We start from the raw sequence: 141,175 nt of genomic DNA on the forward strand, positions 1-141,175 counted from the left end.
ACACTTCGACATGTAACACAGAGGAGCCGGGTTTCGAAATGCGATCTCTTGATAACAAGACCAGCGCTCTACCTCCTGAGCCATTTTAATCACTCTAAAATGGGAAAAATAAATGAAATACGGTCACATAGATGTGGATTAATTATTAATCAAGTGCACTGAAAAGGAGCAATGTCATTTTCAATATCTAACCAATTTCCTTTAAAGTTTTGGGCAATAAGAAACTGCAGATATTTATTGAAATGAATTAATCATTCTAACAATAAATGTCAATAAATGTCAATAAATGTCAATAAATGTCAACGGCACCACAAGACAAAACATCAGAGTGAGCTGATCATGAGCCTGCACCCGTTTTCAGCAGCAGGTCCGTGTTTCCACCTCTCCAACCCTTCTGCTCACCACCATTTCCCGCCAAGCTATTTAACAACTCATCATGCTATCATTCCGCGTGACATCATTGGTGAATGTTAGAACTGGAGCTGAGCGCAGTCTGTGATGACAAGAAAGGCACAATGGTAACTCAAATTGTGATGGGGTTTCGCGCTCAAAGTATAACTATATTTCATGTTGACAATATCTGTGTATTCTTAGCTGATGCCCAGGGTTGGGTAGGGTTACTTTAACTTGATTACTTTCAATTACTTTTGGATAACTCCAATACCAAATATGCTAATAAAAGACAAAAGAAACTAAATATGAATAAAATTACTAAATTTTGTGCAGGCTTGGGGAGTAACGGAACACATGGAACGGCAAAAATGATGTTGGCAAGCTGTTTGGATTTATTTTCATTTTGTTGTTGTATGTTAGTTTTGCCGGAGATCAAAGAGATCAAAGCCAGGAGAGAAAGCTTACCACGTGTTGTGAGTCATAATTTTATTCATATTTAGTTTCTTTTGTCTTTTATTAGCATATTTGGTATAGGAGTAATCCAAAAGTAATTGAAAGTAATCAAGTTAAAGTAACCCTACCCAACCCTGCTGATGCCCTTGCGGCATGCATTGGTAAACCTTGGACTGGGGATAACCTCATGTACAGTCCCTTCTCAAGGTTTACTCGTTTTCCTCATGCTGAAGTTTTTAGTTTTTCTTTGCCCTCATGTAGGTGTTATATCAGGGGATGGTGTAATAGTAGTCTGTAGTCTGTACAGCCCTTTGAAACATGTTCTGATTAAGACTATACAAATAAAGACGACTTGACTTGACAGTATTTAACACTGACTCTCACACTCTTTCACCTTCTCACCCTCTCACTCACTCACCCTTTCACTCTGTCATTCTCTCATTCTCTCATTCTCTCATTCTCTCATTCTCTCATTCTCTCATTCTCTCATTCTCTCACACTCTCACTCTGGACCTTACCTTACTTAGTCACTAACTTCTGTGTTCTATTTTAGTCTTCATAGTTTGTCACTTGTCTAGATTTCCCCGTGTTTTTCCTCCTATCTTTTCTTTATTAGTACTCTGTCCCCTTGGTTACTTGCTATTTTGTTGCCTTTCTTATCATGTTCCAAGCGCCCCTGTCACAGCATTCTTGTCTACTTAGTGTATCAAACCTTTGCTTGACCTCATGGACTTGGAATACAGCCTGATGAACTTTTGGACTATTGACTTAGACTTCCAAGATCCCTGAAACTCTTATGTTTCCATTTTGTCACGCTTCTTTGCCTCTGGTGCTTTGGATACTCTTACCTTAATGCCTGCCTTTCTGTGTAACAACTACTGTCCTAATAAAAGGCAATCGTTTGATTGTACTTAACTATGCTCCTGTGTTGTGCTTTCGTACCACCCAGAAAGAGCCCCTGACACAGAATAATGAACTGAAATAATCATCGTACACCCATTTTATAAAGCTGAGTCATGATCGGTCATTGCCTGTGCAACCGTGATGTCATATTTACTCGACAGAAGTCTCACATTATTCTTCTGATGTCGTATTCTATGAAAACCAGAATAGCCAACTGCTGCATTGAAAATCATTGATCAAGCATTTATAATGTTTTTGTCATGAATATATTTTTCGATATACCTGCGCTTTTCCATTTTTCAATGAATTTAGTGACACCTGGCAATCAAAAATGGAAACAGGTTTAGGAACTACGGTAACCAAAAACATAACGACAATGTCTTATCCGACATTTGGCCTGGAGTGAATTCAATACGATCTAGTGGATCTGGTGAAACTATACCTACATTTAATTGTAAATCAAACAGTTCAGTGACATGCAGGGAACAGTTGGATTAAGCACAGATTATTGCAAATTTTCAGATACTAAAGGCCATCACAGTGCATTTTGACATTTGACAATGCTCTTGAAAGTCAATACACAAGCCTTATGATGAATTGATAGATTTCACTGAAACAAGTTTTTAATTTGTTTTTAATTGTTTAAAATGATACTGCTTTTCTAATGAATGAATGTTTTTTTACCACTAAAGGGCACTAAACAATACACACTGTCCACTTAAAAACACAAATTCTGGTATTAATCTGACTTTTTACTGCATGTAAACTGCCTGTAAACCTATGACTTCTTTGCATCCTAAATGGAGTTGTCTTGTAAGTGTCCTCCACCTTTCTTTCGGTGTTGCTTTATTGAGGCCAAACAGACTGCCACATACTGGTCGAGCATCCTGCAACGGCCCACTCTGGTTCAGGCACATTATTTACGCCAAATCTATGCAACTGGATCCTGACAAGGACAAAAATGTTTTCCAAGTCATTCCCCTTGGGGACCAAGCCACACGCCATGGATGGAGAGGCAGAATAAATTATGCTTGTATGACTTGGAGTGTGTGGAGCCAGAAAGCCTGAAGGAACAACATAGCGGCTTGTGAGCTTCTTTCATACGAACAGACTTGCCAGGGCCGGCATCATGGCTGGGGGAGCGGAGCCCTACCAAGCTCAGGCTGTTGTGAGAGAAACACTGAATTATGTATCCCTGAAGCACCCCCTCCCTCCCTTCTTTTTGCTCCTTTGCCATTCTCTGACAGATGAGGGCAGTGAGATGAAGTTTCGCAGGAGGTCAGGAGTGATAGACACCGTGAGGCGTTTCCCTTCTCCTGTTTTCTGCACCATTTCACTGAGGGGGGTTGGTATTTGGCGCTGTCCGCCCTCTCATTCAACAAGGCCCTGGATAAGGAGGACCTGTAAACCCCCGCCCCTGCCCCCCCGGTAAAGCATGTACTCAATGACACATTAATGACACATTTAGGCTTGCGAACTCTGCCTGGGGGGAGAGGTAATTTCTAAAGGTCTACTGCATCGATTCTCAGAATGAGGACCATTTTCATTCTGCAAGGCCTCCAATGAGCAATAAGGTCAGAAGGCCATGCTTTAAAAAAATCAATTCCTTATTAAATCGTCATCACTGTTAGAGGAGGAAAATAGCTTATAAAAGAAGATGGAAGATATCCAGCTTCCTCAGATACGATTCTAAATTATGGCTTCCTATTTTTGTGGGGGAATTTCTCAGGTTAGGTTCTTCTCTCATTAGATGCTCCTGCTCAGTTCCTCCTCCTCCTCATTTGAACTTCTTGCTCCTTGTTCTCTTGACACTTCATTGACAGGCTGTTGCTTCTATTTCTGTCTATCGCCACAGGCTATACATTCTGCATATTGTACATGAAACCCACATTGGGAACACCTGCTTGCTTTACACGATGTAAGATATCTTTTTTCCACAGCTATAGCACTAATTATTTCTGTGCTCCATCAGGGGTATGATTTCAGATTTATAAATTGCCAATATTAAGTCATACATAAAATAAGTATATGTAAGTCTATGAAGTGGCTCTGTTCATCAAACGGCAGGGTATTTATCAGGATGGGGATTATCGTATTTTTCGAACGACAAGTTGTGCCTCAAAACTCCAAAGTGGCCAGAAATATAAGAGTGCTCCTTGTAATACGGTGCACCGTATATAATAAAAAATACGGTGAGTAAATTTGCAAATGTGTAGCAACAATAAATGGTACTGCATACTATAACTGTTCTGCCTTTGAGAAACATGTGAAGTGGCCATCGGGTGCCCTTTTGTAACATTTTCATTTTATTGTCGTTTCATTGTACAAAAATGCTTGAAATCTAACAAGCAGTGTCGGCTAACTAAATCTCTAAGTGTGGGAGCAGAATACGAATTTCAGGCATATTTTTCCTATTGGCCTGACAACTATGCTGTCATATTACCGTATTTTCACGCCCATAGGGCGCATCGGGTAAAAGGACACAGTATCCGTAGTCGGTTCCATTTCAGAATTTAACAGACTGGAGGTGCACCTGAGTATAAAGTGCAGATGCTCCATGCTTTACTGCTCCATTACATTGCCCAAAAAATTCAATACAAAGATGTTTTAGTAACGTTTGCGCCGCGAGGGGGAAATTTTTCATGCAGGAGGGGTGGTTGGGTTATTTTTCAGCACAACAAAGACAAGCATAATATTGAGTGTATTAAAAAAAAACAGCGGTAGCAAATCTGAGTTTGGTTGTGGTTTATTTAAGTATTGATTACAGGGTAAAACACGGTTCGTTTTTAGCTTCTTCCAACTTGCGAACCTTCTTTAAATTGTTGTTCCCCGTAGCGAACAAATCAACACCATGGCGGACAAAAACATGAAAAGCATTCAATGGAGGGAAAGTGAGCTTTTGGATTTAATTCATGTTGGGTGGGACAACTCTCCTTAGCCTCCAATAGCACAATAACTTTCAAATTGCAAGATACGCTATGGCATTTGCATCCATGAGCACTTCCGCTAACAATGTATTCCGCTTGACGTCACGCGTCCTCTTCTACACAAGCAGGATACGATGGCAATCAAACAAGTGATAATTAATAGTCACAGGAAGAGCATAGAAATCACATTTAGTTGGATATGTGAACGAGCTTACAAAACCATGGGATTTCACCCAAAATGTTGTAAAGTCTCTCTTCAGCCATGGCTCAAACCGGTGACCTCCCATTCTTGGGAGCCAACAACCAAACCTACAGAACACTGCCCAAAGAAATCTGAGACTTATATGTTCACCTCTTGGGTGTGAAAATACGGTAAGCTGTTATCAGACCAATAACTATCAGCCTGATAAATATTGTGTACCACTCCTTAGCTAGTAACTTGTGTCGGCATGTATAATGATTATTTTTTATGTAGTAGTAACAATACGTGGTCTTCTCTCTATCTCTCATGTGCACAAGGGATGTGAGAGCCTACGATCAGTCACATGACTCAATGGCAACATCATTTTCTAATTGAAAACATGAGAATGCGACTATTAAAATGTCCAACATTAAAGCTGAAGAAATAACACAAATCATCCATCATTACTTTGCTTTTTTTCTTGACAAACAAAACAAGAATGCTTGCATAGGACATGCATTTGACAGAGACATTCAAGATACTACCACAAGACTTTTCTGAATCGTACGTGTAATGTCCTTCGAAGGTTGTTGTTGGTTTCAAGAACAGCACCTGAGGCTAAGCAGGGTTCATGGTGAGGTGGGCCGCATATTAGAAGAGGGCAGGTCCTTCATGCATCTTCCTAAGCAGACACAAACATTACCTGCCATGAAACTAGAGCAGTTGGTCCCACTGTGTGCTGGTCCTCCACAAAATGTCTTTCTCTCTTTATTAAGACTCACAGTCACTCAATAGCAGGACAAGGCAACATTATATTTTCATTTGTTTTACAAGCAATGTTGGTGCAAATGAAATGTAGAGATTTTTTTCAGACATAAAACACTCGGACGAGAGAGCACATGCAATCAACTACTGTAGGAGTTAGAGTTGCACAAAATAAAAAGTTAAAATACAAATAATCATTGAGAATAATTATTATGAAAGCTAGTATCACCACAAAAATCAATTGAATAATCCATAAATGGTATCGGTAATGTAATAGCGATCCATTGTAATTATGCGTTTGCAATTTTCATGTGTCCTTTTTTCCGGTATAAAAGGTTAATGTATTATAGGGCGCACTTTTGAATTTGTGGTGAATTTGGGGGTTTTAGGTGCACCTTATAGCCCGGAAAATACCGTAATCTGAAAAAGAAAAACAAATGTTTGCCCAATACATATTCAAATGGGTTCAACCACTATTAATGATTATTATACACAAAATGTTGCTTTAACTGAGTGACATAAAATCAGGGGAGCCAGGTGAGGCAGTGCCTCACCATTCATAAAGGAAATATAAAATTGAAAATATAGTTGTTATATCTATTCAGAGTTAAAGCTCTTTCTCATTTAACTTCACAATTTCCAGATTTTCTTTTAGAAAATTCCTGAATTTAAAATAATTAGTACATAACATACTACTATGCTGGGTGTATTCAGTTGCAGAATAAGACATGCAATTCCGCTGCCTCAAAGCAGGGGGCGAAAGTGAGACCTAAGAGTGTGATTTGGCTCACACCTCAGGCCCAATAAAAAATAATTAACATTATTATTAGCAAGATAACAGCAAGTCAAAACCTTTTCTAGTTTTCTTTTTGTTGCATGGACTTTTTTTGATAGCAGAGAATTACCTATCTATTGATGCTTTCATTGAAAAGAAGCAAGATATAACATATGATTGTGCTGACCGTCTAAAGATTCAGAATGAAGCATACAATTGTCTTGCCTCTGTCACGGTTGCCATGGCGCCCAATTGGCCCTGCCCGTGTGGCGCCAGATGCGGCTCATTGACAGATTGGCTTTCCGTCTTTTTAAGCTCAGTGCTCTCACTCTTAGTTTGTCAGTCCGTCATCGAACCTTTGCCCCGCAAGACGTGAGTTCTGACTCGGTCCTGTTGGTATTTCCTGTCCGGTATTGTTCCCATTTAGTTTGTCCTCTGTAATATGGGTTTCAAGTTTCGTTCCCGTCTATTTTTGGCCTGTTTATTATTCTCTCCAGTTTTCGTTCCCGTCTAGTTCGTCCTGTTTAATTTCGATATCCCGTTTCAATACCAATCCTGTCTGTCCCGTCCTGTCCGGTATCAACCCCATCCGCCCAGTATCTGCTCGGGCTATTGTTGTTGATCTCATCGGTCACTGGCTTCCTGTCTTTCCACGCCAGACCGCTACCAAACGTTCATGACTCCCCATTTCCTGTAAAATAAAAGCTTCTGTGAGAATGTCACGCATTTGGGTCCTGTTCCTGTTCCGGTTTTCGACAACATCATGGCTGAGGGCAACTAAAAAAACAAGTATTTTGCTTTGGATCACACCTCAGCCCTCAATGATATAATTAGTGGTAGTATTAGCAAGTGAACAGCAAGTCAAACCATTCATTTTTTTCTCGCTTTCAAGCCTTACAGTGTTTTTCTCCTAATTGCATGGTTTTTATTTAATCTACTGCTGCTTTTATTCGAGAGGAGAAGCACATGGAATTAATTTACAAGTTATGGTAAGACAATAAAAAGTTTTTTTTTCTATGCTACAGTCTATGTATTGATTTCTTGCTCAGCCAATCAAATGATGAATAAGATGTAGGTTAATTTATTTGTAAATCTGACAGTGCCTCACCAGACACAAACCTCACTGCACGTCACTGGTTCTACACAATAACATTGAGTTGAAGACTCTCCTAAGAGCTATCTCTACAATCATTCAACATTATCATTGCATACATTCGGCTTGGTAATACTCATGAGCGGTGACAAGGTATTGCCTACTTGCAGACAAAAACAACAAAATGAGTGCATAAATATAAATAGTCTGCTGCAGGCGTGTAGCTTGAATATATTGCATTAACCTCCTCCAGCTATTGATCCATTTTTGTTTCTTCCCCCGCTTGGAGCTGAAATATATGCATAAATTCAACATGGAGGTGTCAAGAGCCGAAGCCATCTTAAGTCCAATTTATCATCATAAAAAGGTTGCAAAAACAGTCTCCTGCATTATTAGTGTTGTATGTCCCATGTAAGAGTCCTGAAGCCATTTTCTAGTTTGAGCCTGAAATAAAGCTCACCTGTTAAGAATGCTGTCATTTCATTATTTCGTCTAATCTAAATAATTTCTATTTGCTTCTGTGTTGAAGCTAAATCTAATATTAAACTCAGTATATGTCTAACTGTTAGCAGGGTTCAACAGATGGGCAGAAAGGCCGGGCCAGGAGGAAAAAAAATAACAATTGATTTCATTTTTGTCTATCTGATTATTCAGCATTGGCGGCATGGTGGCTGAGTTGTGTCCACGGCACACTTTTGAGGTCATGGAATCAAATCAAGCTACCAGCTTTCCTGTGCGGAGTTTGCATGTTCTCCCCACACTCTTCCTTGAAAGGGAATATTATGACTTTAAGTTGTTTTGGTTTAAAAATACCTTGAATATAATCTACTGGTTTAAACGGCACAATCTTTTTATTCAATACTTTCTCAGAAGTGTATTTATTTATTTTATTTTTTATTTTTTTGCTTGGTTTGCAAGCTGGTCATCCTTCTTATTTTATTTTTTATATTATACTTTAATTATTTTATATTTTATGTTTAATTATTTTTGTTTATTAATGCAACATCCATTTCAGCCTGGTCATCTTGGAAGGTGGAAAACCTCATGTGTGGCCCCTTCTCAAGGTTTCTTCATTTTCCTCATGCTGAGTTTTTGAGTTTTTCCTTGCCTTCATGTAGGTTTTAGATCAGGGAATGGTGTAATTATAGTCTGTAGTTTGCAATAGTCTGTGGTCTGTGCAGACTTTTGAGACTCCTTGTGATTAAGGGCTATATGAATAAACATGACTTGACTTTAGTTGACCTGTTTGGGTCACATCTTATAATTACGGTGAAATGGTGGGTCCTAAAGTCAGATCAGTTTAGAAAAACTGATGTAGAAAACTCTAGCCTAGCAGGGACCAACAACTCCCAGCTTACCTTTTTTCTCCCTAAACTACAAACTTGCATAATTGTTACCAATTCATATAGTTGAAAATGACTCATGATGCATTTTTAATAACGCTATTCATAATTTAAAAGATCCGTTCTCTTTCTTTATTCTGAGATGAAAAAAAACGTTTCAATAATGAATGAAACATTTGCTTGAGTAAGAGAGTCAGCGCAGTGCAAGTGACAGAACAGGTGACGCACGTATGAACAGAGGAAATGGCTGAACTGGGAAAGACGAAATTAGTGATTAACTGCCCACCTGAAGGTTAAAGAGCAGAGGTGGGCAAACTACGGCCAGTGGGTCACATGCAGCCCATTGGGCTTTTTCATCAGGCCCGCCAAATGGAAATATTGAGAATATGCATAGAATGGTAAAAAAGAAAAAAGTACTGTTGAAAATGTGTTGATTTAGTGCAATTCATGTCCATTGTGTCCCCAACATTCAAATAGCTGACTACATTTTCATTGACTTGCTATCTTTATCGTGCACTTATTTTATTTTTCAAGATTTTTATCAAATTTCAGCAAAAAAACCTGTCCAAGCTGGCTTTGTTGTATTTTGAGTTTTTCAATGCAATCAATCACATGTTGTGCTCAAAATGGGACATCATTTATTATTGTGTTTTAGTTCTTTGTGTTTCAAGACCAGTTTGATTAAATGGTTTATTCACAGACGAAACAAAAATAATTATAACATGTACTTATACATGTCTGCATGTTTGATAAGAGCATTCTTCAATATCGGAAACCTGCAAAAGATATTTTATAAGATGCCAGTTCGTTATATTTATATCTCACTGCTGTTTGTTATTTTCACTATTATGCACTGTTTACATCATTGTTACTATTAGCCAATACTGTTAATGTTCTGTTGTTGTTCCTGAGTTCCTAAAATCTTTAGTGGATCTGCTTTTTGTAACCTCTGTGATTTATATCAAGATAGGTTTTATGGGAGGGCTTTAAGAATAGGTTTGGAATTTGGCATTGTGCGGGTTTCTTTGACAGTCCTCTCCTGTTCTCCTTGTAAGTTCAAAACTAATTGACGAATTATCTCCTTATCAAGAGTGTCTACCTAACTACAAATGTATCAATATTATATTGATGCTATTCTCAAAAGACTAATCTTCATTTTTTTTTTGCATGAATGAAATGTGAAGAAATGCAAAAAAGGTATTTTTTTTTTAAATGTCAAAAATAGAGATAGGCTTACATGATGTTTTTGTGGCCTGCGACTCAAACGGTGTGCCCAGCTCTGTTAGAGAGGCATGTTATAAGAGAGTGAAGGCATTTTTGCATGGTATGAAATAATTCTGCATGTTTCCTTTGGGGTTAATGTGTGCACTGCTCAAGTATTGTTCAAAATCAAACGCAGCAAATGGAACCTGGCCTGTCCTAGTCACAAAAGAAAACAACCAACACACTATTACGGCATCACATAATTTGCCAATATAGAACCTACTGAATTGTTATATTTATTACATGGGATGACAATTTTACGTATATTGTGTGTCAGTTTTTGGACCCAAAATGCCATTTCGTGCTATCCTTATAAAACATCTTAATTTGTATATGTAATAGAAGATAACTCTTGACATAGATTGACTTGAATTTGAGCCTCTTAGCGCTTAAGGAGTTTGATCTGCTCCTATGGTGACACCTACTGGCAAATATATAGGACATAGAAATAATGGACTGTTTTTACGTCCATCCAGTCTTTTTTATGTATTTATTCAAAATAATTACTTCGTTATTATGAAAGATGGATGGAAAAAGGCGTCGCATAACCAAATCCAAGTGAACTGAGCATGATTGTAGCCTGCATTCTTGTAGAACAAGCAAGTTAATGCTCATTAGCAGCATTAATGAAGTCATGTTTTTGTCCATTCAACCAATAGACAGGCAATTACTTGCGAGTTGTTAGGCTTGTTAGTGTGAAGCAAAGCCCTAATGCAGCAGAGAGAGAAAGCAAACTTTAAAAAAAGGAAAAGCAGAGGCAATTTGTTGACAGGACCTTCAAGAAATTAAAATCTCACTGAAGGTTATGAATTCATCAACCTGATCAGTATGATCATGCTTATATCAGGCCAACAATAACATCTGAATGTTTAACTTCCCAACAGTGGCAATTGTTCAGCTTTGTCAAATACTGCTTGTTATTCCGAGAATTTACTCTGTGACTTAAAGACTTGCTTGTGATCAAAGTCAGCAAGGATTTGAGGATTTTTTTCAAAAGATTAGACCGGCCAAATATTTCAGTATAAGGTTGGACTAGGAATTGTGGTATTGATCCAGTCGAAGTAAATAAGTCAAGTCAAGTCATTTTTATTTGTATAGCCCTTTATCACAAAGAGTCTCAAAGGGCTTCACAGGTTTTTAGTTTATTCAATTTAATTTATTTTTTGTTTGATAAATCTTAAATAGCCTGCTCGAAAAACAATATGAGTTAATAAAAAGATGGCCCTAAACTGCCTAATGAGCAGATAAATATATGAAAAAGAAAACGTAATGTGCTGCCACCTACTGGTATGGAAGAATGTTACAGTTTCAGTTAAAAAGCCTGCTCGAAAAACAATATGAGTTAATAAATAGATGTCCCTGCACTGCCTAATGAGGAGATAAGTATATGAAAAAGAAAACGTAAGGTGCTGCCACTTACTGGTACGGAAGAATGTTACAGTTTCTTGGCTGATCTGATAGATAGATAGATAGATAGATAGATAGATAGATAGATAGATAGATAGATAGATAGATAGATAGATAGATAGATAGATAGATAGATAGATAGATAGATAGATAGATAGATAGATAGATAGATAGATAGATAGATAGATAGATAGATAGATAGATAGATAGATAGATAGATAGATAGATAGATAGATAGATAGATAGATAGATAGATAGATAGATAGATAGATAGATAGATAGATAGATAGATAGATAGATAGATAGATAGATAGATAGATAGATAGATAGATAGATAGATAGATAGATAGATAGATAGATAGATAGATAGATAGATAGATAGATAGATAGATAGATAGATAGATAGATACTTTATTCATCCCGGCAGGGAAATTCACATTTTACTTGACAAAGCGATTGCATGATTTTTTAAATAATAATGGTAAAATGACAATGGCACCCTAGACATACACAGACACCGACTATTTTTTCAGACTATTATTACATAGTAGTGTCTCGATACCGATACTTTTTGCTTGGGAATGTCATGACCATGGAATAATTAAAATCGTTCCTCTTGAGTTAGTTAGTACCTACAATATAAACTCAGCACAAATATTCTAGACAGTTAAAACGATTCTTTTTTTTTAATAACTGCCTTGCAAACTCTAACAGTATAAAAAATAAAAATAAATATTTTGATTACTACTGTTTCAGAACAAAACACAAAAGAGTGAGACCAAAAAGCAGCAATGTAACAAAAATACAAATTCCGTATAACAATGTCAACTAGAAAACGGAAATACCTTCCATTGCACAATATTTTGATGATAAAGTCAGTAATGTTAGGAACAGTAACATGTTTGCATTTTTTGTCTTGGCTCGCTGTTCTCTGCAAGGTGGGCTTTTTTCGTGTGTATGACAATTTGTGGTGCAGCGAGAGGAGCAGATCACTTTCCAACATCAATCGAGCCTTGCATTGTCCTTTTCTGTTGTTGAAAAAAAAGTCCTTACCTTGCTGCATCTCATTTTACATAGTTCGCAAGAGCTTGAAATATATGAGTGTCTTAAAATGCATCATTCAAGAGCACTTTGACCAAAAACTACGTTTCCCACATTGCCTGTCAACTATGATACCCACAAAGTGGTGACTTAGCGCCAGCACCTGGAACAGTTTCCATATCAATGCCCGTGTCTGGATTGAGAAATAAAATAATCCAAAAATCGTTTTTATAGACAGTATTTACTTATTATCATAGATGTCTTTCAATGAAAATGTAATGTGTGTAAAAAGTTATTTTGCATTGAAGAAGGAAAAGAAGAGCAAGACAGAGAGACAGGCAGGGAAATTAAGATGAAAAAGCAGGAAAATGGAGAAATAAAAAAGGAGAGAAGAAAAAGGGCTCAAAAGAGGACAAATGGGAAAAAATAGAAAAAGGAGAAAGAAACATGAAAAAAAGTCTACAAAACAAGGAAAAAAGAAACATTTTTTTTTGTTTTTTAGGGGGTAACCGTGCAGCAAGATGACGGATATTCATATCATCTCCCTCTTGGTGAGCCTCATGTGCTATAATATACAAGCATCCCAACCTATACCATACCCGTCAACCTTCAGGGCACCATGCCCTTACAAACTGTCGTATTTTCCCTTAGAAAATACAAAATCTTACAACATATTTTTTTTTAAACATGTTCATTCATGTAGTTTAACATGTTATGTTGAACATGTGTTTCGTTATATCATATATATTGTTAATTAACATTTCGTTGTGAGATCCTGAGTTGCTCGACATGAATAAGGTTTATTATAAAAAAGTTCAAAAATAAGGTAGCTTGGACGTTCACTGGAGAAGGAAAAAATACGTGCAAACATAATTAAGTAGAATAATACATTTTCTTATTCAAATTATGAAGTCATTTTCTGCATTAAATTATTGTTGGTAATATACTGATTAAAGGGATAACCACAAACCTATCTTTTTTCATTTTCTCATTCTATGCTTCCTTTTTTTCTTAACTTCTTTATACAACACAATAATTCGAAATATAATGCATCAAAGCAAGTGAGCCGTTTGAGAGCTGGCTCTCTTTCATGAGTTGAGCCAAAAAAGCCGGTTCTTTAAAAGGAGACGGAATTCCTTTTACTACATCGAACCGCTCGCTTCGTTTGCAACGAAAAAAAACGATACCGAGATAGAGGCAACCGCGCCAAACTCGTTTGACTTGATTGATTGGCCGTTTCGTGATAGACGTTTTTCCGTACAGATTTTCTCGTACGTTGTACACGTCTTAAAATGCATAATAAACGTACTTTGTACGGCAAAAACGTACAGGTTGACAGGTATGCTATACGTATTTAAGAGGTGCAGGTTTTTTATGATAGTTATTGTATTTTTGCTTATTATTCAAATCAATATTACATTTTTTTTAATGAATGACGGAGTTTTTTTTACTAGAAGTTGCTAAATAATACACAATGTCTCTTCAAACACACACAACTAACCATGCTTATCTCAACCCATGCAGCCCTTCTCTCTTTGGCATTCACTTACATACAAATTTCCCTCAGCCAGGCCCGTCTTTCATCCCCAAATTCACAAAGGCAAATCCCTCTCATCCTCTACCAACCATTCTTTCCTCTTCAACTCTTGCAGCCGCTGTATGGTCCTTAGTCCGAAAACTGCCTGGAAAATCTCCAGTCTGGCAAAGACGTATGCAGCCGTTCCGACTTGCAGATTTTTCCAGTTCCCTTCTCAAATAAACAAAACAAAAATACGCTTGAAAAATACGATCAATTAATTTATTTTTAGCCATGTAAAGTCAACTTTTTGATAAATGTGCATGTTTTTTTTTTCCTGTGCTAAATTTTAATACGAGGGACACATTTCAACCTGGAAGACAAGTCAAGTTTGGTTTCTTTGAACACCCTTAATCAGAAAAAAGTCTCAAAATGCTGCTCAGACCACAGGAAAAACTAAAAAACCCCACGATGAAGGAAAAAAGAAACACAAGAAGGAACAATAGATAATCCCCCTTCCAGGATGACCAGACTGTCACAACCAGAACAGAATTAGGACCCAGATTCATAACGTTAACCACAATTTTATTAAGGAAAAGAGGATCCGGTGCTCGCTAGACGCGGGAAGCAAGTCGATCACAGAATCAGATCGTGTTCCGGAGCAGGAGAATCGTGGTGTCGAAGACGGAAAAAACTGGTCGATAGGGATCAAAACGGGTCATAAACCGGGATGGGGGAGCAAAACGTGGATGGGGTCAAAAAACAGGTCATAGAAATTAGGAAAAGACGGTTAGAAAACGGGTGCAAAAAGCGGGACCGACAGGAGTCAGAGTAAAACTGCTTGCCTTGTAGAAACAGAGGTTCTCTGACGGACTGACATCAGGCGAGTGAAAGGACTGAGCTTAAGTAGGACAGGGAACCAATCAGGAAGCCCGCAGCGGCTTGCGCCAAATGAGCGGGCACAGGAGAAACTAATCAGTCATCATGACACAGACTGCAATAGATGTTACAAGGGCATCAACAGACAATACTCAGACATCATCAGAGTCACCTTTATTATCATGGTGTTGATACAATAAATATACATCTATAGAATATCATAATTAGACAAATATAAAGTATTCACTTCTTATATTAAGTATTGACATCTCAAATAAGAACTATTCACAACTGGAATATTTCACTTAAAACTGTGTTCTAAAACGGCCATTTAGTGTTTTGAAAGCTCAGAGGAAGAGGCTATCACTGTTCTTTCGGACATTGTGGGATCTGGATCCTTGGCCCGATGGTAACAGTTCAAAAAAGCGGTTGCTGGGGTGTAAAGAGGTAGTGACAGCTGGCAATGTCCTCCTTGCTGGTTCAAGGGGCAGCCGGTGATCTTTTGGGCTGTGTTTATAGTCCTACTGGGATGCTCTCTATGGTGGTAGTGTAGAATTTCACCTGCGGCTTCTCCTCCAGATTTTTTCTCCTGAGCATACTAAAGAAGTGGAGTCACTGTTGGGCCTTTTTTCTCACTGCCTCAGGGTTGGCCGACCAGGGGAGGTCCTCGAACATCTGCACACCCATGAAATGGATGGAGTGGACCCTTTCCATGCTGTCTCTGTTGATGTGAAGCAGGGCTGCTCTACCCTTCCCGAGGGTCAGGATTATCTCCTTTGTTTTTGTGGCGATCACCACACTATTAGTCTTTTGACCTTATCCCTGGAGTCTCACTCATCTTTCCCTGAAATGAGTCCGACCCCGGTGGTGTCACCAGCAAACTTGATGATGCTATTCGAGGAAAGGCTCAGTGTGTGGTCAGATGTATAGAGAGTGAAAAGAAGGTGACTCAATACACACCCTTGTGGAAAAACGGTCGTAAGTGTGATGATGTAGGAGTAATGATTTCCAAGCTTGACTGTGGGCGATCTGTGAGGAAGTTTTTTTATCCACTGACAGATGTGGTAAGGCCTAGATACAACCGTTTTTGCACCAGGATCCCTGAAATGATGTTGTTATAGGCTGAGTTGAAGTCCAAGAAGAAAAGCCGCAGGTAGCTTCCTTGACGTTCCAGGCTCAGCGTGGAGTGGAGTGCGATGGTGATGTCATCCTGCTTTGATCTATTTGCCTTGTAGGAATACAGAAGGGGTCATCAACGTGACAAAGCTCATTCATTTTGCTCTATGCATAAACACACGCTGTATTTGTTTACTTGTGTTGAAGGGCGCTATTTTCACTCTCACCAAATGCATATTGCACAAACCCTACGATACCAAACTGTATGTAACATCCTATATGCGGACATTTCTTGGGTTAATTTTGTGGAAATTATAACTATAACCTTATCCTCCTTGTTTTATAACCTTATCTTCTCTGTTCCTTTATCTTCTTGGTTTCTTTAACTCACTGTAAATGTGTGAAACTGGAGTGTCTTGCCCAATTTCGTTGTCACAATATGTTGACCCATTTCTTAACAATGACAATAAAGGTATATTCTATTCTATTCTATTCTATTCTATTCTATTCTATTCTATTCTATTCTATTCTATTCTATTCTTGTCATTACTGTATTGTTGAATTTTGGGTGATGGGAATATTGGTGGAATCAGATGCTTGACTCAGTTTAGTATTAGCTAACACTGCCCTCTGCTGGTCAACTCTACAGTTACAGCATTAGACAATTTCTGTTTTCCTCTCCGTGACATTTACCCATCGTGAGACGGTTTTACAGGAACAAATACTCAAGTCCTTATAAGGGAGTCAAATATTTTTAAAGGGACAACTTTAGGGAAAGTTTTTAGGAGGCAGTGATGTGCGTTGAGGTTTGTGTCTCGTGAGGCTCGGGCACATTTACAAAGAAATTAACTTAAATTTTATGCATTATTTGATTGGCAGAGCAAGAAATCACTATATAAACTGTAGCATAGAAAACAATGTTTTATTGTCTTACCTCAACATTTGTGTTGCTCCTTGTAAATAAAAGAATTAATAGATAGAAAAGCGCCCATTGTGAAAAAAGCCGATGCAACAAGAACACAATTTGCTAATATTATCACAAATTATATTGTTTGGGGCTGATGTGTGTGCCAAATATGAATCTTTGGTCTCACTATCACCCTCTGCCTTGAGGCAACAGTATAGTGTGCCTAACTCTGCATCTACAGACGCAAAGCATCAACAGATAGGTAACCCTGAATTCTGAGCAACAGTCAATGCAACAGGGGGGAAATAATACAGAATGCTTGACTTGCGAGCTGTCACCAATTCTATTGTTTGTGGCCGAATCTGAATCCATGGTCTCACTATCACCCCATGTTTAGAGGCAAGAGAATTGCTTGCCTCACTCTGCATCAGCAGATGCGCTGCACAACAATCCATTACATATTAATTATCCATCCATCCATCCATTATCTGGACCGCTTATCCTCAGTAGGGTCGCGGGGGTGCTGGAGCCCATCCCAGCCATCTCCGGGCAGTGGACAGGGGACACCCTGAACTGGTTGCCAGCCAGTCGCAGGGCACACAGGGACAGACAATTCGCTCACTCATTCATACCTAGGGACAATTTGGACCGGTCAATTAACCTGACATGCATGTTTTTGGAATGTGGGAGGAAACCGGAGTGCCCGGAGGAAACCCACACAAGCACGGGGAGAACCTGTAAACTCCGCACAGGAAGGTTGGTAGAGTGGATTTGAACCCATGACCTCAGAACTGTGCCGCACACTGCTCTGCCGTGCTGCCCTACATATTAATTATATTTATAATAAAATTGGGCTATTTTGAAAAAGAAAATCCAAAAATGCTGTTAAATCAAAATTACTTTAACACTGAATAAATAAAACTATTTAACATGTTTTGGATTTTATATTTCCACCATGACAGGAGAGGCCTCTTTGCCAATATCATTTTTTAAGTCAAGTCATGTTTATTTGTACAGCCAAAAATCACAAATAGTATCAAAAGGCTGCACAGAACACAGATTATTGCAGACCACAGACTATTATTACACCATCCCCTGATCTAAAACCTACATGAGGGCAAGGAAAAACTCAAAAACCTCAACATGAGGAAAATTAAGAAACCTTGAGAATAATAATAATTTCCTTTGTATTGTCATTCTTTGTAACAATGTACACAGAACGAAATGTCGATACACCTGACCCGTTGTAGCGAGCCGATGCAGCCGCAGCCAACAGAGGGCGCCGCCATTTTACCAATGTTATAAGTCTTAGGTATGACTCGGCCGAGGCGCGAACCAGCGACCTCCCAGTCTCAAAGCGGGCGCTCTACCATCTAGGCTACTGAGCTGAAGGGACTACATATGAATTAATCCTCCTTCCAGGATGACCAGGCTGCAATAGATGTTGCAATAACAAAGAAAACACAGATATTGTCATTAAAAAATATTGGCAATTATTTTGCTTTAACATATCTTTTCTCACAATTGTAGTCGATACCAGTGTCAAATTGCTGGCCAATTAGGAACTTTAAAATAAAAAAAATTGCTCTAATGCCAAAAAATATAAGAAAAATAGAAAGGAAAATACAGTATAACATTGAATGAGAGTTAACAAACAATGTACTTTTTTTTTCAAAGGAAGGACATTTATATACTAGCGGTATTGGTAATTTTTTATTGAGTGTAGTATCTATTTCGGTGTTAGTATAAAAACACACAGCACCAAAATTGCTCGAATTAACAATTTGAAATTATACGCAAAATCACTGTTACGAAGTATATATGGCAGTAACAATCAAATTCTGAGCTGATCAAAGAAAGGCCATTCTGATTAAATTAGGCGAGTTCAGATAAACAACGATAAAACCTGATTGGTTCTGATCCATAAGCATGATTGGCTCAAATATTATACACAAAAACAGACTTCTGTTCATAGGCTTGACTTTTGATACTTTATTTTTTTGATAAGTTATTGTGATGATTCTACACAAAAAATGAGGAGAAAATGTGCATTGCTAATCACATTCATGAAGGATTTTCAGCTGTATGCAACATATTAATGCCATTAGCAACGGCTGTGGTTTTTTTGTTTTTGTTTTGTTTTTTTGCTGCAATGTGGTAGAAAAGGCATTTTCGGTATGCCAATAAAGAGCTAATTTGGGTTTAATGCAAATTTCTGTTACGTTAAATTAAAGAGGATCATCTTTTCGGTTATTCTGGTAAGAGCAGGAGGGTTACAATACACTGACAAGTCCATGAAATCAAAATTTGTAGTGAGCAGGTCCTTCATTTTTCCCAGGTTTCTGGGTTTTGAATGGCAAACCATGTCATCCTGCATAATTTCGATCAGTTTTTCAACCAGTGTCCCGTGGCACACGAGTGTGCCATGAGACTTTGTCTAGGGTGCCATTGTCATTTTACCATTATTATTTAAAAACCATGCAATTGCTTTGTCAAGTAATCAGCCAAGAAACTGTAACATTCTTCCATACCAGTAGGTGGCAGCAAATTAAGTTTATCTTTTTCATATACTTATCTGCTCATTAGGCAGTGCAGGGACATCTATTCATTAACTCATATTGTTTTTCGAGCAGGCTATTTAAGATTTACCAAACAAAAAATAACAAATTAAATTGAATAAAGTAAAAATGTTTCACATAATTGTGATTGTTGTTTCCATATTTTACAAAATAAATGTTAGAACTTGAAAAAAAATGTGTTTCGTTGCACAACAAAATCATTTTTGCTCATTTCAAGTATTTATATTTTTTTTTTAGAAAGATAATAAAAGAATAAAAGCCAAGTAACTGTAACATTCATCCATATCAGTAAGTGGCAGAAAATTATTATTACCGTAAATTCCAGACTATAAGCCGCTACTTTTTTCCCAAACGTTCAACCCTGCAGCTTATTCAGTGATGCGGCCAATTTATGTAATTTGTTCTAACAGCCGCCGGCGGCGCCCGAGTTCAAGGCACATGACACAGCTTACAAGCTAAACGCAATCGCGCAGTCCGATAAAGAAGGAAACAGAGCTACTAAATCACCTTGCGAACGTGTTGCTAGCGTGTTTTTGATTAAGGGAGCGGGGAACGTAGTCTATATGACAAAGTCTCTTACACAAACTAAAGTAGGACAACTTGATGACGACAGTTATAGGGAGGAAGATGAGAACGGTTTACCGGGGGGTTTTGGGGTTTTTAAGGGTTATTGATCTATCTTCGTTATTCATTATCCATTATCTGTTATCGGTCAGTTCATAATACGCTACAAAGCCTAGGAGCCGGGACACTTACTCTCAGCCAAAGGGCCAAGCTAAGGTCCTAGCCCTAAAGCCTTGCTGCGATCATTGCGAATGCACCGTTCCCGGAGGTACTGCAATACCGGGCCGATGCGTGGAGTGGACAGAGCAAGCTCATATTCCGTGGTTTCTATATGTACGGCATGTTTTTTTTCAACAGACTCCTTAACTGTAATGCGAGCGTGTTGCTAGTAGCGTTTTGCTACCTTTCACAGGCACGGTTTGGGATGAAAGTTATAATATTATTGTAAAAGCTTTGAAAACTTTCTCGGTGTACCGTCTTTCTTTGTAAATATGTGTAACCATGTATAATATGTATTTGCAACTGTATATTTTTGTAATGTATTTATTTTTGGACACTTATTCTGATAAGTCTTGCACTGACCAATTAAAAAGAAGAGGCGTAACAGACGCGAAGATGATGGGAAGTGGGGACCGATAAAGGTGAGTGTTTGTGGACACGGCAGACAATAGTGGATATATATTTTTCCCACCCTTACCTTTGGAAATATAAACTTTTTTTCCTTGGATTACTTTTAATGGTACCTGGACTCTGCAGGTCTGCATCAAATTTTAAGTACCGTAATCATTTTCCGATCAATTTGCTGGCTGTGGTTTTTGAACTGTGTACTGGCTGTGGTTGCCGGCTGAGGTTGTGGAACTGAAAAAAAAGATTGTGTAGATCTGGATTTGTGTACTATCCATGGAGTTAAGGACCTTAACTTGGCCTTTTGCAAGGCTTTGATGCTAGATCCTTAGCTTGGCCTTGTGTACTTTCTATGAAGTCACTATCTTTGATTTTTGCATTTCGGAGATGGAATATGAGCTTGCTTTGTCCACTCCACGCATCGGCCCGGTATAGCAGTACCTCCGGGAACGGTGCATTCGCAATGATCGCAGCAAGGCTTTAGGGCTAGGACCTTAGCTTGGCCTTTTGGCTGAGAGTAAGTGTCCCGGCTCCTAGGCTTTGTAGCGTATTATGAACTGACCGATAACGGATAATGGATAATGAATAACGAAGATAGATCAATAACCCTTAAAAACCCCAAAACCCCCCTGTTGAACTGAGGCGCTCTCTTGTGGTCAATTGCCAGGTCCTTAGCTTGGCTGTTGGCCTTTTGGCAAGGCTTAGATACTAGGTCCTTAGCTTGGCCTTTTGATTTTTGCATTCCGGAGATGGAATAAGAGCTTGCTCTGTCCACTCCACGCATCGGCCCGGTATTGCAGTACCTCCGGGAACGGTGCATTCGCAATGATCGCAACAAGGCTTTAGGGCTAGGACCTTAGCTTAGCCTTTTGGCTGAGAGTAAGTGTCCCGGCTCCTAGGCTTTGTAGCGTATAATGAACTGACCGATAACGGATAATGGATAATGAATAACGAAGATAGATCAATAACCCTTAAAAACCCCCCTCAGTTGAAATCGCAGGCAGGGGAGATACCATGATCATGATGTTGACCACAGTTCTTTATAAGGCTTTAATGCTAGGACCTTAGCTTGGCCTTTTGGCTGAGAGTAAGAGTCCCGACTCCTAGGCTTTGATTTTTGCATTCTGGAGATGGAATAAGAGCTTGCTCTGTCCACTCCACGCATCGGCCCGGTATTGCAGTACCTCCGGGAACGGTGCGTTCGCAATGATCGCAGCAAGGCTTTAGGGCTAGGACCTTAGCTTGGCCTTTTGGCTGAGAGTAAGGCCCAATCCCATTACTCTCACTCGGCCCTGAGAACCCTCCAGTGAGGTCCCTCGATAGAGGAGTGCCCTCCGCGAGTGGAGTGCAAAGTGGAGATGGTTTGGACGAGACTTGCAAGGTTCCACCCCTGTCCAGGAGATGGCGGTAATATTAATTGGCTGTAGACCTTAGTGACGTATTGGTCTACGTCACATGTAAACAACTCGAGTCTCAACCTGTAGTGTGTCAGTTGGAGAGTTCGTGCAACGTTAAAAATGCCCGCTACTGCTGTGTTATTACCGATTGCCTGAAAGCTCTTCATCTTTTCCGTGTCTCCAATCAACGGAGGAGAAATGTGCTATACTGAAGACAGCTTCGGCGCTATGTAGTGCTGATTCATCTTTACAAGGTACGTACACTCATTAAAAAAAATGACCCGTTCGGTCATATACAGTAAGAGTTAACATACAATGCACGTTCACATAATACCCTAGTTTGTGTAGACATAAATGGCAATCTACTTATTAGTGTCTTAATGCCATTTTATGACATATTGTAGGGGTCTTGAATCTGTGACATGACGAAATGTAAACAAACACAAGAACAGTCCACCTGACCCTTTAGCTGGCATAATATCGTCACCAAACTTCCCTGTACGACCCAAAAACCTTAGTTCATAAGGAATTTAATTCAAAAGAGTTGTCATTGAATATAAAAAGGTCATTTCAACATTTTTTCATGATGCTTACATCACAATTAAAGCGGTCTTTTTCTTTTCTATGCCCACATTTATGTCTAAATTGATTTGTTATCTATTGTGTTCCAGAGTGGCTGTCCCATAAGCGTGGACAGGTTGGACAGGAATGTTCCCATCCTGTGCTTATGGTTGGATGTGGAGTCAGAACTCATTCAGGACTTAAGGTTGAGCAAGAAGGTTATGTGGGCCCTGCAGGAGCTGCTAAAGAGGGAACAGGGCCATGGCTGGAGGTCTTGATCTACGTGTACTGGCTGGTCCACGCTCTGTCCTACCGTGTGGTGTCACGGGTCTTCAGGGTTCCCAGGTCCACCGTACAAAGAATTGTCCACAGTTAATATGGAATAAATTGCCCAAAAGCCATATTTTAGGCTCTGGAAGTCAGACCCACATTTGCATTATGTGCTTTTCTGCATTACTATTCAATAAACATCTTCATTTTGAGTAACACCTTGGTGGTTTATTTCATAATGATGTGAGATACTGTGTGTGAACTATGTGACTGTTGGACAGAAAACAACTACAAATCACTCCAGCTTAAATAATAGTTTACTTTCAGAAAAACAAACTCACATTGGGCCAAAATACATAATAGTAAATAAATAATGTGTCACAAATTTTAACAAAAATATACCAATACTTCCATAAAGCTGGAAACACAAACTGGAACTTCATTGAGTTCTTAATAATAATTAAAAAAAAAAATCCTTTTATAAAACAAAGGGAAACATTGCAGAGATGTCACTGTTCTGGAAATTTGTCAACGAGCTTCCCAAAAAGGACGGGAACCGCTCAGTTTTGGCCACAGTTTCTTCGAGCCTTTTCCTCGCTCCGGCAGACTCCGCTTTCAAAAAGTCAAGGAGTGTATCGTGCTTCCTTTTTTTTCTGGGTGATTTGGGGTTTGGCGCCCGATTAGAAGGTGCCAACGACGTGCCCGGTGGTGTGGATGGCGTGGTAGCTGTGATGGTGACCAGCTCTTCCACGGGACGTTCTACAGTGGCCTTTAGGTTGGGTGGAAAAAACAAGAATTTCTTAATGCTGATGTATTGTACAAAAACAACTGTGTATAGGATGCTCAACAAGTTGATATGAGACAGGAAATTATAGGATGTGTTCTGGATAATTATTTGATAGTGAATAGATACAAAAAAATGACATGTTATTCTTATGGCTGTATGAACCTTCTATTGGCCAGCATCACATATGCTTTAGAGTTGTCTCCACATTTGGACAAAATTTTGAGAAGGTAATTAGTTTACTTAATATGTGTTTACAGAGAAGGCAGTGGATTATGTGATAGTAGTTTGTTTCAACTGTATTTCCACGAGAAATTCGGAGACATTACTCATAAAGCATGATGAAAACTAATGCATTCTGATCTCACATGAAATAATCATATTGTAAATAAAACACGACACCCGAAATTGTGTGCAGTAAACAAGCGCTATGTCCAGAACGGTATTCTGACTATGCTCCTTTAGCGACTGGCCATGTAAATGTAAAAGCACGACTCGTTTAAGATAAAAACAGGGATGGGCTGAACCGTGATTTTCTGCAGTTATCCTACTTTACAGTTTGTAGCGTGAAGATTTTTTTTGCCAGCTCCCTTGGTAGATTAGTGCACTTCGTAAAGTAGCGATTTTGCAATGTTCGTGTTTTAACGCGAAAATACGATTTTCTATTGCATTTACGTCTAACTAAGATATCTCAATACATTTTGTTGCAAATACATGCGTGGTTGTGGAAAACTACTTACATTTGTGCGGTTCCTTTTCGGGCATGTTTGTTGATATTGAGAATTCGCAAAGCCTTCTGGGTAGTCACTTCGCTGCCAAGTGAGGTCGAGAGCCCCCTCGGTCTTGAAGTGGTTACGACATGGTTTGAGGGCACTTCTGCCTCGGTCTTGAGAGTATCGGGACACACCCCATTTTCACGTGAACGCGCAAACCGAGTGACTAGGGCACATAGCGAGTGAAAGTGCGAAGAATGGGACTCAGCCTAATTAGGCCCAATCCCATTTCTCTCACTCGGCCCCGAGAACCCTCCAGTGAGGTCCCTCGATAGAGGAGTGCCCTCATCGAGTGGAGTGCAAAGTGGAAAAGGTTTGGACAAGACTTGCAAGGTTCCACCCCTGTCCAGGAGATGGCGGTAATATTAATTGGCTGTAGACCTTAGTGACGTATAGGCCTACGTCACATGTAAACAACTCGAGTCTCAACCTGTAGTGTGTCAGTTGGAGATTTCGTGCAACGTTAAAAATGCCCGCTACAGCTGTGTTATTACCGATTGCCTGAAAGCTCATCATCTTTTCCGTGTCTCCAATCAACGGAGGAGAAATGTGCTATACTGAAGACAGCTTCGGCGCTATGTAGTGCTGATTCACCTTTACAAGGTACGTACACTCAGTAAAAAAATGACCCGTTCGGTCAAATACAGTAAGAGTTAACATACAATGCACGTTCACATAATACCCTATGTTTGTGTAGACATAAATGGCAATCTACTTATTAGTATCTTAATGCCATTTTATGACACATAGTAGGGGTCTTGAATGTGTGACATGACGAAAAGTAAACAAACACAAGAACAGTCCACCTGACCCTTAAGCTGACATAATATCGTCACCAAACTTCCCTGTACGACCCAAAAACCTTAGTTCATAAGGAATTTAATTCAAAAGAATTGTCATTGGATATAAAAAAGGTGCTTGATTGCTGTTGTTTGGTCATGATTGTTTTCTGTTGTTGGTGTCATGGGATTTGTTCAGACCAAAAAAGACAATCGACTTTGGCTTGGACAGATCTATTGACACTAACAAAGATATCATATAATGAAATTGTGAATATGCTTGATTGCAAATAGGATTTTCGAGAAGGGTTGTTCAAACCCTCACATTGTGTTTGCTGTTAATAACATCATATTGGAATATAATATTGTGAATGTGCTTGATTGCTGTTGTGATTGTCATGATTGTTTTTTTTGTTATTAGTGTCAATAAATTTGTTCAAACCAAAAAAATTTCAACATTTTTTCATGATGCTTACATCACAGTTAAAGCGGTCTTTTTCTTTTCTATGCCCACATTTATGTCTAAAATGTTTGTTTTCTATTGTGTTCCAGAGTGGCTGTCCCATAAGCATGGACAGGTTGGACAGGAATGTTCCCATCCTGTGCTTATGGTTGGATGTGGAGTCAGAACTCATTCAGGACTTAAGGTTGAGCAAGAAGGTTATGTGGGCCCTGCAGGAGCTGCTAAAGAGGGAACAGGGCCATGGCTGGAGGTCCTGATCTACGTGTACTGGCTGGCCCACGCTCTGTCCTACCGTGTGGTGTCACGGGTCTTCAGGGTTCCCAGGTCCACCGTACAAAGAATTGTCCACAGTTAATATGGAATAAATTGCCCAAAAGCCATATTTTAGGCTCTTTAAGTCAGACCCACATTTGCATTATGTGCTTTTCTGCATTACTATTCAATAAACATCTTCATTTTGAGTAACACCTTGGTGGTTTATTTCATAATGATGTGAGATACTGCGTGTGAACTATGTGACTGTTGGACAGAAAACAACTACAAATCACTCCAGCTTAAATAATACTTTACTTTCAGAAAAACAAACTCACATTGGGCCAAAATACATAATAGTAAATAAATAATGTGTCACAAATTTTAACAAAAATATACCAATACTTCCATGAAGCTGGAAAACACAAACTGGAACTTCATTGAGTTCTTAATAAAAAAAAATATTTTCCTTTTATAAAACAAAGGGAAACATTGCAGAGATGTCACTGTTCTGGAAATTTGTCCACGAGCTTCCCAAAAAGGACGGGAACCGCTCAGTTTTGGCCACAGTTTCTTCGAGACTTTTCCTCACTCTGGCAGACTCCACTTTCAAAAAGTCAAGGAGTGTATCGTGCTTCCTTTTTTTTTCTGGGTGATTTGGGGTTTGGCGCCGGATTAGAAGGTGCCAACGACGTGCCCGGTGGTGTGGATGGCGTGGTAGCTGTGATGGTGACCAGCTCTTCCACGGGACGTTCTACAATGGCCTTTAGGTTGGGTGGAAAAAACAAGAATTACTTAATGCTGATGTATTGTACAAAAACAACTGTGTATACGATGCTCAACTAGTTGATGTGAGACATGAAATTGACATGTTATTCTTATGGCTGTATGAGCCTTCTATTGGCCAGCATCACATATGCTTTAGAATTGTCTCCACATTTGGACAACATTTTGAGAAGGTAATTCGTTCACTTAATATGTGTTTACAGAGAAGACAGTGAACTATGTGATAGTAGTTTGTTTCAACTGTATTTCCACGTGAAATTCGGAGACATTACTCGTAATGCATGATGAAAACTAATGCATTCTGATCTCACATGAAAGAATCATATTGTAAATAAAACACGACACCCGAAATTGTGTGCAGTAAACAAGCGCTTATGTCCAGAACGGTATTCTGACTATGCTCCTTTAGCGACTGGCCATGTACATGAAAAGCACGACTCGTTTAAGATAAAAACAGGGATGGGCTGAACCGTGATTTTCTGCACAGTTATCCTACTTTACAGTTTGTAGCGTGAAGGTTTTTTTTTGCCAGCTCCCTTGGTAGATTAGTGCACTTCGTAAAGTAGCGATTTTGCAATGTTCGTGTTTTAACGCGAAAATACGATTTTCTATTGCATTTACGTCTAACTAAGATATCTCAATACATTTTATTGCAAATACATGCGTGGTTGTGGAAAACTACTTACATTTGTGTGGTTCCTTTTCGGGCATGTTTGTTGATATTGAGAATTCGCAAAGCCTTCTGGGTAGTCACTTCGCTGCCAAGTGAGGTCGAGAGCCCCCTCGGTCTTGAAGTGGTTACGACTTGGTTTGAGGGCACTTCTGCCTCGGTCTTGAGAGTATCGGGACACACCCCATTTTCACGTGAACGCGCAAACCGAGTGACTAGGGCACATAGCGAGTGAAAGTGCGAAGAATGGGACGCAGCCTAATTGTGATTAAGGGCTATAAAAATAAAAATGACTTGAAAAATGACTTATCCTCTTAAAATGTGGTGGGTGCGGCTTATAATCAGGTGCGCTCTATAGTCCGGAATTTATTGTATTATTATTATTATTATTGTTGTTGTTCTTGTAATTTTTATCATTTATATTATTAATATTTGTATATAGTAATGATCTATGTGGTACTCCAGGGACATATATTTAATAACTTGTTTTAAGTTGTTAAAGATTGCTAGCAAAATAATATTTTTTTTAAAATGGAAGTAAAGTAGTGCAGTGTTCATTGTTTGGGCTCAGTGGGTGAGGTTTCTCTGCTAATACATTGAAGAAAATAAGTATTTGAACACCCTGCTATTTTGCTATTTCTCCCATTTAGAAATCATGGAGGGGTCTGAAATTTTTACCGTAGGTGCATGTCCACTGTGAAAAGAGATAAACAAATAAAAGAAAAATCCAGAAATCACAATGTATGTTTATTTGTGTGATATAGCTGCAAATAAGTATTTGAACACCTAAGAAAATGAATGTTAGTATTTGGTACAGTGGCCTTTGGTTGCTATTACAAAGGTCAAACGTTTCCTGAAGTATTTTACCCAGTTTGCACACACGGCAGGAGAGATCTTCTACATTTTAGAAGTAAATGGTAAATGGTCTGCATTTATATTGCACTTTTCAAGTCAATGAAGACCTCCCAAAGCGCTTTACAATGTGCTTCACATTTACCCATTCACACACTCACTCACACAATAGGTAGTCAGCCATGCAAGGCGCCTACCTGTTTATTGGGGGCATTAGATAGATAGATAGATAGATAGATAGATAGATAGATAGATAGATAGATAGATAGATAGATAGATAGATAGATAGATAGATAGATAGATAGATAGATAGATAGATAGATAGATAGATAGATAGATAGATAGATAGATAGATAGATAGATAGATAGATAGATAGATAGATAGATAGATAGATAGATAGATAGATAGATAGATAGATAGATAGATAGATAGATAGATAGATAGATGGATGGATGGATGCGGCAGATGGAAATCTTTTCTTGTGTCCAGGGATACACCACCTCGTGTTAGCGAGTCCGCCTCCTCTCCGATTCCCCCAGGCTTTCGTGTCTCTGTATAGCGGCGCTGAAGCCGGATTGCTCCGGGTAGCTCCGGGTGGCTACACGTTAGCGTCCGGAATGCTAAACTTGAGCCACGTTTCCGCAAAACACAGCAACTGCACTCCCTGTGCGCTTCGATGTTTTCCACCAGCACTCGTTGGTCTTATTTGGTAGTGAGTTCGCATTTACCATGATTACGGATGGTACCGAAGACTTATAACGCCACTAGCCGCTTAGCTAGCTCCGGCTCTTCTTCCGCCATAGGCCCCCTCATCACGCCGGCACGAGAATTCTTCAGGGCAGGGAGTTGATTCCTCGAATAAACGCATTTTTGTGCGCTAAAACCCATGTCCATAGGATAGAAAGTCATTCAAAGTGTAGTTGTCAAACGGGAAGAAAAACACTGAAGATAGGAGCAGACAATAAAACAATAAATCACAAAAAGTGAGAGATAACAGGGCAGCTGCTGGAAAAGGTAGCCGCTCGCTGGCGGCGCCGCTTTGATTAGGGATTCAGTGGAAATTTTAAATTCAATTGGGTTGCTTGTAAATCGATTGGGACAGTTGGTCCTTAAGTCTGACCAGTTGAGAACCTCTACACTTCATAGTAACATTTTCCATGGCAGTTTTTGTCTGTCTGTCTGTCTGTCTGTCTGTCTGTCTGTCTGTCTGAAAAATGAAATTAAATGATCTGCATTTATATAGCGCTTTTCAAGTCAATGACTTCCCAAAGCGCTTTACAATGTGCTCCACATTTCCCAATAGCGGCCTTGTATTGCAGCCATGTAAGACGCTAACCTGCTTATTGGGGGTATTAGGGGTTCAGTGTCTTACCCAAGGACACTTCGACATGTAACACAGACGAGCCGGGATTCGAACTAGGATCCCTTGATCCCAAGACGAGCGCTCTACCTCCTTAGCTACTGCCGCCCCTTCTGTCTGTTTGTTTTGGATGATAAACTGGTAACACAAAAATGCAAGATATGCTCGAGGTCACCCATGACCTTAATGAGAAGAAGCAGTATAGAAAATGGTTTATGGATGGGCGGTGCACCGGGCTATATTCATTCACGGCAATTTGACAGTTGATGTGCAGCGGTGCATTCATGCTTCTTCATTTGTTCCGTTCCTTCTTTCCCTACAGTTAAATGCTCTTTTAATAAGTATTTTTTTCCGATGTGTGAGAAATGTCAGAAGAAATGACTCCTGATGTATCTGAAGTGGAACTTTCTCTTTGAATGCAATTGTTAATCCATTAGACCAGGGGTCTCAAACTCATTTCAGCTCGGACGCCACACGATAGAACAAACATTCTGTCGGGGGCCGGACTAGTAGATTAAAGAGAAAGAAAAAGAGGGATAAAACAATAAGAGAAAGAGGGAGGGAAAAGGAGAGAGGGCGGGACAAAGAAAGAGAGAGAGGGAGAGAGCGTGACAAAACAAAAGAGACAAAAAGAGAAGTCGTGAGAGAGGGGGAAAGAAAAGGAGCGGAAGAAAGAAATCCAAAGAGAAATAGAAATACAGAAGGAGAGAAAAGAGAAAAGTAAGCGCGAAGGGTAGGAAGAGAGAAAGAGGAAAGAGAGAAAAGGAAAAAAGGAAGTTAGAGCAAAAGAAGTTAAAAAGACACAGAAAGAGATAGAGACAAAGAGCAACAAATAAAGAGACAAAGAGAGTGAAAGAGAAAGAGATAGAGTGGGAGAAAAGGGGTGGAAAGGAGGGAGAGAGAGAGAGAGAGAGAGAGAGAGAGAGAGAGAGAGAGAGAGAGAGAGAGAGAGAGAGAGAGAGAAATACAAGTACAGTGTCTTTGTTTGAGGCACCTTTCTTTGGCAACATCAAGTTGACATAGTTCAACCTGCAGCTTGTTTTTCTCTTGCGCTTCTCTGAGTGTTGTCTCGCGGGCCAGATTCAATCCCTTAGCCGGCCTGATTTGGCCCGCGGGCCGCCTGTTTGACACCTGTGCATTAGACGCACACCAGAGGAAGAACATTTCGAACAATGCATCTTATTTGGGCTAATATCTATAAAGCCCCCCAAAATTAGTTTTGTGACACGTGTTTACAAACTAAATCCTTTGAATTACAGGGAAAAGTCTATGGTACAACGGGGATTTCTATCTATCTAATATCTACCCTGGTCATATCCCTCGAGAAGGGTGACCGACAGCAAGACAAGCACAAACAAAAACAAAGAAAAGTAAAAAGGGAAAAAGTAGCAAAAAACACACACAAACATTTTTTGGGACCATGGCCAACCCAAATGCCCAAACAAGATAAGCACCTCGGCATCCAAGTTGGTCATGCTTTCGTCCCTCCAGATAAAACGGGACACAAGAAAGCGTCCGTGTCACTCGGGTCGGGGTGACACAACACACTCTACTGTTTGACAGTTTTCACTGGTTTACCCCTGCCGCATCATACGGGTCCCCTGCCCATCCCATAGAACAAGTCTACACATCCCACTATCCTTTTACAACACCTCTCCACTCATTCCTATCACCAACAAGAGCTCTAGCTTCCACTAGATTTAGACCTCTTTCCTCCAGTGCACTCATAACACCATCCATCCACGTCAATCGCGGCCATCATCTTGGTCTCCTTCCATTTACTTCCTGGATTGAATTTAGATTATATTGTTCAAAATGATGACAATTTATAAGTGGCAGAAGAAATGTTATGGTGCCTATAATTGTGTTATACTACTGAAATAAGCTGCCATCTGTTGGTGACTTAAAGGGACAGTGTGTATTATTTATCGCCTCTTAGTGATTTTAAACAACTTCATTGATCAAAAATAACAATGTTCATTTAAAAATTAGGCAAATGTACATGAAATATCAGCAAAGGGTGCAAATTTTGAAAATACTGTATTTTACATAGCATTAGCCTCACCTAAAGGGAGCTGACATAGTAGTACACTGTCTTGCTGATAATTTGTAGATTTTCTTCTTTTTGGTCACTATGAGTGTCCATAGTTTGAATTCTACCTTGTGTTTTTAGCACTGTCTTTGGTTACACTAAACAATACAGCATTATCTATCCATCCATTTTCTGCACCGCTTATCCTCAGTGGGGTCGCGGGGGTACTGGAGCCCATCCCAGCAATCTTCGGGCAGGGGGCAGGGGACACCCTGAACTGGTTGCCAGCCAGTCGCAGGGTACACAGGGACAGACAATTTGCTCGCCCATTCACACCTAGGGACGATTGGACCAGCCAATTAACCTGATATGTATGTTTTTGGAATGTGGGAGGACACCAGACACCACGCTAGCATGGGGAGAACATGCAAACTCCACACAGAGGGTTTGATCTCTCGACCTCAGAACTGTGCCGCACACGCGCTAACCACTGCCCCGCCGCGCTTCCAGCATTATCTAGTGGGCAAATATTGCACACTCTCCCTTTGTGTGTGTTATCCTAGTGTTAAAGAAACGTATATATTTTTTTTAAATTATAATAATAATAATGATAAATAATATTCGTAATATGCTAAAATACATGAACTATCATGTATCATGCATTTCTTAAAATACTCGTAAGTTGAGGAATTTGTTTTTATTTTACAAAACATTAGGCTCACTTAGAGTGACCCAGAGGTAAGATTGGGCCTATAAAAACTGGCCTGACCCAACCCGAACCCGTGGGTATTGAAGCCCGAACTAGCCCGAGCCTGACAAATTAACTTGATTTGCGTAAACCTGAATTTTTGTATTCTCTTTGTGAGGAAAAGGGGTGTTATTTGTCCGACTCAGAATTTTGGGCCGAGTTTGGGCCTAGGATCTTATTTTTAGAGCAGTGGTTGGCAAATAGTGTGGTGGGGGGGTTTCCGGGGGCACAAGGCTCCGTCAAGGGGGCCTTTCCAAAGAATCAAGTGTATTGAATATACTCATTCTCTGAAAAGTCCGAAGAAAAGTGGCTTTTGTGATAGGAAGCATTTTAAGAAGAACTTTTACTTTGGTGGCTTCTCTTTTTGCATTTGTAATTCCACCAATAAAAATACTTTCAATAAACACAAGTGCTCTTTGCTTGCCAGATTACATTTTATTGCAAGAACACTGAACTTCTGCATGAACGATGCATGAACTTGTCAACGCCAGATGTTTCCGGTGACCTGATCACACCATTTCGGTCACCATGGCGATTAAGCTCCTGCGGACTTGCACGAAAAGCCATCCGTCTCTGCCTCGACGATGAAGAAGGGACTAAGTCATGCCTAAAATAAATAAGCTCTATCAAAGCGTTAGCTGTCCATTCTTATCCATATCTTCACCTTTCTCACCACCCTACTTACAATGCCTACTCACCATATGAAGCCGCCCACACACTTCATTTGCTGGATACAGGAAGCAACACTAGTGTGTGGGCGCTCTTTCGATGTGTGAATAAAATAAGAAAAATGTAATTTTACATTTTGGCACTCAAGGATTATGAAAACACAGTTATAAGTTATGGTACTGATTGAGTTTTAAATGAAGTAAATAACTCTAACTAATTCATTTTTTTAATAACACTGCCCCTGTGATAACTGGTATTTGCCCATCAATTGTCAAATTACCGACTTGTCGTGTGTTGCTTGGTATCTCGTTTTTGACTACAGTGGGACCTCGCTACTTCGCGGTTCCACGTTCACGTTTCTTGTTTTTGTTTTTTTTAAGCATTTTTGAAGGGGCGTCGCTACTTCTTGGTTCCACGTTCGCGGGTTCAGAGCTTCGCAGGTCTAAAACATAATAATAATCAAATAAAATAATTTTTAAAATAAATAAATAAACATATATATATATATATATATATATATATATATATATATATATATATATATATATATATATATATATATATTATATATATATATATATATATATATATATATATATATATATATATATATATATATATATATGTATATACATATATATATATTTTTTTTTTTTTAACGCATTTTTGAGGGGCGTCGCTACTTCATGGTTCCACGTTCGCGGGTAGAGCTTCGCAGGTCTAAAAAATACTAATAATAAGATAAAATAATTTAAAAAAATAAATAAATATATTTTTTATTTTAATTATTTTTTTAAGCATTTTTGAAGGGGCGTCGCTCTTTTTTGGTTCCACGTTCACGGGTTCAGAGCTTCGCAGGTCTAAAAAATAACAATGATAAAATAAAGTAATTTTTAAAAAATTAAGCATTTTTGAAGGGGCGTCACTACCTTCGCGGATTTTCATTTTTTGCAGGTGGTTATGGTCCTCATTAACCGCGATAACCGAACGATTACTTGAGGCGCATTGCCGAGTTAGTGAGACCGTATACGCCTGTGATCGTGTGCGCATGCGCCTCTCTCTCCGCCCGCCAGCATCACTGCTGACCGGCGCGAAGCTGTCATCAAACATGAACATCAAATCCGCTTGAAAAAAAGAATAAATGATATTGAATTCACATTTGGGATTCGTGAGTTACTCAGAAGTGCATGCCAAATTGTTACACCGTCAATGGCGCGTACGTCAACGCGTGTAGGACGTCGCCAGCTTCCAAGGACACTGTCCAATGACGCTTGCTAGTCATGGGAATTCGGGTTCTAATTCAAGAACCGGCTCTTTCAGCTCGGCTCACTAAAAAGACGATTATTTTGTTTTATTTTTGTTTTCAATGGTTTATTACCTATACATATGTAACAAAATGGGGGGAGAAATAAACCAAAAATGAATGAAATGAATGGAAGAAATGAAAGAAAATAAGAAATTAAAGGTTGAGAAAAAATTAAAGCAAGAAAAGATAGCTAAAATACTGAGAAAAAGAAACAAAATTGGAAAAAAATGGGAAAGGGGAAAATGAGAGAAAAAAAGGAAGGAAAGGGCAAGAAAAATGTGAAAGAGAGATAAATGGAGAGATCAAAAGAAAAAGGAAGAGAAAAAAAGAGATAATAAAAGAAAGATTGAGAGGGAAATAGAGGGTAGGAGAGAGGAAGTATTACAGATGAAGATAGAAAATATATAAAAAATGGAACGAGAGATACATAGTGAGAAAGTGAAAATGTGAAATGAAAATGATCTGCATTTATATAGCGCTTTTCAAGTCAATGACTTCCCAAAGCGCTTTACAGTGTGCTTCACATTTCCCAATAGCGGCCGTGATCTGTGCAGCCATGTAAGGCGCTAACCTGCTTATTGGGGGTAATTGGGGGTTCAATGTCTTACCCAAGGACACTTCGACATGTAACACGGACAAGCCGGGATTCGAACTGGGATCCCTTAATCCTAAAACGATCGCTCTACCTCCTGAGCTACTGCCGCCCCAAAGTGAGAAAGATGGAAAGAGAAAGAGAGAAAGAGAAAGAAAAAGATTGATATCGAAAGAGAAAGTGAGACAGGGTGGAAAAAAGAGTGCAAGAGTTAGAGAGAAACAGAGATGAAGAGGGGGATATGAAAAGAGATCGAGGAAGATGACAAATGACAGAAAGGGGACGAAAAAGACAAAGCTTGAAAAAAATGAATTTAAAAAAACAGGAAAAGAGAAACAAAAGCAGAAATAAAAAGTGGGAAAATGCAAGGCAAAGACAGAAAGAGAGAAAGATAGAAAGAAGCAGCAACAGAGAAATATAGAGGTAATGGGGTGGAAGGAAGAAAGAAAGGCAGAAAGAAAGGCAGAAATGGAGAAAGAAAGTAAGAAAAAAAAGGCAGAAAGGCAGAAAGAAAGAAAGGCAGAAAGGCAGAAAGGCAGAAAGAAAGAAAGAAAGAAAGAAAGAAAGAAAGAAAGAAAGAAAGAAAGAAAGAAAGAAAGAAAGAAAGAAAGAAAGAAAGAAAGAAAGAAAGAAAGGGACAGGGAAAGATTAATAATAATAATAATAATAATAATAATTTCCTTGTATTGTCATTCTGTGTAACAATGTACACAGAACGAAATGTCGATTGCACCTGACCCGTTGTAGCGAGCCGATGCAGCCGCAGCCAACAGAGGGCGCCGCCGACCACTTTTTAAGTCTTAGCAATGACTCGGCCGGGGCGCGAACCACCGACCTCCCAGTCTCAAAGCGGGCGCCTTACCATCTAGGGAAAGAGAGAGAAAGTATTACAGAGAGATGCGGGGATAAAGATAGAAATTATATAAAAAATGGAAAGAGAGGTACATTGTGAGAAAGTGAGAGAAAGATCGAAAGAGAAAGAGACAATATGAAAAGAGATTGCATGAGTTATAGAGAAACAGAGATGAAGAGAGAGATCCGGAAAGAGAGCGAGAAAGATAAAAAATGACAGAAAGGGAAGGCAAAAGAATAAGCAAGAAAAAATGAATACAAAACTGGGAAAAAAGAAACAAAAGCAGAAATAAAGAGTGGGAAAAGGGCAAGGCAAAGATAGAAAAAGAGAAAGATAGAAAGAAAAACAGCAACAGATGAATATAGAGTTAATGAGGGAGGAAGAAAGAAAGAAAGAAAGAAAGGAAGGAAGGAAGGAAAGAAGGAAGGAAGGAAGGAAGGAAAGAAGGAAAAAAAGAAAGAAAGAAAGAAAGAAAGAAAGAAAGAAAGAAAGAAAGAAAGAAAGAAAGAAAGAAAGAAAGAAAGAAAGAAAGAAAGAAAGAAAGAAAGAAAGAAAGAAAGAAAGGCACAGAGAAAGATTAATAAAAAAGAGAGAGGGAAAACGCGAGGGAGATGGAGAACGCGAGAGAAAAAGAAACCCTGCTCCTAGATCCCTCTCGTTTGCGAACGACACATCCCTGACGCTTGCACCGCGAGAGAGAGGAAGCGAAGGCGCTCGTGTGATCACCGCTCCTTGGCGTTTCATTGACGGGGACCAGCGACCCGTTCGGAGGATGCCACGCCGCCAAATGATCGCTCCACACCGCAAAGGCTGCGCCGCACTCTCGCGGCCATAGATCGGCTTCACCTCCACCCCTTTACCGCCCCCCTACGCAGATATATTTTTTTCCAGCGGTGCGTGCATACAATGTTACCCGCCAGCGCCGCATCAATGTTACCGTCTGCAGAAGCTGCCAAACTGTACCAGACCAATTACGTCCGAAACTCGCGCGTCATCGGACTCTTGTGGGCTATTTTCACCATCTTGTTCGGTATCGTGAATGTAACCATCTTCTCGCAGCCTTACTGGATCGGTGATGGCGTGGACACGCCGCAGGCCGGCTACTTCGGCCTTTTTCACTACTGCATTGGGGATGGGGTCTCCAGAGAGCTCGCCTGTCAGGGGAGCTTCACCGAGTTCGCCGCCATCCCGTCCAGAGCCTTCAAGGCCGCCTCCTTCTTCATCGGGATGTCCATGATGCTGGTGGTCACCTGCATCGGATGCTTCTCGCTCTTCTTCCTCCTCAGCACCTCCACCGTCTACAAGATCTGTGGCTGGATGCAGGGTGCTGCAGGTAAGATGTATATGTAATGTAATATAATGTTAATGCATTTCTATAGCGCTTTTCAGGTCAATGAAGACCTCCCAAAGCGCGTAACAATGTGCTTCACACTTACCCATTCACACACACACCAGTATTCCCTCTAAACTGCGCGCGTGCGCAATCGCGCACTGCTTGCACATTCTCTAAACACAACAAAATCTAGCCTGCGCACAAAAATGAGGGCTCAAAATTACTAATAAAGAAGCGACTTAAGTCAAAGTTACAGTGCATGAAGGTAAAAATACACGGGTTCCCCTGACGTTGTGTCCTAAATGCGGTATTTTGAAGTAGAGTCCGAGTAGAACTAAGTTGAGTAAAGTTAGTAGAGTTTGTTGAGAACCGGCGTCTTCGGCTCGGCTCACTAAAAGGAACCGGCTCTTTCGGGTCCTAAACGGCTCTTCAGGTTGTTTTTGCTTCTTTAATCCCAACACGACCAAATATTATGTAAAACTATACACAAAATGACTTAAAAGAAGGGGGGAATAGAACAAAAAAGAAAAAAATACCAAAATGAAAAAGTAGTGAAAAGCTGAGAAAAAAAGAAACAAAAGGAAGGAAAAAAAAGGAGGAAAAATTTAGAAAAAAGCCAGAAAAAAAGAAAAATAGAAATGTAGGAAAAAAGTAAACAGAGAACAAAAAGAAAAAAGTAACAGCTCGGAAAAAATAAACACAATGAGATATTTTTAAAAAGTAGAAAAAAAAAAAAAAAAAAGAAGAAAAAGTTTGTGTTGCATTCAAATAATTTCCAATTATATCAAGTGAATATTGTTGCCAACATTGTACTTCCACTAAAAAATGTGATTAAGTACAGTTCTGTATCTTACAACCGACTAAATAAGCCCCCAAAAATGTTAATATTATGCGACAAAATACATCAGGAAATAAAAAGAAATGGATATCTTGTGAAAGAATTGTAAGAACAAACGACGTTTGTAGGCCGTACAACCTTTGCAATAGTACATGAGTCAATTCATTCAAAAGAGAAAAATAATTTTGCATTGCTGGAAACTCAGCAAAATGTAACTTGATGTCAAGTTTTGGACATGTTTGATAATTAATTATCTTGCCACACTTGGGATTATGGTTGCTCACTGTTGTTTCAAGCGTTGCTCACCGACTTTGTGTGAACGCTCAGACCCGTGGAAAATTAGAGGGAACATTGACAACTTATTTTTTGTAGAATACATATCATTTTTTTTCACACACACAAGCATTTTTTTGCAATTTTATACAATAGTTCTCGTATTTTTGTTCACTAAAATCAACACTTGATAAGTTCATTCAGTTTTTAATATCGGACGCCTGCAAAGGAGATTGGATAGGAGTCAAGTTTGTTGTTTTGACTATTATTCCTAACTGTTGTTTGTTGTTTGGACTATTATGCAACGTTTACATCATTGTCATCAGCCAATCATGCTGCGATTCTTGGATACCCACACCCTCGGGGAGAATCTTCTTTTGTAACCCAGGATATTTTGAAAGGAAAGGGCTCAGAAGAGGGCTTTTAGAAAAGGTTGGAATTTCTTATCTGAGTTTCGGGTCCTCTCCTTTTTTTCCTACTGCAAAAAAAAGTGAACAATATTGTGATATTAGGTTTTTTTTTACCTAAAAGGTGCTAATTGATACACAATGTCTCTTAAAACAAGACTGACAGGCTCAGACTGTCAAGACCGGAACAGGAGGAGGACCCAGATGCATAACGTTGCTCACAAGTTTATTCAGATTCAGATTCAGATTCAGATCTACTTTATTGTCATTCTAGTACACGTGTATACAGAACGAAATGTCGATGCATCTGACCCCCACAGTTTCCTTGAATGTACAGATATAAATAATGTTGTATTGTATTTTGGCTACGTGTAGTATTTTACCATAGTGCCGATAGTGCAAGAAGAGTAGCTAACCAGATGTGCAATATGGGCAGTCAGGTTAACAAGTCAGTTACACAGTAACATTAACACTGTAACAATAACGCTGTAATTACAATAGTGCAGAGAGCAATGTGCAAGGAGTGGCAAGCTATAAAAAAAAACTGCCAGTAGTGCAAAAGTCAGATTAGCAGCCGTTTAGATTTAAGTTAACTATATGTTAGATTGACCGTTTAACAGTCTAATGGCCAGGGGGACTAGACTATTGCGGAGCCTGGTGGTCCTGCACCGCACACTGCAATACCTCTTCCCAGAGGCTAGCAGAGTGAACAGTCCATGATGGGGGTGAGAGGGGTCCCCGGTAATGTTTTTTGCATGGGATAGGCAGTGCTTCTGGCCAATGTCCTGAATGGAGGGAAGTGTAGTCCCGATTATTTTCTCTGCTGTCCTCGTTACCCTCCTCACACTACCCCAGTCGGTAGCGCTGCAGCCTCCACACCACACAGAGATACAGCTGGTCAGGATACTCTCTATGGTTTATTGAGATATTGAGGAAAAACCAGCGCCAGCGATCCGGTGCTTGCTGGACGAGGGAAGCACCTGTCAACCTCAGCCAATGGCTCCCTATAATCTTTGCAATTTGCCTTACTAAGCAATAATAAACCTTACAAACTCAACGAGGCACCTATTTACTCACAGCCTATGTAGAACAGGGGTCTCGAACTCATTTTACTTGGGGGCTGCCAGAGCTAGTCTTTGGGCGATTTTGGGCCAAACAGAAAAAGTTTGGATAAAAACACTGTTCTGAAATATTAATGAAAAGAATATTGAAATAATGAGTAAAAATACATGAACTATCATAAAAATGTGCATGTGTTCAACTTAACGTAGGTGGGGAAATTTGTATTTGTTTTGACATGAGGCTCACCTAAAGGGGGTAGACATCTTGCTGCTACAGGTACCCCTTAAACCATGTATTTTTTATTTCTTTTTTTGCTGGTTTATATCATTCTTTCTTTTTTGCTTTTCCTTTATTTTCTTTTTTTTAAGTTCCTTTTTCTCTTTTCCCTTTTTTCATTTTATTTTCTTCATTCTTTCCTGTATTTCTTCTTTGCTTTTGCTTTTCTTTCTTCTTTTTATTTTACTATTTCTTCTTTTCCTTTGCTCGTTTCTTTCTTTTTTCACAAAATTCTAAGCAAAATATGAGTACTTGATGTACTTCTTTTCAATGTAACAAGCTGCTAAAAGCGTGGTGTCGCCATGCTTCAGTTTGTCATGGTGGTCACACTGACTTGTCCACCTGTTTGACTGTCAGCATACTCTAGCCTATCACAGTCTTGCACACAGGCAATCATGCCAACCCAAAACACACACATACAACCTGCCCCAGTAATAGTATTTCTGTGTGCTTTCTGCTGCAGAACACAATACAAGATACTTTGTTATCAATGACAATAAAGAAAAATTCAATTCAATATCTGCAAAGCAGTGAACATGAGATAACCAAAATAGCGAGTGATTACTGTATAGAATAGAATAGAATATACCTTTATTGTCATTGTTACAAAATGGGTTAACATATTGTGACTGTACTGTATATATACTGTGACTATACTGTAGACATCCCCATATCTATTTTCTCTTTTGTCATCAAACCACTCAAATATTTCCTTCTTCAATGTTTAAGATATTTTATTTTTCTGCAGGCATGGTGTGTTGCAAAAATATTTTACAAATAAAATAAAGAATAATTCAGCACACTTTTACCGTAAATTCTGTGGTCACATTTGCCTCATTGATTTTGAAGTTCCTGTATAAGCTCCTCCCCACGCGTTCTCTACCATACTTGTGATACGCAACCAAATCAACCCCTAATTTCAGTATTTTATTTAATAGTTATAAATGCCGGTTGGATGTGAATATAGATATATACATATACCATAGGGAGATTATCAGAATATCAGTGGGGAGAAATGTTGTGACCTAATACTCTGTGCTTAAGACGGCTCCACTGTAAAGGTATTTAGTTATATTTTGGTGACGGGTACAATCACACCCACCTTACACTTTAATGTATGTAGGGTGGTTTTGCTGGCAGATTGAGAGTTGTACAGTATTTTACGTTAAAAGAGACAGTCAATGAGCATTTCATGACATGCTTTTGAAAACTAACATTGTTACAAGTTACAATATTGTGTTTAGAATGTGTTACAGTAACTGTTACCGAGAGAAGTAATTGTATTACAGGAACGCATTCCTCTGTAACGTGTTAGTTCAAACACTGGCATACCTGCTCACTTAACAGAGCTCTTATGGATTTCTTAATGTCTTCTGGCCGTATTGCTGGATAACAATGCAGCAGCAGCCAGATGATATTACAATACACTCCAATCTTCCAATTCTGCCAAATCTTGCAATTGTCGTCACTTCTTTCCATCCGAGCAATGCACTGATTAGATAAATGAATTCAGTTGAGGGCTGCCAAAACTCACCAATGCTGACCAGGGTGTCTTGCTGTGCTATGCTAGCAATACCACAGTGCCTAGAGGCGTTATAATGCATTTCAGATCAAGAGCAGGGAAGGACGGATGTCAGCTATTTTTGTTTACGAAGCACCGGTCTCTTGAACATTGTACACTAACTCTATGCAGGACCAAGAATGCAAAAATAAACAAGTCAGAATCAAAAAACAATACAATTATTTCCGAATATTACATCCATCCATCCATTATCTGCACCGCTTATCCTTAGTAGGGTCGCGGGGGTGCTAGAGCCCATCCTAGCTATCTTCGGACACTTTTTTTGGAGGATTAGCTATTTATTAATGCTTTTATTCAAAAGAAGCAGTACATATGATCAATGAGTTACTTAACAAGAGGTAGAGCACAGTCTGCTTGATGCTCGCTGATTTCTTTTACAATTAATATTGTCGGGAAACGGGCCGGGAAGCAGGAAGTCGGAACTCATATGCGTAGACGATCTGTCACTTTAATTAGGAAATAAAAGTTGTCCAACACACAAACGGACCAAAAACAATACAAAACAGGTTCAAAGGCAATCAAAATGACAAACTAGGCATTACTCAGATCAAACAGGCATGAACAGGTCTTCAACAAGGTAAAGCAAAGGTCTGGCAACGGGCAGTCCAAAAAGGAGCGTTTAAGTTCTCCACAAGCAATCAGTCCAATGCGTCTCAGCCGGTGTCAAGGGGCGGGGCCAGCTGGGCGCCAGGACAACCATGCAGGACATGACAAATATTACATTTTTCACCAAGAACGCAAGCAATAGAAGACCAAATTGTCCACTAGAAATGTGTTTGTGGAGTTGCTCGACATTTCAGCAAATATTCATGCAAACAAAAAACTCCAAAGACTTGCTGAGGCAACCAGCATGAGGTCACTTATGGTAGAACAGGTCCAGCTTCGTACGCTGTGATGAGCTGGATGAATGCATTATGCTCATTTTAATGAGCAGGCTGCTGCTGATGATGATGATGATGGTGATGATGCTGCAGCAAAAAGATGAAAGAGGAAGCAGCGAGGAGAGAGTCTGACCAAGAGAAGCTGCTGATGTCTGATGAGGGAGCCTGAATGCTTAGCACCGTGTAGTGCCATTCCTCTTAAATAAAGCTTAAACTTCCACTGTCTTCACTTTGGATTTCTGAAGACCGCAAAAGACTGGCGGGCAACCTAGCATGACTGATTAAGATGAAATGTCAACTTGAGTGCAAAAATCTTTTTCTGTCTTTTTCTCCTCCGCGTGTTCAAATCAACATCTGGGTAACGAAACTACACAGGTAAACAATCGCTGATGAGAGCAGTTCCATTAATGTTTTTATTGCAATAAAACTAAAAAAAAAAGAATATATATTAGCTTTCTAAATACAGAACAGAGCAAAGTGTGTACTTTACAAAAAAAGATTGACAAAATGGCTGACTGTTTTTTAGGAAATTGGCATGGTTTGAAAAGAATGAAGCCCAGAGTGAGTGGAAAATTCCCCAAACTCCACCTCACTCCAATCTTATTCAAACTGGAATATGTTGAATTTTGCAGGTGGTTTGAAAAGATCCAGGAAGAAGGGAAGGAAGGATGTGAGGGGGAGAGGAAGAAAGGATGGGAAAGGAAGGAGGAAAGGAAGGAAGGAAGGAAGGAAGGAAGGAAGACAGGAGGGAAGGAAGGAAGGAAGGAAGGGAGGGGGGGGAGGGAGGGAGGAAGGAAGGAAAGAAGTAAGTAAGGAAGCAAAGAAGGAAGGAAGGAAGGAAGGAAGAAAGGAAAGAAGGAACATGTCATGATTACTGATGTGTAGCACCTGTGCCCGCTCCTTTGGCGCCACTTGCCCCGGACTCTGATTGGCTCTCTGTCCCTATTTAAACCCGCTCATTTCTGTCCCCTTTTGTCAGTCCGTCTGCGAATCTCAATGTACACTAGGCAAGCCTTTTTTAACCCCAACTCCAACCCGTTTTTTTGCTCCTGTCTGTCCCCCGGCTTCGACCCGTTATTGATCATGATTACGTCCACTCTCCCGTCCCGACCTTTTTTGTCTTCGACCACGAATACTCTCCTTTCCTGACTTACGATTCGCTTCTGACCCCGACCATATTTTTGCTCTCCTGTCCCGGCTACTGAACCGTTTTCCTTTCCCGACACCGTCATCGCGTTCAGAGCTGCTTCCCGCACCCCGCGATCACCGGACCGTGGGGGCAACACTTTCTCTTCCTTCAATAAAACTTGTGAAAAACGTACGCAATTGGGTCCTGTTTCCGTTCTGGTCCTGACAGAACAGAAGGAGGAAGAGAGGGAATAAGAGAGGGGTGTAGGAAAGAAGAAAGAATAAATGGATTAATTTAGTTATTTAATGAATGAATGAATTCATTAATCCTTTTATTAATTAATCAATTTTTCATCACACTATTATTACGATTTAAGCACCACTCCAAGCACTACCATGTAAATATTTTGACATTCCTTTATTTTATATTTCTCGTTAAAGTCTTTATTATGTGTTTATTCTGGAGTGCCATGTCTAAATTTGTTACCAAAAAAATCATTATGTTGCTATTAATGAGGAAAAACTGAATTCAATTAAATGATTCATATTCCATTCTGGACTGCCACCAGGAAGGGTGTGAGGAAGTCCTGGATCGTGCAACCATCTAAAATATGGAGTAGCACTAATGTTACCAGATTTGAATTTAAGGTTCTGTTGGTATTATGGGAAATTATGCCTGGACTAGCCCCTTAATATCTTTCAGATTTATTTTCCGCCTTGTGATTAAGGGCTATACAAATAAACATGACTTGACTTCACTTGAATAATTTAGTTTAAAGCCCTTCTACAGATCATCATTTTTGTCGTTGCTGTATTTGTCCGGCCAGGACCCAATTGCGTAACGTTTACCACAAGTATTATTGAAAGAAAGAGGAAGGGCTGCACCCACGATCCGGTGCTCGCTGGACGCGGGAAGCAAGTCATTCTCGCAGTCGGATTGTGATCTGAATACGGAAGTGGATCTTCCGTAGCGGGCGATGGCGGTGTCAGGAATGGAAAACAGGTCGATAGCCGGGACAGGAGAGCAAAAATGTGGTCAGTGTCAGAAACGGGTCGTCAGCCGGGACGGAAGAGCAGACGTGATCAAAACAGGTCGTAGCCGGACACAAACGGGAAGATCAGGAACGGGCAGGTACAAAAACGGGACAGGCGGAAGTCAGGGTGAAAAAGGCTTGCCTTGTAACAACAGAGGTTCGCAGATGGACTGACAACCGGAGAGTGAAAGGACTGGGCTTAAAAAGGGACAGGGAACCAATCAGACAGCCCGCAGCGGCTGGCGCCAAATGAGCGGGCACAGGTGATCCAAATCCGTAATCATGATAGTATTTAAATTTAAAGCCTTGATCAGACTTGGTATAAGGTGGCCAAGAGATGGCAAAGCACTTTCTCTAACTTTTTTTTAGAGATTTTAAGCAAAATATTTCTATTATTTATGACCTTATGATATTTCTGTGTGTGCCTAAAAGGAACGAAAGACAGCCGAGTGCTCTCGAATCTTCCCTTTGTGAAGCTATTTTAGTCCTTGCGTCAAGGGCATCTTATCTTATCTCTTCCTCTGTTATTTTCACCCATATGAGCATTGCTCCCATTTGTTTATGACCCGCTAAACTATATATTTTTTCAGTCTACATGGTTTTTGTAAACTCTCTAAGAAGTGATTTAATCATATGTTATGCATTTGAAGTCATTGTTACTTCCTTGGCGAAACAATCTGATGTATATTGAAGTGTCTTCGATTTGACACCAAGCTAAACCAACAAAGAAGGACCTTGACCACAGAGGATGTAATTGAAGCTTTAATTTCCTTCTCTGGATAGTGAAAACTGAAAAAGTACAACACAATGCATTGAGACTATATGCCAATAAGTTCACAAAAATTAAGTACATTGACTTTACATTTGTTTGAACTATTACAATATATACCTGTTTATACATCATATAAATAGATTCAGAAACGTGCAGCATTGCCTTTTTAATCCTTCAACATAGATGAGGATGGATTAGACATGCAACAGTCTTGTCAGCCATTGTCCGAGTCTCTGTTTATGTTGAGCTGGCGGAACTGGAAGTGACGCGAGAAACCCAGAAGTAGTATTATTTTGCTACGCCCATCAACTTAAAGCGCAAATAAATATGAAATATTTGTGTGGAACACTTCCTAATGAACTTACATACGTTTTGTATAACATTTTAACACAGCAGTTTATTTGTTAATGTGAAACAGTTGCTGTAAAGGTAACACATATCATTACTGTCAGGAAAAATGCAAAAATATCCTTGAAAAATTCACATAATTTAGTAAAGTTTAAAAAAAACTATGACGGAGTTGTGTCCCAAATGCGTTATCTCTTTTATAGCCCTCTGCTTTCCTTATTTATATTGTGCAGTGGTTAACTCATTCATGTAACATGCAAAAGGTCCCAGGTTCGCGGGAAAACATATGTTGGCCTGGAGAGGGATGGGCACCACCAGGCTGTACTTGCCCAAGACACACCACAGGAAATGGTGCCCACTGCGGCCCTAGTGGTTAAGGGCTCCAACCAACCAACCATATGAATTGTATCCTATTTATCCCGGAGATGAATCATACATGCCAGAAAGCAGAACGTACTAACCGGCCGTTTTGTAACATCAGCAGAATCTTTGTGAACAATTACCTCGATTTAGCACCATTCATCATTTGGTTTAGAGTGCTTTGTCTCTGAAGATTCGTAGATGCTGTGTTCGGTTCCGCTTCTATGCGAGGTCAGCGTTACCTGATACAAAGCATTCATTCACATTTATATACCTAGAGGCCATTTAGAAAACCACCAAATCAAATGTGTTGGTTTGGATAACTGGTCGGTGGTGTGCCCGAACCCAGAGATTCGTTTGTCCGTCCATCCTTCTCTCATTTGACAGACTTATTATTCTCTATGTGTCCATTTTTTCTACTTTCAGTCTTTCACTTTATATCATACTTACATTTTTTTATATTTTATTATTAATTTTATTATTTGTTAATGCAACATCCATTGCAGCCTGGTGATCCTGAAATGGGATTAACTCATGTGCGGCCCCTTCTGAAGGTTTCTTCATTGTCTTTATGTTGAGGTTTTTGAGTTTTTCCTTGCCCTCATGTAGGTTTTAGATCAGGGGATGATGTCATAATAGCCTGTAGTTTGAAATAGTCCGTGGTCTGTGCATCCCCTTAAAACTCCATGTGACTAAGGGCTATACAAGTAAACATGACTTGACATGTCTGTCTGTATCTCACTTAACATATTTAGTATTTTCTCTACATTTGTTTGTCCGACCGCTCCGTCTTGGACTTTATCCGTCTGTCTCTCTGTCAGTTCGTAACTCTTAACTATGCCTTTCTGTCTCTTTCTCTCTATCTCGCCTTCTCTTTCTCTATCTGTCTGTGTCTCTGTCTCCCAAACAGTATTTGTCATTACGTCTGTCTGTTTTTACTGCCTGTCTGTCTCTCACTTTGTCTCTATGTCTCCGTCTCTCTATGTAGCTTTTTTTCACTGACAGTCTAATGGTCTCTGCCTGTCCGTCTGTCTCTGTGGGTTTCGTTCTCTCTCTTGTACTCCCTCTCTCTCACTTCCTTTCCTTCTCTCAGCTCCAAAAGCACAGATGATACAAACAACTGAATTTGTAAATACATACTGCAGCTCACTGGGATAGTAGTTTATGACATAGTATTCAGCAAAATATGAGTATTTCCAGGTCAAGTTGATACCTCAGAAGCTATCTTCCTGTACCCATAGCACTTGCCATTTGGAGGAGCTCAATGTCACCTCGGTACATTTATTTATTATGGAAAATGTTGCGCGTCGATCTATCATGAAACCGACTACAGCAGTCAATTGTTGGCTGCAGTTTCTGCACGAGAGAAGATGGTGTTGTTTTTTACGCGTCGTGTCAAGTCGGATACCCACTGGGGCAGATTTATGCGCAAACTGTCTGTTACCATTACACTGTGATGCATTGGGGGTTTTGCTCTTCACAAGCAGAAAATGTACACTGCCGTAGGGAAATGAGAAAATGAACTCTCAAACCCTCTGAGGAAAAACAAACCACCAGCGAGTTTGAAGTTTCTGCATATTCAGGCTTTTTACTCTTAGTTCATACCAAGTGTAACACAATAAAATGGTTTAGAAGGGAAATTCTGCTGCAGTGCGGGTCATCCGCATGCCAAAGATGTCAGAACCAGAACAGATACAGGACCCAATCGCGTAACGTTCTCACGCAAGCCTTTATTTTACGGGAATTGGGGAGTCATGCACGTTAGGTAGCCGGTCTGGCGTGGAAAGCCAGAGACCGACGAGATCCATAACAAATCAGTATAACGAAAATAAACAGGAGAAACTAGACGGAAACAGAAACTGAAGTTACTAAACAAACAGGACAAAAACTGACGGAAACAAATCTGGAACCCAAAGTTAAACATTACTAAAATAAACGGGAACAATACCGGACTGGAGATATCACAGGAAATCAGGACCGAGTCAGAACCCACTTCTTGTGGGGCAGAAGTTCGTTTGACGGGCTGACCGCGAAGCAAGAGAGTCCTGAGCTTTATATAAAGAGAAATTCAATATCTCAATGAGCCGCAGCTGGCGTCGCACGGGCGGGGCCACTTGGGCACCATGGCAACCGTGATACACACGGGCGGGGCCAATTGGGCACCATGGCAACTGTGACACACACGGGCGGGGCCAATTGGGCACCAAGGCAACCGTGACACACACGGGCGGGGCCCATTTGGGCACCACGGCAACCGTGGCACACACGGGCGGGGCCAATTGGGCGCCATGGCAACCATGACAAAAGATACAGTGCATATATGCAAGGCTAATTCCAATATTAAGTAAGAAAATAAGTATTGCAAGAGTCACTGCAGTCACTCACTCCCCTCTCCCCTTTACGTGAACATTCTGGTGGTCACTTGACAGGGATGTCGTGTAAAGGAAAATACATTTTTTTTAAAAGGGGAAAATCTGTAAAAAAAAAAACTATTTTAATTGGAATAATAACCAAAAATATGTGAACTGTTTTATAAACATGCAGTTTTCTTGAATACTCATGAATTCAGAAATTTGCAGTCATTTAGCGTAGCACTTACAGTACCTCACTGATATATTTAAACCTTAGTAGACACTCAAAATGGGAGAGAAAACAACAATGGATTTTGAACTTGCAAGGAGAACAGTGAGAGAAGCCTTCGGATTAGAAAGTCCAACCCGTTCTACCTGCCCTGGGGGCTTTCTTTTTTTATCTTCTAGGTTACAAAAGCAGATCTGCGAAACGAAGAACAGCAACAGGATTGGCTCAAAGCGACAATGGTGTAATAGTCAACACAAGGAACAGCAGTGGGCGATAATAGTCCTCCTATTAAATAATGGGCATCCTATTAAATCTCCTTTGCAATATTATTGATGGAAGAAACTTATCACTCACCGAAAGGGCGTGCCATCTTGCTGTTACTGGTATACCGTAAAACCTCAAAAAGGTAAAGTGGGAGGTAAAATGGGTGGGTTTTGGTCGCTTTGAGTCTCCATAGTTTGTATTCCTCCTTGTTTTCAGTTGAACAACACCATACAACAACAAAACAATAATCAACTTTTTCTCCACTTTTTTGAAATTTACATGGAAACAAATGATAGGATTTTGTAAAATTGTAAGAATTCAATACATGTCTTGAATCACATTCAATAAGTCAAGTCATGTTTATTTGTGACGCCCATAATCACAAGGAGTCTCAAAGGGCTATAGAGACCACAGATTATTGCAAACCACAGGCTATTATTGTAACATCCCCTGATCTAAAACTTACATGAGGACAAGGAAAAACTCAAAAACCTCAGCATGAGGAAAATGAAAAAAACTTTGAACCTGTAAATTCCTCTCACAAATTTTACCACAACCCTACTTAGAAATATTTGTTTTCAATAATCACTAGTTGCTAAATGTTGAAGGGCATTCTTGTTAAATTCTTAATCCAAATTTCTTCAGGGCAGACAACTGGCAATTTTCTGGCATGTAGAGACGTATCAAACACATCATTGATGTAGGTCACTGATTGGATTAGGGTTCATTGGTCTGGCGGCATGGATCACTTCTTACTTAATGATGGTGTGAATGTCAGCGTTCATGGTAGTCGATGTGCCAGATGACTGACTGGCTTCTATCCAGGGCAGGCGTCCAAAATGACTATTTATTAGTGGTTGCTTAATTTAATAATGGATATGTGTTCAACCAAATAGACACAAATTCCTCAAAAGCTAAAACCATTTTGAGTACTGGTACCAGTAAAATCATTACTGTCAACCACTGCCAATTGCTCCTCTCCTTAAGGCTGAAGCAATAATACATTTTATAAAAACAACGCCACACCCGTTTACTCACAGCAAGACAGACTATGTAGAGTACCGCGACAAGATTAGCAATCCACAATGATGTTGTCGGGTACCAGTGGCCTAGACGATTCGGGTAAGAGCCGAAATTGGCATGACAAGATTGGTATAACAAAAGAGTTTTTTAAGACAAAATTTCCTATACAAAAATTTGAAATGATCAAAAAGGTAGATAATACATGGAAAACGTGTAAGTGGACAGCTATGAGTAAATGGAGATTGATATATGTCTTGGCTGTGCAAATTTCCCAAAAAACAAAAACTGCGTTAAATCAAAGGTCATCATTTAAAAAACAAAACAAACTCGTTGAGGAATTTCAATTTTCGTGGCTGTTTTGCCCAACATTGTGTGAGTTGTGTCAGTTATATAAATTTTGTATTTTTTATAAGGTCAACTATACCATTTCTGCGGCTATTGTGACAGTTGGGACTGAGTTCTGGCCTGTAGTCGTTAGCACGTAGTTGGTAGCATGTACCCATTAGCATATAACCATTGGCATATACTCATATAACATGTAGTCGTTAGCATTTACTAGTTTAGCATGACTTGTTAGCATCTATTCGTTAGCATGCACCCGTTGGCATGTAGTTGATAGCATACAACCATTATCATGTAGTGTTAGCATGCAGTCATTACCATCCACTTGTTAGCATGTAGTAGTAGCGTGCAGTCATTAGCATATACTTGTTAGCACGCAGTCGTTGAAATGTAGCCGGTAGTATGTGGCCATCAGCATGTAGTCACTATCATTTATCTGTTAGCATGTAGTTGTTAGCATGTGGTCGTTAGCATGTGGATGTAATCGTGTCTCTGTTAGCATGTAGCTAATTGTCGTTAGTACCTACTCATTAGCATAAAGTAATTAGCATGTTCTCATTAGCATTTTGTTGTTCGCATCTACTCAACAGCGTGCCTTTTGCCTACACTACATATATATTCTCACAGATAGCGCGTCCACGGCACAGTTCTGAGTTCATGGGATCAAATCCAGCTATCAGCCTTCCTGTGCTTAGTTTGCATGTTCTACCCGTGCTTGTATGGGTTTCCTCCGGGCACTCCGGTTTCATCCCTGTCTCCGTGTGCCCTGCAACAGGCCGGAAACCAGTTCAGGGTGTCCCCTGCCCACTGACCGAAGATGGCTGGGATGGGCTCCAGCATCCCCCTCAACCCTACTGAAGATAAGCGGTGCAGATAATGGATGGGTGGATATATCTTTCAGGGCGACTTTCTGTTTTCTCCATTCTTTAAAATTTGTCCCAGGTAAACGTAACTTAAAATAGCTTTAATGATAATAAGAAAACCCGATTCCGTGTTATATGCAGAAGTTAGTAGAATAGCAAAAATCTTACTCAAAAAAAGTAAAAGTAGTCATCCAAATACTTACTTGATTAAAAGTAAAACAAGTCCTTGGTGAAAAAAAGTATTAACCAACATCATGTTTATTGTTTTTTTTTTTAAACCAACCAATGAGATCATCAAATTATAAGAGTCCATCCAATCAGTATAGTTGGTTTGGCAAAGAGACATTTTCCATCAGTTTCATCCATAAACAGTTTTTACCCCCGTTGAAGTTGAATCGGGTCACGTGACGAGGTTGCTACATTTGATCGGTTAAATATGGTAGAGCCTGGCAGATGTCTCCGTCATAATAAATGCGCCTTAGCGGTTACAAACGCTTACTTACGTGAACGGGATTCATCAAGTAATGAAGTAACGACTTCAATGTTGCCAAATGTAGCGGAGTAAAAGTACCGTTTATTTCAGTCAAGTTTATTTGTATAGCCCTCAATCACAAAGTGTCTCAAAGGGCTGCACAGACCACAGATTATTGCGAACCACAGACTATTATTACACCATCCCCTGAACTGAAACCTACATGAGGTCAAAGAAAAACTCATAAACCTCATCATGAGGAAAAAGAAGAGACTTCGAGAATGGACTGCAACTGAGGTAATCCCCCTTCAAGGATGACCAGGCTGCAATGGATGTTGCAATAACAAATAATACACAGATATTGTCAACATTTTCAGAGCGAAGGCTCCGGACCGGAACATAGGGGGAAATTAAATCTGAAAGATATGAGGGAGCAAGTCCATGCATGGTTTTGTATACTACCAACAGAACCTTAAATCATCGTAAACTAACAGAGAGCCAATGCAGGTTAGCTAAAATCGGGGTAATGCGATCAAACCTTCTTGTCTTAGTTAAAAGCCTCGCTGCAGCATTTTGTACCAGCTGAAGGCTCTTGATTTTGGACTTCGGGAGACCGGAGAGTAGTGCATTACAGTAATCAAGACGGGGGGTAACAAACGCATGAATTATAATCTCCGCATCTGGAATGTTGCGAAGATGGAAAAAAGTTGTTCTAGTAATATTCTTAACGTGTGTTTCAAAGGACAGATCGGGGTCAAACATTACACCTAAATTTTTGACTGAGTCACTCTGGGTGATATGACATTTGGCAATGTTCAGAGCAGTTTTTGAGAACAAGTCACGCCATTTAGATGGACCAATAACTAACATTTCGGTCTTTTCAGAGTTAAGGCGCAAGAAGTTGAGTGACATTCATTCTTTGATCTCAGGGAGGCACGCCTTGAAATTTCCAGTTTAGTGTGGCAGATTCCTCCATTGGAAGATTTAGTTGAGTTTCATCTGCATAGCAATGGAAACTGATATTATTCTTGCGAATAATATCACCTAAAGAAAGTATGTAAATGCTAAAAAGAGGGGGGCCAAGTATTGAACCCTGCGGAACACCACAGGTAACACTAAAGGGCTCAGATGTCATTTCACCATATTTAACAGAGTGTGTCCTATCTGAGAGGTAGAATCTGAACCATAAGAGGACGGTTCCTGAGAGACTAATCCATTTTTCTAACCGTTCTAGTAAGATATTATGGTCCACAGTGTCAAAGGCAGCACTAAACTCAAGTAAAAGTAAAGGGATTAAAAAATACCTTAGAAGTAGAACATTTCCCCAAACGCACTCCAGTAAATAAAATGGACTAAGTGTATGACCCACTTCTGGCCGTATGTTATCCATATCACTGGTGATCAAATACAGTAAACCCTTGTGTATAACGCGGACCCAAAAATGTGTGATATACTTGAAACAACACGGTGGAATTTTTGGTTTAGGTATGGAAAATACGATTCATGATGAATCAGTCTGAATCAGCTGACTACACTTCTTTTCAATGCAAATCTTTTCAAGCTCAACTGCTTTCTGTCAGCTCTGACATAAAATGTGAAAGATGCTTCTGATCCGTATTGCCCTTGTCCGTGTTCCTCATCAGCGGAAAGCTGTAAATTCTTTCTGGACTTGTTACGTAAGCTTTGGCTGAGTTTTTCTCTGAGATGGATGAGCCCGCTGCACCACCCTTGTCGTCATCGCTGTGACCTACGCAGATTCTTGTGCAATTGTGTGATTGTTTCTCACTGGTTAATGCAGGGAATGTTACATAATGTAGGCGTTCATTAATTCAAAAGCTATTGTATTTAAACATTATTTTTGTCAGTGTATATCTATCTATCCATCTATCTTTCTACCCTGGTCATATCCCTTGAGAGTGGTGACTGACAGCAAGACAAGCACATACAAAAACAAAGAAAATAAAGAGGGAAGAAATAGCAAAAAACACACACAAACATTTTTAGACCATGGCCAACCCAAATGCCTAAACACCCAAACAAGTTAAGCACCTCGGTCATGCTTTCGTCCCTCCAGATGAAACGGGACACAAGAAAGCGGCCATGTCACTCGGGTCAGGGTGACACAACACACTCAGCTTTCACTGGTTTACCCCTGCCGCATCATGCCCTGCCCATCCCTTAGAACGCATCCAAACATCCCACTACCCTTTTACAACACCTCAACACTCATTCCTATCACCAACAAGAGCTCTAGCTTCCACTATATTTAGACCTCTTTCCTGCAGTGCACTCATAACACCATCCATCCACGTCAATCGCGGCATTCTTCTTGGTCTCCTTTGTAAGGGTTTCAATGTAAATCTCTTGAATTTCTGTCTCAAGGTAATTAACTTGTTTTTATATTACTAAATATAAAAACAATGTTTCTCATACACACACACACACACACATAAAGTAACGTTTCAACAATGAGTGTAATCATATCTCTTGTACGTTTATCAATCTTGTATTATTTTATTTTGAAGTCGTGTTCTTGTCTGTACTGATTTCTCTGACGCAAAATAAACCACTCCCTCTCTCGGTTTGGACTCCATCCAGGAAGGACGTAAGTTCTTGTCTGTCACCATCATGTAGAATTAAACTATATGCATGTATTTTATCTGTGCAAATATAGCCACTAAATAGTCTTAATAATGTCAATCTCTGACATCCTTCCATTTACTTCTCTAGTGTATATCCAGTTGATGCCACAAATACATCACTTAATGGGACATTGTTGATAAAAGAAAAATAGCGCCCTCTAACGGTAAAAAAAACCTTCATCCATTAAGAAAAACTACATTAACTATCATTTAAACGGTTTCCTAAACCGCCAGGGTCGTAGGAGCACCATTTCCTGTGTTGTGTCTTGGGCAAGTACCTCCCCTCTTTTGGTAGGGGTTTTCTCCGCCACATGAAACAGATAATATTGGTTTCCATGGATACCAGTAGCAGGAGAAGCCTCATGTTCTGACTCAGATAGAGCCCTTTCATCTGATGGTCGCTGTTGATGTTGGTGAAACGCATCCTCCTTCTCTTTATAGATTAGCCGGATATCATAAAGCACTGTTGAAAAACTATTTTTCTCCCCAAATTTTAGATCGGCCTTTTTGTTCACATTTACATTTTGGACACACGCATTAATGATTTAATCAATAATTAATAATGAACACATCCAAATAGTTTAACGTAATTGTAAAATACATTAAAACGCCTATGGTGTATACATTACATATATATATATATATATATATACTGGACTGTCTCAGAAAATTAGAATATTGTGATAAAGTACTTTATTTTCTGTAATGCAATTAAAAAAACAAAAATGTCATACATTCTGGATTCATTACACATCAACTGAACTATTTCAAGCCTTTTATTATTTGAATATTGCTGATTTTGGCTTACAGCTGAAAAAAACTCAAAAATCCTATCTCAAAATATTAGAATACTTCCTCAGACCAAGTAAAAAATAATTTTATAACAGCAAAACTAAATCAAACATTTGAAAATGTCCATTGATGCACTCAGTACTTGGTTGGGAATCCTTTTGCACGGATTACTGCATCAATCCGGCGTGGCATGGAGGCAATCAGCCTGTGGCATAGCTGAGGTGTTATTGATGCCCAGGATGCTTCGATAGTGGCCTTCAGCTCATTTGCATTTGTAGGTCTGGTGTCTTTCATCTTCTTCTTAACTATACCCCATAAATTCTCAATGGGGTTCAGGTCAGGGGAATTAGCAGGCCAATCAAGGACAGTGATGCCATGGTCAGTGCACCAGTTACTGGTGGTTTTGGTACTGTGGGCAGGTGCCAGATCATGCTGGAAAATGAAATCCTCATCTCCATAGAGCTTTTCAGCAGATGGAAGCATGTAGTGCTCTAAAATCTCTTGGTGCACAGTTGCATTTACTCTGGACTTGATGAAACACAGTGGACCAACACCAGCAGCTGACATGGCTCCCCAAACCATTGCTGACTGTGGGAACTTCACACTGGATTTCAAGCAACTTGGATTTTGCTCCTCTCCAGCCTTTCTCCAGACTCTGGCGCCTTGACTCCCAAATGAAATTCAAAACTTGCTTTCGTCTGAAAAGAGGACTTTGGACCACTCTGCAACTGTCCAGTGCTTCTTCTCCATAGCCCAAGTCAGACGCTTCTTCCGTTGTCTTGAGTTCAGAAGTGGCTTGACCATGGGAATACGGCTGTTGTAGCCCATTTCCCGGACACGTCTGTGAACTGTGGCTTTTGATACCTGGACTCCAGCTTCAGCCCACTGTCTTTGAAGCTCCCCCAAATTCTGGAAGCGGCTCTTCTTCACAATTTTGTTAAGGCTGCGGTCATCTCTCTTGGTTGTGCAGCGTTTCCGGCCACATTTTTCCCTTCCAACAGACTTTTTGTGGATATGCTTTGAAACTGCACTCTGTGAACAGCCTGCTCTTTGAGAATTTTCCTTTTGTGTCTTACCCTCCTGATGGAGGGTATCAATGATGGTCCTATGGACAGCAGTCTTCCCCATACTTGTGATTTAGTTTACTGAACCAAGCTGAGTGTTTTTAAGGCTCAGGAAACCCTCGCAAGGTGTTTCGAGTTAATTAGATGATTCAGGTGATTAGTTGAATAGCCTACTTGTATACTTTTTCATGATATTCTAATATTTTGAGATAGGATTTTTGAGTTTTCTTAAGCTGTAAGCCAAATTCAGCAATATTAAAATAATAAAAGGCTTGAAATAGTTCAGTTGATGTGTAATGAATCCAGAATGTATGACATTTTTGTTTTTTTAATTGCATTACAGAAAATAAAGAACTTTACCACAATATTCTCATTTTCTGAGACAGTCCAGTATATATATATATATATATATATATATATATATAGGGCATCACGGCGGATGAGTGGTTAGCGCATCTCTGGCACAGTTCTAAGGTAATGGGATTGAACCCTCCTGTGCGGAGTTTGCATGTTCTCCTTATGCTTGCATGGGTTTCCTCCGGGCACTCCGGTTTCCTCCCACATTCCAAAGACATGCATTTCAGGTGGATTGGTCGATCCAAATTGTCCCTAGGTGTAAATGAGCGAGTGAGTTGTCCGTCACTGTGTGCCCTGCGACTGGTTGGCAACCAGTTCAGGGTGTCCCCTGTCCACTGCTCAAGGACAGCTGGGATGGGCTCCAGCAACCCCGCGACCCTATTGGGTATAAGCGGTGCAGATAATGGGATGTACGTGTGTGTGTGTCTTTAATTCTTGCACTTTGTTTAAAGTCATTTATTGTAAATAAATTCATTCAAAGGACATTTAATAAATAACTACAAGTAAAATTTAATACCAAAAATTCAAATCCTCCCTCATCAAAGCATTTCTGCAAAGTAGTTGCTTTTAATATACTTTATAAGTCTTTCTGTAAAATGTACATTTTTCAAATACTCGCAGGTCAAGAAATTCCGTGGTTTTTTTTTTTGCATAACATGAGGCTCACCTGGAGGGAGCTGACATTTTTGTCTGCCATCTTTCTAGTATGGGTGTCCACTTGAACCAAAATCCGTGTGAAAGGGTGGACAAAAAAACGAAACCAAAAATGTTGCGGTTACAATTGTAGTAGTTTGTGTTCAGTGACATCAAGTGGTCAAATATTACACATTGTACCTTGAATTATTCCTTTTATTTTCTATTCTTCCTCGCAGGGGAGAGGAGGCATTTATGTTTAACTCTATAGTCACCTTGAGATTCATTTAGCAAATATAATCACCTCTCCAGTCTTCACCATTTATGCAACCAAGCTGAGTGAACATGTGCTTTGCAAATTGGAAAAGATCAATTACATGCAAAACAGTGACCGGATCTGTTTAATCAAAATTACAAAATCATGTCTCTCTAAACCCAGAAATAACATTAAAAATTCCAGCAATGACACACTCAAAGCTTCCACTTTGACCATGGGAAAGCAATTAAAACATTTCACAGAGCTGGGCCGTCTATTCGTCATTTTGCGAGCCAGATAAGCGTATTAGCAGTCCAGTGTGAAGGGTGGCCCCCCACTTCATTAGCCCTTGGAATGATTTTATTAATCTGTCTTGTTCCACGCACTCATTTTTTCAACTCGCAATAATTGACATGAGTGATTTGTAGGCTCGACACGTGTCTGAGCAAAGTTTGCTAAAGCACATCTCAGCAACGAGAGGGGGCTTTTAGTTGCATCCCACTGCAAGTTGAAAATCACACAAACCGGGTGCAAGCAGGGTTGTCCAATCTGCAGCACTGGTCCCATTTGGAGGACACAATGGGTGCAATCAACCTTATAACTACTGTACTTTGTAACGCAACTTGAAATGTTGCTACTCTCTGGCACCATCCCTTGGCTTAACCCTGTAAGGCTTTGATATAGAAAATCACCTGCAAAAATTGTTTGTACCTTACAGATGTTCTTGTTATGTTATTTTTAAAGAAATTGTGTTTTGTAAGGTTTTTTTAAGAAAAGGTTGCCATCTGGCAATATTGGCTAAAAAGTTTCCCCGCTTATTATTTGACGGCACAGTACTCGTTAGTATAATTTAAAAATTGTTTCTACAGTACTCTTAGGGTTTGTTCATTGGTTACAGTGTATAATAGAATTTTCAAGATTTGAGATGGAAATTAAATGTTTTTGAGATGAAGTGTTTGAGGGGTATGTTAGGAGTGACAAGATTGGATAGATTGAGAAATTAAATTGTGAGAGGCAAACCTGGAGTAGCAGTGGAACTGACCAAGCGTGTGGATGAGAGTTTACTCGGTTGGTTTGGACACATGGAGAGGATGGATGAGGAGCGAATGTTGAAGAGGCTCTACAGAGCAGAAGTAAATGGAAGGAGACCAAGAGGTAGGTCGCAATTGACGTGGATGAATGGTGTTATGAGTGCACTGAAAGAAAGAGGTCTAAATGTTGTGGAAGCTAGAGCCCTTGTTGGTGATAGGAATGAGTGAAGAGGTGTTGTCGAAGGATAGTGGGATATATATGACGCGGCAGGGGTAAACCAGTGAAAGCTCTCGGGCCCTGCTAATCGAACAGAAGAGTGTGTTATGTCACCCTGACCCGAGTGACATGGCCGCTTTCTTGTGTCCCGTTTCATCTGGAGTTACGAAAGCATGACCAACTTGGGTGCTGAGGTGCCTAACTTGGGCGTTTGGGCATTTGGGTTGGCCATGGTAAAATTTGGGGTTATTTTTGCTACTTTTTCCTTTTTTCTTTTCTTTGTTTTTGTGTATTTGTTTGTCTTGCTGTCGGGCACCCTTCTCGAGGGATATGACCAGAGTAGATAGATAGATAGATAGATAGATAGATAGATAGATAGATAGATAGATAGATAGATAGATAGATAGATAGATAGATAGATAGATAGATAGATAGATAGATAGATAGATAGATAGATAGATAGATAGATAGATAGATAGATGGATGGATGGATGGATGGATAGATAGATAGATAGATAGATAGATAGATAGATAGATAGATAGATAGATAGATAGATAGATAGATAGATAGATAGATAGATAGATAGATAGATTGATTTTGTCTGTCAAGGGTCCTTTTTTGAACATAAGCCCCACGATAAATGAGGGATTACCGTGTTTTGCAGAACTATCTATAAAAGACCACTAGTACGTATTATTGTATACTGTACACATCCACTACCATGAAAAAGATAACAATTTAAAAAGCATCTTTTATTCATCCAAGGGTAGAATCTATTGTCCCCCATTCTTTGTTTCAGTACACAACTCAAAAATGGTGACGAGTTCCAACATTTCAATGGAAAAGTGCTGAAAAGTTGCACCCGCTCCCGCCCCCCAAAAAAAAAATCAGTATTCACTTGAAATAGTCAATAAAACGGATACAGAATCCAATCCTGAAACTGCACCACGAAGCTTAAAATGACGCTCAGAGTTCAAAAGTCAATGGGATTTTCTTTGCGATGGTGATAGGATTATGCTATTCTCTTTGTTGGGAAATGAGCCAATGTGATGCTGTGCACACAGTTGGGAGGGTTGCTTTACAAATGTAATCCATTACAGTTACTAGTCAACTGTTGACAAATGTAATCAGCTATGTAATCTGAATACCTTAATATTCCAGGAATGTTGCTTCATTACGTTTGATTACTTTTGAATTACTTCAATTCCAAATGTGCTAATAAAAGACAAAATGAACATTATATGAATAAAATTGTCAGGACCAGAACGGATACAGGACCCACTTGCGTTGCATTTTTCATCAGTTTTATTGGAAGAAAGAGAAAGGGTTGCGCCCACGATCCGGTGGTTGCTCGACGCGGGAAGTAGGTCGCTATGAACGTGGAACTGGATCTTCCGTGACAAGTGATGGCGGTGTCGGGAACAGTAAAACGGGTCAGTAGCCGGGACAGGAGAACAAAAACGTGGTCGTGGTCGAAAGCGAGTCGTAAACCAGGAAAGGAGAGTACACGTGGTCTAGGACAAAAGAGGTCGAAAGCCGGGACGGGAGAGTAGACGTGGTCAGAATCAAAAACGGGGGACAGACATGAGCAAAAACAGGTGGGAGTCAGGTTTGAAAAAGGCTTGCCTAGATCTAACTGAGGTTCGCAGACGGACTGACAAAAGGGGACAGATAGGAGTGGGTGTAGTCCTACAAAAATTGCTAACATTTTAATCACATTTATAGTTTATTAAGCAAAATTAAAAATTTCTCTTTCACATGGAAGACAAGATATGCTCGGTTTTATTTCACATTAAGAGCACAATAAGAACCAGATATGGTTTTAAACACACTTCCTAAACTCAGATGTCTTGTGTCCAAGGTCAGTTTGAAGTGGGGATGCCAAACCTCTTGACAATATTCACATTTACTAGGTTAAGTAAAACATTCTCACAATAAGATGATACAGTGATCGTGTAGTAATGTTACCGGCAATACACAAAAAGAAGACAATCCATCATATTTACTAAACATCCCCGAACGCATCACACGCGCACAACTGTACTGTTCTTAAGGAGCTGCAGGCACATGCCAATTTAACAAAAAGTGCTACATTGAAGGAGATATAAAATACAGGCACAAAGAAAAGTGCTTTTACCTGCAACACAATGTGACAAACATGGTGAAGTGGATATGTAGGCCGTCTGTGCATACTGACTACGATGTGTGCGCCTCATCTCTCATGATAGACGATTCATTTGTCAGAGCATTTTGTATATGTGAATATAGTTTTTTATAAAATTGTAATCCTGCAAAGTAATACGTGTAATTTGCAGGGTTGGGTAGGGTTACTTTAACTGGATTACTTTCAATTACTTTTGGAGAACTCCAATACCAAATATGCTAATAAAAGACAAAAGAAACTAAATATGAATAAAATTATGACTCACAACACATGGTAAGCTTCCTCTCCTGGCTTTGATCTCTTTGATCTCCGGCAAAACTAAAATAAAATGCGACAGAAACAAAATGAAAATAAATCCAAACAGCTTGCCAACATCATTTTTGCCCTTCCATGTATTCCGTTACTCCCCAAGCCTGCACAAAATTTAGTCATTTTATTCATATTTAGTTTCTTTTGTCTTTTATTAGCATATTTGGTATTGGTGTAATCCAAAAGTAATTGAAAATAATCCAGTTAAAGTAACCCAATCCAACCCTGGTAATTTGCATATGTCCTTTCTTGCAACTAACGGAAATGTATTGCTTTTTTTTGTATCCTAATTACGCAACTCCGTTATGTTTATTCCGTTACTCCCCAACCCTGTGTGAAATCCGCAGTACCATCTGCCGGTCTGCAGTCAGACTCTTTGAGCGTCATCCGCCCTACCTACAGCCTCTTACATAAGCAGCTGTTAGCTTTACTCGAGTTTTTCAGCCCGGTTTTCCACTTGCATGATCTCAGTGTTTGCGAGATGGCGGCGAGTCTAGGGGAGGTGTGCGCTAACAACGGAAGCTTAAAATAGCGCCGCCAGAGGCAGCTTCGGTACATGGCGACAGTTGCTGTTGATGTTCGGGCGGCGCTCTGCGAGCATACAGACAGGTGGACAAAAAGTGTGACAGGGCCTTAGCGTGTTACACTGCATACATGTGCTCAGTCTGCATCAACTTGCCCACCTTGCTAATCTGTTCCACCCATTCTGTGCCTGTCTTCAAAGTGCAAATGGTGGCATGAGGCCATCAGCCTCCCTCTACTGTGAGTGATGGCGGTCTTTATTCTGTCAACTGTAATGCAACTGCTGCTGCTAAGGATGATGCACTTCAGTGCTACAGCGGGAATGGGAAGCAGAATTTTAAGAATGGAAATTGCAAAGAGTTCACAAATAATCTCATCTCATCAGCTGTACCGCTTATCCTCAGTAGGGTCCCGGGGGTGCTGGAGCTCATCCCAGCAATCATCGGGCAGTGGGCAGGGGGACACCCTGAACTGGTTGCCAGCCAATCGCAGGGCACACGGGGACAGACAACTCACTCGCTCATTCACACCTAGGGACAATTTGGACCGGCCAATTCACCTGAAATGCATGTTTTTGGAATGTGGGAGGAAACCGGAGTGCCCGAAGGAAACCCACGCAAGCACGGGGAGAACATACAAACTCCGCACAGGAAGTCTGGAGCTGGATTTGAACCCACGCAGGGGGTTCCCATGACATAAACTGTGCCGCACATGCGCTAACCACTGCGCTGCCGTACAGCCTCACAAATAATCATGTAATTGTATTTGTCATGTGTGCATATTGATTTTTCTTGCTAATATTTACAAACAAAATGGCCCGGTGTTGCCGATAGAAGATTGGATTCGGCTGCTTGAAGTGGTCGGTGGTCAGGAGCTGCAGTGACAAATTTGGCCGCATGGGAAGCGTTAGAAACCCCACGAAAGCAGATGTTTATTGATTTTGTTGGTATTTTTTGGGGTTGTCTTGACATAAAACCTGTCTAAAGACACTCACACATGCGTAAAGCACAAGTGTGTATATTTTTGCGAAAATCGGTTCAGGTGTTTTGGAGCTTTTGAGTCACATACAAACACACACACGTGCACGCACATGCACGCACACACACCACACACACACACACACACACACACACACTAATTGGGATTTATGAAAAAAAATATTTAAATATTATGAATTACACTTTTACTTCATACCTACTCATCAAAGACTGGTTAGTAAAGACGTTGGAAAATTAATTTGAAACAACACTCAGTACCATATGAAAAGTGAAAGTTAAAAAAAAACAATTTTCAGGACGCAGATTGTCAAATTTGTTCAGCATTGGATGCAACAAAACACAGACCCATATGGCGGTGATAAGAGCGCTAAATCCCAACCTCAAGGCTACTAGGATTGTAGATGACAAAGGAAAGGGCATTAGATTTTAACTCATCACACCATTTTTACTTTCAGGACGCAGATCGTCAAATTTGTTCAGCATTGGATGTAACAAAACACAGACCCAGATTGCGGTGATAAGAGCGTTATATCCCATCCTCATGGTTACTAGAATTGTAGATGACAAAGGAAAGGGCATTAGATTTTAACCCATCACACCATTTCTACTCACAGTGACACATTGTCATGAAAAAATATGGAAAATATGGTTCAGCATTGTATAACATGGTACTGTCTTTAAAAATAATGTGATGATGAAATAAAAATCGAATGCCTTTTCCTATGTCATAGAGATCCCTAGTGGTGTAGTGATTACAAAGCAGATTTGGGCTTAAAATTACTATTTCTATCGTTAATTTTATTGTTATTACGGTTGTTATTACTAATGTTATTAGTGGGTGGGGCCAAAAATGTAGTCAAATATTAAACCAGTCCGTGGTACAGAAAAGGTTCTGACCGCTGCCCTAATAGTCAAGGTAAACACAGACTTTTTTTTTTCTTTTTCCGAAAAATTTGATACACGTCAGATGGGCTAAACACTTTTATTTTCATTCTATTTTGGACTAAAATCTGAAGTTAATCACAATTTTAAAGACAGTTATTTTTTAATTTGTCTATAGATTTTTGATATAAGATACACCTATAAGTCCTTACCATGCATATTGTGTATTGTGTATTTGTATATTGTTTTCTTTTGGCTTTATTATTGTATTGTTCTCAGCTCAGGGATGCTGCTGGAAATGTGAATTTCCCTTAGGGGATGAATAAAGTATCTATCTATCTATCTATCTATCTATCTATCTTGAGTATTTAGCTCTGTGATTTTCGACTTTGTTATGTAAGCGGATTCTGCTTTAGTGGAATGAGGTTGCTACTGAGTTCTGTGGATGAGATGACTGCAGGCTTAACATTTTGCTCAGGAAAAAAGAAAGTATTTGATGGCATGAAGGGCGATTGCACTTCTCTGCCTGCCACTTGTCTGCATGTGGAGTCAGCAGAGAACGCCATGCAGACGCTGCAGGCATCAGCACAGTATGTAGAGCACATTCTATGACTCGCCGTCATATTTGACTGCTCTCTTTCCCACTGATGCTATCATCGCATGAGTGGGTACTGTTCTTCTTCCTCTGCCTTCGCTCGATGCTTTTGGGTCATGTAAAATTCATGATGGCGCTGAAGGCATGCGGCAGATACCCAGTAGGATCCGCTCCAACTCTTGTTACGAGTATAGTAAAAATAACATGAGGATGAATTAATTGTAAGGTTGACTCTAGTGACGTTCCTTAAGTTTGTTTTCTGGAGAGGCGCAGTCAGACTTACAAGTAAATGAAATTTCATCATTTGATTGACAGAGCAAGAAACTGTAGCGTCGACAAACACGTTTTAATGATTTACCTTATGTTAAGTTTGGGGGAAACGGACCCATGTGGGAGGAGCCAGAAGTGGGGGCTGGATACTCAAAAGGAGAAATTTTATTTAATAACAAAATGAAGTACAAAGTTACAAACAAAGATCCAAACAAGAAACCAGAAACTGTCACGGTTGCCATGCCGCCCAATTGGCCCCGCACGTGTGGCGCCAGCTGCGGCTCGTTGACTGGCTTCTCTCCTCTTTAAGCTCAGTGCTCTCACTCACCCTTTGTCATTCCGTCAACGAACCTCTGCACCCACAAGACGTGGGTTTTGACTCTGTACGGTTTCCTGCTTGTGTTTCCAGTACGGTATCGATCCAGTCTATTTTGTCCTGTTTAATATCGATCTCCAGTTTCGTTTCTGTCGAGTTTGTCCGGTTTAATTTCGATCTCCAGTTTTGATATTGATCCTGTCTGTCCCGTCCTGTCCGGTATCGACTCCATCTGTCCGATATCTGCTCGTGCAATTGTTATCGATCTCGTCGGCCTCTGTCTTCCTGTCACCCCACGCCAGACTGCTGCCTTACGTCTTCCGCCCAACGTTCGCCGAAACACTGGCGTTTGGGTTAACGTGCATGACTGCCCCATTTCCCGTAAAATAAAAGCTTGTGTGAGAAACTTCACTCATTGGAGTTCTCCTGCTGTTCAGGTTCATGACAGAAACACAACAAATCTTGCGTGGCAGTGGAATTCAAAAGGACCCGTTGATGTGTGCTGTTTAAAATGTCCTTATAAAGGGGTAAGAACAATTAAGGACAGGTGTGTGGCTATTGGACACAATCGTGCCCTGTTCCAAACACGCTCGGCTCCCCCTGGTTGAAGGTGGCACACCAGATCCTAACGTAGGCTCCCCCACTTAAGGGCCAGAGAGAAAAAATGACAAAGGCTGCTACAATAAGACGGCTAAAGGTCTTTGCCACTCGCCGCAAAGACATGAAACCAGGTGCAGGTGAGGGGCTTTCTCCTCACTCTCAGGGACAGAGAACCCGGCACGGCCGAGGGGCTTCCTTGCCGCTGATACAAGAACCAATAACCGCGGCTGGCAAATTGATGTGGGAGCCTTCCCCTGGGTCCTCTGGTGGTCGGGTCATTCTGGTATGGTTTTTGGAAGGATGAGGAGAATTAGGCACAGGTATGTGGATATTAAACATACCAGTGCCCAGTTCCAAACATACTCAGTGCCCCCTAACACCTTATAAATGAAGTATATGTTTAGCTCCTTTTGGTTAAAAGCATCAATATATAGGGCAATCCTCCATTTTGAAACAGGTCCATGCAACGAGAGAAAAACTGTAGGGCTTGACTTTTAGATGGTAGGGCGCCCGCTCCGAGACTGGGAGGTCGCTGGTTCAAGCCTCGGCTGAGTCATACCTAAGACTCACAACATTGCTACTCATTGCCTCCCTGCTTGGCGCTCGGCATTAAGGGTTGGAATTGGGGGGTTTGGACACCTAATGACTCCCAACACAGCAGTTGGGTCTAAAATGGCTGCGCCCTGTTTGGCTGCGGCTGCATCGGCTCGCTACAGTTTAACTGTACGGGTCAGGTGTATCGACATTTAATTCTGTGTGCATGGTTACAAAGAATGACAATAAAAGTTAATTCTATTCTTCTATTCTATTTTACTATCACTAATTATAATGTTTTGGGCTGCAATGTGCACCAAATCTCACTATCGCCCAAGACAAGAGATTGGCGGGCCTCACTCTGCATCTGCAAATGCTCAGCACAGCACACAATGCTCCTGTTTGTTAAAAGCATAACAGATAGGTAATCTTCCATTATCAAAAAAGGTCTATGCAATAAAAAATAAATTACTGGATGGCTTGACTTGCTTATGGCTTACTTGTTTATCACTTATTATATTGTTTAGGTCTGTGCACCAAAACAAAAGCATTGGTCTCACTATCGCCCTGTACCATGAGGCGAGGGGTTTGAGTGCCTCACTTCTAATCTTCAATCGCTTAGCACAGTAAAAAGTTACATAATGATTGTTTTGCTAATATTCATCACATAAGGTGAAAATTTAGCGATATTAAAAAAGAAGGTCCAAATTGTGTGAAGTTATATGACAAAGAACTTTAACACTGAATAAATATAATCGTATAAACTTCTTTTATGTTTTTGTTATTTTCACCAATAATTTCTGTAATGTCAAATTATAATTAAAAAACACTTGCTGCAATTTCGTATTCAACATCTGCTTTTCAGGACCCTATCCTTAATTCAGATACCTTGCCATCATTGTGTGGACATTAGTGGGGAAACACACTGTAGCATGAAAAAGCTTTTACTTTTCTTTAGCACAGGGGTCTCCAACATGGTGAGCACCAGGTAGCCCTCTAAGAACACCCGAGTAGCCCACGGTGTTAAGTTTGAGGGTTATGGATTCATGTGGAAATGGCAGGAACCAGGAAACTAGGGGTGCTCAAAAGCAATGATGGTATTTACTGAAAAAAACTGTTGCAAACAAACTAGTGGGTGCTTAGCATCTAACAAAATTCCAAAACAAAATACAAACCAGAGAAAGTCCGAATAAAAAAACAAAGATTTAAACTGAAAACGAAAAATGCAAGGATCAAAGAAACTGAAAACAGACCAACTAACCTGGCAGTAAGTTGGATATGAAAATGATAATGAAAACCAGGATAACAATAACAGACAAAATGAAATATGAAGATGAACCAACAGTGTTCGTTGATCAATAATGTCTTTTTAAAGCGTTCTGGAGAATTGGGTATAGGTGTGTGATAATTGGACACACCTCTGCCCAGTCCAAACCACTGTTGGGGCCCACTGGCGGTAAGAGGTGTATCAGACACTAACCTGCGTTCAGGTTCTAAAAAAAAGTAATAGGTCATGGTGAATTTCTTGGAGTTTGATTTCTACGTAAAATGATGATTGAGTGGTTGACTTAACTTCCAAAATGTCCAACCCAGTGAAAACATAGTAACAACGTAAATAGTTTTTTTAGAAACGTATATCAAAGGGGTAGGTAGCCCTTTGTGCCATTCAGCAACAAAAAGTAGTTAGCAGCTTCAAAAAGGTTGGTGACTCCTAATTTAACAAATAAAGAATTCCAACTTTATTGGCGATAGAAGCATCTTCCTCTGCCTTTTGGTGTTTTTTTCCACAGTGTGTTGTTGACATGGTGACTTTTAGAGAAACTGGAAATTGAAAAGATTTGAGCGTATGTAATGTATGCTGATCAAGTTGTGTTGTGTAAAATTTCGACGTCCCTGCAGCAGTTGGAAATCTTTGTGCCCAGGGTTACACCACCTCGTGTTCACGAAGATAGCGAGTCCACCTCCTCTCCGCTTCCCGCAGGCTTTTGTGTCTCTGTCTGCCCTATCAGCGCTGAAGCCGGGTAGCTCCACGTTAGCGTCCAGGATGCTAAACCTGAGCGACGTTTCCGTAAAACACAGCAAACTGCACTCCCTGTAGCTTTGATGTTTTTCACCAGCACAGCCAGTTCGTCGGTCTTATTTGGTAGAGAGTTCACATTTACCATGATTATGGACGGTATCAAAGGCTTATTACGCCGCTAGCCGCTTAGCCTTCACATTAGCTCCGGCTCTGCAGCCACGATAGAGCCCCCTCATCACGCCGGCACGAGAATTCTTGAGGGCAAGGAGTTGATTCCTCGAGTTGACGCATTTTTGTGCTTTAAAACCCATAACGTTAGGATAGAAAGTAATCCAAAGTGCAGTTGTCAAGCAGACACTTAAAACTATAAATCACAAAAAGAGCAAAATAACACAAAGCTGCTGGAAAGACTCAGGGTTATTGACACAGAGGCAGACACAGGCAGAAAAGGGACGGGGCGACTGTTAAACCAATCAGAATTCAGAACACTATGCAAGATGAAAATCAGGAAAGTAGCGAAACTGCGAAAAGTAAACCACGATACAGAAAGGGATCACTGTGTCCTTTATCTTTGTCTTTTTTTTCTTATTATCTTCAAAAACAAAAAAGGGCTTGCAGAGCGACCTACTAAAACATAAAAGAAAGGGGTTTTGTAGTATTAAGTAGGTTGAATGCATGTTATTCATAACAAACTCAGACTGGTCAGGAATACTGTAAAATTGGATTGAAGACTTATTGAATTTTGCAATTGTGTTTGTGCGACATATTGCAGGTGTGTGCCTGGTGCTGGGATGTATGATCTACCCAGACGGTTGGGACAGTGACGAAGTGCGGCGAATGTGCGGGGAGCAGACCGACAAATACAGCCTGGGAGCTTGCTCCATGCGCTGGGCATACATCCTGGCCATCATGGGCATTCTGGATGCACTCATTCTCTCCTTCCTGGCTTTTGTCCTGGGGAATCGACAGGATGGCCTCATGACCGAGGAACTGCTGGCGGAGAGCAAAGGTGAAACTAACATTGGTTTAGGATAATGTCATGTTCGTTTGTTTTCGTCTCTAATGGTAGCAAGGTTGGGAGGGTAACTTTAAAAATGGAATCGGATGAGAGTAACTTGTTACATCTTGAAAAATGTCATCAGTAACGTAATCTGAAAACTATAATATTAAAGTAATGCAACTTAATTACTTATGATTGCTATTCTCAGGCAGTGGGCAGGGGACACCCTGGACTGGTTGCCAGCCAGTCGCAGGGAATACAGGGACAGACAATTCGCTCGCTCATTCACACCTAGGGACAATTTTGACCGGCCAATTAACCTGACATGCATGTTTTTGGAATGTGGGATGAAACCGGAGTGCCCGGAGGAAACCCACGCAAGCACGGGGAGAACATCTAAACTCCGCACAGGAAGGTTGGTAGCTGGATTTGAACCCATGACCTCAGAACTGTGCCCCACATGCGCTAACCACTGCCCCGCCGTGCTGCCCTAATCCGATACCAAATATGCTAATTAAAATATATTTATATATATTAATACAATTACTAAATATTTTTCGACATAAATGAACAATGTAACCTCAAAATAATTGAAAGAAACGAAGGTCTGTCACGACCAGCACACAGGGTAGACCCAATCGTGTAACGTTTTCTAACAATTTTATTAAAAGAAAGAGGAAGGGTTGCGCCCGCGATCCGATGCTCGCTGGACGTAAGAAGCAAGTCGCTCTCCCAACCGGATTGTCATCCGAATACGGAAGTGGAGCTTCCATAGCGGGCGATGGCGGTGTCACGGACAGAAAAACAGGTCGATAGCCGGGACAGCAGAGCAAAAACGTGGTCGGGGTCAGAAACGGGTCATAAGCCGGGACGGGAGAGCAGACATGGTCGGGATAAAAAAACGGGTCGTAAGTCGGGACGGGAGAGCAGACGTAGTCGGGATCAAAACGGGTCATAGCCGGAGACAAATGGGAGCAAAAACGGGACAGGGGAGTGTCAGGGTCAAAAAAGTCTTGCCATGTATCAACAGAGTTTCGCAGACGGACTGAGAACAGGGGATAGACAGAACTGGGTTTAACTAGGGACAGGGAGCCTATCAGAGTCCGCAGTGGTTGGCACCAAATGAGCGGGCACAAGTGATTCACATCGGTAATCATGACAAGGTCAGGTAGTTGATTGTAGTCCTCCAAAAAAGTGTTCAAATTTTGACCATGTAGTATAGTTTATTAAGCAAAAATAATATTTTCTCTGGCAGCACTGCGGCGCAGTGGATAGCGCGTGTGCGGCACAGTTCTGAGGTCGTGGGAACCTCCTGCGTGGGTTCAAATCCAGCTACCGGCTTTACTGTGCGGAGTTTGTATGTTCTCCCCATGCTTGCGTGGGTTTCCTCCGGTTTCCTCCCACATTCCAAAGACATGCATTTCAGGTGAATTGGCCGGTCAACTAGGTGTGACTGAGCGAGTGAGTTGTCTGTCCACGTGTGCCCTGCGATTGGCTGGCAACCAGGTCAGGGTGTTCCCTGCCCACTGCCCGGAGATGGCTGGGATGGGCTCCAGCCCCCCCGCGACCCTAATAAGGATAAGCGGTACTGCTAATGAGATGAATATTTTCTCTTTCACATGGCAGACAAGATATGTTCCATTTCATTTTACATTGAGAGCACATTAAGAACCAGATATGGATTTAAACACATCAAGTGTTCACTTCCTAAACTCTGACATGTCTCGTTTCCAAAGTCAAGTTTTACTTGTTTAAAGTGGGGAAGCCAAACCTCTTGACAACATTCACATTTACTAGGCTAAGTAAAACATTCTCACAATATAACCATACAGTGATTGTAATTTTACCTCCAATACACAAAAAGAAGACGGGCAGCACGGCGGCGCAGTGGTTAGCGCTTGTGCGGCAAAGTTCATGTCATGGGAACCTGTCGTGGGTTCAAATCCAGCTCCAGACTTCCTGTGCGGAGTTTGTATGTTCTCCCCGTGTTGTTCCTCCGGGCACTCCGGTTTCCTCCCACATTCCAAAAACATGCATTTCAGGTGAATTGGCCGGTCCAAATTGTCCCTAGGTGTGAATGAGCGAATGAGTTGTCTGTCCCTGTGTGCCCTGCGATTGGCTGGCAACCAGTTCAGGGTGTCCCCTGCCCACTGCCCCGAGATGGCTGGGATGGGCTCCAGCCCCCCCGCGACCCTAATGAGGATAAGCGGTACGGCTGATGAGATGAGATGAGATGAAAAAGAAGACAAATATTCATTTTTACTGAATGTCTCTGAACGCATCACTGGCGTGCAACTGACCTGCTCTCACGAAGCTGCAGGCTCATGCCAATTTAACAAAATGAGTGCTACATTGAAGGAGAAATAAAATACAGACTCCTTTTTCACGTGGCAGACAAGATATTTTTAGTTTACATTGAGGGCACGTTTAAACACACCAAAAATTCACTTTCTAAATTTCCAACAAACACTGGGATGTCTCGTGTCCAAGTTCAAGTTATGCTTATTCAAAGTGAAAAATATTCACATTTACAAGCTAAACAAACCATTTTCACAACATTTATTTTCTCCTTTTCTTTTAGTTTTTTTCATCCTTTGTTTCTTTTTTCCCCAGCTGTTTACTTCGTTTGTATTTTCCCTTCTTTTTAATTGTTTTCTTTTATTTGTATGTCCATAGCTTTTTACTTCATTTTTCTTGCTTTTTTCCCTTTTTTTGTGTTTTTTCCCTCCCTTTTTTTGTTTAATATGTGTCTATTCTTTCTTTCTTTTCTTTCCATTTTGCCTCTCTGTTTTGCTTTTTCCACCCCATTTTGTGTCTTTCGTGCATACTGTTACAATTTACCTGTTGATACATTAATTAAAGCAACAAAAACAAACAGATGGGCTGTTTGGGAGTTCACAAGAGCCGGTTCTCTAAAAAGAGCCGAAATTCCCATCATTAATCTCTAAAAACCAACCAACACAAGAAGATGATTTAATTTTCAGTATGCAGTTAGTTCAGACTTGATGCCCTCTGGTGGTAGATGTGAGCAATACCAATATGATGACTGCTTTTGGGGAGTCTATTAATAGGATGACCTTGAGCTTGTGCAGATGCACTTTAATTAAGACTGTCTCCCTGTTTCTGTGTTGTTTTTCAGAGGGAGGCAATGCTTAACAACATTTTTAGGTGAGTTGTGCATTTCACATGAGATTAAAGTATTATGTAATCACACACAAACATGTCACTTGAGTGTTCGTGATGTCAGCGGTTTATAAACATAAATGGTTATACGGTAATCCCTTACTCTAACTCGGTTTACTTTTCAAGGTTTCGCCACATCACGGATTTGCATCGTGCATTGTGTTCTCCATTCTGAATTGCTAGACAGTTTACCTGCTTATTCATATTTGACGGTGCAGTAAATATGTTGAATTGAATTGAATTGAATCGAGTCGGATCAAATTGAAATTAATTGATTTTTATTTAATGTCATTGATATCAAAGTTGAAAAACATTCTATGCAACAAGATTAAAGATTTAAAAGAAGGGGAAAAAGGTAAAGGACTATCAGGATAAAAGTCAGAAAAGAAGATTTCCAACGTAGTTCTTAGAGGCGGGCCTAAGTTGAAATAATAGTGCAATATTCGTAAATGAGAAATAGTTGGGCATCGGAACAGGATCGGGACCCAAATGCGTGACGTTTCTCACACAAGCCTTTTATTTTACGGGAAGTGGGGAGTCGTGCACGTTAGGCAGCAGTCTAGCATGGAATCATAGGAAGCCAGAGGCAGACGAGATCGATCCCAATTGCCCGAGCAGGTATTGGACAGATGGGGTTGATACCAGACAGGACTGGACAGACAGGATAGATATCAAAACAGGATATTGATATAAAACAGGACAAACTAGACTGGAACGAAACTGGAAACCGAAATTAAACAGGACAAAATAAATGGGAACAATGCCAGACAGGAAATACCAACAGGAAACAGGACCGAGTCGAAAACCCACGCCTTGCGGGGCAGAGGTTCATCGACGGACTGACAAATGAAGAGTGAGAGTACTGAGCTTACCTAGACGGAAAGCCAATCTGTCAACGAGCCGCAGCTGGCGCCACACGGGCAGGGCCAATTGGGCGCCATGGCAACCGTGACACAATCAAAAGAAGTTCAATAATGGTGGGCATGGTGTCATAATAGTCTGTAGTTTGCAATAAACTTTGATCCGTGCAGCCCTTTAAGACTCTTTGTGATTAAGGGCTATGTAAAATAAACATGACTTGACTTGACTTGGCAAATTTTTATAGTATAAATTTCCTAATTCTAGTATTCTTTTTTATTTTATTGGTGATTAGAAACATAATACTTTAACAATTTAATGTTTACAGGAGGTGCATTACCACTTTATTCAAGGACAAAAACTAATTTCCAAACACATTAAACAAGTTAGCTTTTGGTCTGGCTATTTAGATGGTTTTAACTTTTTTAGCTAGCTATGAACTTTACATTACAATATTATTATCATTGATATAATCATAGTTGACATTTTGAAACAAAGTTACATTTTGACTATTTCCATTCTGACTTTTAAACATTCCCATTCCCCAAAGAGTTTTTATATAAGATGGGGATGTGACCTCATGTGCAGTCCCTTCTAAGGTTTCTTCATTTTCCTCATGCTGAGGTTTTTGAGTTTTTCCTTGCCCTCATGTAGGTTTTAGATCAGAGGATGCTGTCATAATAGTCTGCAATAATCTGTGATCTTTACAGCCCTTGAAACTCTTTGTGATTCAGGGCGTCACAAATAAACATGACTTGACATATTATATTTTACTAGAGATAGATAGATGGATAGATAGATAGATAGATAGATAGATAGATAGATAGATAGATAGATAGATAGATAGATAGATAGATAGATAGATAGATAGATAGATAGATAGATAGATAGATAGATAGATAGATAGATAGATAGATAGATAGATAGATAGATAGATAGATAGATAGATAGATAGATAGATAGATAGATAGGTAGGTAGGTAGGTAGGTAGGTAGGTAGGTAGGTAGGTAGGTAGGTAGGTAGGTAGGTAGGTAGGTAGGTAGGTAGGTAGGTAGGTAGGTAGGTAGGTAGGTAGGTAGGTAGGTAGGTAATTAGGTAGGTAGGTAGGTAGGTAATTAGGTAGGTAGATAGATAGATAGATAGATAGATAGATAGATAGATAGATAGATAGATAGATAGATAGATAGATAGATAGATAGATAGATAGATAGATAGATAGATAGATAGATAGATAGATAGATAGATAGATAGATAGATAGATAGATAGATAGATAGATAGATAGATAGATAGATAGATAGATAGATAGATAGATAGATAGATAGATAGATAGATAGATAGATAGATAGATAGATAGATAGATAGATAGATAGATAGATAGATAGATAGATAGATAGATAGATAGATAGATAGATAGATAGATAGATAGATACTTCATTCATCCCGTATTTTTGTGCTCTTTACAGCCCTTTGAGACTTTTTGTGATAAAGGGCTATACAAATAAACATGACTTGAATAACATTTTGCAGCCAAAAAAAAAACAAATGTGTCGCAAGGTATATGATCTCGCAGTTTTGTGCAATGATATATATTTTGTGTGTGGAAAAAAAAATGTTTGAGGCTGTATAAAGGGTTTGTTCTTTGGGTTCACTGTATACGTAAGTATTAAATTGTACAATCATTGTACATTTCCGATCAAGGTTTCTTTTTGGAACATACACCCCAGGATATACAAGGGGACTACTGTTAACCACAATGTAAAACAGGTTCCCAAAATAAGGTCCAGGGGCATATTCCAACCTGACGACCATTTTTCAGGAGCCCACAGCAACGGTATATAATTACAGAAAAAAAGTTTTGAAATTATTTTATGACAAACAAGCATAATGGCCTGGTGTTTATGGACTCTGCTTTTGGGCGAGGTTGTTGGGGTCGTGGTTTGTTGAAAAAGCACCAGGGAGCCAATAAGGAGCACCAAAGAGCCGCCCACAGCTCCATAGCTGCTTGTACAGCAGATGTTTATCAATGTTGTTTGTATTGATATTGGGGGTTCCTTGACACAAAATCTAGCTAAAGACACTTGCAGAAGCCTAAATTACAACAGTGTAATTTTTCACGAAAAAACAGTTCAGGTATTTCAAGCCTATAAACCACATACAAACACACATACACACACACTCACATCTGGATTTTTAAAGCATTATAGATGAGATTATGTTAGATTACATTTAGATTATTTCTTGTTTTAAAAACGGGTTAATTTTGTACACTTCTTTTGCCAGGATTTGTTTTAGCAAGATGCAGACAGGGCACCAGGTTGGAAAACCCCTACTTTAGATAGTTTTGATGCTTTCTGTTTTAGCACCGTTCAAAATGTGCCATTTTTGGGTACATTCTCTCTGGTTAATTTTGATTTGTTACACTTTCAGCCTCTACTGGTCACAGAGTACCATCCTGACTTCAGCGTTCTGCGACAGAAGTGATGAGGAGAGGAAACAAGCCTCTTTCCATCAACCTCCCCCCTACCCCTCAACTCCCATTGTCCTCTTCTGTTTGCTTCCAGCCCCTTTAGGTATCATCTAGCACTTGAACCCAGCGCACATACTCGACCCAGTGAGTCTGCGGACTAGAGGAACCCCCTTGTAAGGACTGAACATGATGGGGGCGCAGACTGTTTCAAATGTGAACAGGTGTGGACTAAGCAACACCTGCAACCACATACAACACAGTTTTCCATTGCATACGTTGCTTATTGTAATGTACCATAGAGGTAGGATCCTAAGCTCGAGCCCGACCCAAGCCTGAAAGTAAATTAGAGTGTAGGAGTCGGCCAAAGTGACCCCTTCTCCTCCCGAGAGTTTACAAATAACATGTGAAAATTCGAGTTTGCTTCGGGCTCTCTCCCTCAGACCAAGGTAATGAATTGTTTTGGGCTGGGGTTTTTAGCCCCTATCTTAACTTCACTGTACCACTCATTTATTAAACTCACTGTATTTTCCACTGTATTTGTTACAGTTTAACCACACATGCAGAATCAATGTACAATAATCCCTTTGCGGTTTTGTAGTTTACTTTTTGCTAATTTGTGTTGCTACATTCTGATTGACTTAGCGGTCACCTCGCCCCATTTCTGCCTGTGTCTGCCTGTGCGTTAATAACGTCGCAGTCTAAGTTGTTCACAAATAGCTTTAGAAACCTAAATTATGTACGTGCAAATATTTTTCAATTTTGAGTTTTTCTAAAAGCCAACATGTCAACAAAACGCTGCAGACGGAAAAAGCATCAAAACACAGGGGAAAATGCTTCCTATCGCAGACAAAGTTGCACATGTTAAGCATTTTTACCCACTTTTCTCCCAATAACATCCACATGATGGTGACAAAATATCATCTGAAATGAAGTGAATAGTTCTGAAACATTCAGAATGAATCTCTTATTTTCAAAAGGGCCTGCTTGACAAAAATGGCAAAAATATCATCCTAAGATATCTTCACACTAATAACATATGTGTATAACTCACTCTACGCAGCCTCCGTTTTATTTCAGGCAGAGTCCCTCAAATCAAGTGTGCACTTCAAAGTGCAGCTCCGAAATGAAGGGTTCAGCACCAAAGTGCGTATATCTGGGAAGTGCAGCGAAATGAAATCGAACGAAAAGGCACTGAAAAGAAAATCCTTTTCTGCAGATTACAAGCTGCAAATACTGAAATATTTTACCGAAAGCAGAGAGTTTGTAAAGCTTATAAGCTATTGACGAAAAGCGGAAATGGCGTCTGACATAAGGGACGGAGAGGTGGAAAAAGGAATCGGCGCATCTTCTACTGTTACACCGACGATTAAAATGTCTTTGGACTCACTGATTTGGAGTTAAACTGATAATTTGGTATGCATGTTGATTATGATTATGCGTTATCTGAATAATATAACTTTGGCGCTGAAGTTCAGCGCGGAAATGCTCACTTTAGCGCCGAAGCGTGTTACTCAGATAAAAGTACTGTTACTTCGGAAAGATATTACTAGAAGTAAATCTGCCTTTATTGAAGTAAAAGTAATAAGTATTTGAGTAAAAGTAAGTGCATGCTTTGCAGATCCTCCACGAAGGGAAAATAAAAAGAAAAAAATGGAAAATAAATCCTAGAGAGAGAGAAGCCCGGCCCCACGTAATGATTGACATTTTAAGCCCGAACCCAGGTTACATCTAAGCAGGACTATTTTTAAAATTATAATTTGACAGTACCGGAGTTATTTTTAAAAAAAAGTGCAGTAATTTTATTTGTTGGGAAAATATTTAAGCCTGTAAATTTGGTTTGTTCCTTCATTTCAATGTATAATAGAGTATTATAGTATTACAATAGTATTTATGTATTGAATACGTACACAAACAAATATATGCAGGTTTTGTCTATCGCAAGATCTAGTTGGAGCGAGATACCAGCAAAAACGTTGGATAACCGTCCTGTAAATCTGTTGAGTTTCATTATTCTTATGTGTTGGTCTCTCTACTCATGATATACGGTATTATCTATAATTACAAACTTGCTTGATGAGGTAATTATTTATTACTTCTTAAAAAAAATAGTTTATAAACTTGGTTTGAAATTTGTTTTTCTATTACACAATAATTACACCCTTTCCTCCTGAATATTTACTTTGCATGTTCAACATTAACAAATGTCGTTTTCCTGTTTTTCCAAGGCCAATATTGTAAATTTTCATTTTCAGGGTTTTTCCCAGTGCGTTTTAAGCCTGGCTCCCTACCTGACTATCAATAGTGATGGCAAATTGCATCCTGAATTTTACTGTATTTCTAATCTGTTTTTATTCTTGTTTTTTCTGTAAAGTCCTTTTGCCTCGTGGCAGAGGGCGATAGTGAGACGAAGGAGTCTAAAAGTGTGACTCCAAAGCAACTTATGTTTTAAGCTATGTTGGGCACATCACTTTGAAAAAATTATAGTTATAATTAGTTATAGTTACTTACTACTTCGTCCAAAAAGTAACTGAGTTCGTAACTGAGTTACTCTATAGTAAAAATAAATATTTACCAGGGAATGTAATTAATTCCGTTGCTTTAAAAAAGAAAACTTGTTGCATGTCAAATAATTCTAAATTTTCTGAGCAGTATTTGAGTCAGTTGAATATAGAAGAACAGACAGGTAGTTGTGTTATAGAACGTTGTCATATTTATTGCACCTCACTAACAACCGATTTATCCTACACTTGAAGTACAACAAAATGAAACATTAAACATTATAATAGAATAACAATCACCACTAAACAATACAAAGTGAGGTTAATTAATTAAATCTAACTATCACAACCTGAGGCAATTGGTCAAGTAGACATAGTCTACTGTATCTATCTATCTATCTATCTATCTACCTTGGTCATATCCCTCAAGAGGGGTGACCGACAGCCAGACACATACATACAATAACAAAGAAAATAAAAGGGAAATAAATAGAAAAAAAAAAACACAAAAAAATGTTTGGACCATGGCCAACCCAATTGCCCAAACACGCAAACAAGTTAGGCACCTCGGCACCCAAGTCGGTCGTGCTTTCGTCCCTCCAGATGAAATGGGACACCAGAAAGCGGCCATGTCACTCGGGTCAGGGTGACACAACACACTCTTTTGTTCAACAGCAGGGCCCGACAGCTTTTACTGGTTTAGCCCTGCCGCATCATACGGGTGCCCAGCCCATCCTTAAGAACGTGTCCACAATCCCACTATCCTTTCACAACACCTCTCCACTCCTTTCTATCACCAACAAGAGCTCTAGCTTCCATTGTATTTAGACCTCTTTCCAGGAAAGAGGAAAGATAGACTACTGTACTTCAAGTAATTTGTTTACAACAAAAGTCAATTGTTAAACAATATGGATTGAGTTTCACTCTATAGAATAAGTCACAAACTGTTGTCGGACAATAGAAAGTGCATTTAACACAGTGTGAAATATAAATCAAAATCTCACTACCTGAGACAACTGGTCAAGTAGAAATATATCTTCAAATGTTTTTTTCACAACAAAAGTCAATGTTTAAAGCATATAAAGTGACCATCCAATCCCCCTCTCTACCTCTCTCATTTCCTCCACTCCCTCCCTCTGCCTCTCTCCCCCCTCCCGCAGTCCTGTAGTTTGGGAACAATTTGTGTTCAAAAATGCAGACACCACTGAAAATGAATCCTACACTGGTTTCCCCAAATCATATTACGGTAGGACGTTCTCAATTGTCGGACCACATCACACACACACTGTCATATGACTCCCGTGTTGGTGAATAAATATGCCAAAATGCTGACCTGGGATGTCGTGCTTTGCTGATATCTACTAGCCTGTCAGTAACCGTAGCGACGTTGTAACGTCATAAAACATAATTAGTTGCCATTGCTGAAAAAAATTATGCCGCTACATAACAGCGTTTTTTTATAATGTATTTATTCTCAATAAAGGTTCCAAGTCAATTTGCTCCATGGTTACCAGGCTTTTTGGTGGAAACCCTGAATGACATTATTATATTAACACCAAAGAGTGTACTCAACATACAAGTTGATTCCCGAGTGAAAATAGTAAATAGTAAAGAATTATAAAATTAAAAGATGTTTCCGACGTTTTCATGCTTTTTACTTTAGTTACTTTCCCTGCTCTTTTCACACCAAGGAAAATATATCTGTAGCATTTATATCTTTTATTGCTCACATTTTAGAAATAATCTGTATTGATTTAAGTATGTAAAATGTATTAGGATGTGATAGGACTCAATCTCTTCTATGCCTGTCTAGCTAACTTTGCACAGTGCTTCAGTTCTGTTGTTTTCACTATTTAACTCGAGTGTCTACACTGTGTTAGAGGATCGCCTTTTTGCGTGAATGTGTCAACTGAGTGAGCACAGCGTGAGAGGCTATTTGAGAAATAATTCATACTTGCTCTCGCATATAACATCATACTCTCACACATGCACAACTATACTCTCAAAGAGACACGGTCATACCTATGCACAAACACTACTATAGTCTCTCAAATGCACCATTATACTCTCACACCCATACTATAATACTCTCATACACACCCTACTATATTCCAACACACATACTTATATACTCTCATACATACACTTCTATGCTTTCACACACATACTATTATTCTCTCTCAAACATACTACTATACTTTCATAAAAACACTACCATGCTTTTACACATGTTGTACTATACACTCACACTCATACTACTATACTCCCACATACACACCAGTATAGACACTCACACATACAATTACACTCTCTCAGATACACCATTATTCTTTCTCATGCACCATAAATTGCTATTACTACAGAAGGTTTTCACACTTTGTGTAATGATCAGCTCAGTAATTGTTTTACTTTGGGTACATTTGGTAACCAAGGTGATGCACAGTGATCTGGGTGAATATATGTTGTGCAGTTCAAGGTAAAACTGGAGTTATTCCCAGTGTAGTAGTATGTATGAGAGATTATAAGTAGTTTTTGCGAGGGAGTATATGTGTGTGACTGCATAGTATTGTGTGAATTAGCACATAGTAATATGTGTTAGAGAGTATAGTAGTGTGTGTATGAGAGAATAGTCATGTGTATGAGAGCGTATTGTCGTGTGTGTTCGAAAGTGTAGTGGTATGTGTGAGGGAGCATAGTAGTGTGTGTATAAGAGTATAGTAGTATGTGTTAGAGCGTAAAGTAGTGAGTGTGTGAGAGTACTGTAGTATGTGCGATAGTTTAATAGTGTGTATTAAAGTACAGTCGTATGAATAAGCGAGTATAGTAGTGTACGTGTATAGGTATGACAGTGTCTGTATAAGAGAAAAGCTACGCAAGTGTGAGAGTATGATGTTGTATGTGAGAGCATGTATTACATACTTCTCAAATGGCCTCTCATACGTTTGAATGTGTCATGACCCCTGTGTATAGTATCACACAAAATTTTCCTGTTGTATAACTATTTGGATGTATATTGAGATGTTTGTGTTTCTCTTTAATTCCCCTACATGCTAACTAATGTGAGCAAACAGGGTAACAGGATGCAGCCACATCCGCCGTGACTCATGCTTTAAGTGGAAATGAAATGGGTTTAGCTTCACCTGTCTCGTGTAAATAGATATAGGTAAAACTCCACCAGGGGTTTTTTCAAAGTTATTCAAGAGAATCATTTAAGAATACTGTATATTGAAGGTGTAATAAAGATTTTCACTATCACAAGTGTGTTTTTTTCACCTGGTTGTTATGTTGTCAAACACATACATATATAACCAATCCTACTGAATAATTAATTAATAAACCATTAAAGAGACAGTGTGTATTATTTGACCACTCCATGTCCCAGTATTGTGTAGTGCAGGTATGTCAAACTTAGTTTGGCCTTAGGAGCCGGTTCCAGACTTTAAGTTTTATGGCATCTTTTCTAAACACAACACATTTATTCACAATGAAACAAAAATATTTTCATGGTTGGCATTCAATGTGTTATTTTTTTCGTTTTAAACAGTTGAGTAAATGCCGCCATACATCTGAACCAACTCACCATAAACATCAGAAACATAAACAAACTCAAGTGAGGGATATTACCGGTAATTAAAAGATGCGTGCCTCAATTGTAATACTCCTTTAATATACATCAAAAAGAAATATAAAATAAGACGGCAATAACATCAGATCAAAATACAAGGCTGCGCCTACTGTAGCTGAGGAATACTGCACCTTTACTGTCCTCTAGCAACGGGAAGGAGCCTTTTTTTAAGTACAACTTTATATAGAAATGAGCCAGAGAGTTTATTTTTTTTATTTTTTTTTTACATAACCAGAAATTTACGACAGGCTTTATTAAATCTTCGAACAGGCCCGGATCAGGCCCACTCGCCGTTTGTTTGACATGCCTGGTGTAGTGCAACCAAAAATGAAGATGAATCCAAACTCAAATTGAACAAACTGCACCATTTTTCTTTTCTTTTTTTTCCCCAATCTTTCGCAAGATTTATGATTCTTTGGGGTACCCGTAGCAGCAAAATGACAGCCAATCATGGACGTTCTAGGTGAGGTTCATCACATGTAAAATAAATGCAGATTTCTTGACCTGCGCATGTTTTGAAAAATTCACATTTATAAGATACATCAAAAATGTTTGCTTATTATTCTGATAAATAGTTGTTTGTTTTTCCTCAGAAAGCACTAAATAATATACAATGCCCCTTTACATGAAGTTTTTAAATGATAAAACACTTGCCAGATCTAGTATAGTGACTCATCACAAACTGTCCCTTTATAAGTACAATTTTAAGTCTTTGTTGCCTTGAATCTCATTCTTAGATGATAGCAAACTGGTGGACGTCGTACAACTAAAGTATAAAGAAAAAGAGTACACACTAAAGTGAAATTGTATAGCTTTAAAATAAATGCGTGGTCATTTGCTGTCATATGTAGCCTGATAATGAATGATTTGTAGAAATGTCAACAAAACCATAGAATATGATTCCTTTGAATGTAAAGACAACCTTTCCCAGCAAGACTTAAGTAATCTCAACATTTCACACAAGTAACAATAGTCTTAGTAAAGTCACATGCCCACATCACGCCATCAGCATGACAAGAATTTAGTGGAGATTAAGAAATAAAACTTACCACTTGACGTTTATTTTTAGGATTGTAATGTCACAAACGGTTGTTTGGTCAGCATGCCTTTCTTGATGATAAAACATTTAAATTGTAATAAAGACTGTAAAGAGAAAGGATAAAGACTACCTGGATAAAAGGCAGATATTTACAGAATAATGATTAGAGAAGTTGAATTGTCTTTATTTTCATTTTCTTGCTTTATTATTATTTACAAATCATATTGTATTTGTGGTATATAAACCTATGTGGGGAGACAGGTACTGGAAACAGGGGTGCTCACAACAAGGACGGTATTTATTAACAACATCAGGACCAAAGTACCGGTACCAAACCAACAAGGTGCCCTTCCCCTCGCCGCCGAGGAAGGTCACCAGTGTGGCCGAGGTGCCTTTCCCTCGCCGCCGAGAAAGGTCACCGGCGCGGCCGAAGTGCCTTCCCCCGCTGCCGAGAAAGGTCACCGGCATGGCCGAGGTGGCCTTCCCCCGCTGCCAAGAAAGGTAACCGGCGCGGCCGAGGTGCCTTCCCCCGCTGCCGAGAAAGGTAACCGGCATGGCCGAGGTGCCCTTCCACTCGCCACCGAGAAAGGTAACCGGCGCGGCCGAGGTGCCCTTCCCCTCGCTGCCGAGGAAGGTCACCAGTGCGGCCGAGGTGCCTTTCCCCCGCCGCCGAGAAAGGTAACAGGCCCGGGTAAATTGCCCTTGTCCTAAAAAATACCATTATTTCAGATGTAATCAACACTCTTAAGTACCGTATTTTCCGCACTATAAGGCGCACCGGGTTATAGGGCGCACCCCCAAAAAATAGTTTTTGGTCCTATATTTTCCATACATAAGGCGCACCGGATTATTAGGCACTACAATGGGAACGTCGACAAAACAGTCAGATAGTTCAGTCAAACTTATTACCCCCTTAACATTCCAAAAGCTTGCAAAGAAGCAAATACGTTTCTCAGACATGTACGGAAACAGTGTCTGTACGGTGTCACCAATCACTCAAATGCATCGTTCCAAATATAATTCGAAAGGTTAAAGTCTTGGGATTCAAGGAATGCCAAACATTTCTTAGTTTCCATTTTATTTTTTGCTGGCAACTGTGTGGACAGCAAAGTAAGATTTTTATTAGGCAGGGAAACGGGGTTCTATACTGTGCATATGACAATAAACACTTTGAATTGAATTTAGTTTAAAAATAGACTCATCAGAGAAACATCAAGATCGTTCTAAAACAAGATACCGGGAAAATATAAAGCCGCATAGCTCACCTACGTTCTCTTGCAGCCATCACGTTCAATAATGATCTGTAACCATGGTCTTCTTACAACTGTGAGTGTAGTAAATCCAGGAGAGTAAAATATTTACAAATACAGAATAGTAAAAAATGTTTTCTCTATGCCGTAGTGTAACCCAACGTGTGATTCGCATTCATCTTTTTTGGCCAATTGCAGGCTTTGTTTCGCCCGCTAGCCTATGCAAGACTGTAAATAATAAAAAGGATCCGCCCCCTTTACCTCCGAATAACTTTAGCCAATAGTGACTGATTCAAATGATGATTGACACATTGGTTAGGAAATGAAACGCCGGTATATAAATCCCAGCATACACCGCGGACTACTTCGCCTTCGGCTGCTTGCCTTAGTTGCAAGACTTTGCGACTTAATGTTGATCCATATATAAGGCGCACTGTATTATAAGGCGCATGGTCAGCTTTTGAAAAAAATAAAGGCTTTTAGGTGCGCCTTATAGTGCGGAAAATACGGTAACTGTCGGTCTTCATTGGCATATTTATATTGACAAAATGCGCTGAATAATTAGCTTTAGTCTGGTGAGTGGGTTTGGCGTTTTTTTTGTATTTTGTGTATGGTGTGGCTCTCTCATCATGTTTCTGTCTCTCGCATAACAGATGGTGTCACGGATCAGCATGAGTCTGTCGCTGATCTTCCTTCCCACGATGGCACAGGTTTGGTCCGGATCAACCAAGTCTCCTAAGACTACAGACATACGTGTTGCTAAAAGCTTGCTGAAGAGTTTACAGTCCACATTTAAAAGCGTTATGGGTCGCCAGTTTTTTATGTCAGTTTTGTCCCCTTTTTTGTGCAATAGAGTCACCTTCCCTATTCTGAAATTGTTTGGCATGTTGTCTCGACTGGAAAATTCGTTAAAAACAGTAATCAGATCCGGTGCTAAAATATCCCAAAAAGTCCGATAAAATTCCCCGGGTGATATTCCTTTTTTAAAATTCTTTATGCAATCATACAGTTGGTCTTGGGTAAAATCTGATGCTAAAAAGGGGTCTTGACGCACTGATCTCAGGGTATAATCTAATACATGCCCCATTTCATTCTCATTTGTTTCTTTCCTTTCATATAATTTTTTGTAGTAGTCTTCGACTAATTTGGTTATTTCACTACTTTCCTTTGTTATAAGCCCGTTTTCGTTTTGTAGTTTAAAAAGCCCCTCACTTTTGCTCATAATTTTTTTTTTTTAATTAGCGCGCACATTTTTCCCCTTCTTCTATTTCTCTTTCTTTGCTTCTTAGTATGGTGCCTTTGCTCTTTATTTCTGCCAAAGTGTTTAGTTCTTCTTTGATCTCTCTGAGGCTAAAATAGCGTTGGAGTCTGCTTTGTAGTCCCGACGTGAGTTTCATCTCTAAGTTTCTTATTTTCCCCTGCATTTTAAAAACAAATCTGGGTTTGTTTCTTTGTCACTCCCACCATTGTGCTTGTGAATCATACGAGTCTTGAAGGGTCTGCCAGTCCCTGTACTGCTCCCTGTATTGCGCGGCTAAGGCCTCATTCCCCAGCAGGGAGCAGTTCTACTTCCACAGACCCCTCCCAACAGTCGTACCTGAAGGAAGTGAGAGAGAGCAGGACAGTAGCAAGTGATCTGAAAACAAGACAGGAATTAATCTGGCATCACTCAGTGTTAAACCCCTTTAAATATGTAGTCTATTCAAGAGGCTCTGGCGTTGTCACTACTGAACCAGGTGAAGCCCTCCTCTCCTGGATGTATAGATTTGAAACAGTCTTCCAGTTTAAATGTCCGGCACATGTCCTGTAATAAAATTGATGTTTTATCTACTTTAAACTTCTCATCGGTCCCCTTTCTATCCTTTCGACTTAGGATGCAATTAAAATCTCCTCCCACGATTAATGGTTGATGTATATGTGACTGGATGTCTTCTAAGAGTTCGTACCTGAGGTGTTTGTCAGGATGGCCATATATGTTAATGAGGTTAAAATCGTGCCCTATACAGGAAAGTCTTGCTAAAATTGCGCGTCCGTCTCTCATCACAGTGCTCGCCTTTATGATGAGTCGAGGGTGTTTATTAAAATGGCCACCCCATCCTTACAGTTTTCATTTGAGCCACTCCATAATGGAGGATATGGCCAAATCTCTTCCCGGCTGTTATTTTTGGACTGTGTACTGTCGACTGTGAAATTGGACTGTGGACTTCCGATTATGAGAACCCAAATGTATCGGTACGAGATGGAATGAGAGCTTGCTCTGTCCACTCCACGCATCGGCCCGGTATTGCAGTACCTCCGGGAACGGTGCATTCGCAATGATCGCAGCAAGGCTTTAGGGCTAGGACCTTAGCTTGGCCTTTTGGCTGAGAGTAAGTGTCCCGGCTCCTAGGCTTTGTAGCGTATTATGAACTGACCGATAACGGATAATGGATAATGAATAACGAAGATAGAACAATAACCCTTAAAAACCCCAAAACCCCAAATCTCTTCCCACTGTTTATGATTTTTTTAAAAAGGGGATGCAGCATTCTTGTAGTAAAAACACATCCGTTCTGATGGTTTTTAAAAACGATAAAACGCTGTGAGCTTTAACCTTTGATCTCACACTTCTCACATTGACAGTAGAGAAGGTAATGTTCATAAGTGTTGTTAAAGTATACAAACTACTTAGATGAAACCGAGGGATCCTAGTCCATTCTCTGGTGGTCATTGAGAGTGTCACCTGTGTCGGACTCCTGATTGGGACACAAAGCACCACTTAAGAACGGTACCTCATTTGGAGACCCAACCCCTGTTTTTTTTGGTTTTTGGTTTGAACAATTTTTATCGACACTTTTAACAGCAATTAAACACATTCACAATTTCACCATATCATATTCTAACAAGGTTTCTGGAGGTAAAGTGAAAGTGTGACATTCTGCCTTTGCTCTTTATTTCCGCCAAAGCTTTTAGTTCTTGTTTGATCTCTCTGATTTCATGATTAAATTCGATCCCCTTTTGTGTTAGGGTAAAATAGCGTTGGAGTCTTCTTTGTAGTCTCAACATGTATTTCATCTCTTTAATTTTTTTATTTTTTCCTGCATTTTTAAAGAAAATCTGCGTTCGTTTCTTTGTTATCTCCCACCATTGTGCTCGTGAATCATACGAGTCTTGAAGGGTCTGCCAGTCCCTGTACCGCTCCCTGTATTACGCGGCTGAGGCTTCATCCTCCAGCAGGGAGCAGTTCAATTTCCCAACCCCTGGTGTAGATGATGGGGAATAAAAGATGTCGAGAAAAACCACTGAGTTAGAAGGAAGGCCGATTTAAACCGTATTAGCTCCGCCCCCAACTTCTCATCCCGGAAGTAACTCTTAACAGCCTCAATCGAACCCAGCAAGGGGGTACAAACAGTCGTCCGCAACAACAAGATGGGGGGTGCGTTGCAAACTCCAGCCAAATGTCCTCTTTGCGACGAATTGAGCCAGGACTCCGTCGTTCTCAAATGTAACCACCGCTTCTGCTATCGATGTATCGGGGACTTGTGGAGTGTTCATCCCGATGGGCCATTCACTTGTCCGACTTGGAAGTGTAACACGAGCTACAAGAAGCTGCCCTTTGACCGCTCCAAATTATGGCCGGAAAACAATGGCAGTCGACGATTTCCGACTGCGAGTAGCCCTGGTACGTTCAAAAGAAATGCAACGTGATACTTAATGGTTTTAATTTGTAGAGGTTTAACGGTAACCATCAAAGGCAGACAAAACGTGCCAAGTACATTATTTATCCATAATTTATTTTTTTTTCTTTAAAAAAAGTGAAATCTCACTGTAGTGTGTAATCTTTTTTTTATATATATTTTAGTTCCATTTACTATCGCCTTTAAACGGGATGCTAGGCACTTTAACTGTATTCATAAAGGGACAGTGTGTAATGTCTCGCGACTAGAAGTTTCTATATGTATATTATCGTTTGAATTATCTCATCTCATTAGCCGCACCGCTTATCCTCAGTAGGGTCGCGGGGGTGCTGGAGCCCATCCCAGCAATCATCGGGCAGTGGGCAGGGGACACCCTGAACTGGTTGCGAGCCAGTCGCAGGGCACACAGGGACAGACAACTCACTCGCTCAGTCACACCTAAGGACAATTTGGACCGGCCAATTCACCTGAAATGCATGTCTTTGGAATGTGGGAGGAAACCGGAGTGCCCGGAGGAAACCCACGCAAGCACGGGGAGAACATACAAACTCCACACAGTAAGGCCGGTAGCTGGATTTTGAACCCACACAGGAGGTTCCCACGACCTCAGAACTGTGCCGCACACGCGCTAACCACTGCGCCGCCGTGCTGCCGTTTGAATTAACGACAGTTTATTTTTTAGCGCCCCCTGGCATACATGTCAATCTTTTACTGTAAAGGTGGGGTGCATAATTTAATTTTCCCTCAAAAAGTTGAAAGTTAGATATCACCTTTAAGTATGTGTTAACATTACCCAACTGAGTTCAAAGAGCCCTCTTTACCTTGTACTGCGCCTATCTGCTTCTAGTATAGTGATTCATCACAAACTGTCCCTTTATAAGTACAATTTAAGCAAAGTCTTTGTTGTCTTGAATCTCATTCTTAGATGATAGCAAACTGGTGGACGTCGTACAACTAAAATATAAAGAAAGAAGAGTACACACTAAAGTCAAATTGTACAGCTTTAAAATAAATGTGTGGTCATTTTCTGTCATATGTAGCCTGATAATGAATGATTTGTAAAAATGTCAACAAAACCATAGAATATGATTCCTTTGAATGTAAAGACAACCTTTCCCAGCAAGACTTAAGTAATCTCAACATTTCACACAAGTAACATTAGTCTTTGTAAAGTCACTGCCCACATTGCGCCATAAGCATGACAAGAATTTAGTGGAGATTAAGAAATAAACCTTACCACTTGACGTTTATTTTTAGGATTGTAATGTCACAAACTGTTGTTTGTCAGCATGCCTTTCTTGATGATAAAACATTTTATTTGTAATAAGGACTGTAAAGAGAAAGGATAAAAGTCTATCTGGATAAAAGGCAGATATTTACAGCATAGTGCTTAAAGAAGTTGAATTGTCTTTATTTTCATTTTTTTTTTGCTTTATTATTATTTACAAGTCATATTGCGAATCTTTTGACATTAAAAAGAAATAAATGTTATTGCGCACTCTGTTTTCATGCACAAAAATGTAAAATGAATTAAAAATTAAAAACATCTGCTTCTTCAAAACCGGAAGTGGCAAACTTTTTCCAAAAGGAAAATCTAATTGATCTTTGGAGCGGCTTATTCACATACAGTGACTTGGTCTCGCTTCAAAATAAAGCAGTCATGGACTAAAATACTAGTCCCCAGTCAAGATTTGTTTTGTTTAAATTCTAAAAAGGGGTTGTTGTTTTTTTTTTAATTGGGAAGGCGTCTATAAACATGCATTTTCAAGAATAATCGTAGGTTGAAAAATTAACATTTATTTTACATGACATGAGCTCCATCGAAAAGGCTGGGCAAAAAAAAAAAATCAAAGTAAAATTGTGAGTTCTTCCTTGTGCTTTTCATCACTTGTATTTGGTTGTCAAAGTCAAACGGATGGAAGGACCAAAGAAATCATTAGGCTACAACCCGTAGGACGACTAATAGAATGAGGACAATTTCAACATGCACTGTAAACCCTTTTTTCTCATTTTGAGTTTCTTTTGTTTTTTTGGGCTGTTCCCAGCTTTAGCAATTGTTGTAATTTTGTAATTTTCTAGCAGGAGCGTAATCAGTTTTTTGTTATTGTAGCATGAAAATGATAAAAGTAAGAAAAGTCCAAACACGAACCCATCCATTATCTGCACCGCTTATCCTCAGTGCCCATCCCAGCGATTTTCGAGCAGTGGGCCGGGGACACCCTGAACTGGTTGCGAGCCGGTTGCAGTGCACACAGAGACAGACAACTCACTCGCTCATTCACACCTAGGGATAATTTGGACCGGCCAATTAATCTAACATACATGTTTTTGGAATGTGGGAGAAACCGGAGTGCCCGGAGGAAACCCACACAGGCACGGGGAGAACATGCAAACTCCACACAGGAAGGTTTGATCTCATGACCTCAGAACTGTGTCGCACATGCGCTAACCACTGCGCTGCCGTGCTGCCCTACCAATCCAAGCCCCTAAAAGATAAAAAGAAGAAAAGTGATTTTGATTGCATCTAAGAAATGCATGTACTTGCACGTGCAACATTAAGAGCTTGACAGAGGCTAAAACGATGACACAAGCCAAAAGATTGCTTCGGCGAGTAAAACACAAAACAAATATTTTTTTAATTTGTTTATCTCTATGTTCTATTGCAGGTGTCGCCAACCATTTTCAGGCCTCGGGCACCCAATTTGATATGCATTTCTAAAATAACATATTTATCATGTTATTACCATGTTGTTTCTGTGTTATTATGGTGTCATTACCATGTTAATTATGAGAGGTAGGGTTAAATAGATTCAGTCAATCACTAAAAAAAATTTACTAGAAAATTACATTGACCCAGCACTGGTGAGCTCCTTTCAGAACAAGTCCGCGGGCACTCCAGCTGTCCGTAGAGGCACAACATTAAAGACCCCTGTTCTATGGTTATCGTATTGCGTGCCATATTTCTTGTTTATTATTTACCGCTGTAGTGGTGTTCAATTTGAGCACTGTATTTGCTGATCTGTTATTTTTTTCGTATTTCCACCAAAGACCCAGTTGTACAAGGCTCCTCAACGATATTTTCATGGCGGGCCAAACGAATCCTTGGAAAGAGAAAGGCCAGCGCTCCTGGTCCAGAGCAGCCTAGCTCAAAGCGACTAGCAACGGGTGAAGGGTCAGGTGAGAGCAACATGCTTAGAAATACCCCATCGGACACAGAAGATGCTAGCAGTGCAGTGGAAATGGGCAACGCGTTGAGTTCTGAGCTCATTGCTGATACGGCCTCCTCCTTTGAAGATGTTGACAATGTTTGGCAAGGAGGCTCAGAACTACTTCATGAAGACAGGCAACCGAATGACTCTGATGGTTCTACTGAATGTGATTCTTGTGAAGTTCTTCCTCTCGTGACACCCCAGCTCGATGGCCATGTTTCAAGCAACGCCTCCAACAGTTTTAGTTCACCTACTGAATCCTCCATATCACAGAAATCACTGGCCCCGGTGCAGAATGTCAGCATGTCACCGGAATTGCACCCGAAACACGCCGCTGTGGCTTCAGGATCCCGACCCAGAGTTGGCATGTTCACAATGGCAGAAACTGCAAACAGAGACCCTGTGCCTTGCCATTATTGCACTGAAAATGTTTATAAACCTTTGGCGGTGAAAACTTGCCTGGTGTGCGGGGCGTCCATGTGCGCCGAGCATCTGCGTCCCCACAAGGAGTCGCCCGTCTTCCAAAATCACACACTGGTCCCACCCACTGAGGATATTTCTGTATGGAGGTGCCAGGAGCATCAAGAGATGAACCGCATCTACTGCCAGCAGTGCGCCACCTGCGTGTGCATGGTGTGCACTGTCATCGGCATGCACCGTAATCACGTCTGCATCAGCATCAGGGAAGCAGAGCAGGAGTTCAGGGTAAGTAAGCAATCGTAAATTTCTTATATTATTGCGGTATTCTACATAATCTGCAGGGTTTTTACGGGTGCTTGAAACCCTTGAAAATACTTAGTGTTGTGTTTTTAAGGTTAGAGTAAAGTGCTTTCAAATGCTTGAAATTGTTGCCATGTTTCTCGGCAGTCTGAATAGACAAGGGTGCTTAAAAATGACGCCGACACGCCTTAGTTCACATACAAGTTAAACTTTAGAAGAATTGAATTTCCTTTCTTGACAGTTTGGCGTCATCAAGTGCTGTCAGAAAGAGAAAAAAACAAGAACATTCGATACAACATAGACCAAACGTGACAGCAAACACAAACGAAACGGGGCGCAGAAACTCGGTTCCATTTTCTACGTCCCATTAAGTGAATGATAGTTGCTGGTTTCTTTGGCTTCGTATTTATCACATCCTATAGTCAACACTGTGCCCTCAAACCACAGGGCTATGGAATGATTCACACTGGGATAATGGTATTAGAAGTTTGGCTTTAAAGGTCCTTTGAAAGGCCATGACAACATTGTACAAACCCCAAGTCTGTCTTGCTGTAAGTAGGTTCTGCATTGTTTTTGTAGGATTTATTTTTGCTTAATAAGGAGGATATGCTATCATTTATAAGGGGAGCAGTTGGCGGCGGTGACAGTTAATGATACATAAACTGATATTGTACACTTAAAATTAAAGTTACTTTAACTTTAAATTAATGTTCATAACAAAAAGATTTACAGTGTAATTATTTATTTTTGCAGTAGAAGATTTCATGCGCAAACTGGATCAGAGTATGCTGGTGCTAAGCGGTCTCTAGTGGGACTGCTGTGAGCTGGATTTTCCTTTGTAGAGTGAGCAAGATTTATGTTTCAAATAAAACTCGTACAGACGCTGCCTTACTTACGAACAAGGCGCCCTCGGGTGCCAGGTAGGGTTCTAAGAACACCTGAGTTCCCCGCAGTGAAATATGATTGTGATTTTCTAGGTAATTTGATTTCTAACTAGCATGCAATTTTAGTGGTTGATTGAGCTAATTTTGACTCTGCTTTTAATAATCACAACCTGGTATTAACATAGCAACAACATAATAATCAATGACCGGTAACTTATTTAAGGAATGCCTATCAAACATTTTATAGCCCTGAGCAATAAAAGGGTTACTTAATCCTGCACTACACCCTACAGCGACATAGAACGGCATAGGTTTTTTTTCTTGTATTTTTGTCAACAAAAAATCTGAACATGTTAAAGTTGATGATCCCTGCCCTGACCATTTCATTGGGTGTAACTTCTTTTTGACTAAACACTCATGATTTCATTTTTTGTCAGGCAGCTTGGAATTGATTGCTCAGCCATAATTAGATGTAACAAAAAAGCTGAAATGTGGTCCGAATCTTTTTTTGTTTTTTTTGCAGGCAAACCTAACCCACGAGATCAAACTGCTGCAAAAAGTGGAACAACAGTTAAAGAACCAAAAGACTGAATTCAATCAACAAGAGGAAGATGAGCGAGTAAGAATATAAAGTGTAATTGCATATTCTGTTTTTACACTTTTTTCAAATAATATTTAGTTTTTTTGCGGAGGGAGTGGTTCTTTGGGCTTATGCTAACGCAGGGGTGTCAAACTCATTTTAGCTGAGGGCCACATGCTAGAAAATAAATGTCACGGGGGCCACCCTAGTAGATTTAAGAGAAAGAGAGAGGAAGACAAAGAAAAAGAGAGGAAGATAAAGAGAACAAGGGAGACGGGGTAAGGAGTGTGTGAGAGAGAGAGAGAGAAAGAGAAAGAAAAGGGGAGATAAATAGACTGCATAATATAGAAAAAAAAAGAAAAATTAGAAGTGAAAGGGAGACGATCCAAGAGAAAGAGAAAAATAGTGAGTGTGAAAAAGAAAGGGAAAGCGAGAGAGTGAAAGAGAAGGTAAGAAAGAAAGAAAAAAGAGAGAAAGAAAAAAGAAGATGGAAGGACTGAAATAATAAAAGAGAGAGAAACAGAAAAATAGAGACGGAGAGAAAGAAAAGGGGAAAGGTATGGAGAGAGAACAATATATTAAAAAGAGGGGGGAAAGAAACAAAGAAAAACTTGAAGCGAAAGGGAGAGAGTCAAAGAGAGATAGAGAGAAAAAGAGGGAGTGTGAAAAAGAAAGGGAAAGCGAGAGAGTGAAAGAAAGATAAGAAAGAAAGAGAAATAAAGAAGATAGAAGGACTGAAATAATGAAAAAAGAGAGAACGAAAGAGAGAGATAGAGAGACCAAAAGAGATAAAGCTTTAGTTTCTTTACAAGTCTTGTCTGGATTTGGCGACACCTGGCGGACATATTTAAAACTGCAGCTCATTTTTGTCTCTCGCTTCTCTCAGTGATCAAAACCCTAGGCGGATGTTTGACACCTGTGTGCTAACGGGTCACCCCAGCACATTACCCTTAGGAGGTTTTTATTTTATTGTACCTACTCCTTTTCTTGTAATACCTTCTTTCATGCCTTTGATTTTGTTTTTATTACTCTACTAACGTTGAATGTAACTTGAATGGAGTACATATTCATTATTCTGAACCTAGTGATTGTTAAAAAGAACAATGAGAGTTTGGAAAACGTTTGACATTAAGCATTATCACTCAGTGCCTTTGACTTAAATGAATTGAATTAATTTGTCTTTATTGCCATTTATATCAACGTTTTGAAACATCGTATTGAACGAGCTAAGACATGGCACTCCAAGGTTATCATTTATATGAACCCGAACAAGTTTATTGGCATCACAACTCCCTACTGCTATCATGTATAATGCGTTTTATAAAGTCTGAAGATTTGTCTGTGTTTTCAGAAAGTTTAATGTTGTTTTATCATTCATTAAGCACAGTATCAGCGTTTTCACAAGTTGAAAAAGCACAGTAGTGGGCTGGCCAGCAGGTGGTGGATCAACATCAGAAATTAACCTGTCTCGGGACTTTGGTTTTTAAGGTGCTGCACTCAATCATTGCAAATGTGCTCCATTAAGGAAATACTTTGTTTTTCCTTGCCTTGAGGCGTTTTCAATGAATGCACAAGAGGGCGTGCGTCAGAGATACACAGCCATCATGGTGGCATTGAAATTGGAGGAAAAATCTGCACTCGATTCTGTGGACCAGGAGTGTATCAGAGTACAGCGCGACCTGCAGAAGAAACTAAGCAAACTAAACGACTCCCTGAAGTCCATCCATGGCATTCTTCACACCTTGGAGACTTTGGTTGATACCGATGGGGAAGATGCCCTCAAGGACCAAGCCTTCATTATTGTGAGTGTGGGGTTTATATATATATATATATATACATACAGTAATCCATCGTTTTTTCGCGAAGATTGCCCACAATAGTAAAAATTTCCCAAGTAGAAACTTGTATTTATTAAATACTCAATTATCGAAACCGGGGAACAAACCCTATTCACAGGCTCAGGAATTTGTTTACACTATAAAATAAAGTTTACTACTTTTATATGTTATATTTAAAAAAAAATCTGTTCTGTCAAATTACATTTTTTAGAATAATCGTTATGCTATTCAGTATTACACTATGGATTCCAAAGGAGACATTATTTTAGGACACTACATTTTTACTCCAGAAGACATTTGGTCTTGTCCATGTTTTGTTATTGGAAAACGAAAATCTGACACAAAAATGCTTTTACCGTCCTTCAGTAATGAGTCCAACTTTGCCCGCCAAGCATTTTGAGCCCGGCCGCAGGTGCTTTTGTGGGTCCAGAGCATTTTGAATGAATAAATGGCCTTTAATGCCACTATACAATACAACAAAATTGGAATATGATGGCTCTTAGAGCACTGGTTCTCAACTGGTCTGATTTCAACTGCCACAGTTGCACCCAAATGACAAGCTGCAACCTAGATCAAGTAGAGAAAATCCACATTTCAAATGAAAGGATTGTGCAATTTAAAAGAGATATGGTTAAAATATTCACCTCTTTTTCCAAATACCAAATGACCAGCAAAACCAAAACAACTTCAAGTATTGTATATAAAGCCTACAACACTTATGAGTGACCCTCTAAAAGTGCATTAAAACAGTCATATACTAAAAGAAATGTACCTAAACATCAATATTTTTTAATTATGTAGTTAATGTAGATAAATATACTATTAAATAGCTAAAAAAAGCTTTTAAACTATTGACTGTACTTTACAGCAGTGCTTTAATGGCAGACACCCGTACCCCATTTTCGTATTTCTCAATCATTTCGTTCTTCGTCTCAATCGTTGTCACTATTTTCCACTTTTCCTTCCCCTCATCACTAACTTTCTTGGGACCTATCTTTATAACAATAAAACAGAAATTAAAAGCAACAAAATCACAATAAAATGAGATGTGGTCCCTCCTAAATGCGCCCATTGACTGAACAGAAGAAGAGATGGAGCAGGCCATAGTCGCATTCTCCTGTGTATTTGACCCTCCGGTTTTTCTTATTCTTGACATTATTTTGCCAAGGCTAACGCGACCCACTGAAGACTGGTGCACAATTTTCTTTTGGGTCCTGACCCACCAGTTGAGAACTGTCTCAGAGAAATTCGAAAACGAAAAAGATTTGCGTATGCACAATGTAGCCATTTTGAGCTGTTATATGTATGTGTATAACAGACAGCAACGTTATTGACTCACCTGCAGAAAAGGGGCTGGGCAACTGTTCAGCCAATCAGAATGCAGAACACAATGTACGACGCAAATTTGCGAATTAGCAAAGCCGTGAAAAGTAAACAGCGATACAGCGAGAGATTACTGTACATGACAATGACAGACCTGAATGTGTGCATACCTGAGTGTGAAAACATGTTCTTATTTTGTCTTAGGAATACAGGAAAGTCCCCCAACTGTAAGTCATTCCTTTGTTTTGTTTTTATGAAAACAAATTCATCACAAAATACAGTATTTAAACTAATGTATGTGGACTGGGAAGGCTGGGATTTAAATGTGTTTATTCAACGTCATATTCTCTTTCTTGATCTGGTCTTGGTGTCTCTGTTCAGTAACTTGGAATCTATGGAGCAGTCGGATGCTCCAGAGAAATTGAATGAGACTCGGCTGAAATGTCTTCAGTCGTGGGTAGAGAAACGTCTAGGTCCAGTGCTGATCTCAAAGACGATTGAAGATCGAGAATTCTATGCTGGCCACTGTAAGTATTTAGCGCCATTCACTCGGTTATACGCAACGTTTTTGAGTTGAAGTCCTTCCTAGTTCACATATCCCTTAACTGCCAATGGCCTTCCGGTATACGTGTGACAATACTGATACCAGGCTCATGTGCGGTCCCTTCTCAAGGTTTCTTCATTTTCCTCATGTTGAGGTTTTTGAGTTTTTCCTTGCCCTCATGTAGGTTTTAGATCAGGGGATGGTGTCATAATAGTCCGTGGTTTGCAATAATCTGTGGTCTGTGCAGCCCTTTAAGACTCTTTGTGATTAAGGGCTATGCAAAAAAACATGACTTGACTTGCCATGTGTTTTGCCTCAAACAAGGCTGATAAAATAATAATAATAATAATAATTTCCTTTGTATTGTCATTCTTTGTAACAATGTACACAGAACGAAATGTCAATACACCTGACCCGTTGTAGCGGGTCGATGCAGCCGCAGCCAGAGGGCGCCGCCATTATACCAATTAGGTATGTCTCGGTCGAGGCGCGAACCAGCGACCTCCCAGTCTCAAAGCGGGCACACTACCATCTAGGCTACAATAAAAAGAGATAGGCGCATTGGACAGTAAGGTATAAGGCCTCATTAAACTCAGTTGGGCATTGTTAAACACATACTTCCATCTATCCATTATCTGCACCGCTTATCTTCACAAGGGTCACGGGGGGGAGGGAGCCCATCATAGCCTTTTTAAGTACATCTCAACTGACACATCCCACCTGTAATATGTGAAAAACTAATTTCCCATACAAGAAACTCAGCAAATTGTAAGTTGATTTGTTTTCAGGTTTTGGACACGTTTGATAAGGATATGGTTGCAAGACACAGGATAATTGTGGCTGCCTTTTGTTTTAAGCGATGCTCACAGACTTTGCGTGATTGCTCATACCCATGGAAGCCTAGAGAGAACGTTGGCTGCAACCCACTGAAAGAGTGGTCCACGATCCACCTACCAGTTGAGAAACACTTTATTTGATGTTTTTTTTTCAAACAGGTGGCCTTGTCCCTGTCTTTGACGCAAACACTGCTCATCCCAACCTCCACCTGTCCGATGACAACAGGAAGGTGACGTACAGCACCGTACGGCAGGTTTCCACCCACGACGACGCTCGCTTCGATGCCCATCCGCAAGTGCTGGCCAAGCACGGCATTGAAGGAGGTAGCTGGTACTGGGAGGTGAAGGTGCCTCTTAGCAAGGGCAACTGGAAACTGGGAGTCTGCAGCGCAGTCATGGAACGAAAAGGTCGTCAGGACGCCTCCTGTCTGGGCCGGAACGCGTTTTCTTGGTGTCTCGTGTCTCACAAAGGGGAGCTGAAAGTGGAGTACAACAAGAATGAGACGTCCCTGGCAGTGGACGGCCTGCAGCGGGTAGGAGTGTTCCTAGACTATGATGAGGGGATGATGAAGTTCTTTAATGTGACACCAGGGGGCAGTCTTGATTTGATCCATTTGTGCAAGCATACGTTTACCGACATTCTGTACCCTGCCTTTGCTGTGGTCCATAATTGGCTGGCCATCTGTGATCTAATCGAGTAGAATTTAGATCAGCGGTGCCCAATTGTTTTACTGTGAGGGCCACATCACATGTACCTTCTCTGATGAGGTTTCAGTTAATAACAGAAAATGTCCCACGCGTGCCCAAATGTAGAAAAAAAAATGTTTTCCAGAAAGCCACAATCACATAAACCTTTTGGAGTATTCACAAAGGTTAAATAAGAGATAATAACACTTTATGAAATAAATAATAACTAAATAGAACACAGTGGGTTCTTCACAGAAATGAAGTCCATGGAACATTAACTTTCTGTTGTGCCATGCTAAGCTTTAACCCAGTGTTCAGTTCGTTCAGGTATTTGAAATCCTTGAAAATGCTTGAATTTGAATTGTGTTTTCTAGAATTAAATTGTTCTTGGATTTTTAGAGAAGTGCTTATAGATGCTTGAAATGATTGCCATGCTTCTCCACGAGTTTGCATAAAAATGACACAGACTCTCTGGCTTCCAGGGTTCCTGCAGATCCTTGAAAAGTTTTAAAAATCATTTAATTAACTACGGTAATCTAAAAAAATAAGGCCTTTGTAGTCATTAAAATGTCTTGCATTAATAAGATTATATATATTTTTTGAATATTATTAATTAGATTTTTATGTTGGTTTCAAAAGATTTAGTAAAAGAAAGTAATTAATCATGCATCATGTTTAAAGTGATCCATGAATATAGCAGAATGGTAAATGGTCTGCATCTATATAGCGCTTTTCAAGTCAATGAAGACCTCCCAAAGCGCTTTACAATGTGCTTCACACTTACCCATTCACACACACCAATAGGGCCTTACGCATTCAATGTCTTGACCAAGGACACTTCGACAGAAGAGTTCTTTGGAATTAGTACGGGAGTTATATGCCAGTTTTGACCGAAGATCCATAATGTAATGTAAATATCCTTTTTTTTTATTTTTCTCCATGACTAAAACTTTGGAGAGTGCTATGTTTCTCAGATGGAAAGATTTTCAAATTGACCAAGAATAACCTTTTGTTTAAAATTGCCTTTAATTCATGTGTTTTTGTTTTCCTTTTTGGTCTTGGCTGGTTTTTTTTTGTTTTTTTTTGTCGACTTGGTCTTAAATTTGATTTCAAGGGTGTTAAAAAGTCTTGAATTACTTGGCTTTTACCATAGGAACCCTGGGCTTCACTTTGCCAACGCATTTCTTCTTCCCTCCTAATTGACAGCAGCTGGTTTTAGTTTGTTTGGTATTGTCTTGTGAAGTGTCATCGTCCCCTATGGGTCACGGCCAAAAGGAAAGGTCTATGCTACACCTAAACAGGGCACGATAAAATGTGTCCTTGTGCAAGGATTACATATCAATTGCAAACATTTATAATGGGCGAGGAAAAGAGATCAATGTAGTCGTTCCCAGTGGTAAATTGTAACAGGAAGAACTTCTTGAACCTGAAAATGTAGGCTACATATTACTGTAATTTTTAACTTTACCTATCTGGGGAGAGATTTTGTCTCAAAAACAATTTACACAAGATCTAAAATTCATGTCTTGATAGATACACACACAAGTTTAAAAATCGCATATGTGAATTGTAGATATAATTAACTGATTAAACCGGATTTCTTCTGGTAACGGTACTGGAGAAATTTGAACATTTGTTTTGAAAGTTCTTAATTAGTGCTTGAATTTGGCCATGAAAATGGTGTGCAAACCCTGTTTACAGGTCTATCTTCAGCCAAGTTGTCAGAGCACTGGACCACCAGTTGTATAGATGACTTACAAAAAGGCAGTGGATTTTATTTCATCACACTATTTTTATTCACAGTCCCAGAGACGGAAGTTAATTTTGGAGTGCTTTTAACCTGTTACAATGACAATAAGTTATATTCGATTATTCCATTCTATTCTAAGCATTTCAATGAAACTACAGCTCTTGTAGTTGATAGGAATGAGTGGAGAGGTGTTGTATAAGGATAGTGGGATGTTTAGACGCGTTCTAAGGGATGGGCAGGGAACCTGTATGATGCGGCATGGGTAAACCAGTAAAAGCTGCCGGGCCATGCTGTTTAACAGAGGAGTGTGTTGTGTCACCCTGACCTGGGTGACATGGCCGCTTTCTTGTGTTCTGTTTCATCTGACCAACTTGGGTGCCGAGATGCTTAACTTGTTTGGGTGTTTGGGCATTTGGGTTGGCCATGGTCCCAAAACAATTTTGTGTGTGTTTTTTGTTACCGTTTCTCTTTTTCATTTTCTTTGTTTTTGTATGTGTTTGTCTTGCTGTCGGTCACCCCTCTCGAGGGATATGACCAGGGTAGATAGATAGATAGATAGATAGATTCTAAGCATTTCAAGAGATATATTTATTGTCAGCGTGTCATGTGCCAATTTTTTTAGGTGTTGTTTAGTTATTTTGCCCCATCCTCTCCTGAAGCGACGTGGGTTTAATAGTTTGTTGTTATTGGTTTTTTTTGGGTGGTGGTGGTTTTTTTGTTTTTTGTTTTTTCAAAATTAACATTCGTCTTTGGTACCTTGACTAAACATAGTGTGTAAATGAGATAAAACCCAATGCCTTTTCATACGTTATATACATCACTGGTAGTCCGGTGGTTGGACTTTGGCACTCTCACCCCCGCCACCAGGGTTTGAAGTGTGCTCTCAGACGGGGTTTTTTAAGGGAAAAGAAAAAACAGGAATGTGCGTCAAAATACTGTCTGGTATTGTTCCAGGGGCCGAACCAAATGTGACTGTTTATGTATTTTTGATTACCACTGAAATCAATAGTGACGTTTATTTCAGTGAATCAAGGTGTGTTTGCCACTAGGGGGTGCAAAATAATACACACTGTCCCTAAGAGTGACTACTATTAGTATAATAAGACTTGATTTAAAGAAACAAAACAATAAGGGAAAACAAATGAAATGTGGAAAAACATTGGATTAATTTTCATAACATGAGCCCACTTAGAAGGAGCTGACATGATTGTCAACCATCTTGCTACTATGGGTACCTGGGAAAAAAATAAAAACCTTGTGAAAAGTCTGGTAAAATATGAGAAGAACAATGGGGCCGTTTGGTCTCTTTGAATCTCTGCGGTTTTTACCCTCCTTTGTTTTTTTTAACACTTGTTTTTGGTTGCACAACCCAATACAGCATCATTTGGTGCTCAATTAATACACACTGTACTGTACTTTTATGTGAACAGTCCTAATGGATTTACCTACCCAAACACGGGCATTTTCGATTTTCCTTGCACGCTTACACATCATTTTACGAAACCCGAAAATCTCCTGTATTTCGATTCTAGGGGGTTATTGCCTGTATGTAAATGCAATCACTGTTTTGGCATAGTAACAGAATAATCAGTGTAATCTGGCTCAATGACTACATTATTTTACTCAATAGACGTTTACTCTAAGTTCTTTCTGAAATGTAATCACATGGATGAAAAATGTTCAGGTTTAATTAAAAAAAAAATCAATCTTTATTTCTTTTTTTAAGGGCTGTCAATTATACATATGTTTGCTATTGACGTGCATAAACAGTGGACCTTTTTGTCATAATATTGTCATGAAATGTTTATGGAATTATTTTGTTTTTCTGAAGTCATTCTTTCTACAGAAGTTAATTAAAAGAAATGAACAAATTGAATTTTTGTCTGGCTAACATGCATTGAGTTGTTTATAGTGTTAGTTCTCAACTGGTCCGACTTGAGGACATTCCCTTCCTCCCTAATGACGATATTCAACCCAAATCAAGAACAAAAAATCCACATCTCAAATGTGTCCAATGAAAGGATTGTGCTGTTGAATGCTTAGATGTATACAAGTGTTTTTGTTTTTTTTGTTTTGCAAAAAATCTAAATGACCAGCAAAACCGTAATGATTTCAAGTAAGCATGTAAGTCAACATCGCATATCAAAGGCCCCTAAAACTGCTTGATAGTAGCCACATTCTCTCTCAGTATATACTTACATCCAAGCATATTTACAACTATAAGATAAAATCACCAGTACCGAATGGGAGGCAACCTGTTGGGAGAGGGAGAGGCTCATACAGGAACTCTTCTTGGCTCTTGGGATCACCAGTAGACCAGCGCTTTCAGAACGATGGCTCCGGACCGGAACATAGGGGGAAATCAAATCTGAAAATGGTGGAGATCTTCAAGTGGTTTGAAACCAAGAGACAAAATGGCTATGGAGTGCCTCGGAGGAATAGGCATCATCAATGGGCTTTGCCAGACTCCACACACTAAAAGTTCAGAGTACCCCAATGATACCAAGAGAGGGCGCTCCTATCTTTCCTAACCACCTGGAAACAAATGATAATACTCCTAAGGCAATATCCGCTTATGTTGTTGGAACCAGGTTTGGAAGACCTATTGACAAGCCACAGGAACTGGACTCGTAAAAAACAGGTTTAGTTAGAAAACACAGAGTTTAGTGTTTCATTAAGTGTTGGTGTGACAGGAAAAACGGCCATTTTGTTTTTGAGTTTTATTCATACAGTCAACTGCTTTGAACCTGGATTGATTTTGAAGAAAAGGTGATGTGGTGGAATATTGTCTAAATGTTTTGTGGTGAAAAGACAAACCAGAAGTAGAAGAGATGTTGCTGCGTGCTGTGTTGGGATTGGTCCTTAAGGGAATTAAAAGTGTGTATAGTTGTCAGAGTTTATATAGATATAAATTCCTTGCTGGCGGAATTATTCAGATAAAAACACTTATTGAGTTTTGACCTCCCTCCCGAATGCAGCGAGAACGGCCCAGTCGCCATCTTGCCCGGGCTGTACTGACCACATCCGGTCAGTAGGCGTGGTTTATTGACGTCACACATAAGCAGGAAATGGAGTCACACATGAGTGTCATATTACAAATACCGTATTTTCCGCACTATAAGGCGCACCGGGTTATAGGGCGCACCCCGAAAAAATAGTTTTTGGTCCTATATTTTACATACATAAGACGCACCGGATAATAAGGCGCTACAATGGGAACGTGGACAAAACAGTCAGATAGTTCGGTCCAAAAAGCTTGCAAAGAAGCAAATACGTGTCGTAGACACGTGCGGATGCAGTGTCCGATGTCACTCAAATGCATCGTTCCAAATATCATTCGGAAGGTTAAAGTCTTGGGATTCAAGAAATGCCAACCATTACCAGCTCAGTAGCCTAGATGGTAGGGCGCCCGCTTTGAGACTAGGAGGTCGCTGGTTCGCGCCTCGGCCGAGTCATACCTAAGACTTATAACATTGGTAAAATGGCGGCGCCCTCTGTTGGCTGCGGCTGCATCGGCTCGCTACAACGGGTCAGGTGTATCGACATTTCGTTCTTACAAAGAATGACAATACAAAGGAAATTATTATTATTATTATTCCTTAGTTTCTATTTAGACACGTACCTGCTCATATTTTCTTTTTCGCTTGCAACTTTACTGTGCATATGACAATAAACACTTCGAATTGAGTTTAATTTAAAAAAAGACCCATCACAGAAACATCGACATCACTCTGAAACAAGATACTGGGAAAATATATAGCCGGAGTAGCTCACCGAAGTCGTTGCGTTCAATAATAATGTGCAACCATGGTCCTCTTATATCCGTGAGTGTAGTAAATCCAGGAGATTAAAATATTTACAAATACAGAATGGTAAAACGTGTTTTCTTTATGCCGTAGACAACCAGACTTGCTATTCTATTCACATTCATCTTTTTCGGCCAATTGCAGGCTTTGTTTTGCCCCTTTGCCTATACAAGCCTGTAAATGAAAAAAAGGATCCGCCCCCTTTACCTCCGAATAACTTTAGCCAATAGTGATCGATTCAACTGATGATTGACACATCTTTTTCGGCCAATTGCAGGCTTTGTTTTGCCCCTTAGCCTATACGAGCCTGTAAATGATAAAAAGGATCCGCCCCCTTTACCTCCGAATAACTTTAGCCAATAGTGATCGATTCAAATGATGATTGACACATTGGTTAGCCAATGAAACGCCGGTATATAAATCCCAGCATTCACCACGGACTACTCGCGTTCGGGGGAAAATCTAGTCGGCGGCTGCTTGGATTAGTTGCAAGACTTTGCGACTTAATATTGATCCATAAATAAGGCGCACTGTATTATAAGGCGCATAATCAGCTTTTGAAAAAAATAAAGGCTTTTAGGTGCGCCTTATAGTGCGGAAAATACGGTAATAGAAATAGACTGATCTTTGTAACGTGACTGTGTGTGTGTGTGTGTGTGATGATTACTTGTATATTAGGAATATAAAAACAGGTTAATTTCATAGCATGGGAGTCTGAGAAATACACAACTAAAAATAGCTAACTTTACAATAGTTGCTCCACATCATGTCGCATGAATCCCCCAACACAACCACGGAAGCCAGTACTATCTCTTTCATGTGGGGGAGCAAACCCCTACCCCAAAAAAATCGGCCTGGAGAGGGTTGGGTTCCGCCAGGATATACTTGCTCAAGGCACACCACAGGTTGCGGTGCCCTGATGACCCAGGCTGTTAAGGGATCTGTGAATCTGGGTGGTAATGCAATTATTTTTCAAATGAAGCAATTAGTACCTGAAATTACTGTTTTTCGGTTACACGCGCAACACGGTCTGTTGTTTATAAAGAGAGAAAGCTCAGTCCAAATCTTGAGGAGAAAACATGCTCGCCATCCTGACATATGGGGCTGTCTTGCGTTGCGGCTACATCTTGTGTTGTTATGGCAACTACTGGTGAGCACAGGTGAGCGGAGAGCCTTGGGAATGAGTCACCTGTCAGGCTCACCACTGGAAATGTGAGAAGGGTCCAGCGACAGGTCTTTGTTGTCCGTTAATCTCACTCCAGCACTCGTACTCTCAATTCAGCTTCAGGGCAGTTTTGATTTTGCAGTCACCTCATGACTTCAGCAGAGATGCACTTGATCTGCATTAGGTGCGTTTGTTTATCCAAGTCTGAGGGCGATCACATGCCGCTGTGTAATTGACACAAGGATGTCGAAAGTTCGGGTGAGAAACAAGCGTCTTAAGTGTTCCGTGAGCATTCTGAAATGAACCCAATCTCGTGTTGGTCGATATGTGGTGCATGGCCAATAACTTTAAAAGCACTGTGACGAACAACAACATCAGATCCTAAGTAGAAACAGATTAAAGATTATATCCTAAAATCGGCTTCTCAAACTCAATTTACATAGAGGCCTCAGGAGTAAGGGTCCCGGTGAAGTAGGGCCAGAAGTTAAAAACATTGTTACTGTAAAATCTGTAATTGATGTGTAATACGTTCCTTGTTTGTAACCTTTTGACAATGCAAAAATTATGTTTTGTCCAGGTTACTGCACTCGAACTAGGAAACTCCTGTTTGAATGTATTTTTTCCTCTGATGGACTACCGTAAATTCTATAAGACTATAAGCCGCTACTTTTTTCCCAAATGTTCAGCCCTGCGGCTTATTCAGTGAAGCGGCCAATTTATGTAATTTTTCTAACGGCTACCAGCAGCACTCGAGTACAAAAGGTAATATTTAGACCAGTGGAATTGTGCGCTGAGGTAGACTGCATCCTCTTATTTAACGTTCGAATTGTCCGTATGACAAAGGTTCTTTCCGATCATGAGGAAGACGCCCTTGATGGTGACAGTTATAAGGAGGAAGATGAGGACAGTTTACCGTAAATTTCGCAAATACTGTACGGCTTTTTTTAACAGCTGCGCTTAATGCGTTGCGAGCGTGTTAGGAGTAGCGTGGTAGTACCTTTCACAGACACGGTTTGGGATGAAAGTTATATTATTATTATTATTAAAGCTTTGAAAACTCTCTCGGTGTACCGTCTTTCTCTGTAAATATGTGTAACCATGTATAATATGTATTTACAGCTGTATATTTTTGTAATGTATTTATTCTAGAGACTTATTGTGATATGTTTTCTACGAGCGAATCAAAAAGAAGGGGCGGAGCGAACGCGGGCTGACGAGAAGTGGGGTAAAGCTGAGTTATACCTGTTTGTTGTTGCAGCGGACAATAATGGATATATATTTTTCCCACCCTTAACTTTGGAAATATACATTTTTTTCCTTGGATTACTTTCAACGGGACCTGGACTTTAAAGGTTTGCATTAAATTCTAAGTTCCGGTACCATTTTCCGTTCATGTTGCTGATTGTGGTGGATGGATTGTGTGCTATATCTGCAGCTACAATTGCAGCGCCCAAAGTCAAGTTAGGGATAAACTTGTGACTGTGTTACATGATTAAATGTGGGCGCATGCGGCTTAAATTCAGGTGCGGTTTGTGTAAGGACAAAACCAATAATGTCCGCAAAATGTGGTGCGTGCGGCTTATAATCAGGTGCGCTTTATAGTCCGGATTTCGTGGTACTTGGTCTTTCTAACTGTTACCTTGTTTTTACTTTATGTCCTTGATTAAATTTTAAAGCGATTTGGGTGCTCAATAAATTATGAGTACAAATCCTCAATTGACCCAAAATATTGTAGAGGATAGTTTAACATGTTTCTACTTCTCTCGCCTTTTACAAGTACCACATACATTTTTAGATAATTTTATCAGAAAATCAGATGAAAAACCTTTGATTTAATCTGAACAATTGGCAACACAACAAATTAAAGTGAATTCTTTTCACTGTTTTTGAAAGTTTAACATATTTAAGGCATTATCTACAGCAGACACTTTAATAGAACACATAACAAAAATAAGGATGATTGGAAGTTTCAGTGTCTGAAATAACGTCTGCCCGGACGGCCGACAACTTTTTCAAGGGGGAAAGTTTTTTTTCAAATCAAACGTTTGCTTTATTCCGATTTTGAAATCTTCGTTCGGTTTGGAAATTTCGGTTTGGCAATTTGCATACTCGGCACCCAATCAGAAGCCTGCATCAAATAACTTCGTGCTTCCGGACTTTCCGGAGCGTTATAAGGTCGTGCATTTGCATATCCATTTTGAAATTAGACGCACAGAGAACACGAGAAAAATGGATAAGTGGTTACGAATCAAGCCAAAACCTCAGCCCCAGAAGAATGATTCAAAAGAAGTTAGCAAAATTTATGACGCCACAAAAGGTAAACGTACATTAAAAGCATCGTGGAAAGAAGAGTTCATGTGGCTTGTAGCAGACGACGCAACGCAAACATTGCATGAATGAAGATGAGTAAATACAGGCACGTACTGATGGCAGATGGAAAATAGCGATGTCATATACATGCACTGAATGTTATAAGTAGATTCATAATAAACTTAATTTGGAAGTGTTGTTCTGTTATATATTCTGATTATCAATCCTTAACACTTAGCAACAGTGGGATTTTTGCGATTAGTCTTCTTATTGTGTTTCAAGTTGGGAATAATGGGGCAGGCAACTTTATGGCTTGGCAGGCAACTTTTTTTGAGAAAGATAGTTTTTTTTATCTTCACGGGCACTGTTAGGATATAAAACAACATGTTTAGCCCAATTTTTACTGTCAGTAGAACTTTGGGTAACTCGGCTTTATTGTAATTGGATTTAGTTCCCCATTAATCACACCAACCGATGCCTGGGACCCTTCTGATGAACTTTGGATTTAGTGCCTGGATGTGTTGATGGTCGAGGCCGGTTCAGAGATTCCAGGCTGTAGAGTTGCAGTCCTCAGGTCTAAAGACCTAGTCAGGACCAGAGTCACTGGTTGGAGAGAGATAAAGCCTTGGTTCTCTGCTGGTTCCCGGCAGGTACTTTGTCTCGAGGGGCACTTTGACAGGCATATGTTAGCGTCTCTTCTCTAACTTTTAACTCAACAGTGAAGGTAGTTTAGACCTTTGAGGTTGCTGGCTGAATCCAACCTGCTTCCGCTAGCTCCAGCAGGACTTAGACGCTGTGTCAAACAGTTTCGAATTGTGGGATCGAGAGGCCTCATTAGGGCGGGGGCAACCCCTGAATGTCCTTTTACAGGGATAACCAACCTTCACGCCCAGTCAGACCATTCAATCACTTTAAATAATTGAATAAAACCTGTTTTAGGAACTGCACATGTTTTGACATTTCATTATTTCTTTTCATTGTTATCTACTATCTACCTACCTTGGTCATACCCCTCAAGAGGGGTGACCGACAGCAAGACACACACATACAATAACAAAGAAAATAAAAGGGAAATAATAACATAAAAAAACACAAAAACATTTTTGGACCATGGCCAACCCAATTGCCCGAACACCCAAACAAGTTAGGCACCTCGGCACCCGAGTTGGTCATGCTTTCGTCCCTCCAGATGAAACGGGACACCAGAAAGCGGCCATGTCCCTCGGATCAGGGTGACACAACACACTCTTTTGTTCAACAGCAGGGCCCGACAGCTTTCACTGGTTTACCCCTGCCGCATCATGCGGGTGCCCAGCCCATCCTTAAGAACGCATCCACAATCCCACTATCCTTTCACAACACCTCTCCACTCCTTTCTATCACCAACAAAAGCTCTAGCTTCCAATATATTTAGACCTCTTTCCTGCAGTGCACTCATAACACCATCCATCCACGTCAATCCCATCCTTCTTCTTGGTCTCCTTCCATTGACTTCTGCTCTGTAGATCCTCTTCAACATTAGCTCTTCATCCATCCTCTCCATGTGTCCAAACCAACCGAGTACTCTATTATCAACACGCTTGCTCAGTTCCACGACTACTCCAGTTCTGTCTCTCACAATTTTGTTTCGCGGTCTATCCAATCTTGTCACTCCTAACATAGTCCTCAAACACTTCTTGTCATTGCAAACACGTAATATTTCAATTATATTTATTTCTTGTGCGCAAACTCAGATGAGCTGGTTAGACCTTTTAGAGTTTAGCTGGGAGGGAAAGAGAGAGAGTAGCCCAAAGGGGGAGACCAGGGGAAGCTCATGTCTTGGCGTTATGTAAGTAGGATCCCCCCCAAAAAGTATTTATTTTGTTACCAAAAAGACATAGTCAAATTACGGGTATATTTAGTGAAAATAAGGATTGCTTTGCCAAATTACATATTATTTAAAAGTACATCTACATATACAGAAATCCCTCAGGTTTCGCGGTTAATGGTGACCAGAAGCACTCGCGAAAAGTGAAAATCCGCGAATTGGCGTCAGGCCTTCTTAAAAGCCACCAAAGGACTCTACTATAGATACATGACTGAAACAAAATAACAATTATGGATTTAAAATAATGGTTTTATTGTCATTATACAAAAATAAAACTAAATTGGAGGGCTTTTTGAGTGCAAGAAATCAGAGAGAGCGTCCTAGCTGCGCGCTAGCATCGGGTGTCCTCGAATAGAGACAATTTTCGCAATGATTAATGAGTTGTTGACCCGGGTCATTTATTTAATGGCTAATGGCCCTAGCGTTGACAAGATACAGGGTCCGCAGCGGTGGCTTCGAAAAATTGTTAGCCTAGCCGTTACCAGTAGGCCGGACCAGCAGGACCGCTCTTGCCTTTTCCCAGACGCTTCCCGAGTCGCTACAGGAATCCGATAATAATCCACGAAGGACCCCCTAATGATTACAATTTTATTGCGCTCTTCTGACTTTCCTCAAAGTCTGATTTAATTGATGAATTTATATTCAATGTAAGCTTAATGCTCGCTGTCGTGATGATTTCCAGTTTGTTTTGATTCAGAGATGTTGACTGCGCATGTCCATTTGGCTGTTTGACTGAGAGCATACTCCAGTCTGTCACAGTCAGGCACATATACAGTCACACATACCCAACACAGAGCGCCATCCTTAATTTGTTCCAGCGGTGTTCTGTCTAACAGAACACAATGCACGATACAATATCAATGACAAAATCAATTCTATTCAAAATCCGCGATCGAGTGAACTAGCGATAACCAAAGCCCAAAGTAACGAGGGGTCTCTGTAAAAAAAATGCGCCGCTAGATGAATTGTGCATATTATAATTTCAATCACTGACATCAGAGACATAGAGATATTACACACGACGTTCGCAAGCTTTATCTGTTGCGCAGATTGTACAGACAGCCTACTTATCCACACTCCATGTTTGTTTGACTGTGTTGTAGATAATAGCATTTTACTTAATGTCTGCATTTTATGTCTCCTTCAATGTAACACTCACCATATCAAATTGACGCATGCTAACAGTTTTGTAAGGCTGCTAACATGCGTTTTGGGCACAAAGCAGTGCGGTTCCGCATTAATGATGTGTTATTTGGGGTATTTTGTAAACTTGACTGATTGTTTTCTGTTTCATTTGGCAGTTAATTGTTTTTCAAAATCTACCAGATGATCACTGTATTGTTTTGTTGTTTTACTCAGCATAGTAAATATGAATATTGTCAAGAGGTTTGGCATCCACACTTAAAACAATTAAGATTTCAACTTAGACACAAGACATCCCAGAGTTTGTTGGAAATTTAGTAAATAAACGCTTGGTAGGTTCATATTGTCCTCTAAATGTAAACTAAAACAGACCATATCTTGTCTGCAATGTGAAAGTTTTATTTTTGCTTCATAAACTACTACTCAGTTAAAATGTGAGCTTTTTTTGTAGGCTTAGACGCAACTAGCTGACCATGGCTTCCTCCATTTTTTTTTTCAAAGTTACATTATTCATTTATCTTAACACTGAGATAATATCCTATTCTAACCTTAACCCTATCAAAATTTACTAGCTGTATTTACTATGTATTTTATTAGCATCTGAAATTGCTCCCATGATCTCTGCTTGTAGCAAAACACATCTGGTGTTTATTTCATCAAAACTGTCGTGATCATCGGGAAACGCCTATTGGCGGCAGGGAAGATCTACGGACTTCAGTGAAAGAATGGATGACTGCACAGAAATATGGCACGCAGTAGTTCTAATGCCAGCACCCCAACTGACTGCACCAAAGGCTACGAGTATCAAACGAAGAAAATACACCCAAACAGACCAAGGAGGTGGGGAGGATAATCTGCTGTCAAGGACGGATCACACAAAACGGACTCGGACAATGATATAAGAGCTATGAACTTGGATTTAGAAAGACAGGAAGATGAGGCAGACAAAAGGTGCTCCATCTGTAGAAGGAGTTTTAAAAATAAGTATGGCGTGAAAATTCACCAAGGATAATCCAAGTGCAAAAAATCTGGCAAAATCCAGTCTAATCTAGGGGTTTGTTGGATCAGTTTTTCAGTCAATGGAGGAGCAAAGTCAGGAGGCACACCACAGTGCTCTGGACCCCGCAGCTGAACCGATGACCTAAGAAGCCCAGACCATGGAGGGCTTGAATTTGCCACCTGCCAAGGACCACAGGTGGGCGCAATTGGAGACCTCAGCATCATCCTTGACAACAACTTAAAAGGGGATGCTGCAAAGAAGATCAACCGTCTAGTGGAAAGAGTATATCTAGTATGCTACAACAGATTTGGAGTCAGGAAAAGAAAGCATGAGAGACAGCCATCACTTTTTTCCAAAACGTTCAACCCTGCGGCTTATTCAGTGATGCAGCCAATTTATGTAATTTTTCCAACGGCCGCCAGCGGCGCTCGAGTACAAAAGGTAAGATTTAGAACGGTGGAATATATGCGCCGAGGAAGACTGCAACTTCTTGGCTTGACTATCGGCGAGAAATCTTTCACTAAAACTGGCCGCATGCGAAAGTCAACTTTTTCGCAAGTCTTCCAGTGGATCCTGACAGCGCGGGGCAGCATCAAAAAATCCACCATCACCAACGGGTTCCGAAAAGCCGGTCGGAGAGGAGGGCACAGAATCAAGAGCGGATGGGAGCGTGGGACGATGTCTATATGACAACGTTTCTTTCCGACACTGAGGAAGACGACTTTGATGGCTTCAGTTCTAAGGAGGAAAATGAGGACGGTTTACCGTGATTTTTACAAGTACGGTATGTTTTTTTAACAGACCCGTTTACTGTGTTGCGAGCGTGTTGCTACCTGTCACAGGCACCCTTTGGGATGAAAGTTATATTGTTATTATTAAAGCTTTGAAAACTCTCTCGGTGTACCGTCTTTCTTTGTAAATATTTGTAACCATGTATAATATGTATTTGCAGCTGTATATTTTTGTAATGTATTTTTTTTAGAGACTTATTCTGATATGTTTTGTACGGGCGAATAAAAAAGAAGGGGCGAAAACCACGGGAGCTGACGGGAAGTGGAGTAAATGTGTTTGTGGACTCGGCGGACAATAGTGGATATATATTTTTTCCACCCTTACCTTCGGAAATATACACTTTTTTCCATGGATTATTTTCAACGGGACCCGGACTCTGCAGGTCTGCATCAAACCTTAAGTACCGGTATCATATTCCGTTCATTTTGCCGGCTGTGAATCTTGGACTGTCTACTTTAATGAAGGACATTCAGTTTTAATCGCGGGACTTAAAGTCGGGTTTGGGTTAATTTTGTGTTTGTGTTACATTTTTTAATGTGGACGCATGCGGCTTATATACAGGTGCGGCTTGTGTAAGTACAAAAAAAAACGGTTTTCCTCCTAAAATGTGGTGGGTGCGGCTTATAATCAGGTGCGCTCTATAGTCCCTAATTTACGGTACCAGTTTCATTGAAATAAAATACAGGTTTGATTGTCCAAGTCTTCAATGTTGAAAATGAGCTCGAAGCCTGCTACTGAGAGTATCGTTTTTTTACCATGTGGATTAATACTGTTTCCTGATGTACGTAAAGACTTTGAATTATGTTTTGTTTTTGTTTTTTTAATGCCATAATGTTAAGCTTTTTCTTCTAAACTCAATCCAGGCTGTGTTGAGTTATATGAATAGAACATCTGGTGAGCCAAATCAACACACAGATCTGTCTGCAAACGGCTTCAGGCTGTATTTAAACACTCCTTAGAGATGTCAGCACATTCTGCTACAGAGGACAAAGTGCCACTATCTTTTCCATCACAGCTATGAGCGATGGCGCCTTTCTGCTTTGCCCTGCACGCATTAACCCGCTATTCATCCATCAGCATGCTGAAATCTAAACAAGGTACTTATTCTTCCTCCGTACGTTTGTCTCGGCCACTCGATCAGCAAAGTTAAGCAAACATTTTCACTGTCGTCTTCAAAGATGTCGACTGAAATCTGCTAAACTTGACACATCCGACAGTAGCAGACTGGGTTGTCGCTGTGTTTCTGATTAGGGGGTTGCTGATAGTCAAGAGGCGACTCAAAGTCAGCGTTCGAGCGGAGTCTTTCACGCTTGGCGAAGATGAGACGCAATGTGATGAACCTCGCCTGCTGCTTCTCTTGATAGCTGTTCTGGCTTCCGGGCACAGTCAGCATACGCATGACAGGCGGGACCTTGTGTGCACTTAAAACGGCCAGCTTTCGTGCCTTCGAAAATGATAACGCTATCGATTGATATCAAATGTTCATTAGAATAACATGTCCAATGCACTTTCACTTGGGCAACAGCAGTTTTGCAATCTGCTGTTGTACGTAACAACCAGTGACAGGCAGTCAAGGGAGCCCAATGTGTCACGGTTGCCATCGCGCCCAATTGGCCCCGCCCATGTGACGCCAGCTGCAGCTCATTAACAGATTGGCTTTCTGTCTTTTTAAGCTCAGTGCACTCTCTCTTACTTTGTCAGTCCGTCAACGAACCTCTGCCCCGCAAGACGTGGATTCTGACTCCATCCTGTTTTCCTGTTGGTATTTCCAGTCCGGTATTGTTCCCATTTAGTTTTGTCCTGTTTAATATCGGTTTCCAGTTTTCGTTCCCGTCTATTTTGGTCCTGTTTATTTTCGATATCTTGTTTCATTATCTATCCTGTCTGTCTCTCCCGTCCTGTCCGGTATTGACCCGATTCGGCCCGATATCAACTCGGACAATCGGAATTGATCTTGACGGTTTCTGGCTTCCTGTCTTTCCACGCCAGACCGCTAACTCCCCATTTCCCGTAAAATAAAAGGCTTGTGTGAGAACGTCACGCATTTGGGTCCTGATCCTGTTCCGGTTCCTGACACAATGAGGCTGTGCCTCATTAGTGTTAAAGAGACATTGTGTATTATTTAGTGCCTACTAGTGGTAAAAAAACTGTGCTTGTTTTAAGTTTTAGGAATAATTATGCATTAGGGCGGCACGGTACTGAGTGGTAAGCGCATCCGTGCCACAGTTCTGAGGACAATGGATTTGTGTATTATATGGTAACACGCATAACCAAAACAAGAATAATTACATGAGGTTTAGGGGGCAATCACATTTACAGATTTGTGTCAACATATTTAGCTCCACTCAACTCCATCAAATACAATCTTTGTAAAGGTCCTTGCTGTTGTAAACGAGCCAATGACATAAGCACATATGGCAAAGTAGCGGCAGTTATAGATCGATTTTCTGCCATGTAAATCACGTTTCCCATCTCTTCTCAACCACCTCCAATCCATTTTTGACGCTAGTAAGCGGAAAAGCCAAATGGTCGACTACTGTAAACGCTTGTTTGGATTCTCACACTTTCTGGATTGTCATCAGCAAGAGCCATAAAACTACTCATCAAGTTCGTGTGTTTCATTTCCTTTCAGACGACAAGAGCACACATTAAAGCAGTTCTCTAAAACAGTGTTTGCTCAACTGGCGGATCGGGATCTAAAAATGGGTCGTGGTTTTTGTAGGTCCCAGGCCTTTGCCCTGAAAAAATAATGCGAGAAGAAGGGAAAAAAAAACAGGGTCAATCACACAATAGATGGCGATAATGCCCTGCTCATTCCCTTCTTACTGTTCAGTTAATCGGCACCATCCCGGTTGTGTTTGAGAGGGACCAAATCTCATTTTATAGTGATTTTGTTTGTTTTATTTCCTTTTTCTGACGATGACATTGATTCCTAAGTAAGTCAAGGGGGGAGTGGAAAACAAGTAACAACGATTGAGCTGAAGAAGGAAATTGATTGCATAATACCAAAATATTGTACAAGTGTCTTCCGTTGAAGTTATGCTTTACAGTAAATGGTTAAGAAAAGTCTTACATTTTTAGCCTTTTCAGCAGTATATAGAATTTATATACTATCAGGGTTGGGTAGGGTTACTTTAACTTGATTACTTTCAATTACTTTTGGATTACTCCAATACAAAATATGCTGATAAAAGACAAAATAAACTAAATATGAATAAAATTATGACTCACAACACGTGGTAAGCTTACTCTCCTGGCTTTGATCTCTTTGATCTCCGGCCAAACTAACATAAAATGCGACAGAAACAAAATGAAAATAAATCCAAACAGCTTGCCAACATCATTTTTGCCGTTCCATGTATTCCGTTACTCCCCAAGCCTGCACAAAATTTAGTAATTGTATTCATATTTAGTTTATTTTGTCTTTTATTAGCCTATTTGGTATTGGAGTAATCCAAAAGTAATTGAAAGTAATCAAGTTAAAGTAAACCTACCCAACCCTGTATACTATATACACAATTTAGTAATTGGAGTGGTTTAGTCACACATTTTTTCAAGATTTAGGGCCCAAATAACTTTTAGTATGGGATAATTTTTAAGCAGTTTTTAGGGGGTCGCTTATATGTGATTTAGGCTTATGTGCAAGTATGAATGGTACATTAAGTCATTTTGCTTTTGCTGGTCATGTTGTTTTTGGAAACACTATATCACTTTTCCACTATCTCTGCTATAAAGTGCACAACCTATTCATTCGATTAATTAGAGATGTGGAATTTATTTCTTGATTTTGGATCACAGCCAATGGTCTAAAAGTTGTACACCTCTAACTTGATGGTTTCCTTGGATCCAGTATGAACCTCTGTTCTCTATTTTCTTTCCACTGACACTCCCCCGCCCCTGACGTGACTAATTTACACTGCATGAAATCATGCTGTGAGAGAGATAGCAATAATGTCTTGTGGGTCCCTTTTTAGCTCACCAATCACACCCATTTCCCTCTGAGCTGACAATCATTTACATGTTTGTAACACTTAAACACCTTAAACCAGAGGTCCCTAACCATTTCTGTACCACAGACCGGTTTAATGTCTGGCGATATTTTCACATCCCAGCCCAAAAATAACAAAAATAATAACTTATGATAATTTATTATAATTAGGGCCGCAATCAACGACTATTTCAATAGTTGACCGATCACCAATTATTGAAAAGAATAAGTTGAGTATTGGATGATTGATTTTTTTTCCCCTTAAATTTAGCATAAAGTTGATTTAATTATGTAACAAATTATAATAAACGCAAGAAAAGTAAGTATGATAAAAAAATAGTTCTTTTATTGAATGCACTGCAGATTTCCACAAAAATAAATACAAATGCCTTATCTAAAACCAATTAGGCACAGTTATCGATCAGTACAGTCATTACCCATAAATAAACCTCTGTCCAATTTTTGGGAAATAATTACTTCCCGATGCCCGATGATTGCTGGGACGGGCTCCAGCACCCCCGCGACCCTACTGAGGATAAGCGGTGCAGCTAATGAGATGAGCTAATGAGAATTACTTCCAATCAAGTCAACATTATTTATCCCAGTGGTCCTTAAATAGCGGAGGTTTGACATCAGGGAACTTTTTTTTTAATCATTCCCAGAACAAAGTGCAATTGCACCTCTACTACACTAGGGTGCAGTGGCCTTCCCATTGGAAGAGTGTTTTGTTTATAATTAGCCTCCACACAGTAAATTAAGCACAGACTCTAAGCATTGAGTATGAAGTGTAGACGCAAAGTGTAGCAGACCCTCAAGTGACCCCATGTAAAAAAAGCTAACTCGGACGCAGATATAGGCAAAGGGAAACGGGGTAAAGAGGCAGACAAAAGTCTCCTCCCGAAAGCTAAGACGAGGAAATTTGATGAAGCATACATAGCACTTCACTGTGACCACAGAGGAAGATGAATAAAGATTTGTGTGTTTTCTATGACAAAAATGATGGCAGCGGACTGCACGGAGCCAAATGAATTAAGCTGTCCCCTAAAGACATTACATGAAATGAAATGAAATGATCTGCATTTATATAGCGCTTTTCAAGTCAAGACTTCCCAAAGCGCTTTACAGTGTGCTTCACATTTCCCAATAGCGGCCGTGCAGCCATGTAAGGCGCTAACCTGCATATTGGGGGTATTAGGGGTACAGTGTCTTACCCAAGGACACTTCGACATGTAACATGGAGGAGCTGGGATTCGAACTGCGATCTCTTGATCCCAAGACGAGCGCTCTACCTCCTGAGCGCTCTACCTCCTGAGCCACTGCCGCCCCCCAATCACACTGATAAGACGCTTAAGTTTCCTTTACCAGCAAAAATGTGCCGAAAGGCGTAGATACGGGATGGACGGAGGTGACGTATTACCACCAATATCGAGCAGTAGTTGTAATGTCCCCAGCAATATTATGTGAGCAGTAAAACAAAAAAAAGATCGATCTTGGGGGGGGCGCAGGAGGATTTTTTCCTCCGTTGGTGGGCGTGACAGAAAACAATTGGGAAGCACTGCTGTAAACCAAGAACAGGCTCATTATCAACAGGACAATAGTAAATAAAACAAATATTATGTGCGTATTGGGAAGTACATTTAGTGGTCAACTGCAGCCTCTGTAACAAAAAGATACTGTTCGATATTTAACAGTTTGAAATCAAGTTTTAACACCTGAAATTTGTTGTTTTAACATTTTGACAACTTACGTTCGTTCTTGGGACTGCATGCATTTAATCCATTTTTCTTTTGTCAGGCACTGTCTGGCAAAATGTTTGTCATCAAAAGCGTATTGGCTTGAATGTTAATCTAATCTTACCGACTCTGTTTCGTTCAACTGTGTTCCTTAAATGTCTGTGCATTGGCGAGCTACTGCCATGATACGCAATGTCTGCTATGCGAACTTTGCAAGTAGTCCTTCCGTTAGCTGTATCCAGGATAAAAGGCTCCTAAACTTTCGAGGTTTTAGTAAGGTTTCCTGATTTTGACACCATTAATTTTGTGTCACGGTTGCCCCTAGCGCCCAATTGGCCCCGCCCGTTTGGCGCCAGCTGCGGCTCGTTGACTGATTGGCTTCCCTCCTGTTTAAGCTCAGTGCTCCTACTCACCCTTCGTCAGTCCGTCAACGATCCTCAGTACCCGCAAGACGTGGGTTTTGACTCTGTCCGGTTTCTTGCTTTTGTTTCCTGTCTGCTATCGTTCCCGTCCATTTAGTCCTGTTAAATATCGATCTCCAGTTTTGTTCCCGGCTATTTTGTTCTGTTTGTTATCGATCTCCAGTGTCTGGTCGCGTTCCCGTCTAGTTTGTCCTGTTTAATTTCGACCTCCAGTGTCTAGTATCGTTTCCGTCTATCTCGTGCTGCTTCTTATCGGACTCCAGTCTCCAGTGCCTGATATCAATGCTGTCTTGTCCCACTTCGTCCGGTATCGACCCCATCTGTCCGATATCTGCTCGTGCAATGGGTATAGATCTCGTCGGCCTCTGGCCTCCTGTCGTTCCACACCTTACGTCTTCCGCCCAACGATCGCCGAATCACTGGCGTCTGGGTTAACGTGCATGATTGCCTCATATCCCGTAAAATAAAGCTAGTGTGAGAAACATCACGCATCTGGGTCATCTTCCTGTTCCGGTTCATGACATTTTTGTATGTTATCGCTCGAGATAGCGATGCTATTGCACAAGAACGATTTTCATCAGAGATTCTAATCACGTAAGATGCCTCACTCTGTTGGAAAGACATGTCCAGAGAGAGTAGTCGATAATGGAATTTATGATCTGTTTTTGTAGACAACGTCCACTAATCCTTGCAGCCCTAATGATGTAAATCCACTTGTCACGATCCTCTACACACAATATGTCAAGTCCAGCTGCGTGCCAAGTCATCAAAAATACAAACTCGCCAAATAAACCTCGCGGAAAGTGTGTTGGTGATGTGTGGTGTTGCGTGGTCTTCTTGCGCTTTTTGTCGTGTTCTTGACATAGGGATTCCCTGCAACCTCGAACTGCAAGAATAAATCTTTGCTCCTTTGCTAAACGTTTGTTTGTTTACTTTCCCTTTTAAAAACGTGTCTTGCATAAACATTGTAAAATAACAGAATTAGAATTAAAATTGTCTTTATTGTCACCGATAACAAGATTAGACAAGACACTCCTGGATGAACCTATAATCGGCCAATATAACAACTTCAACAACAATATAATAGGTTAGCTACTGCTAAAAAGCTACGTTAATGTCTCACCGTTGCCACCTCTATTACTTCAATGAGCTGATTTTATTGCGATTAACCAGCGATTCAAAACAGTTATCTTGTAATACAACATGTATTAAAACCTATTATGTGCTCTACCGTAAAGCCTATGATGCAAAAATGAACTGCCCTCAACAGATAAAACGGGAAACAAATGTTCAGAAGATAAAAACGTCATTTTGCCTTAGCAAATACTTTCAACATGCTCAAAGGGGATTTCTATATAAGGTGTGAATGTGCTTTACTCTTCTATAACAATCCCCCCAAATTTTGAAATAAAGTTGTTTTAGTAATGTCTGCGCAAGGGTGACATATCACGCAGGGGGTTTGTTTATAACTGGTAAGCTTCCAGACTTTTACACACTTTTAGATCAGTATTGGTGTATGGGGATACTCCAATTACAATACAGTGGTACAGATCGTGCAGACTGGATTCAGGATGATTTAGTTAGATGTGTCATGATTATTCATTGCCTTCACCTGTTCCTGCTTGTTTGGCGCCAGCTCCTGCTTGTTGCATGATTAATTCCCCTCCTATTTATACCCAGTCCGCCAGTCACTCCCTGTCAGTCCGTCAGCGAATCTCTGCATACGCAAGGCAAGCACTTTGGCTCCCGTCGGTTCCGTTTTTCATCCGTATACCACTCGTCTGTTCCTGATTCCCCGTTTGTTGCCGGCTATAGACCCGTTTTGTCCTTTTGACCATGCTCTAATCTCCCACTCCAGCTACGACCCGTTTTTGACCACCGACCACAGCTCCGGCTATCGACACGTTTTGCCCGTTTGACCACGGTACGATCTCCGGCTCCGGAAGAGCCACTTACGCATTCCGATCACGCTCAAATACCGGGATCGGCTTGCTTCCCTCGTCCAGCGAGCACCGGATCACTGGCGTTTGTTTTCCTCCATTCCTCAATAAACGTGTGAGTAAACGTTACGCATCTGGGTCCTCCTCCTGTTCTGGTTCTAAAAAGATGTGTAAATATGTCAGGGGAAAGAAGGTATGGGTCAGTTTTCAATTTCTCTAAGTAGCGCTTTTTGTGCTTTCAGACAAGGTGAGCCACCTCATCCGATAGCTGCACATTATTCGTTTGACTAGTCATTGCCAATGGTTTTGAATAGTATAGATTTTTTTGTTGTCTACAGTTTACTGTCCATACCAACTGTTTACCACGAGTTACTACCATCCGTCATGGTGTCGTCACGTGGTTAGGTCATGTGTGTGCGAAGGGTCTCATCTCATCTCATCAGCTGCACCGCTTATCCTCAGTAGGGTCGCGGGGGTGCTGGAGCCCATCGCAGCTGTCCTCGGCCAGTGGGCGGGGGACACCCTGAACTGGTTGCCAGCCAATCGCAGGGCACACAGGGATAGACAACTCGCTCATTTACACCTAGGGACAATTTGGACCGGCCAATCCACCTGAAATGCATGTCTTTGGAAACCCACGCGAGCACGGGGAGAACATACAAACACTGCACAGGAAGTCCGGTAGCTGGATTTGAACCCACAAAGGAGGTTCCCAAGACCTTAGAACTGTGCCGCACACGCGCTAACCACTGTGCCACCGTGCTGCCCTGTGCGGAGGGTCAATACGCCAAATATGTGGTTTGCTTCATCCCACGCTGTGTTTTCTGTGAACAGAGATCTTGGTTTCCAATGTGACAGTTGCCCCACTGAACAGGCAACCATGCACACCCTTGCAAATGACTCTGACTTCATTTCAAATGCACTGCCTCAAATGCCTGGTTCACTCTCTGAGGGGGACTCTCTGAGATTGTAGCGCTGTCAATAAAACAAAAATTAACAAAAATAAAGGATCATATCTTTTCCGTGCCCACGGCCCAGTAGCGGTCCGCGGCCCGGCGGTTAGGGACCTCCTGCTTTATACCCTTTTAAATAACGCGACACCTTGACATAAAAAAGTAGCTAGGAAAAGACATTAGGCATAGCTGCTATGATTAAATAATGGACTTCACATAGCACTTTAACAGCCAAGAACAAAGTGAAGCTCCATTATTTCTATTAAAAAAAAAGAGTACAAAAAGGGATGATTACTGATTTTATGTCTGATCTTGAGAATTGGTGCTGGTGTGGGTTTGTTATGTACTCAATGAAACATACATAGCCATACAACAAATGAATCCTTCCCTTTTAAAATTTGCTCCATTATGAAATCGAAAAACGGAGTTGAATTTGAATATTTAACACTCTTACTGAGATTCGAGCAACTTAGTCTATCCTTATGTTTAGGACTTCTTTGCACAGGTAAACTTTTGGCTTCTCTACACACCTCTGCAGTCAGGTTAACTTTCCATTTAAATTGATTTTAATTCGATTATTGTTTTCTGATTAATTGGCACAGGGTGTAATTTTGATGAATACACACAATACTTGCAATAAATGTCTGTTTGTTCGGGTTTGTTGTCCCAAATCGAATAAAATTCCAATCGTCCTGATAACAATACGATTTTAGTTTTGGGCCATGCTACCCAGCCCAACACTGAATATGAGCAATTACATTTCAGAGGACAATCACTACTCTAATCCGGTTTGCTAGCTTATGTTTACATTGGTTGCAAGATACTGTTGAAATGTGTCCCTGGGTATCGTCATCATTGTGTGAGTTTTCCAGTTCTATCCTTTCCATTCTTTTAATTGTCACATCAAGTTTTTAATCGAATTAATCGTTTAGTGGTAACTAATGCACCCTATGATTTTCCATATATTTGAATTGTAAGGACCTGGTGCTTTGGGAATTTTCCACTCCTTTCTTTGTTCTGCCCCTTGGGTATATAAATGATTGAAAATTACTAGAACCGCTTTCTTCCATCTTCGTAACATTGCTAAAATCCGTTCAATATTGTCTCAGTCGGATGCGGAAACTATAATTCATGCGTTTGTTACCTCCCGTCTCGATTACTGTAATGCACTACTCTCTGGTCTCCCGAAGTCTAGAATCAAGTCTCTTCAGCTGGTACAAAATGCCGCAGCGAGGCTTTTAACTAGGACAAAAAAGTACGATCACATAACACCGATTTTGGCTAACCTGCATTGGCTCCCAGTTAGCCTTAGATGTGATTTCAAGGTTATCTTAGTATTATACAAAATCATACATGGACTTGCTCCCTCTTATCTTTCAGATCTGATTTGCCCCTATGTCCCGGTCCGAAGCCTACGATCTGAGAGTGCCGGTCTTCTGGTGATCCCAAGAGCAAAGAAGTGTTCTGCTGGTTCGAGAGCGTTCTCCATCCGGGCACCGGTGCTGTGGAATGCTCTTCCCCCTGAGATCCGATCTGCAAGCTCAGTGGAAATGTTTAAATCTAAGCTTAAAACTCACTTCTACTCCATAGCATATGAATAACCTACTCTTCTCGTCGGCTGAAAAATAGTCTGTGTAATATAGTGTAATAATCTGTGAAGCCCTTTGAGACTCTTCGTGATTTAGGGCTATACAAATAAAAATGACTTGACTTGACTTGATTGTCAACCATTTTGAAAGCTAACCGGTGAAAAAAATCTCAGTATTGTTCTGTACTCACAAGCCCAGAACATTGTTTTATATTTTTTATTGTAAAAAAAAACCACATACTGCTCACTCCAATGCTTGTTGTCCACCTTCAAATCTGTCCACCTTCAATGTGAAGGGGATAAGTCTATTGTTCTTAACATTAGACACCTGCAAGGGCAACTGTATAGGATGCCAGCTCATCATTTTGACAATTATACCTCACTTGTGTTCGCTTTCTTTTACTATTATGCGCTGTTTACATAATTGTCTCAGCCAGTAATGAACAAATGAATGAATGAATGGACGTTATTGACATTATAGAATAGTAAGACCAATTTTGAGGTCTTATTCTTTCAGTGCAAAGTACTGTAAAGCAAATAAAAAAGATAAACATGTAAAATGTCATGTACCAGAAGAGGATCAGGACTCAAACGCGTGATGTTACTCACACAAGACTTTTATTTTACGGGAAATGAGGAGTCATGCACGTTAGGGAGCACTCTGGCGTGAAATGATAGGAAGCCAGAGGCCGACGAGATCGATACCAATTGCCCGAGTTGATATCGGACAGATGGGGTCGATACCGGACAGGACGGGACAGACAGGATGGATAATGAAACAGTATATCGAAAACAAACAGGACAAACTAGACGGGAACAAAAACTGGAGAGAATAATAAACAGGGCAAAAGTAGAAGGGAACAATACCGGACAGGGAGTACCAACAGGAAACAGGACCGCGTCAAAACCCACGTCTTGCGGGGCAGAGGTTCGTTAACGGACTGACAACTGGGGATCGACAGGACTGGGTTTGAGTAGGGACAGGGAGCCAATCAGAGCCCGCAGCCGTTGGCACCAAATGAGCAGGCCCAGGTGATTCCAATCGGCAATCATGACAGTAAAAATAATATTCATGATATGGGATGAATATGTGTATATTAACAGTGGCATTTGTAGGATACGTTATGCTCTTGAATGCTGTAGATCAGACTACAGGGTGGTAATGGCTCTTGGGAATAATTGCTCTTTGATTATCACACCCTTTAAGGTGGATCTGCTTTTTGTAAGCTAGGAAATTTAATCAAATAAATGGCTCAGGGAGGGGCTTTGAGAACTGATTTGGGATATAGCATTTTGAGGGTTTTTTTTGTACAGTTCTCTCCTGTTCTCCTTGTGAGTTCAAAATAGATTGATTTCTTCTCTCCTTTTTTTGTGTCTACCCTACAAAACATAAAAGATTTCTACTCGATTTAAGTGATAACTTTCAACGACCTGATTTGAAGCCAAGATAATTACACCTCATTTTTATGACATAATCCACCAGGTGACTAACAAACTACATTTGCTCTATTAAACCTGCCCCTTTTCACAATGATTAGAAGAGAGCTGAAATTTAGATCTAGTTGTGAGATTTTTAATGGCCAACCAGATGCGGGGTCTCTGAACTGTGCGTATGTATCCCTGTTGCAATCTTCCCGAATGCAAATGAGTGGTGGCTTCTCTCCGAGGACTCCTTTTGTTTCACTAAGTGCTACATTTCAGTTGTCCATAAATAGCTGTGCATAATTGGTCTTGCTAGTTGTTCAGGCAGCACGGAAAATGCAAGCTGTGCTGCTATTACAGCAATAGGGCACTGAGGGGAAGTGTAATAGAAGTCGCCTCTCAATGTGGGGCCCCGGAGGGACATCATATTTTCATGCCGCGCTGCTAACATTTCAACAGACTCAGCATCCCTCGCTCAATCTCCACTTGCAAAGGAGACAGATTTCTAAGATGAACACTGAAGTACTGTGGCTCTTGTTTTTATAATAGACAAGTAGGCAGGTCAGAACAAACTCAACAGTACCATTTATTTATAACCTACTCTCTGACCGTGACTTTTCCCCAGATGCATTATTAAAGATGATGTCCGTAACTTGAAATTTGTCTTCTCTACGTCGCCACCTCTTGGCTTAAAGTCAAGATCGCGGCATCAGTCAGCTCATTCCTCAAGTACTAAAAGGTTCTTCTTTTTTTCAAATTTGGGGGGGTTGGGTTGGTGTTTGTATCATATTTGAGACGGGCCTTTTCTTCTTTTCACCATTTTCATGCAACACCCAAAAAATATATTTAGAATGTAGTGCTTGAAGACTGGCCTAGGTTGTAATAATAGTGCAATGCAAATAACAGTTCTGTGGTCGTGGATTTAATCAAACTACACCAGCCTTCGGGTTTCCTGCATGTTCTCTGCGTGCTTACGTGGGTTTCCTCCGGGCACTCAGGTTTCCTCCCACATTCTAAAAACATGCATGTCAGGTTAAATGGCCAGTCTAAATTGTCCCTAGGTGTGAATGAGCGACTCTGTGTGCCTTGCGACTGGCTGGCAACCAGTTCAGGGTGTCCCCTGCCCACTGTCCGGAGATAGCTGGAATTTGCTCCAGCATCTACATGACCCTACTGAGGATAAGTGGTGCAAACAATGGATAGATGGATGGGTTAGTGGCCTAATTTTACTTTAACCATTTTCATGCTACACCAAAAAAAAACAAAAATAAAAAAAACACGAGGACGTGCATAAAATTACTCTACCCTCGCGTCCCCCCTCTCCCCCTTCCTGCCTCTTAATATGTGCTAAAGGTAAGATAAAAGCAGATAGGTGTGGTGGAAGAAAATACACGGTCTCTCTCAACTCAGTTGGGCATCGTTTACACATACATAATAAGAGAAATTATTCTACTTTCTACTTTTTATGGACACCTCAAACGACACCTTTAATAAAAAGGTTTTTATCAAACACTTGTAAAAAAACCGGTACCACTTGAAATATAGCAATATGTTAACCAAAATTCAAATTAAAAGGGACATTGTGTATTATTTAGCACCTCCTTGAGGTAAAAAGTAAGTCAAGTCATACAATTCAATAATGTAATGATTAATAAGCAAAATTCTCATTAATTAATTACTCTACTACAAGTCCTTTATAATAAATTGCATATTGAGATAAAGTTCATTATTTTTCAGTGTAATGATACAAATGAAACTTTCATATATTATAGATTCATTGCACACCAGCTGAAATAGTTCAGGTATGTTATTGTTTTAATATTAATGATTTTGGCATACAGATCATGAACCCCAAATAACTCAAAAATTGGCATATCATGAAAAGATGCTCTAAACAAGCTACTGACCCAATCGTCTGAGTTAACAAGTTAACTCTACACACCTGCAAATGATTCCCGAGGCTTTTAAAAACTTCCAGCCTGGTTTATTACTCGAAACCGCAATCATGGGTAGACTGCTGACCTGACTGCTGTCTTGAAGGCCACCATTGACACCCTCAAGCAAGAGGGTAAGACACAAAAAGAAATCTCTGAGCGAATAGGCTGTTCCCAGAGTGCTGTACCAAGGCATCTCAGTGGGAAATCTGTGGGAAGAAAAAGCAGTGGACTGAGTCTGGAGTAGAAGCATCCAGAGCCATAGTGCACAGGCGTCTGCAGGAAATGGACCACAGGCGCCGCTTGAACCAGAAACAGCGTCTGAAACGGCTGACCTGCGCGACAGAGAAGCAAAACGGGACTGTTGCTCAGTGGAGCAAAGTACTTTTTGCGGATGAATTGTCCATTGGAAATCAAGGTGCCGGAGTCTGGAGGAAGACTGGGGAGAAGGAAATGCCAAAATGCCTCGAGTCCAGTGTCAAGTACCCTCAGTCAGTGATGGTCTGGGGCGCCATTACAGCTGCCGGTGTTGGTGCACTGGGTTTTATCAAGGACAGGGTCAATGCAGCTTGCTATCAGGAGATTTTGGACCAATTCCTGCTTCCATTTGCTGAAAAGCCTTTTGGAGATGAAGATTTTATTTTTAGCACGACCTGGCACCTGCTCACAGTGCCAAAACTACTGGTGAATAGAAAAACGAAGAATAAAGCTTGTGGAAAAAGAAACAAAGGAAATAGAAAAGATGAAACAGAAATAAAAAAGAAGTAAAAAAATAGGTTCTCTCACACAACCTCCTCACAGATCCCTTCCATGCCATTGAGCTGGCATATAAGTTCTTGTCTAGGCTTTGATGTACTCAGGTTGCATTTGAGCTGAGCTTCTCCTGCTTTGAAATAAAAATAGGCTGAGAAGCTCACTGTCTTCATGCTGATGTACACTGAAACCGAAATTCCAATGCAAAGTTGCAGAGACCAGGGCCTTGCTTGGAAGGATTATGATGTTTTAAGAAGCCTACTTAAAATGTGTGAAGTGAAGCTACTTCATAAGAGTTTTGTGTAAAGCCTGACAATCTGTTGGGAATGCAAATGCAATTTTGATTTCAAATAACCAATACTTTACATAGGTAAAAATGTTTTCTGTTAACATACACCTGAATTTATAATGTTATGATAAGAGCTAATATATCAGTCTTTACCTGAACGTTCCTCTCTAAAACAAGTTAACTACACGTTTTCTCTTAATTACAAACATGCTTTTATATCACTGACACAGGCCTGTCAAGGCGAGTTAGTAAAGCTATCGCTCTAATGCTCCTGCTTTAGTGGCTCCGCCCCCGGTCGCTTATCCAATCAGAAGGCCCGAGGTGGGTAGTGAGGAGGGGGGCGGGAGGGAAGTGGAGGAAAGAGGGTTCGTGTGAGCAAGAAGCGGCTGTATTCGTGACTTAATAATAATCGGCATAAAATAAGCTGATACCGATACCCGTCAAATTCCCAAATGTTGATGCCGATATTCGGCCTGTCCAATAATCGGCCCGTCCAATAATCAACGTCTACTACATATATGAATAATTATCCAGAGTAAGCTGTGAAAATGTTTTTTTACATAAAGCCGGAAGATTTAAAATGTTCACCTAGCAATTAAGTTTATATTGTGTCTTTGATGGGGTGGCGCTTTGCCACACTTGAGAGGCTGAATTATACAGCTTAATTTTTGCCGCTTTGTGGGTTTTAATGAGCACTCAAAAGCTTTACTGCGACTGCTGCTCCATCGGATGAATTTTCTGAATTAATAAATCTTTTTTGCAAAAGCTTTATGTTGTAAATAAGCCTTTGAATACAGCAGTGAAAGCAGTATGTGGGCTTTTCGCTGCAAAATTACTTTAATATACGCAAGGAATTTTCTCTCATAAATAATGCTAACAAGATAAATTACCCTGCTGTTGTGATTTTAAAAAGCTCACAAGCTAGAGCAAGAAAAGTCATTAAAATGGGTCCGTTATGTAAGTCAAGGAAAGCCTTTTTTCTCTTGTGATATTTCTGAACTAATCCAGGTTTAAGGATGACTTTTTACAGTTTAACATCCTTATAGTGTTTTTTCTTCCCCATCAGCTTGTTTTCCATGACTCTACTGTGACTTCCTAAGTATGAGTTCCGTTTTTTTCAGGGCCATTCACCTCTAGAGTGAATTACCTGATTGCCTGTAAAAGATTGTTATGCTGGCCAAACTTGTTCTGGCGTGAAAGAGTAGAATGTCTTTCTGGTAAGGCTACGTCACCAGCAAAACAAAAAAAGCAGTCAGCTTTTGAGGCAGTGTTCTCATCTGGGGTAATTTACTGACTGCCTGTAAAAGATGGTGTTGGTATCCAATGTTAAGAGAGTAGAATGTCTTTCTGGGAAAAAAATGCTGATTCAACAAAACCAAAAGTGTTTTTTGGGGCTGTTTTCACATATAGCGTAACCTAAACGCCTTCCCCCTTTACTTGGGTGGACGTACAGACAACATTTTATATATAAATTATATATATATATATATCTATAATATGTATATAAAATGTATTCATTTGATTTGATTTGAATCATTAAAAAATACATGAACCATCATATAAATGTGCTTTTTTCGTTTTTTTTAAATACTACGTTGTTGAATTTTTTAGCTACTTCACATAACGTGAGACTCATTTAAAGGGGGCCGAAATGATTGTCCATCATCGTGCTGCTACAGGTACCCCTAAGAACGTTCTATAAGGCTGCGTGAAAAATTGGGCTTTTCAGAAAGCGGGCCAAAATTGGTAATCTGAAAATGCTTGGGTGCTGACTATTCAGCCGGGCATTCTTTAAACAGTCTTTAATAAATTAACCCAGTGTGAAGGTTTACAGTGCTTGGAGATTAGCGCCGTGACCTTGTAGCTAGCCTTTGTAGTATTTGACTCGCAGGGTCTTGTGAAAAAGCGCTGCTGTGCCGTTAAAACAGCTCCCTGTTGCTTCACTTTTTCAGAGCGTTTGTTTCCAGTTAGCTTTTTGTAATCAGCATGTTTCGTCTGGCAGTGCCTGTTAAAATTATATTCTTTGAAAATAGTCAGAGTCTCTTGGCAAATTAGGCAGACGCTGTTGTTTTGAATTTCGGTAAAAAAATACTCCAATTTCCACTTGTCCTGGAAGCGGTGGCCCTCAATGTCAACTTCCCTTTTTTTATTTACAGTTGCCATGTCGGAAATGGCGTGGTCTAAAACTCTCACAGGAAGCCAAGGGCATGGTGGTCAAAGGGCTACAGCCATCATCTGGTGAAATGGTGAATATTTTTGGGTACAAATTTATTTCATACTGGGGTCAACATCCCTGGCGGGCCACATACTATTAATTTTATGACAGGGGCCAGGAAAAATGTGATCACAGGCCGGAACAGGCCCTGGGGCCAGACTCTGGAAATTCCTGCAAGGCACAATACAGCGATATCCAGTGGTCAAATATGACACAGTGTCCCATTAAAAAAGGTTTCACATTTCATTTAATCTCATCTCATCTCATTAGCCGCACCGCTTATCCTCAGTAGGGTTGCAGGGGTGCTGGAGCCCATCCCAGCCGTCTTCGGGCAGTGGGCAGGGGACACCCTGAACTTGTTGCCAGCCAATCGCAGGGCACACAGGGACAGACAACTTGCTCGCTCATTCACACCTAGGGACAATTTGGACCGACCAATTCACCTGAAATGCATGTCTTTGGAATGTGGGAGGAAACCGGAGTGCACGGAGGAAACCCACACAAGCACGGGGAGAACATACAAACTCCGCACAGTAAGGCCGGGAGCTGGATTTGAACCCACGCAGGTTCCCATGACCTCAGAACTGTGCCGCACGCGCGCTAACCACTGCGCTGCCGTGCTGCCCACATTTCATTTAATGTCAATCATAATTCCTTTAGTTTCAGGTTGCAGATTGCGAAATGGCCAGGCGTAGGCAGTCAACACCAGTATTGGTACCAATATCCTTAAATATTATTACACTTATTTTAATGGCAAGCAATTAAAATATCTTCAAATTCATGTTTTAAAAGACAGGAATGGTCATCTGCCTCAGTGAGATTTTCAATGGATCATTTTCTTTTGCCCTGGGCAATTTCCTGCAGCACACAAGACAAGCCATTCTTCCTTCTTATAGACCTTTGTAGTGAATTATAAACGTTGCTCATACATAAAAGAACATTAATTCCAGGGAATCGCTCTCCAAAGGATCACAGTAAAACCACAGAACATAAACGTTTTCCCAAAAGAGTACGCGTACTTCCTATCTGGCAATGAAAAACAATTACATTGCCTTTCAATGCAAAGAAACTCTCTCATGCTTCGGTATAAAATTACTTTGCAGTCTGTCTCTATAAGCTACTACAACTTATGAATTCAGAGCTCTTTCCTTCCAGTAATTACATACATATATAATTCTGCAAACACACACAAGACATCATTCGTCAATGTTGGCAAGTGTGGGGATATAAAATGTTACAGTGCAAAAATGACAGGTATACTAAGGTAAAATAAGAATTCCTTTATTTAAAAGTACATTTAAATGTACATTGATCCCTCGGTTTTCACGGTAAAGGGGACCAGAACCACCCGCGAGAAGTGAAAATCCGCGAAGTAGCGTCGCGCCTTCGAAAAGGCCCCCAACGGGTTTAACTTACCTCAAGATTACGTCATTACCGACTCAGAGTATATGACCATAACAAAAACAATTATAGATCATCAAATAATAACAACACATAATAGCAGTTCAATTAATGGTTTAGTTGTTGTTTTTTAAAATGGAAAGGAAATTGGAAGACATTCATCAAAAGCACACGCAGCTACAGATATGAGCGAAGAGGATCCACTTACTTCAACACGCACGCTTTATCACCTCAACGTTGAAACCGGAATGCCTGGACCCTTGGTTTTATTGTCATTGTACAAAAGTAAACCAAAAATAGAGTGCTTCTTCCTTCAGTGTAGAGGTAATATCAGGCCTAGAAAATCCTGCCTGAACCGACCTGGCCCGTGGGTATATGAGTCCGAACCCGGACGATGAACTTGATTTCAGGGACTTGGCCCATAATAAACATTTTCGGCGTGTGTTTCGGCTGAAGTACGCAGCTTCGGGTTTACTTTTGGCCAAGTCCCTTAAATCAAGCGCAGCGCCGTGTGTTACTCAAGTGAAAGTACTGTTACTTCTAAAAATTATTACTCAAGTACAAGTAAAAAGCAGTCTTCTAAAAAATGACCTGAGTAAAATTAAGTGCATGCAGATCCTCCACGAAGGGGAAAAAAATAAAATGACAAGAGAGAAGCTCGACTTAATCATTGATATTTTTCGGGTTCAGCCCTAGCCCAAGATCTTATCTCTACTTAAGTGTAAGAAAGCAATTTAGAGATATATTGTCTGTACAACTGGTGGCCAAGTACTTAGGTTTTGTCTCTCTTACCGTCATTACCTAGGTTTGATTCCCGATGCATACAATGTTTTGTGATTTTTGGTTAGTGATGTTTTTTTATAATAACCAATTTTTGCACAAAATATGGTAGTATACGGTAAAACCTCGTGTTATAACGTACACTAATAAATACTGTATGCATTTCCAATTTTATCCACCAGTATTCTGTGTTGTATACAGTAAACTGGGTTTTAAGGCGCACGTTCAAATTTCTCGCCAAATGGGTTTTTAGGTGCACCTTTTATTCCGTAAAATACGGTGTATAATAATGTAGGGTTTTCAGACTAATAACTTTCGTTATTTGAGGGGATTCTACTAAATATCCATCTGTATGCACAGATGAAGATTTCACGAGATTCAAATCAAATTGAATGGAAAGTAAATCATTACTCCAATAGCATCTAACACATATGGCATACATTTGCACAATTCAAGATGATTATGTATGACTTCCTGCGTATGGCAGCAGCAGGTGCGTCACTACAATATATGATCTCGCCCTAATACAATCGCTGCATGTGAGAGCTAAATGATGTCACCATTATGTCAAGTACTGAACATAATCCAAGATTTAGCTGCAGGAAACAAACGTCTTCCCATGCCCGATTCACTCTCTTGCTTTGTTTCAAACTAAATTATTAAAGAAATGTGAAAGGTTGATAATCAACCTTCCTGCATTGTATTTTTGCAGGAAGCAAAACAAGAAACTTAAATCCAGAAAAAGAATAGAGGTAACTGATCAAGAGAATGCTAGTAGACCCCAAATAATGCATTATACCAGGGGTCAGCAACCTTTTCGGTGCGGAGTGCCACTTTCAAGATTAATGACTCGCACAACATTTTTTAATATCCAACAGAGCCGTCATTTTACACCATTCCAAATATACAACATGGATAATCGTATAACTCAGTGTTTTTCAACCCTTTTTGAACCAAGGTACACTTTTATTTATAAAAAAAAAGACACCGTCCGTCGAAAATGTTTGAAAATGAAGTTATGTCAAATATTTTACTGTACTACCTCATAAGCAGATAATTAGTATACAAAAAGAAGAAAATAATACTTAAAATAAAAAAGAATGATGTGCTTTATGTTTTTATTTTTACAGTGCAATCTTAAACCCCTTTGTTAAACAAATTAAGTTATTAAATGTACCGTGCTACCTCAAGAGCAGATAATTAGTACATAAAGAGTATATAAAAATATACTGCCACCTACTGATATGGATGACTATAACAGTTCCTCGTCTGAAGAGTGCAAAAATACTGAATAATGGCCTGATTTTTTGGAAAGATAAAATTCCAGTGGCACACTAGACAAGGTCTCACGGCACACTGGTTGAAAAACACTGGTATAACTGACCTATTTATTTATTCTTGTTATGAACGTGAACAACATGTGGAAAGGCCTGTAACCTTTCTGACTTCAACTTTTTACCACAAGAATTAACCAGAATCAACCATTCTTCATCAAAAAACAAGTAATATGGGCAGCTACTATACCATTCATCAATGATATCTTGTTGCAGAAAATATCAAAACTTGAAGTAACACACACGCACGCACACACGCACGCGCACACACACGCGCGCACACACACTCGCTCACACACACGCTTCTTTAAAATGTTCGCCATCAATCAATGGTTTTCCGTGCTTTGCTATTCAGTGAGCAATTTGTTAGATAGGTTCAGTGGTGGTGTTTTTAGCAGCGACAAAGGTTTTTAGGGTCTGTGTTTGTTTGCCGTACCTGGACACTGCGTGTTTCAATGTTTCCGTCTTGAATTCATGTTCGTGTTTCGTCTCGTAATGACGTTTAACACTTGATGCGCGAGGTACAACGCTCTCGAGGCATAATGCACAAAACAGCACGGTCATTTTTTGCCCAAAGTCAAGTCAAGTCAAGTCATTTTTATTTGTATAGCCCTTAATCACAAATAGTCTCAAAGGGCTTCACAAGTTATTACATATAAGAAGTTTAGGTTATTCGTATGCTATAGAGTAGAAGTGAGTTTTAAGCTTAGATTTAAACATTTCCACTGAGGTTGCAGATCGGATCTCAGGGGGAAGAGCATTCCACAACACCGGTGCCCGGATGGAGAACGCTCTCGAACCAGCGGAACACTTCTTGGCTCTTGGGATCACCAGGAGACCGGCGCTCTCGGAACGAAGGCTTCGGGCCGGGACATAGGGGGAAATCAGATCTGAAAGATATGAGGGGGAAAGTCCATGTATGATTTTGTATATTAATAGGAGAACCTTAAAATCGCATCTTAGGCTAACAGGGAGCCAATGCAGGTTAGCCAAAATTGGGGTGAAGTAATCGTACTTTTTTGTCCTAGTTAAAAGCCCCAGTTATCTGTCCACGCAGGCTGGAAAGAACGAGATGTTTTCGCTCGAGGAGCCGTCATGATTCGTTCATTAATCGCGCGCGTGTGTTTCGTTGGCTGGGTTAAAACATGGATCTTTCCTCTGCGAGGCGCCGCGAAAACACGCACTGACACACGGAGGGGCGCTAACGTAAATGGTAAATGGTTTGCATTTATACAGCGCTTTTCAAGTAAAGCTTCTAAATAACACGGTGCGCAACTGAAAATGTCTAAATTTCAAGTAAATGCGCTTTAAAAAAAAATCATTATTATTTTGCCGTGCGCTCGCGTGTCACTCGTTAACCCCAACAGTGGCACGCGTGTCATAGGTTGCCGACCCCTGCATTACACACTCAACCAGGATTATTCATCCTTCCATTATCTGTACCGCTTATTCTCAGTAGGGTCGCGGGGGTGCTGGAGCCCATCCCAGCTATCTTCAGGCAGTGGGTAGGGGACACCCTGAACTAGTATCCAGCCGGTCGCAGGACACATAGAGACAGACAACTCACTCGCCCATTCACACTGAGGGACAATTTGGACTGCCCAATCAACCTGACATGAATGTGGGAGGAAACTTGAGTGCCCATAGGAAACCCACACAGGCACAGGGAGAACATGCAAACTCCATACGGGGAGGGTGCCGTCGCTGGAGTTGAACCCAAACTTCCGCAATGTGGAGCTGCGCGCTACCCACGCATCCACCGTGCTGCCCACAACCAGAATTATTTATTTGTAAATTCAGTTTTTCAAAATTAAAAGTATTGTTCTCAGGTACTTAAAGGGACATTCTGTAGTATTTTACCACTAGATGTCGCTGTCTTTTGTCGTGCAGCAATATAAAATATACGGTCCGTGGACCGGATCGAACCCGTTGAATGTTTGAACCCGGCCTGGCATAAATTTTTGAGTACATCCAAAAAGAAAGAAGGCCAGATCATTCCTATCAAGTTATGTTTTTTTTTTTTATAAATACAAACCAAATGGCAGCACGGCGGCGCAGTGGTTAGCGCTTGTGCGGCACAGTTCATGTCATGGGAACCTGTCGTGGGTTCAAATCCAGCTCCAGACTTTCTGTGCGGAGTTTGTATGTTCTCCCCGTGCTTGCGTGGGTTTCCTCCGGGCACTCCGGTTTCCTCCCACATTCCAAAGACATGCATTTCAGGTGAATTGGCCGGTCCAAATTGTCCCTAGGTGTGAATGAGCGAATGAGTTGTCTGTCCCTGTGTGCCCTGCGATTGGCTGGCAACCAGTTCAGGGTGTCCCCTGCCCACTGCCCGATGATTGCTGGGATGGGCTCCAGCCCCCCGCGACCCTACTGAGGATAAGCGGTACGGCTAATGAGATGAGATGAGATGAGACAAACCAAATGCTCCTTCCTGTAAAGGTGTAAAAAAGCTGACATCCAGCATTTGGCACCGACACATGTTAAATACCTGGAAATAAACATTGCCAACTTGATTTCTCATCTCATCTCATTAGCCGCACCGCTTATCCTCAGTAGGGTCGCGGGGGTGCTGGAGCCCATCCCAGCAATCATCGGGCAGTAGGCAGGGGACACCCTGACTGGTTGCCAGCCAATCACAGGGCACACAGGGACAGACAACTCGCTCGCTCATTCGCACCTAGGGACAATTTGGACCAATCCACCTGAAATGCATGTCTTTGGAATGTGGGAGGAAACTGGAGTGCCCGGAGGAAACCCACGCAAGCACGGGGAGAACACACAAACTCCGCACAGGAAGTCCGGTAAGTGGATTTGAACCCGCACAGGTTCCCAAGACCTTAGAACTTTGCCGCACACGCGTTAACCACTCCGCCGCCGTGCTGCCTGCAACTTGATTTGTCCAACTAAATAATAAAACGGTAAACTTCCTTTACCCTCTGCCACTATAAAACAAATGACCAGTTAATGCACCCTTTCTAAAATGAAGCTTCAAAAAAAATGATAATAATGAAATGAAAAAAACTAGTTGAATTGAGAAAAGTATTTCTTGAAAAAAAAAGAAGTCTTTCATTTTTACACTAATGGCCTCGGTATGCTGTAAGTGACATTTATACTCATTAATCTTGTCAATTAATTCACTATTCTGACAAATAGTATCCCTCTTCCTGTGTTTACAGTATTGACATCAACGTTTTTCTTGAGGCAGTATTGGCTTGCTCTTTTCTCCTTTCAGGAAATAACTGCCCTCATCGATTTTCTGCCACCTCCCTGTTGTGATGAGTGGCGCCCCTCCAGCGACAGCCCGAAATAATCCTTTTCATTAAATGAAGATGATGCTTTTACTGTCTTAAAACAGCAGTGTGTGAGCATGTGGGAATTCGGAGTAGAGATTTAAAATTTTTACTGTGGAGGACCAAGGATTTACAAAATAACACGTTTATGTTGACTTTAGCAGTGAATGCAACAGAGGTGAAAACCTGCCATGTCAACTGTGGAGGTGGGATGTTGAGGATTTGATTGCAACATGCCTGAACCCCAAAAAAGAGGAAGAGAAAGAGGCAGTGTGTATTATTTAGCGCCTCCGAGTGGTTAAAAAAACTGAATTCATTAAAAACAAAGCAAAATTAGTTTGAATAAAAAGGAAAACTACATGAACTATCATATACAGCAGGGGTCGGGAACCTATGGCTCGCGAGCCATATATGGCTCTTTCTATGAGTATCTGTGGCTCAGAGACAAATTTGATTGCATGGAAAATTTCTCCATCTTGTTCAAAATTTGAAATGTCTGTCCAATTCAGGTCCACGTAAGGCCAGACCAAAGCTAGTTAGCATGAGATGTCTTCGCAGTATATATAGGGCACGTTTTCACTACAATTTACAGTCAAGGTGTCACACAAAAAAAGGGGGGAAAAAAAACTCGTTTTGGCTGTACAACGCTAAAGAATCCTTTATATAAAAGTTCACTATATAATCTGTGTTCAGTGTTCAGATACCTTATGATGAATCCACAGAACTGTAAATACGCCAAAACACCGGAAGAGAACTTAGTCATTTAATTGGGTGAATGGGAGGGATGGGTGGAGCTATGCAAAATGTGCAAGCACTCCCTCCCATCTCTCGCCCTACGCCGTCTGCGCCAAAAGTGAGCTCATCAGGCTCCCTATTTGCAGAATGTTGTGACGTTTTTACACAATAACTGCTTGCATCTGGTTTTGAAACCAATATGTATGAAAAAAAAGGGTAAAAAGGAGTTTAACCGATCTTGAGTAATTGCAAGAAAGAGACAAGTTTAAAGTGGTATGTTTGTTGAATTAGGGGTTCAGTGTCTTACCCAAGGACACTTCGACATGTAACACGGACAAGCCGGGATTTGAACAGGGATCCCTTGATCCCAAGACGAGCGCTCTACCTCCTGAGCAGTTTGAAATACCTGGTGTAGCGCATTCGAAAATGAGTGCTACAAAGCACAAGGAAGAGTACAAACTACGGAGACCCAAAGTGACCAAACCATTTTTCTTCTCATTTCCAATACCGGTGCTGATTGCCTACTTGTTGCCATGAAGTAAACTAAATATATCATAAAATATGTTTAACTATTTTTAACTATTTTTATTAAAAATATTATAGATTAAAAACAATGAAACAGAAACATTTAAAATGCACACAAATATTTCTGAAAATGTTAATAAAAATTCACTTAAATACAAAAATAAGATAATAAGAAGAAGACCACATAAAATGAATCAAATACATTAAAAATACAAACTTTACTAAGTTTAAAAAAAAAAATATATATATATATATATATATATATATATATCTCATCTCATCTCATTAGGGTCGCGGGGGGGCTGGAGCCCATCCCAGCCATCTCCGGGCAGTGGGCAGGGGACACCCTGAACTGGTTGCCAGACAGTCGCAGGGCACACAGGGACAGACAACTCATTCGCTCATTCACACCTGGGGACAATTTGGACCGGGCAATTTACCTGAATTGCATGTTTTTGGAACGTGGGAGGAAACCGGAGTGCCCGGAGGAAACCCACGCAAGCACTGGGAGAACATACAAACTCCGCACAGGAAGTCTGGAGCTGGATTTGAACCCACGACAGGTTCCCATGACATGAACTGTGCCGCACAAGCGCTAACCACTGCGCCGCTCCTTATCCTCACTGTAAATGGGACTGGAGTCGTCCAATTTCGTTGTCACAGCATATCCCATGTTGTAACAATGACAATAAAGACATATTCTATTCTATTATATTCTATTTTGTACATAATTTTACTTAATATTTGGTCATGTTGGGATTAAAGAAGCAAAAACAACCTGAAGAGCCGTTTAGGACCCTTTTTAGTGAGCCGAGCCGAAGAAGCCGGTTCTCGACATACTCTACTAACTTTACTCAACTTCGTTTAACGTCAAAATACCGCATTTAGGACACAACGTCAGGGGAACCCGTGTATTTTTACCTTCATGCACGGTAACATTGACTTAAGTCGCTTCTTAATAAGTAATTTTGAGCCCTCATTTTTGTGCGCTGGCTAGATTTTCTTGTGCTTTCTAGATTTTCTTTTTCAAAAAAGACTTTTTTTTTCTTGAAAAAGTTGTCGGCCACCCGGGCGGAGACGTTTTGTAAGTTGTACACCCGACGTAAAAGATGCACGCCCCGGGCGTACGGGCAGACGTTGTTTCAGACACTGGATAAAGATAGAATCACAGACGTTTCCCACTTAATTGTATAGATTTTGAGGTACAGAGTTGTTGCTTTCTGGGCTCAAAACATGAAATTCTTATTACACTATCTGTTCATGTTCTTGCGTTGAAAGCACAGCTCAATCCCTCAGAATGTGCTTCAGAGACACAGCCTCAAAATTTGCCAAGTGGTCAGTAAGTAGTAGTCACACACGTACGCTTCCTTCTGGATTGCATCTTCCTCCATCGGATTTTCATTACTTAAATTAGATCTCAATTCAGGTACCCAAGGGGCGCAGTCTTTCACGATTTTAAAAGGTTACATCATCCAACACACATGAATCAAATGATCCGAATGGCTCCCAAGCTCAGAGGGATGTCAGTGGAGGAAAACCTATTACATTGGTTTTCAGGCTTTTTTAAACAAAAGTAGGCAGGTGCATAGATTTGGGCACCCCAACAGAAAAATTCCATCAATATTTAGTAGATCTTCCTTTTGCAAAAAAAATAGCCTCTGAACACTTCCTATAGCTTCCAATGAGGTTCCGGATTCTGGTTGAAGGTAGTTTTGACCATTTTTCTTTACAAAACCTCTCTACTTCACTCAGGTTTGATGTTTTCCGATAACATGGACAGCCCGCTTTAAATCCCACCACCGATTTTCAATGATATTCAGGTCTGGGGACTGAGATGGCCATTCCAGAACATTGTACTTGTTCCTATGCATGAATGTCTTAGTAGAATTTGAGCAGTGTTTGGGGTCGTTGTCTTGTTGAAGTATCCAGCCCCGGGGCAACTTCAGTTTTGTCACTGATTCTAGAACAATGTTCACAAGAATCTGATGATATTGACTGGAATCCATCCGACCTTCAACTTTAACAAGATTGCCTTTACCTGCACTGGCCACACAGCCCCACATTTTTATGGAACTACCACCAAATTCTACTGTGGGTAGCAAGTGTTTGTCTTGGAATGCTGTGTTTTTCTATCGCCATGCATACCGCCCCTTGTTATGTCTAAATAACTCAATTTTAGTTTCCTCAGTCCACAGCACCTTATTCCATAATGAAGCTGGCTTGTCCAAATGTGCTTTAGCATACCTCAAGCGACTCTGTTTGTGGCATGTGCCCAGAAAAGGCTTCTGCCGCATTATTCTCCCATAAAGCATCTCCTTGTGCAAAGTGCGCTGAATAGTTGAACGATGCGCAGTGACACCATCTGCAGCAAGATCCTGTTGTAGGTCTTTGGAGCTGTTTGACTGTTCTCACCATCCTTTGCCTATGCTTATCTGAGATATTTCTTGGCCTGCCTCTCCGGGCCTTAACTAGAACTGTGCCTGTGTTCTTCCATTTACTTACTATGTTCTTCATAGTGGAAACTGACAGATGAAATCCCTAAGCTTTTGTATCCTTTCCCTAAACCATGATGTTGAACAATCTTTGTTTTCAGTTCGTTTGACAGTTGTTCTGAGGCACCCATGTTGCCATTCTTCAGAGAAGATGCAAAGAGGAGAACAACTTGCAACTGGTCCCTTTTAATACCCTTTCTCATGATTGGCTTCACCTGTGTATGTAGGTCAATGGTCAATGAGCTTACCAAGCAAATTTTGTGTTCCAATAATTAGTGCTAAAGTTATTCAGATCAATAAAACAAGGGTGCCCTAATGTATGCACCTGCCTAGTTTTGTTCAAGTAATTCTTGCACACTTTCTGTAAATCGTATGAACTTCATTTCATTTCACTTCTCAGAGATCACTGTGTTTGTCTGCTATTTGATATATTTAACTGAAATTGCTGATCCGAACAACCAATGATTTATAAAGGAAAATCTTGAAAATGATCAAGGGTGCCCACGTTTTGCATGCGACTGTATGTTGCGAGTTAATGAGCACCCGGTGTGCTCAATTAGAAATTAAAACACGACAGCACCCTCTAGCTAGTGTAGACGAGCTGGACCCTCACATGAAGGGTTTTTTTTTTCAACATGAGAAGGCGACAAATAATACACAATTCCCCTAAAACAAATGTAAAAATTATTTCAAGGTGATACAAGGTGGCTTCCCACAACTTCTACCCATTCTGTTAAAACAATCTTTATTTTTTTAGGTCAATGAATTGCCAATGAAATCCAGGCATTATATTCCGCTTATCTGGGTCAGGGGCAGCAGCCTCAGCAGGGAAACCTAGACCTCCTTATCCCCAACCACTTCATCCAGCTCGTCCGACGGGATCCCGGATCATTCCCAGGCCAGCCCAGAGGGGCAGTCTCTAGAGCGTGTCCTGGGTCGTCCCCGGGGCCACCCTTCGGTGGGACATGCCCGGAACACCTCCCAAGAGAGGCGTACAGGAGGCATCCTTATCAGATGCCTCAACTGGCTCCTCTTAATGCATAGGAGCAATGGCTCCACACAGAGTCACTCACCTTATCTCTAAGGGAGAACCCAGCCACCCTGCGGAGGAAACTCATTTCAGCCAGCTGTATCCGGGATCATGTTCTTTCGGTCATGACCCACAGTTCGTGACCATAGGTGAGGGTAGGAACATAGATCGACCGGTAAATCGAGAGTATTGCCTTCCGGCTCACCTTCCTCTTCACCATGACGGACAGGTACAGGCTCTGCTGCCGGTGAAATATTACTTTAATTTTTTTTTTAATGCTGACTTTAAAGCATGTACCCCATTTATGAACCACTACCATAAAAAAGGGCTGTGAATTGGCGCTGGCCTGCAGTTTTCGTGAGGATGCTCACATGTGTG

The 141,175-nt window shown here is 40.4% G+C and overlaps 2 protein-coding genes, 4 long non-coding RNA genes and 4 pseudogenes across 8 annotated transcripts; 8 read left to right on the top strand and 2 right to left on the bottom strand.

The window, feature by feature from the left end:
* The first annotated feature begins 21,020 nt into the window (after nucleotides 1-21,020).
* Nucleotides 21,021-21,192, top strand: LOC148362517 (U2 spliceosomal RNA; annotated as a pseudogene).
* A 213-nt stretch (nucleotides 21,193-21,405) lies between these two features.
* Nucleotides 21,406-21,554, top strand: LOC148362518 (U2 spliceosomal RNA; annotated as a pseudogene).
* Nucleotides 21,555-21,790: 236 nt separating this feature from the next.
* Nucleotides 21,791-21,935, top strand: LOC148362519 (U2 spliceosomal RNA; annotated as a pseudogene).
* On the top strand, nucleotides 21,863-23,173 carry LOC148362520 (uncharacterized). Of its 2 annotated transcripts, XR_015850868.1 has the most exons (3): nucleotides 21,863-22,136; nucleotides 22,214-22,380; nucleotides 22,798-23,173. It is a non-coding gene; the product is annotated as an uncharacterized LOC148362520 (long non-coding RNA). The 2 variants fall into 2 exon arrangements; XR_015850867.1 differs by lacking the exon at nucleotides 21,863-22,136 and having other exon boundaries at nucleotides 22,182-22,380.
* Nucleotides 23,174-23,256: 83 nt separating this feature from the next.
* On the bottom strand, nucleotides 23,257-25,368 carry LOC148362521 (uncharacterized). Its single transcript, XR_015850869.1, has 2 exons — nucleotides 24,482-25,368; nucleotides 23,257-23,726 (listed from the first exon to the last, which is right to left on the bottom strand). It is a non-coding gene; the product is annotated as an uncharacterized LOC148362521 (long non-coding RNA).
* LOC148362522 (uncharacterized) lies at nucleotides 24,734-26,221 on the top strand. Its single transcript, XR_015850866.1, has 2 exons — nucleotides 24,734-25,117; nucleotides 25,846-26,221. It is a non-coding gene; the product is annotated as an uncharacterized LOC148362522 (long non-coding RNA).
* An 83-nt stretch (nucleotides 26,222-26,304) lies between these two features.
* Nucleotides 26,305-27,709, bottom strand: LOC148362523 (uncharacterized). The gene is made up of 2 exons (XR_015850870.1): nucleotides 27,481-27,709; nucleotides 26,305-26,772 (listed from the first exon to the last, which is right to left on the bottom strand). It is a non-coding gene; the product is annotated as an uncharacterized LOC148362523 (long non-coding RNA).
* An 8,835-nt stretch (nucleotides 27,710-36,544) lies between these two features.
* On the top strand, nucleotides 36,545-81,183 carry LOC148362524 (LHFPL tetraspan subfamily member 3 protein-like). Its single transcript, XM_088339952.1, has 4 exons — nucleotides 36,545-37,210; nucleotides 68,691-68,927; nucleotides 72,058-72,086; nucleotides 75,388-81,183. The coding sequence occupies exons 1-3, from the start codon at nucleotides 36,784-36,786 to the stop codon at nucleotides 72,072-72,074; spliced, it is 681 nt and encodes a 226-aa protein (XP_088196078.1). The 5' UTR covers nucleotides 36,545-36,783; the 3' UTR covers nucleotides 72,075-72,086; nucleotides 75,388-81,183.
* Nucleotides 81,184-85,982: 4,799 nt separating this feature from the next.
* Nucleotides 85,983-86,154, top strand: LOC148362525 (U2 spliceosomal RNA; annotated as a pseudogene).
* Nucleotides 86,155-87,215: 1,061 nt separating this feature from the next.
* On the top strand, nucleotides 87,216-122,484 carry LOC148362526 (tripartite motif-containing protein 14). 2 transcript variants are annotated; one of them, XM_088339955.1, is made up of 8 exons: nucleotides 87,216-87,500; nucleotides 90,565-91,430; nucleotides 92,853-92,948; nucleotides 94,463-94,711; nucleotides 96,275-96,297; nucleotides 96,452-96,597; nucleotides 97,610-97,983; nucleotides 122,387-122,484. In XM_088339955.1, exons 1-8 carry the CDS (start codon nucleotides 87,248-87,250, stop codon nucleotides 122,390-122,392), a joined length of 2,013 nt encoding a protein of 670 aa, XP_088196081.1. In that variant the 5' UTR covers nucleotides 87,216-87,247; the 3' UTR covers nucleotides 122,393-122,484. The 2 variants fall into 2 exon arrangements, with proteins under 2 accessions (XP_088196081.1, XP_088196080.1); XM_088339954.1 differs by lacking the exon at nucleotides 122,387-122,484 and having other exon boundaries at nucleotides 97,610-98,929.
* The last annotated feature ends 18,691 nt before the right edge of the window (nucleotides 122,485-141,175 follow it).

This window comes from Urocampus carinirostris, chromosome 7, assembly GCF_059441175.1.
Source record: "Urocampus carinirostris isolate Australia breed hairy pipefish chromosome 7, RoL_Ucar_1.0, whole genome shotgun sequence".
In the NCBI taxonomy this organism is placed as follows: domain Eukaryota; kingdom Metazoa; phylum Chordata; class Actinopteri; order Syngnathiformes; family Syngnathidae; genus Urocampus; species Urocampus carinirostris.

Bases quoted from the DNA above. Each gene is read 5' to 3' on its own strand.
- LOC148362524 (XM_088339952.1), top strand. From the start codon at position 36,784: ATGTTACCCGCCAGCGCCGCATCAATGTTACCGTCTGCAGAAGCTGCC. The intron at 37,211-68,690 runs GTAAGATGTATA...GACATATTGCAG, and splicing joins CTGGATGCAGGGTGCTGCAG to GTGTGTGCCTGGTGCTGGGA.
- LOC148362526 (XM_088339954.1), top strand. From the start codon at position 87,248: ATGGGGGGTGCGTTGCAAACTCCAGCCAAATGTCCTCTTTGCGACGAA. The intron at 87,501-90,564 runs GTACGTTCAAAA...TTTCCACCAAAG, and splicing joins TCCGACTGCGAGTAGCCCTG to ACCCAGTTGTACAAGGCTCC. The intron at 96,598-97,609 runs GTAAGTATTTAG...TTTTTCAAACAG, and splicing joins AGAATTCTATGCTGGCCACT to GTGGCCTTGTCCCTGTCTTT.